General features: G+C 41.7%; 2 protein-coding genes across 4 annotated transcripts; one reads left to right on the forward strand and one right to left on the reverse strand.

The window, feature by feature from the left end:
- Positions 1 to 19,292: 19,292 nt before the first annotated feature.
- LOC310997884 (serine/threonine-protein kinase VRK1-like) lies at positions 19,293 to 49,961 on the forward strand (the record flags this gene model as incomplete). 2 transcript variants are annotated; one of them, XM_083987709.1, is made up of 14 exons in its annotated part: positions 19,293 to 19,469; positions 20,041 to 20,178; positions 20,600 to 20,655; positions 22,300 to 22,369; positions 23,069 to 23,156; positions 24,576 to 24,678; positions 24,852 to 24,944; positions 25,483 to 25,615; positions 37,405 to 37,525; positions 40,671 to 40,729; positions 43,854 to 44,032; positions 47,798 to 47,941; positions 49,131 to 49,313; positions 49,608 to 49,961. In XM_083987709.1, exons 2-14 carry the CDS (start codon positions 20,046 to 20,048, stop codon positions 49,959 to 49,961), a joined length of 1,716 nt encoding a protein of 571 aa, XP_083843835.1. In that variant the 5' UTR covers positions 19,293 to 19,469; positions 20,041 to 20,045. The 2 variants fall into 2 exon arrangements, with proteins under 2 accessions (XP_083843835.1, XP_083843834.1); XM_083987708.1 differs by having other exon boundaries at positions 19,332 to 19,469; positions 20,018 to 20,178.
- Positions 49,923 to 89,540, reverse strand: fancl (FA complementation group L). Of its 2 annotated transcripts, XM_083987711.1 has the most exons (14): positions 89,233 to 89,540; positions 88,702 to 88,760; positions 88,456 to 88,516; positions 87,850 to 87,906; positions 86,852 to 86,949; positions 77,729 to 77,825; positions 74,099 to 74,167; positions 58,707 to 58,857; positions 58,499 to 58,582; positions 56,214 to 56,259; positions 54,782 to 54,863; positions 53,868 to 53,984; positions 51,022 to 51,093; positions 49,923 to 50,060 (listed from the first exon to the last, which is right to left on the reverse strand). In XM_083987711.1, exons 1-14 carry the CDS (start codon positions 89,317 to 89,319, stop codon positions 50,028 to 50,030), a joined length of 1,113 nt encoding a protein of 370 aa, XP_083843837.1. In that variant the 5' UTR covers positions 89,320 to 89,540; the 3' UTR covers positions 49,923 to 50,027. The 2 variants fall into 2 exon arrangements, with proteins under 2 accessions (XP_083843837.1, XP_083843836.1); XM_083987710.1 differs by lacking the exon at positions 49,923 to 50,060 and having other exon boundaries at positions 50,688 to 51,093.
- Positions 89,541 to 144,179: the final 54,639 nt, after the last annotated feature.

The raw sequence follows: 144,179 nt of genomic DNA on the forward strand, positions 1-144,179 counted from the left end.
TCACACGTGCTAGAAGCATGGTATGAAGTCAAGAACCTGAACACAACAGTTACATTTTGTTGTTTTCATATTCTAAATGTAATGATGCAAGTCAACATTTGTTATTGTTGCCTTTATTTCTGTCTAACACAAACTTGTCAGTACTGGAACCCAAAATTATTAATTAATTAATATTAAGTAGGCTACATATAAAAGTTCATTCTCAAATCTCAAATATACTTTTTTTTTTTTTGCAATTTATGGTTTATTACATCTTAAGATGCTAGGTTTTGCTAATGATACACAGCTAACATTAGCATCCATGTCTTCCTTCCGTTGAGGCCTTGTCTCTGCTGCTGAAGTTAGCTGCTCAGCAGCTAGCCCTGGTCCACCTCGTCACAGCAGTCTCCAGCCCTGAGGACACAGTAGGCCTACTGCTCACAAGGTTTATTTCAACCTCCTCTATTTTAAAAACAAAAGTATATAGCCAAAACTGTTATAAGAGAGAATCAGTCAGACAGAGAAAACTTACAAAAAGCTCATTTAAATGTATTTTTCTTAGCCTCCGTTATCAGTTCTACTGTTAGTATGAGGATTTAGCCAGTTGGGCACAGAAAAAGCCTCTCTCAGACTGTTGTATAGTCACAGTCAGTCCCTGTAACCTAGTGTGTATTACTGTAAACAAGAGACTGTACAAGTCTTGTTACTGTCAATGAACACTGTATGGGATGTGTGTGGGGTTTAGGTTGATCTGTTGACTCAATTTGAGTAAGATATCATAGTTATGTCTTCATTAGTGATGTGTAATCCTGAATTTATAATTTCTGTGCTTTTGTTTGTGTGTCCCGAAGAACAGACAAACCAACAATCCAAAGAAGCTCCTGTTTGTATGTCATCTGTAGGCCACCGTAGGTTCAACTACGTTTGGAAAGAGAGGAGAGAGAGGAGGAGTTGGTGTTCAGCTCAGTACTACATTGGTAAACTATACAACAACCTTTTCAGATTTGTGCAGGCCAACTTAATTCCAGTTTAATTCAGACTTAAAGGGGAACTATGCAAGTTGGGTCACTTTTCCTCTGTTTTGCTAACCCTCCTCCTGGCCATGTGCATTTGTTTGCGAGACAGCAATCCATGGAGCGGTGGATAACCTTATTTATCATGTTACGATCTGAATATTTATGTAGTCGTATTCGCATAAATGAAAGATTACAGGTTATGAGGCATCTTTGTGTCGTGTTGCCGCAGAGACGAGAGCTGGGACACCGGGTCAGAGGCTCTGATCTTACAAGGTTGGATTTTGGCCAAGAGACGCTAGGTAGAAGGTAGAGAGCCTCCATTCTCCCTGTCAAGTTAGAAGTCATTTATTCAACCATCACAATTACTCAAAGCTGTTTAATTAAGGTACAAATGTAGCATAGTTAAGGCAAAAATCCTGCGTAGTTCCTCTTTAGGTCAGTCACATTACACTGTGATGGTCTCTGTTCACCTACAGTTTATACTGAGTACACACTAACTCGGGTAACCTGGAATAGTTTCAGGTAAATAACACCTGCACAGTTCTTTATTTTTATTTTATTTATATTTTAGCTGTGTCTCTGCTCTATCACCCGCTGCTTTCACTTGCTATAAAGAAAGCCGTCCCTGTTGAATATCCTAGACTCTGACAGATCTGACAGATTTACCCACACATCAAATAATTGTGCGCTCGTAGCTCTCATTTCAGATCAACTTGCCTGAACTCCTGTCATTACAAACAGCCTCGTGCCATATTGTGTTGTGAGGTGTTAGTATGAAACACTACAGCGTATGATCCACCAGGTGGTGTTCTCATCACTTATCCAGTAAACAGGACCAATTTCCAGGAGCTGCTGTAGTCATTGAGGGCATCACTGAGCAGGTGATGTGTATTTATGTGAGAAGACAATACGCATATTTCATACGCACTGCTTTCTGTTGTTTCTTTGTCTCAGCTGTCCTCTCCCTGTCTCTCCTCTAAACCTCTTTCCCCACTGGTTTTCTCATCTTTTTGTCAACCTCTGCTGGGTTTAATCTGACTAGCTGCTGAGGTGACTGATTGACCAGTGAATGAGCTGTTTATTGGATGCAAGGGAAACAAATTGCAGTTTGACGTGTCCCCTGAGTTGTCTAATGAGAGTCAGGATGAAGTATATCACTCTCTGCTTGTACTCTCCTCCTCTGTCAGCATGAGCTAAACCTAAAACAAGGTTTGGACCTCTGCAAGGGCAATCTCAATCACTCTGATGCCACAGATATGAGCCATATGAGTGTGTGTGTTGTGTATGTGTGTGAATACTGTCCTTCTTTCCGTATCTGATTTGCACTCACAACAATCATACACCATCATAATCGTATATATCTGATTTTTCTTCTTCAATAGAACATACATTTGACAGGGTTCTCCAATCATGTGAAAGTTGTTTGGTCTTGCCACAAACATACATAAAGTAGCATTAACAGTGTATTTAAATGACTGACCAACATACAAAGACATGAATATAAAACAAACACAACACTAGTGTCACTTTCATGTATTTTAAAGGAGTGATTCACTTTTTGTAAGTAGAACACAACAAATATTTAAAACTAAAAGAATCTTTCTTTAATATCTAAATTGTAAAACATAAAGTGAAGGATCTTCCACCTCATCTTTATCTAATGTTGCAGCATTTGGTACATAGACAGGTTCAACCATGGTTGACGGTGGAGTAGCTGGGGTTGTTTTTGTTTTATTTTCTCCTGTGATGAACAACAAGTGCAGTTTATCAAATCTGTTTTCAAAATAAAAGAAATTAAATCACTGACTAAAAGTTCTACTTCAAAATAAGAGCACTTTATAGACCTTCTTAAGAAAATACTGCTCTAAAGTTCTGACACTAGAAAAATATAGTACTTAAGTAGGCCACAGTAGACTACAGTAGGCTAAGAAGCACATCTACATTGTGACTGTCCACCTCTGCAGACTGGAGAGGCCAAACTATATTCAACTACAAACTATTAACCTTCTGATTCATGGATGATTCAGTTTCGAAGGTTTGAGTGTGCGGCCTATTGTCTGTTGCTGCAATTTACAGTTGCCCCCTGAACATCTCACATCAGGAAAAGCTAAAAGTAACAGACTTTCCCTGAACGTCTCACAAGCAGGCTATCAGTAAACTCAGCTACAGCACATATCATCCGAGGGCTCTCTTCAAGGGTTATTAGATGCACCATATAGTCCCTTTAGAGGAGATTTAAGGGCTTTTATAGTTGTCATTAGGGTCCTTTTTCTTCCGCCTTAGGGGCCAAGCACTTTCCTAGTTTGCCTCTCCTGATGATGCACCCCCGATTCTGTGGCTTCTCCAGAGTTATAGGGAGTGGATGGAGTTCTTTAAAAAGGCTCCTCCATGGTCTGCATTAATGCATTTTACATCACATCACATTACCTTTTATTATCATCATAGGTACATTCATATAAAGATGTCACCTGATTTAACACAGGTGTGGGCACCAAACCATCGCATGCACAGTTCACCCAAAGATATTTACAATATGACCACACAAAGTCTGACAATGACATACAGTATAAGTGAACAGATGCTATAGATTCATCTTCACCTTGATAAAGAAGTATAAAGGAAAGCTTTTGCAATTAACTCACTACTATTCAACAATATTAAAGGGACAACGAGGAGTTTCTATTTGTTTATAAAAAAGTCTCACGTTAATGTGGATGAATCTCCGCTACCCACACTTGTTAATGGGCCCATTTTTGATAAATATATTGTTTTGTCTCTATCATTATTTTGTTATTATTAGTGGTGGTGGAAATGCTGGGCGAGCCGACCAGTGTTTCTTTACTTTCGGTTTTGTGGCGAGTCATGAGAATAACGCCGCCGAATCACTGTTTATGGTCGGAACTACGACGGTATGTGATCGTCTTCCAACCTCTGACTTTAATTCTTGATGAATGAAAACATGAGTCTGTCTTGCGCCGGTCAAAGAATTTCACGGTGCGCGGAGGCTCATAAATGTAGTGTGAAAACGCTTCTCTTTTCCAAAACTCCTCATTGTCCCTTTAAAGTTACATAAATTAAGAATAATAAATACTTTATATCATTTGTACGAGCCAACTCTTGATATCAAAATGCCTTAATTTCTCACTCAGTCCATTTACACCAAGTTAGTTCTTCCTGTGTGTGTTGCGGTTTCTTGGGTCCCGTGGTCTGGCGGTGACCATGTTGAGCTATTTAACAGTAAAGATTTAGTATTCATGAGGCGTGCTGCAGGATCGCAGCACACTCATAAAAGCTCAGCCTGAGTCCATCACCAAACAAACGGGAGCTGCGTTTTTTTTTCTGATTTATTAAAGGAACCCTCCCCTCTTGTTCTCATTCTCCTCCTCTTAATCTTTCATTATTGTCTTTCCCTCTCTCTCTCCCTCTCTCCCGCCCCTCCTCTACCTTGGTGTTAATGTGTGAGGGCGGTACACACATCCGCCTCTCCTGCGTGTGGCGTTGCTGTCATTGTGTCCGTATGTGCATGAGTGCAAACATGACGAGTGTGTGCATCTGCGAGGATGTCACATGACGTCCTTAATAACAATCTGTCTGTGATCTCACATTTCACCCCTTAGCTTCTCCTGTTGATGAAGCATGATGCTTTCCTTTTGTTGCCTTTAATGGAGGCTTAACGTCTCTACTCACAGATCAATATGACTTTATGAATTATTTGCTCCGCTCTCTCTCTCTTTCTCCTTCACTCTTTCTGTATATTATTTGTTTTTAACAGGGGCTACACTCGCTCATTAGCATGCTGTCTTTATAAGCCAGGGCCACCGGTGTCTACTTCTGCTCACGTGTGTGTCCATGTGTGTGCATGCATGTACTGTATGCGTGCGTGTGAGAACATGGAGTGTGTACTTTAGGTGTTGTGTGTGTAAGTGGTGGTGTAATTAATCTGCTGGCCCTCAGCTCTGATTAAGCTCAGATTCTTCCACACAGCTGAACACTCTCCACCTCCCGTCCTTTTGGCTTCTGATCAACACTCTGCGAAACACACAGACTAATATGATGATTTATGTTTCTGTGTGACATGAAATGCAAAGACTGACAAAAAAAAAAAAAAAGACCGAAGCAGTTTTAAAAAATGTTTTACATTATTTTCTCAACCTCAAAGGTTCATGTCTGATTTTCTTTTTATTCCAAAAATCATTTCAACTGGAAAAAGTGTAAATAAATCATCATTTATTTCCCCAATCAGCTCACACACACATATGAATATACATAAATATAACAAGCTGAAACAGCAGCTGAAAGAAGAGGAAGAATTCCCACATGCATACTTAATAAAGAAACAACGGAAATAATATAATTCCCCTATTTCATGCATGTTGCCCTTTAGGTGATATGAGAAGTCAATAAGCGCTATTGTACAGATCTAATAAAAACTGCTTTACACACACACACACACACACACACACACACACACACACACACACACACACACACACACACACACACACACACACACACACACACACACACACACACACACACACACACACACACACACACACACACTTTCTCCTCTTCCCTTGAAGTAATCTGTAATAATTGTAGCCGTAATAATCTAGCAAACAGAGTAAAAGGTCACGTCTGGGAGGTTAATATGAGAGGAATGAGGAGGAGAAAAGAGAAGAAACAACAGGAGAGTGATTGAGAATGAGAGGAGAGGTAAACAAAGATGATGAGCATGAAAGGAATGGAAAAACAAGGAGCAGGGGAAAAAAGAAAATCCTGCGTGCCTCCGTGGCCACCGCCGCCTTTGCCGTCTTTCACCACTAGTCTCTGCTGTTGCATCAAGGATGAGTGATCCTCTTCATCATTGGGTTGGACGCTGCACAGTTTCCTCCCTCCGCTGCTTTTTTCTCTCTTTCTTGAAAGCCCAAGGTCTCCCAGGCGGTGTTGAATTCCTGTCTAACTACACATACGGCGCTGTTTCAGCCCGCACTGACAGCTGCATTGTTCCATTGCAGAAGAAGGAGCACGTTGTTCACAACAATTGAGCTCCAACTAACCACGTTTCCTATGGAGAGCCACGGTGACACACTACTTAAAGTGTGATGTGGAGCATTGTGCGTTATAGAGTATTACATAATGTTTACTGTGTGCTCATTATGTTGTCGTAGTGGCTGTGATGAGGATGAGGATGAAAGCACAGTGTACTCTACTGTTTTAGACTTGCTATGAATTTTCTAAGTGAAACATGTCACATACACAGTGATGGTTGTGGGAGTTCAGATCATGTTGAACACTGAACACTAGTGAACCTGGCTTTTGCACTATTAAACAACATCTTAAAGTCTTAAAATATACTAATAACTAACATGTTATTTAAATTTTGTTTTAAGAAAAATTAAAATGAGTTCATGTCGATGAAATAACGAAAATTCATGCATTCAGTGACTGCTGAATAAAAAGATGATGAATGGTTATATAGCCTGAATACATTTTATATGAATGTGCATGCACTTATATGCATTACTTATTTTTTATCAATTGCAAATATCCTTAGCAACAACTGAGCAATTTCCATGCACTTAAATGAAGGCCATGGAAAATCTCTGAAAGCTCTGGAAAAAAACAAAATCAGCAGTAAGACCAGTAAGAGTCAAATTTTTTTCTGCCAAGTTTATGAATTAACCTTCAAGCCCAACCTGTCGTCATGAGCTGTAAACCTGTTCATTACTTATTTTACATGGTCATTGTCAGCAGAGAACCTATTATGTTTGATTGCAAACTGACTGGTGACACCATGTCAGCTAAATGTCCAGCTGCTGCTGCACAAAACCATGTCCTGAATGTGCACAGCTGAATTCAAGAAGCCCCTCTTTGTGTAACATGAACAAAGATGAATCTGAGGAGTGTTAGATACCTCTCTTCCCATTGTGCCGACTTGTTTCCCCTCATAGCTGCAGATACTAAATAGGTCATATAGTAAATGATCAGCAGAGCTCAACTCTTAAGGTCTCTACATACAGGAGTTAATATTCACAGATGGATTTAAAAGAACCCACAGTGTTCAGTAGATGCTGCCAAAAGCAAATGTTATTTCTTATATATTCTAGTGGGATGTGGTGATCTTTCTTTGAGGTCCATTAAACCATTAAATTCACCTCCTTTTTATGTGAAGATATGGTCTGTCATGCAGGTGGCGTCCTCTTCCTGCTCTACCAGCAGCATTTGGATGTCACAGGCGCGTGATGCAATCCATTTCACCCCGGTTTGTTCCCTGGAAGCGACATCAGAGAAAGGAAGAGAAGTTTGGATCACCTGCTTGTGCATGTTTAATGGTTTAAAGGTTTGGCTGCAGTGGATGGGCTGCAACTCCTGACACCTGATTGGAGCCATCCGACTGTGGCATCATGTGCAGTCACTTCATTAGGTATCAGACCTGCCAAATACTCTCCTCTCTTATCAACAGGACACAAACATCATGCATTTCATAAAGATTTCTTTTTGATTACTTCTTTTTTTATTATTATTGTAACAAAAATGCAACAAATTTCCTGTTGTTTTTGGCTGATGAAAACCACGCATCTCCATATTTGGTGATTTCCTGTCTCTTTAATTACTGTAAAGTGGGAATCTTACAGATTTTCATTTGAATAAATATAATCAATTCAGTCATTAAATTATATAATAGAATGTCGATTCAGTGTTTGATCCACTGATATTCATATATGTTTATGCATATATTCATATATTTTCAGTATTATGAACTGTGGCAACATTCCCAGAAAAAATGTTAATTCAAACAGAACATTTCCTTCTGTTGTATCTTCATGTTAAAAAGCATTTAACTGGAAAAACATGAGTAAACCTTTATTATGAAGTAGTAACAGGAAACACTGTTTAAATGCAGCGATACACAAAAATAATTTCTGCACTTTCTGACAAAGGCTCTGTTTGAAATATTGCAGTGAGTAATGGGAGAAGACGGAGCAGCCGCAGTAAGAGCTGCAGGCGACGTGCTGCACACCCCCAACTTCTGCAACTTCACCAGCTCCTCTCACTCTGCAGCAGTGTGCAGCATCAAATCTGACCACGCAATCATGTAAAAAAGATGATTATTGGCAGTTACTACCAAGTTGGTTTCTCAATGGACATTACGAGCAACAGATTCTTAAACAAACTGATCACAGAACTGTAATGTTCTTCGATTATGAGCTGTTTTTAGTCCTCATTTCCACTGTAACATGTCCAGTGTTTTATGACCTCTGTTGACCGTTCATATATATGAGACATCACGTGTCTATAAAGACAGAAGATCACTGTCCCAAATACCCATAACACGCAAAAATACACAGATTTCTGTTTCCTGTCTTGACTCACTTTTAATTGTCTTGAGGCTTCAGAGTATAAACTTTCATAACAGACCGACACAACTTTATTTCAAAGTAAACTTTTGTGGCTTGGGAAGATGGAGAAGAAAAAGGGAAAGTCATGCAAGGCAAATATCATACAGCGCTGATTCACCGTGTGACCAAATACTGAGCCCAAGTTGAGACTAATGAAGTCTTTAATTTGGTTATAGTTTATTAATGTCAGAGACACTCCGCCATTAATCATATTATAACGCCCCTGAGTGTGCATGTGCTCGCACTGATGTGTGTATAGCCATGGGTGCGGGAATGTGTGTCTCTTTGCACGTGTGTTTGAGCATATGCCTGTGTGTGTGTATGTGTGTGTGTGTGTGTCAATGTGTGCATGTATGTGTGTGTTTGTTTGCGCGAGAGAGAGAGAGACAAGTGTGCGGATCTCCACAAGCAATAATATTGCATACATTTTACAGGACCGCCATTATCGCTGTGGGTTACCCCGCAGCCCCCCATTACAAAGCCCACAAACCATTTTCATTCCAAACTCATTAATATGCAAACATATTCAAATGAGATTGTAATTAAGCATCTACTGAGTGGGAACCCTTTTCATGATAATTTATGATAAACTCCTTGCCACCTTTGATTGAGATTGATTTTTGGCGCAGGCAAGCCGACCTGAATACAAAGCTACACCTGAGAGACCTGGAGGGAGAATAACACTTTTAAAACAGCAAACTTATTTCATGGCTGATTGTGCTACAATCATCTTGGAGGAGTAACAAAGATCTGTTTGAATAATGCATTCCCAGTTTGCTGACTATGTGCTCAGCCTAAAAGAAAAAAAAAAATCTTGAAAACTTGGGCGTATCTGTTCCTGGCATCAAGGTGACAAGAAGTAATGTGTGTCAGTGTGAGTGTGTGCGTTTTATAATGGAAGCTAAACCAAGCATAACTCAGTTTACATGGCTTAAACAAGATTTACCACCTTTCCTGTCTGAACCTGACACTTTATGAAAATATTTTCAGGTTTATGTTCATTTAGATGGTCTGTTGTCCTTTTTGATTTTGCTAATTTACCATGGCATCACTTTCCCCTTGCATACAAAATTGTGTCTACACAAGTAAATCTCAACCAGGCAGACAGGGCTTATGAGTAAAGGGTAAAAGGCGAATACAGGAGTTTTAATGTGTTTTAACTCCTCAGAGGGGTGATCCATCAATTTAATATCACATCAGCATAAAGGCACGGAAGGGAAAAGTCAGAGGAATACATTGTTGTTGTTGTTGTTTTAATCCTCCAGTTCCAAGGACCTTTATCCTACAGTACACCTCCCATGATGCATCCTTCTTTCAAACTCTGGTATTAGTAAATGATATTGGTGATTTGCTCGACATGGGCCACAAGAGAGCTGATAACTGGAATATGGAAAACATGGTGTACCTTTTACAACAACTTTATATTTCTGCTGTTTATTGTATTTTTATTAGTATTATTTTTTATTATTATTTCTTATAGTTTCAGTTTATTTTTAGATTTATTCTGGTCAGTGCTGTGTTATGGCAGCAATGAAGAGAGACTGGCTAAGTCCAAAGACCGGTGATCCAGTACTCAACTGCACTCACTTTTCCAGTTTTATTTGACATTTCAATCAAACATAAGTAAATTACAATGGCTAGTTAACAAACATTTGGTGAATAGAATATGAAATATTTATTTTATCCATCCACAGTTTCACAAGTTTGGTCTGGTATGACATGTGGTGTATAGAAGCTGATACTAACAATCCTTCTATATATATGTTTCTCCATAATTTAAAAATAAATACTTGCTGCTGATGACTTAATGACTTGTCTGAACTGGTATTGTTACATACACTCACATAGCAGAGCAGACATTGCTGAGTGGAGACTTCTGCAAGTCAGCTGACTCAGAAGAATTATTTCCTGTCCAAATGGAAACAGGACATATATACTGTGTAATAATTAAATTAATGATGGTCTAATACTAAAATGATGATTCAGTTTCAGGTCACCCTGTTACTGCCCAGCCTACAAGTAAAAACTGTGACAGGTCAAAATGTCTTGCAGTTAAAAGGCCGTGTTGGAAAGTGAAGTGAAATTCTTTTTTTTCACGCTGCAAAGTGTACACACCTGAAAGGGATAGTTCACCCAAAATTCAAATTTCACTCATTATCTACTCACCCTCATGTCAACTAAGAGCTGTGAGAATTTTCAGAGTCCTCCGTGCCTTCTCTGAGTTACGGGGGGGTCCGTGCAGCAGTATTTGTCCATATAATGGTTGTGAATGGATACCACTTTTCTTCGTCCAAAAAGACCCACCAAAAAACATCCAAATACCTCCATACTGCTCGTCTGTAATGTCCCTCTTGTATTGAAGCCCCGACATGAGAAATTTTTCCGCCGCACTGACACAGGAAAAGCAGTGAACTGAGACACTGGGAGCTTCCGCTACAAACAAGCTTAAAATATAGACTTATTTAATTTTTTTCAGAACAATTTCTCATGTTGGGGCTTCAATACAAGAGGGACATTACAGACGAGCAGTATGGAGGTATTTGGATGTTTTTTGGTGTGTCTTTTTGGACGAAGAAAAGTGGTATCCATTCACAACCATTATATGGACAAATACTGCTGTGCGGACCCCCCCGTAACTCAGAGAAGGAACGGAGGACTCTGAAACTTCTCACAGCTCTTAGTTGACATGAGGGTGAGCAGATAATGAGTGAAATTTAATTTTGGGTGAACTATCCCTTTAAAGTTTTGCCATTAAACCTAATTTATCCACTTGTCAGTGGGAGATCCAGATGTAGCTTGACACATTGGCCATTAGTCTTTATTGTGCAAGAAGCTATACAGTAATATGCCCTCTGAGCATCATCAGGGCTGACTGGAGCCTAAAGATCCTACTGCCAGGTTCAGTAGAAAGAAAGACGCAGTAGAGACAGGGGTCAGCATTGTTGTTGGTTTCTTGGTAAGCAAAGGAATGATATTTGATGCTGGATGCTACTATGGTAAATGAAATCTGATAATGCTAACACTGGCTATGTAGCAGTAAAGCTAAATGTATTTAGAATAAAGACCTGGGTTCAATTTTTTTCTAAACCTGAAGTGTCAGATCCCATCCTGTTGGCTAACCCTTTTACACAATAAGCAGGAGAAAATAGATGCTTTTCTCTGAATTGATAACACTTTTCACCAAATATCACCATCAGTAGAGCGCTGTGTATCATCTGACACGATAATCTACTTTCTACCCAACTTCAAGTCCTCTTCAGAAGTCCATGCAGCCCTCATCAGAATCCTTGCCCACCGTTTGGGAAACAGTGGTTTGGATGCAGATGGTAATTGCCTTGGTAATTAACACACTGTGAGTACCAGTGAGGGATGAAGAGAGGGAAGGCATTGTTGTTTGAGGAACAACATCAAAGGTAGTCTCTAGCAAATGATACTTGTGTAATTGCCCTGCAGTACCTGCGAGCCATATGACCGTACTCTCCGAGCTAGTTAAGAGACCCAGGTGAGAGAAGAGTGGGGCCGGATCTCTGCATACCCTGTAGTCTGCACACACACACATACACACACATACACACACCTGAATAAATTGGACAGAATCTTTGGGATCAACATCAGAGATTCTTTTGTGTTTTCAAAAGTATATTGTTTATTGGGGTCAGAATGATTTAGGGGCAGAACTTGGGATGAAACAAAAGAAAAGCAAAGTGCTGTTTGTTTGTGTAACTACAAACTCTAGTTAGCATAGAATGAATCAATAAATTCTTCTCTGCCAGCAGTGTTCCTTTGTTGTTTTTGCCTATTTTCCAAAGGTTTATGTTGGACGCTTAGTGTTGCTGTAAGGAGGTAAAATAGGTGAGTCTTGTTAGAGTGAATGGCTTGCAGGCCGGCAGCCTTTCTCATGTTTGTGAGGTAAAGCAGCAGCTTCAGGATTTCACAATAATGTGGCAATACTGTATATGCAAACTGCATATGGATGTGGTTTTGTATTCCAACTATAACTTTACAAGAAGAAGAGCTTCTTTGTTTATTGTGTTTAGTTGAAAAAAAAATGAAAAAATTGTATTCAACTGGGTACAAACATGCAGTTCCTTTACTGGCCACTAGAGTTTGTCTCCAACAGAGAGTCACTCCCCATAGACTCCTGCTGTATGTTAAAGCAGAAGTAAGCAATCCCTTGGCTGCACACACAGAGAGGACCGCCCCTTTATGCCGTTCTCTCTCCTCATTGGATAAAGGTTGTAGGATACAAGGAAAGTTTTCTCCTCGGCTTACAGCAGAGCAGAGTGACTGACAGACCCGTGTTTCAGACCAAACACTCTATATAAGTGATTGCTGTCGGAAGATACAACTATTAAAGACTTATATTAACACAAATATTCCACTTACTTCTGCTTTAACATGTGCAACTTTACAGCAGAAATAAACATGTATACAGCCTGGAACATTTTTGGTACAGTTTTGGTCTCTACAACTGATTTTCTCCTTCGTGACGACTGGATGGTGGTGACTACCAACTGGTTACAGTCTAAAATAAAGTTTCTCCTAAAACTGGAAAGTGTTTTCTCCAACAATATGCTTAAAAAAGAATAAACAGATTGAGGATGTGTTTGTAATTTGTTTGCTGTCAGGAAAATGAAAATATCATCATACTAATTTTGAATTTATTCAAATTTGCAAAACTGAATACTCAGAACCATACAAATTTAGCACTAAACAAATTATATATAGTAACAAGCACCAAATTAAATTAAGGTTTGTTTGGTATTCAGGCAAAACCCCATCTTTAATTCCATGAAACCTAAAAGTATTGACCTTTGGTTTCACATTTAAACAGATAAGGGGAAATCAAGTGAGTGTCTCAAGGGGTGCCTGCAGATAAATCAGAGTATGCTGGAATCTTCCTTGATGTGACGACTTTACTGAATAAACCACAGCAGTGACTGGAGTCCATGAACCACCAGATAAAGCAACATAGAGGAGTGGAGAGTGAATGGAGGAATGGTCAAGCTGTGATCTTTGACCATATCCAATCAATGTGGCTCAAGGTGAGTCAAAGAAGAGTCCAATGAAAACTACTTCTTTCTTTCTTTCTTTCTTTCTTTCTTTCTTTCTTTCTTTCTTTCTTTCTTTCTTTCTTTCTTTCTTTCTTTCTTTCTTTCTTTCTTTCTTTCTTTCTTTCGCTTGCAAACGCTGGTCTTGCCATGGCCAAGGTCATCTGAGGGAATGCATCAAGTTGTGAATGTGTCAAGTGCTGAGCTATCTTTGCAGAGCAGGCTGCTCCTTATGAAACAGACCACTGCTCCAACCCTCCACACACCTCATAAGACAATTGATTCAGTCCAACTTTCTCTTTTCACCTTTTGCTACATGTGTGCGGGCAAACATCGCTGCTGTGGACTGATGAGAAGCGTTTGACAGAAGAGCTTCCAGTGGTAATGTATCGATCATTGTCCAAAGAGGTAATTGATATTGCGTGAAGCTGTTGGAGGCTACTGACAGGGAGACCTTGAACAAATCAAATGATGCTATGAGGGGAAATCATCTCGAATGCTGATGTGTCCAGATACAGCAAGACGACAGACCAAATTAGTTTCAAATTTGATTTTTTTAAATCATTAATGCTTTCAGAAAAGTGTGGCATATAAAGTTCAAGGTATCTTGTGCAGTTTTCTTGTAAATGTAAAAACAAACAATAGTAAGACACTGTGCAAGCAGCTCTTTGAGGCTAAGATACAATGATGCTTTGTGTGAAATAATGTTGGCCTTCTTCTCTCTCTCTTCTCATAGATCATTACCACAAACTGTTGATCAATGGAACAGAAAGAAAACAAGAGAAATGGATGTGGCTAATCTTAATTGCTGACACATTTTCTTTTACCTGTTCATCTTCTTCTTGCATGTTCTGGGTTGCATACACTACAGTACCCACAGTCAGTCTACCTAAGCAGCAAGCTTTTTCAACTTGAAGATGACTAGGTGGCCCTCACCAAACTGAACTGTGATCTATTGATTAGTGTATTGATCACATGATCTACAGTGGTCAGATAGCCAGACCGGTCTGAGTTGTCCACATCTGATATGATGGATATGAGGCCTCATGATTTTATTGCAGAATTGATCGACACTGTTTGTTTATGACAGGCCTCTGAGCTGATTTGACTGCAGTGCAATATCTGAGTTTGCCTTCCCCCATGTTATTGCAACTACAACTTAACTACCAATGAGGAAAATAAAATGAAACAAAATATTCATTTAGAAAACATATTTAGTTAATATCCTGTATTGTTCAAACTTCAATATTTTTTTTAATTATTTTTGGCTGATAACAAAAATCTCATACCTGACAGCTTCAGTTCATTGGGAGAGGGAGGCTTATACAGTAACATCATATAGATCCAGATGTGTTGATCTACGTAGTTCACCAATACATTTTCATTAGAATCATTGGCATAACCAATAAAAGTATTTTAATAGTGGAAAAAGCAACGTTTCGGTTGATGTGATCTTCAATAGGCAGAGTTGTGAGTTGTGTTTAAAGCTAAAATCAAAATCTACTTAAAGCATATGACAGTGTCATTCATCAGCAGGTATCTCCCATAAACATAAAAAAATATACACACAACAGGCCTCCATCTCCTTGGGGTTTGCAGTTATTTTATCCTCAGTTGTCCTTTTTATTTCCATATTTTAAGAATATCTAATCAATAAAACAGTTTACTCAGCTGGTTGTGGCTGCAGTATGTCAAAATCGACTTGTCAAATCAAACATGTATTCGTTGGATTCAAGTGTAGCAATGCAATCTTTGGGTCTGGTGGGTTCTCAATCCTGAATACAACAAATACATGTTTTCTGATCCTCATTACATGTTTATCATGTCAGGTACATTGCATTTTACAGGAAATACATAAGTCTTTGTCAGCCAGTGATGATGACATAGCTTTAGTGTTGGCTGTTTCTGTCTGAACCTCCTCACAGGCTACGGTCCAGTCATATGTCCTGTTTTAAATCTCTTCTCCATTTGTACAACATACAGTACAGTTATATGATAATGACATTAAACCATTACCGTTGTAAAGAACCCTCTTTAATGCAATGTTTGCATAAAATAAAGCAAACTATAGTTAAACTGCTACATGTCTCCATTTTCCACTTGCTGGGCCATATCAAGAAATGTAACCTAAGTGATGTTTGGTTTGGGCTTTTACATTTCAGTTTAGCCTCAGGCCTGGAAGCCATTAAGGCCTAATCTGAATCCTGGTCAGTGCTTGCTCCCTGGAGCAGAAAGTATGGTTTTATTAGCATCAAATCATACACAGCATTGAGAATGCACACACATACACAATGGCATAGACCCAGCCCACATCCAATAATGGTGAAACAGCATCTCATTACTGGCCATTAGATTTGTATTACTTTCATTTGAACTGGCTTAATTTCATATTCATAAGCGAAACAAAGTCACAACATGAAATAGTGGCACAGCTGCATGATGGGAGCTGAGAGACAAGGCCAGAAACAAATGATTCATAAAATGAAACAGTTGAAATGTCATTTATGATACGGGGGCAGGATGTCCATAATTACTGACAAATTGTAACGCCCACTAATGTGCTGACAAGTATGACTACTGTAGGTAATTAAGCACATAAATACATCAGGTTTTTGAGTGACAAAATGTTTTATCGGAGCTAAAATGTAAATTTATGTGTGTATGAGCGAGTGGGGGTGGGGGAGGGTGGGTGGAAAAGAGGGCCAAGAGAGTAAAACCTCCTCCATCTCTTTGGCACAATGTCCATACTGAGTAGCTCTTACTGATGGACACAGCACATTAACTGGCTCATTATCAGCCTCCCACCATATGGACTCGGGCCGGGGTGGGTCAGAGCCGCAGCCGCCCCGATCCGCGCCCCTCTAATTAGGACAATCATACCATCTCCATCATGAGGGCCAGTTACAAAAAATGGTGTCGCGCCCTCAGCGAGATTGGTGTCACCAAGACCAGACTATGAGAGGCAGGGAGAGGAAACCGCAGTGTGATTCAGCAGGCATCGCCGAACTCACAGAGCAATTACCCCGGATGAGAGTTGGCAGAGTCAGAGGGGATGGGGGGGGGGGGGGGGGGGGGGGGGGGGGGGGGGGGCTGGAGGAGAGCGAGAAGAGAGCAAGAGGTAGAGGGCAAGTGAATAGAGAGAAGACAACAGAGAGGAAGTGGTAGAGAGATGGAAGGTGGCGAGGGTTAAAATCTGGGTCACAGAGAGGGGTTACAGTATCAATGAAGTTAACATCGGTGACTCTTGGATCGATTGGGTGCGAGGCTGCACAGCTGTATCCTCCTGGACAAGGACAAAGACTTGGTTCAGTGCATTTAACTTCTGCTGGACTTATTGTAGTTTAGTGTTTATTTGAGTGGAAAGCAAGCTAAAGGAGTAGTTTGCCATTTTTGCAGGGGGGATGCAGTTAGACTATAGACCTCGCTTAGTTCAAGTAATCATCAAAATGCAAAAAACACCAGAAGCAGGACTGAGTCAATTCATTTCAATGGGAGAAGTGAATGAGATCACAGAAGATGACAGATTCTTCTGCTCCATAGTCACTGAATTAAGTATCAGAGCCATTTCTGACAAGCCACAGACATCAAAATCACAATTTCCGACACAGACCAGGAGCAAAATTTACTTTATTTGAGACCTGGCTCTGTTTCAGAAAAAAACTCTTGCAAGATCTCACAACTGTCTCTGTTCATTGTAGTCGGGTGCAACTGCTGCAATTCACGACAACACTCTCCATATAAAATGAGGTAATACCAGTATTTTGCTGAATAAGACTGTTACTGTCATTATCATGCAGAGTTTTATTAGACTAATATTGGATCAGATACTAAGGTACTGTAGTGGATGAGCTGCAAAATCAAATTCTTCTCGACCACATCCACTTAGTGAGATGAGATGCATCTCCTTTGCAGCCATTTTTTTCTGTTTGGTTTAGCTTTTCTTTTTCCTCTCTGTGGCCTGTTGACATGACATGTGAGTGAGTGCATGTCTCTAATTGGGAGAAAGCCAAGATGAGCCAGTGATAGGTGGACAACATTGAACCTTGCAGCTGATTGGCTCCTGTCATATGTCCTCCAAATATTAGTATCTTAGTGAACTTATTTTTAAATTATTGACAACATCTTGTGGTTCCCCCCTGCTTGTAGTCTAAATGCTTAGCAAAAAATATAGTTTTTAGCATCAAAGTACACCTCCTATTTTTCTCACCTAATGAGCACTGTGGAATAGCAATATAGATTTTTTATGTCGTATTGCTAATCACTTGAAAAAACAAGGTGTATGGGATCATACAACAAAAGCGCCATAATTGTTTTAACAGTCCAAGAAAACATTTATGGGAACATGTCCTTATGACTCTCTAATGTTCATCCAGCAATGTTGTATTTTCTTCCTTTCACAGCATCATCTTGAGTCTTAAATGAGGCCTTAAGGGTGCCTGTAGATCGACAGGCAGGTGCACGCCGGCAGGAGAAAAAGAGAGGACACATTTCCCCTCTCTTTCATTGGAATAAGACGAGCTTGATTGGGAGAGATGAGTGGATGGAGAACGTGTGAGTTTGTGTCCACCACTGGTTGCAGCATTGCATTTGTTCCTCCAGCCTGGGTTCATTAGCCAGGCAGGCACAGTATTGACCATATTGTAGAGCAAAGCGGAGATCAAACTGGGTTACAAGAGGGATGCCTGAATTCCTGAAAACAAACTGTTATTGATTGTTTGAGTAAGTTGAAAAAAACACATACAAGAGGATACTTTGAAGTCTGAATCTCATGTTGGAGCCCAGCATCACCTCTGGCTCTGTTTTGCTGCATGTAGCTGCTAACAGTCGCTGCCTCGGGTAGCCTACTGTTGGGGGTATTTATGCATATGAGTGCATTTTAACCAAATGTAAAGAGGGTGCGCTAGGCTCTGTGTGAAACTGGTGTTAGATGACTGGTTGATTGATAGATTTTTACACAGGAGGATATCTTTTTTCAACACAACTGATCCATTTTCATAGCAAAGCACCAACATTTTACAATCAAGAGTTAAATGGCATAGGCTATTTGTTATAAAATTTGATACTGGACTAATGAATTTATTTCATGGGAATAATCTGCTCTGTATACCAGACAGACTCACAGCTATTCAGTGTTGGGGAGGTCTCTGCCATAATTAGGCCTTTAGATGAGGAATTTATTTTGTATCTCAGTGCATAATTACATAAATGCATATGTTTCACTGAATCTAAGTGTGTGGTAGTGTAGTTTTGTGGAGGGGTAAACTTATCATATTGCATGTTAAGTTCATTGGTTTTGCTGTGGAATTGTATTTTTTATGGTAAGATAGGTTCATGAGATATTTCTTTGAATAATTTAACTTGATATGTTCATAAAATATAAGGAGTGTAATATCTTTTTTAGTTTATGTAAAAGACAGATACAGATGTATTTAGCTATGATGCTATGAAGCTTATCATTGTCATTTCAATCACTAAAATAAATGAATAATAACAAAAAAGAAATAGGTCTGGACGTCTTTTTTTAACAACAGTAGGCTACTCACTGGCTTTTGCTGAGTTTATTTTCCTCTTATTCACAGACTAAGTAACCAGACTACATACTCTCGTGAATCCTCTCCTTTCATAAATCCATATGAGGATATCTATTTTAAATGGTTTGAAAATAAGGAATCTGTCGGGCTTTCAGTTCATCAGAAAACCGATTACATGTAGGAGCGTGTTGATTTGTCGTTATGTGTGCTTATCGCTGCATAGCCCGCCTCTCCCGCCTTCTAATTGGTCATTGGGCGTGAAGAAACTTTTCCTGGCATGCTATTGGCTATGCGGCGTAGCGGGAGGGACGACTTTCAGGAAGTGGTGCAGTGTTGTTTCTGTTTCACACCGGGCTGTCGAGGAACAAATGAAAGAGAAAGATTACAGACTACATTAAGACATTGACTTTATAATATTTATCTTGGAAGTTTAGCGACACGTTTTTGCCCCAGAAGCCGAGGTGACGACGTGTGTGTTTCGACTCGGAGGTTAGTGTATGTTTTTATAAAAAGCTGTATAGTTATGTGTACATGCTTATCACCAGTCAAATTAACGTTACTTTCCCAGACGTCCTCTGAGTGTCCGCTAAATTACACAGGATGTAAATTAGGCTATTTAACCCAACCAATTAACTTATTGTCCACGTCGGATAACGTTTCTGTGTTCAACAGTTCTCTGTTGTTTTAACGGTCAACCGTCCTTAACTGTTATTGTTGAAATGTCAAAGTTTCAAGGTTCAAGGTATTAAATGTCATAACGTTAGTTTTATTGCTGAAGAACCTGACTTGCACTTTCTTAGATTAACTACCAGCTTTTCAATTTGCCAAATGTGTAACGTTACGTTAAAGTTATCCACGTTTGTGTTTGTTCCACTTTTGTTTTCATAAATTGTAAAGTGTAGGATTTTACAGTTAGTACACTACTGTGTAATGGATTTACAATTTTATCTTAGAAAGCTTAGCTAATGTTATAACAATACTCCTCCTCTGTAATCAGTAATGTGATGTTAATGTTAATCTGTGTTCATATTTCCCAGCATATTTTCTTAAACTTGTTCAGTTTCCATGGCACCACCGAGAAAGAATGCCTTACCCAAGGAGCTCCCAGAAGGCTTTAAACTGAGAGACACAGCCTTGAAAAAGACATGGAGGCTGGGACGGAAGATTGGTGAAGGAGGCTTTGGACTGATCTATCTTGGTACTGTAATGAGCACACTGTGTCTAATGACACACCTACACGCACACAAACACACACACACACTGTAGGCATCCACACTGTCACCTTTTCATGTACATGCATGTTGATGAGTTTAACTCTGTTTGTGCTGGATAGATTGTGTCAGGGAGATTGCTCTCTTTTGCTCTTGTTTGTGAAAGCTGATTAGACACATCAGATTACGACAGGAATTCCAAGATGTGTCATGTGCCCTGAACCTTATGAAACCTGTCTAAACTGACAAAGACCTTTGTCAGCTACTATATACTACTATACACTGGACAGCATTCTCAAAGTTTCTGCTGTTTTGACCTGACCCAAGAGTTGAGATTTAACATATTATAATAACATGTTAATCCTCATTATATCTGATTTGTTTTCTCTGTCTCCTGTTGTTGTCAAGCTTCCGATGATGTGGACAGACCTGTGGCAGAAGACGCAGACTTTGTTATAAAACTGGTGAGTACAGTCTATCCATCCTTCATGGACACATTAATGCTTTCTGAAATTTCAGTACACTTCAAAATGCCCGTACTGAAAGGAGAAAGGACTCGCTGTCAAGGCCCTGGACAGATTAAACTGTAATGTTTCCTCTTTTTTTTTTTTTTGTTTCACCCTCATGTGATCCAGTTTAGGGCCACTGTGAAACAAATATGAGACTGCAAACAATGATACAATCTCATAATCCCCCCCACAAGTAAATAAATGTGTCTGCGTTGTATGATTTACTGCCATTTCAATGAAGGGATAGCCTTCAATATACAGTATATCCCACTCAGGCAGAGAGGGAACAGAACTCTGAGTTTTGACATTTGTTGTCGTAACAGAGGTCACAAAGACAACATATCCTGAACACATCGGCTCAAAGATGCTTGCTGCTGCAAAATGCACTGAATATTTTAACTGAATCCAAACATTTTAGATTTGTACAGGTCGTTGTTGTCGTCTATCCACACAGATTACGACAAGTTTGGAATTTCGTACTTGGAATTAAAGTTCAACTCAAAGGTTCATCCTCCTGAGGATGCTGCTCAGCTGCTGCTTCAATTGAAAATAGTTTCAATTGAAGCAGCAGCTGAGCAGCTCAGTCCAGCATTTTAAGACAACTGTAACTGACAAAATACACTGAACTTAGAGGCCCACACAGAGCTTTTAGCCACGTTTCCACTAAGCAAAAATGGTAAAGATTTAGGAGGCAGGAACTTTCCAGGAGCTGTCCTCTCACTGTGTCTCCACTGCAGAGTAGGACCGGTATAGGACCCACCGGACTCTAGGCGATGTCATCATTGTGTTTTGAGTATGTCCAATCAGCACCGAGTAAACCTCATGCCCCGTAGGAGTGTTTTTGTGGCCGCTGCGAGTACCTACCCCGAGGCGGGGACTACTTTAGTCCTCTGGGGACGGTTCCTGCAGTGGAGACACACACCAACGACTCTGTAAAGTTACCCCAGAGTTCCTGCAGTGGAAACGGGGCTTTTAAGGTGCTCTGTGTCTGTGTGTGTTTCATATGTGTCAAATGTGTTTTTAGCTGCTGGACACCTGAATTTCCCCCAAGGGAATGAATAAAGTATTTTTCCTATTCTATTCTATTTTATTTTATTCAAGTCTATTCTATTCTATCCACAAGTTTCCAAACGTCAAAAATGGAAGCCGGTTTTGCTCTTTCGGTGGAATTGTATATTTACATTTACATGGTTTCACTAGTTGTCACAGTTGTGATAAATGCATGGATCTATTAACGCAGGCTTTTAACAATGGATGTCCATTTGTTTGACATCCATTGTTAAAAGCTGGCGTGATGATCCATGCGTTTTACAGATTTTCAGTGAAAAAAAAGAAAAAAAATCCATGCGTTTACCGCAACTACTGAAACCATGGAAACGTAAACATTCAATTCTACTGATAGAGCAAAACGGGCTTACATTTTTGACGCCGGAAAAAGGTGGATTCTATTCTATTCTGTTCGAAACAAGGAAAATAGGCAGAGTGAGAATACATCTGGGCATTTTGATTGTACTTCTACTTTGTGATGTAGTCAGTTAGCCCGGTGCGGTTCTTACCAGAGCTAATAAAAGAGTTGCTACTGTGTGCTTGTATTTGCAGGAGTACCAGCAGAATGGTCCCCTGTTTTCGGAGCTCAAGTTCTACCAAAGGGCAGCCAAACCAGAGAACAGTGAGTAGCACCACCTGTCCAGCGTCCCGGCAGCTCACGGCAGCACGAGTGTGTTTGACTGATGAAGTGGCCACAGACACAGGCTTTACCGCGCGCCGCACAGTAATTAATAATAAGCCAAAGCAAACATGCACCTCAGTGGTAGTTAGCTCCCCTCTCCGTGCTTGTCTGGGCTCTCCAGTGCCGTCTTTTGGAGAGAGGAAGCCACTCACACGTAATGATGCCCGGGCCTCCGCTGAGCCCCTGACCACCTGCCAGTCTGGTTTAGTGCCAGTCAGGCCAGTCGCCATCAAGCCCTGAGCCAGACCCCACTGCTTTGTCTGGGGCCTTTGTGTGTATGTGTTTGCGGTTGTGTGTTTGTACCCTCATCACTGTAAGACTGACATTTGCATGATGCATTATTACACTTACAAGGACAAATCTGGAGTCTGAGCAGAGCTTTTGCCATCCATAGAGTTTAGGGGCTGTTGTTCAGACTCCTCTGTGAAGAGGAGAGCTGGACCGAAGCTTAGGTCAAGACTCATAAGAATGGTAAATTGTTGGAATTAGTTTCAATAAGTTTAGCAAGCTGCCAGCCATTCCCTCCACAGATTTGTTAGTACTGTAGCTATATGGTCCAACGCAGCAGAAGTGTAAAGAAGTGTGTGTGTGTAGATATATTTACTGTACGTATTTATTCCTCTTCCAATATAATTCCAGGGCAAAAATGGATGAAAAGCAGGAAACTGGACTTCCTGGGGATCCCAACCTACTGGGGAACAGGAATCGTTGAATGTAATGGTCTCAGGTACTTACAAAGGACTGTCATGATACAGTAGTTTTCACCGTTAGATAACTGTACTATTTAAAGGGGAATTGCCGTTTTTTTTACAATCTGGACCTTATTTCTAGCATAAAATACGATCATTTACTCACCCAGATAACTTTGGTGTATGGAGTGCAGCCTCTAAATAACACATTATCCGCCGCGAAACTCGTTCATTTCACCAATATTTTGTTATGATACGCTAGTGCTATTCCCCTCTGAGTCCGGGGTTACCTGTTATCAACCTCTGGGGTCTGTAGGTTGACCTACTAACCTCTACAAAATATTGGTGAAATGAACAAGTTTCGCGGCAGATAATGATATTTAGAGGCTGCATTCCGCTGCCCTGTAGACTCGCATTATATGCACGGCTCTCGGCTGGATCTAATTTCGTCAGAATGACACCAAAGTTATCTGGGTGAGTAAATGATCGTATTGTATGTTAGAAATAAGGTCCACATTGGAAAAAAAAAGGCAATTCCCCTTTCAATTCATATTATTCTCACTGGAGCATTTTATTTGTATTTTCCTTTATCACAGATAATAATAGATTTTACATTCAATGGGCAGACCTTCAAGCTACTTCACCTGCTGGGCTTTTACAACAAGGCCAGGTTGACTTTTGTCTGTTTTACACTTGACCCTGTGAGCGTCACTGTTTCTGGTTGTGGTGAATTCTGGTTACTGGTGTGAAATGTATGAGTCTTGCAGCTGAAAAAACATGGGCACAACTGGTTGTGTTCTCCTTCAGAGTGGAATAGTGGATTTATCTGCTCCAATCCTTCAAGGCAGCAGCCTTCCAGCCACAGCTGAGTCAAGGAGCAAAGTTCCAAGGCTAACGTGTCTTTGACTGTTTCTTTTGACCACAAGTCAGAATTTCAGCCAGAGGTCTTTCTTATCTATTGACTCATTCAGTTTCACGTGAACTGTGTCTTTGCCTCGAAAAGAAGACTTGAAATTCCAGTGTTAACTTTGAGCATTAACTACATTTTTAGACATGAAATGCGTTTCCTGTTTTCAATTTTTCATCATGTACATTTTTCCACTTTCTGTTGGGAGAGTTTTTTCCCACGTGTCTTACTTGCTGTGCCTAACATTTTTTGCTACTATGTTAAATCAGCCCCCTCCTCACTTTTATGCATTAACCAAGACTCGTAGAATACTATATTACAGTCACTGCCTTTCATTCAACATTCATATTTTTAATTTTTAATACCTGATGAAATTCCACACCCACATTTAATGCAAAGTTGTTGCAAACCTTTAATTTCTTTTTAAAGGTTTCATTTAACTTCTTATTCAGATTTTGTATTTGGGATTATGTGGTTTCTATAGCATTCTCAAACTAAAAAGCCTGAGGGTAAAAGGTTTTTACGTCTGACCTTTCTCTCCCCAACTCAGTTATCGTTTTATGGTCATGGACCGACTGGGCAGCGACCTTCAGAAAGTTTGGAAGAAAATTTATCCCACAAAGACCGCTGTGCTCCGGCTCGGCCAAGAACTGGTGAGATCACAATCAAGCAATTCTGGATCTTTTTAAGTCTATTGATTGTTGTATAAAGAAGCTGGATGGAGCTGGAGCTCCTTCAGCTTTGATAGAAACTTGAGAGTCAAAGCCGTTTGAACAAATACTGACCTGTGTCATTCTTCCATGCATGTCTTTGGCTCCCGCTCCAGGTGGATGTGCTGGAGTATATGCATGAAAACGAGTATGTCCACGGAGACATTAAAGCTGCCAACCTCATGCAGGGATACACAGACCCTGAAAAGGTTGGTCCTCCAGAGATATCCACTAACTACTATATAGTAGCGAGGTCTGTCCTCTTCTACAAGCTGCACACACTATGTAGAACAATAAATAACTATGTTTCTTTGTGTAAATTATATTAAAGGGATACTTCACCCAAAATCGATAATTCACCAATTTTCTACTCACTGTCATGCCAAGGAAGGGTTTGGAGAACTTTCAGAGTCATCAAAACTCTTTAAGAGTTCCAGGGGGGGTCCGGCTGGTGACGGTTTTCATATAATGGTGGCGGATAGAATTCACTTCTGAATCTTCCAAAACACACACTATGAAACATCCAGATCCTCCATACTGCTCGTCTGTACTGACCCATATGTCCTGAAGCCAAATGAATTTCCAACAACTTTTTCATGTCGCGACTTCAGGACACCTCGGTCAGTATGGTGAGTAGAAAAGAGGTGAATTATGGATTTTGGGTGAAGTATCCCTTTAATGATGCAAATTTTGAAGATTACAGTACACCTCTAAGAAGACATGATGAATCATTGATGTGTGTTCCAGGTCTACCTGGTGGACTATGGGCTGTCCTACAGATACTGTCCTGATGGAGTCCACAAAGAATACAAGGAAAACCCCAAGAAGGGCCACAATGGAACCATCGAGTACACCAGCGTGGATGCCCACAAAGGCCTCGGTAAGCCTTTCCTATGGAGTGAAATTACTGCCAAAACCCCACAAACCCGCAAAGCATGTTTTACTCACGCCCAACAATTCACAAACAAACTCAGTGTGTTTTGCAAATACAAAACATCATTCACAAACTAATGCATTTTGTTTCACAAATAAGAAATGCACCTATCGAATAAATACACCATGCTTCAGAAACAAAAAACATATTTCTTCAAGTAAAAGGAAAAAAATCCTTCAAGTATAAAAACACAATTCTACAACTACAACTACAATTCTACAACTACAAACACAATTTTACAACTACAACTACAATTCTGCAACTACAACTACAATTCTACAACTACAACTACAATTCTGCAACTACAACTACAATTCTACAACTATGGAACTGTCACGTGACTTTTGGCAGTAATATTCCACCCTCCGCGCTGATCCACACACTTGCACTCACAGCCAGACCTGTAATTCGCCCTCCACAACAACAGGTGGTGCTGCTGAGTCAATAGGCCTATGTCACGGCACAGCTCATAGCCCGAAGTGCTGTGTACCTGCTCAACCCAATATAATACATCCATGGCTCAACCCAAACAGATGACAGATCTCCCAAAAGTGGGGTCCAGACGATGTGGTGCCACTTGAAAACGAACAATAAATAGTTATAATAATTGTTATGAACTAATTTAGGTAGAGTGTGGCGTTTTGTTCATGCAGTTTGTAAACACCGGCAACTTTATGTTGTAACAGACATGAGAGCCGTTGTGGTGGGCTGGGCTCCTGCTAGCACTAGCACTAGCACTAGCCTCAGCCAGAGCGATAGATATAACATCTTGTAACAATTGTTATATCTATCGCTCTGGCCTCAGCCTCCTCGCACTAGTCCTCACAGTTGAATAAGGTGTGAAACTGACTGCTGATTAATCTGATTCTCCCCAGCTGCTCCAGGGAAAGCAGCTAAGCAGCTGGGTGTAGCACTGGGTTTTAGCCTCTTCCACCCACTTTGGAGCCGGGGTAGGCCTACTACTACACCGGCGTCCGGCAAGAGGAGGCTGCCTTAGTTTATTCCGTAACCAGGGTGACTATCGGAGGTGGGTGTACACTGCTCGGCGATTTTGGATCGTTAAAAATCCCTGGTAGTCACCCTGGTTATATCCACCACTTCCTGGAGAATGACGCTCCATTCCACCTTTAGCCTGCTGTATTGTTGATAGCATAGACTGGTTGATAGACATTGGCCGTGATGACTTTATTTATAATCATCACGTAATTTTAATGAGAACAATACGGACGAGGTTTTAGCTTTACTCTGATGTTAATTAAGTCTATAAAACGAATTGTTGACCAAACATTTTAGATTAGCTGGGCTAACCGTTAGCTGTTAGCCGTTAGCAATGTCAATAAACAATAACTCAATAAACGGCCCATGAAAAAAATATTATTTTCCAGCGGATATCCTAGTTCCAACATGACTGAGCTAACTGGAGTAGTTTCATGTCGTGTCCGACAACGGGAGGGTTTTGACAGCTGACGTCCTGATGTTAGTTTGCTGCTGCTGTCAACTTAGCTGTCAGCAGCAGCAAAGCTAACAACTATGACAACCATGACTAATTACAAAAACGTGCACACAGAAATAGTAATGTTTGTTCAATAATTAGTTTTATAAACTTAACAAACATCAGATTTAGTCACAACGGTTTTGGCAGCCCAGAGCCCCCACATTTGGTGCCTACACCAAGCTGGTAGCTAACGCTACCAGCTAGCCGCTAATGCTACCAGTTAGCCGCTCGCTACAATGCTACTAAAACCGTGGTGTGACGCAATGGATCAAGTGGTGGATATATAATAAACTAAGGCAGCCTCCCCTCGCTGGACGCCGGCGTTGTTGTGGTGTACCGGGCTCCAAAGTGGGTGGAAGAGGCTAAAACCCAGTGCTACACCCAGCTGCTTTCCCTGGAGCAGCTGGGGGAGAATTGTACTTCGGGCTATGAGCTGTGCCGTGACATAGGCCTATTGACTCAGCAGCACCACCTGTTGTTGTGGAGTGCGAATTACAGGTCTGGCTGTGAGTGCAAAGTGTGTGGATCAGCGCGGAGGGTGGAATATTACTGCCAAAAGTCACGTGACAGTTCCATAGTTGTAGAATTGTAGTTGTAGTTGTAGAATTGTGTTTGTAGTTGTAGAATTGTAGTTGTAGTTGTAAAATTGTGTTTGTAGTTGTAGAATTGTAGTTGTAGTTGTAGAATTGTGTTTTTATACTTGAAGGATTTTTTTCCTTTTACTTGAAGAAATATGTTTTTTGTTTCTGAAGCATGGTGTATTTATTTGATAGGTGCATTTCTTATTTGTGAAACAAAATGCATTAGTTTGTGAATGATGTTTTGTATTTGCAAAACACACTGAGTTTGTTTGTGAATTGTTGGGCGTGAGTAAAACATGCTTTGCGGGTTTGTGGAGTTTTGGCAGTAATTTCACCCCATACTTTCCTTTCATAACATTATGTGCTGTAGCTGTCACAATGTGCAGCAAGTCTCGTAGGTAAGTGCAGCTAGTGCAGCACGCTAAAAGCCACTGTCCTCTTCCATATACTGTATGTCCAGCGGAGAATGTGACCCAGCACGAGTTGTTACTGTGGTTACCTTTGCATTTAATTTGACAAGGAACAAGGCCTGCTGGGTTAAGTAATCTTTCCCATTTTGGTGAGTGATCGCGCTGTGCACCACACAAAACGATACTGGTAAAACAAGACTTCTAGTGAATGGAGTTGAACTGCAATGTTCTAATCCTCCCACTGCCATCTGACAATGCAACAGCGTCTGGCTGCCAACCAAACTGTTTGTTCGCTTGGACGTCTGTAGACAGCTCACCTGTGGCCACTAGTCAGCTGAGAGAGTTACTGCAGAGTTGGCCCCTCTCATGTGATACTTTCTAGGACAACGCTCTTCCTCAGACTTCAGTCTTTTGATCTCATCTCCTGAAACATTTCCTCTCATTTTGACAGAACATGTTGAAAAACACCAAATATTAAAGGCTGATTAACTAGACACAAAGTTGTACTCACTATCTTTATCAAGGCAGCAAACAGCCTATAATACAACACTCTAGTTTCAAAAAGAACATTTGTGGTAATAATATAGAAGAAAGGACATATAAATCTGACTTTTTCAGGAAGAAACTGTCTCATATTTTAGCTCCATAGCTAAGTATTCATAAACAGTCAATGACTCAGTCGATACAATAGAATAAATAGTGTGGTTGAGAAATCAGTATTGTGTCAATGCCACGTTCATCTGTTGTGTACAATGTAAGACAATATTGAAGTAATTCATAGTATTTCACAATACCTCACTCATATTGATTAATATAATAGAACAGATTACAAATGACACTTTAGGAGACACATTCTGTAATCTGCACTGGATTTTGATGCACACTGCCTATAAAAAGTATTCATCCCCCTAAGATGTTCCTCTTTTATCACTTTTATACATGAAATCATGGTCAATATGATTAGGCTTTTTTTTTCCTGGTGAAACTAGATTTTTTACAAAGTGATGTCAATTAATGAAAACTATATAATGACTGCATAAATATTCACCCCTATAAAGTGACTGACCTGTTTCAATTGAGAGCCAAAAGGTGCATCTATTAAATGCTAACTTGAAGGGGGTGAATATTTATGCAATCATTTATTTTACATTATATAGTTTTAAATTACATTACTTTGTAAAAATCCAGTTTCACTTTGACATTAAAGTCCCCCTCCCGCGACCCTTTTTGGTCATTTTAAAACCAGCTCATTAGCAATGCACCTCTGGGGGGTGGGCGGAGACTGCTCTGCTTTGCTCCCGCCCAGCCACCTCCTCGCACCCCACCCCCCAGCTCGCTGACAGCTGGACATTGTACAATTACAGATTCAGCACGTTTAGTGTAAAACTCCACACTGGGATTCGATCCCAGATTAGAGCATAGTCCTTGCTCACAGTGCAAGCTGCTCTACCAGGTGAGCTATACCTGTTATACTTTGACAGCTACACCGAGCTGTGAAGCCCTTCACCTCTGAGCCAGATGCAGAGCGGGGCGGGAGCTTGTAGCACTAGTGCCCTCCCCTGGAGCTGTGACACGTCAGCTCCAGTCTCCCTGAAACTGCCAGTTTGAGTCTGCCATTGGTTCACAGCAGTTTGAAGGCAGAAAAACTCAGAAATGCAATTTTGCACTTCCTTTTCTGCTGATATGTGCTCTAACACAAGAAAAATGCCACAGGAACATGTGAAAAGCTCAAAAAACATGATTTTCACGGGAGTGGGTCTTTAAAGCAGAACTATGCAACTCGGCCGGAAATAGCTCGCTCCTTCGTTGGTTTCTCTTTTTTCCCCTCTCCGGGGCTCCCCCACAGTTCTAGGAGGCACATGTCACTGTCGTAAAAAAAAAAAACTAGCCGCCACCACCTCCTCCACCCCCTCCCTACACGTGCTTGTGTTTACTGCTGAAGGTAGAGAGCGGTGTTTGCTAAGCCCTGCTAACACGGAGCTAATGCTAACACGGAGCTAACGCTAATACGGCCACACACAGACAAAGACACAAAGACACAGACATACACACACATGAATAAAGGTTCCAAAACGCGAAGGTATGTGTGTGTCATGATGTATTACATTATCTTATAAAAGATCCATGGTGTGTGTGTGTGTGTGTGTCCGTGTTAGCATTAGCTCCGTGTTAGCCACAAGCCGAACTTCTAAACATTTCATGTTTCCATGGTTTCCTCCGACTTTCCGAACTCAAACCAATCACGATTCATGACATGCATGACGTCATCTGCGTTCTTATCTCGTACTGCCGTAAGGCAGTTTCTCGCGATAGTTCTATCCATTGATGAGATTTGGGACACCGAGACGGAGGACTGATCTTGCAAGTGCGGTTTTCAGCCAGTGGGGGGGTGAGCGCATTGGCCTAGACCCCATTCACCTCATAACAGGTCACTCTACCATCACAGTGACTCTGAGCCACAATAATTACAGCCCAAATCCTGCATAGTTCTGCTTTAAAGAGTTTTTGTGGGGACATTTTCGTCAAAAAAGTTACATTTTATTGATCACGATTTAATTCATAAAAATAATAAAAGAAAAACATCCAAGGGGGTGAATGCTTTTTATAGGCGGTGTGTTTAGATGTAACAGCTTTTTCTGTTCCTGTTTGGTATTATTATCCTCTTTTTTGAAGAATGGTCTTTTAGCACCTTATGTACATGAAACAGAACCTACTAAGATAATAATAAATGAATCCATCAGTGGGAAAACAAGCCAAGTATTGTCTTGACATTAGAAAGGACATAAGATCACTGGTTACAGTGTTAGTATTCCTCCTCTCCCCATTGGCTATGAAACCATCCCTTTACAGTGTGACTGCACTAGAGTTAAGTGAATAAAGAGGGTAACTTCTTAGATATCAATCTTTTATCTACAAATGCCCTGTTTTCCCAGAAGTGTTGTCCTGGTGCTTGATGCGTCAGTGGCACAACTGACAAATTCACTACTAATGCGATAAAGATGCTGCCTTGCTTTAGGTTACTGATGTTACTAAGTGTAGGATGTTCATAATTGCTCGCATTTAGGTGTTTTCACAGAACTGATAGGAACCCTTCTCTAATCTTTGTCCTTTGGCTCTGCAGTCTTTTTTTTGTCAATACATGTAAAGCAGTCTCCCTGCCCTGCCACCCTCCACCCTCCTCAGCTGATATTGGGAACACATTAACTGGCAAATTGCCTACATGCTCCCCCGTCTTCACTGACCATCGATTCTCCATCTGCAGCCCCCGCTGAATTCCCCAGCACCGTCCTGTCTCTATTTAACAATTCCCTAATTAGCCGAAGTCATAACCTGCATCATGTATTCATCTCCCATTAATTAAGAGCTCTGGTGTTTGGTTAGAGTGAGGCCCGCGCCACAGGTAACCTCTAAGCTAACCCCGACCCCCCCCCCTCCGGTTCAGCACTGTATAACAGCGTGGCTCAGACTGCCTAATCGCCACGGCAGCGTTTCCTGTCAACGCAATCGATAAATAAAAGAGGAGAGGAAAGTGTCCCGTCAGCCATTATTACATGGAACTGGTGTTAGTGGTAATATGATTTTGAAAGGGGGGGAGCAGGAAACAGCGATATGTCTTTCAACATGAGTAGCATAATATAAAATAAATGCTTTAACTGTTATAGCTTTTTCCACCAAGTGCTCTCACTGGAGACACAAGTTTGCTGGAAGGCTGACAGAGATGATGATAATCATTGTTTTAAACACAAGTTAATGTCTTTATTATACTTGTTCTTCAAAGAAACCACATAAACCTCCAGCTATGGGGAGCAAACATGAAAATGTATCCAGTAAAAATTAAAAAAACTTCCAACACACACTAGATCAGGGGTTCCCAAACTTTTCCATAACAAGGTACCAAGTAGCATTAGCTTTTGACCGGAGACCGCTTTACCCACCGAGATTGAGGCTTGATGTCAGGCACAAACTGCCAGGTCAACACAGTTTATGATGTGTTGACAGTGAATGATATTTTGACTGGCAAGCAATTAGAAGAGCACGATGGCAAATAAGGTTTCAATATGTTATATTACTTAGATTTCATAATAATTCTCAAAATATAATCATTTGAGATTCATTATATTCATTCTGTCTTCTTGTAGGTTTTAGTAGTTATTTTTTTTCTTGTGTTCAGACAAAAAAATCAGAATGTTACCTGCTTGTGACTCCAGTTTCACATGTTGCTTCATCAGACCTGATTGGTGTGTGCTTAAATAGACAAGGTGAATAACATCATGGTCATGACAGCCCGACAATCAATCAATGACATACAAATTTACAAGCTCATCTATAAAAGGCAAGTACAAAAACCATAAATAGCACGAGAAAGATATAAAGAGTAATACAAATATAAGTGTCAACTCTCATGATAGGAGACAATATAGATGAAAAAATGAAAAAAAAAAATAATGTAGGTATAATAATTAGGGTTAACCCTATGAAAATGTATCCCTCCAGATGTTGTGTTAAAGCATTTTCTACTGCCGTGTAGAGATTATGACCGAGGACCAGAGCCCCTGTCTGCCCCGCTCTGACCTGATAACACCAATACCCGCAAAGATGTTGACAGGTTGCCATGGTGAGGTTTGGCAAACACGGCCCCGCGAGTGGCAGGCCTTTGAACGCGGAGCTAAACGGTGCAATTATCGCCAGTCGGTGGGCGTCCGTCGGACAGAAGACCATCTCCCAACGACAAGACTGCGAAGCAAAAAGGGTTAAGAGTGTGACACCGCAGCACGCTTTACGGAATCTGAATAACAATGGGAGATAATTAACAACATCATTTCTGCCTCACCTCCTTGTCTAAAGCATGTAGAGAATGTGTGTGTATTTATGTGGGTGTTTTGTATTTGTGCGCGGTGCGTGTGTATTTCGAGCATGTCCATGCTTCCTTTGAGAGCTGTTTAAGTGTATGTGTATGCACACGCATATCCCTTCATTGTCCTCTGCCTCTTCCTCATAAGAGGGCAGAATGCGTTAAATACAGAAGCGCAGACGCGCAAAATACTAATATGAGCTGTGCCTAGAGCATGCACGGAGGGCACAAACGCTTAATGTAGTTGTTGATCTTTTTAATTGTTAATCTATTATGGTGCTCAGGGAATCGCTATACTTTTTCCAGTGTCAGTATCATATGTATTTTTCATCTTTATTGTCCTTCAACAGGCCCTCAGTGGCAAAGAAGTACTGTGTAATTATTTAGAACAATAGGAAGCCAAAGAGTAACGCTGACTTAACGCAAAGGCAAACAAACCTAACTGGTATTATCAGAGTTGTTGAGATGAAGTGTAACAAACAATGACCTCTTTATATTTGCATTAGATTAAAGATATCAGTCAAGATCAGTTTTACTGTTGCAGTATCAGAGCTTTGCTGCCCCTGAACTGGGAGCTAAATGTAAAGATAAGTCGGTTTTATTTATGTACAAGACACATTATCTCTATTTAAAAATAATCACTGAGCACATTACACTATCATTAAGTCAGTTAATGAGAATTTTCAATTGAGGAAATGTACAAAAATATTTTAAATGCAAAACATTAAAACTATATTTCCATCATGCATTTCCATATTTTTGGTTTGCTAACTCATACACCCTGGATTTAATAGATTATGGTTACAATCCCAGATTTAATATACATATGTAATAGTACTGTCACAGAAGCCAGTTTTGTAAAGATACTTTTATCTTTTACTGATAGTAAGAATTTAATGCAGAAACTGTACTTGTTACGCAATACAAATACTTTTCCTGAGTATAGTGCTTTTAGTATTTCCCCTTATAAGTTATTATTCAGAATTCTTCTTCCACCACTGGAATAAGGTGATACATAGTATATGCTGTTCTGCTGTGCTGCCTCTGAAGCTCAGGGTTCACATCTTCTGACTGGTTAGGACTTTGCATTTCACCAGTCCAGAAACTTGCAAGTTGGGTCGACTGGCAACTCTACATGGCCCAACAGTACGAATGCTTGTTCACTTGATCAGCTGTGTGTTAAACTGACAACCTGTCCAGAGTGTATGCTTCTCCCTCCCCAATGTCAGCTGGATTTGGCTTCAGCCATTCTGGTAACGACTGGTTTAAACCTCTTGAAATGAAGGAAACAATCTGAAACCGAAATGACACACAACACAGCATGTTATATTGTGCAGTCAGATTTTAGCATTAGACCTTCAACACAAAAGGAAAACATACGGTAACACTTTATAATAAGTACACACTATTAAGCATTAGTTAAGCATTAAATACTGAATTCATGATTTATAACACATTAGTACGGTATGTAGTTTATAAACACAGTTAAAAGTGTTTTACTCATCATTGATAAGCAGTAACTGTATTTATAAACTACATAGTAATGAGTATTCATGTGTTATAAATAAAGTATTCAGTATTTATTAACTTAACTAATGTTTAATAGTGTGTACGTATTATAAAGTGTTTCCAAACATACTAAAATAATATACATGGTTTAAAGAGGAGGTAAAAGTTAGGAACCAGAAGATGAAGGATGTTTCTCTGTTCAGGAACAATCAAAAACATGTAACAGCAATAATGAGTAAACGCAAGTAGAAGATCTTAATTTACTTGGAGTGTTTGATGAAATGAATAGAAGGCCACCTACAATCCATCATTTTACATCCTCTGTATGGCCACACTTAATCTATTTTCGATTAAAGAAACAACACTGACATACACACAACAGAAAACAAATGGATGAGGCGGTCCACTAAAAGTCAGCGAGGTGGTGCATCACCACCCACAGTGATCACAGTCACACTCTATCACAGCAAATTGGCCCATTGCCATAATCCCTATAGTCTTAGTAGTAGGTTCGTTAGCTTTACTTGTCGGTGCAAGCTATTTTTAGAACGGTGGAGCAGAGTGGCGAGCTGCTCAGAGCTACGCTATGAAGGCTAATTGAATTTCTTGGTTTCCCTCATCAAACTCATCAAATACACCAAATACACAATCCAACAACTCCAAAACACTCTGGTGGACAAGTTGTGACCTGCACATTCACCACGCTATGAGATAATAACGGAACAGAGATGTTTTCGAGGCAAATGCAGAGACTGCTTGACGGAAAACTGCCCCAGATGGGAATGCACATCAGCTGTTTTGCATGAATTTAATTTTGAAAACAACTTGCTCGTAATGTTCCGTTATTATCTCATAGCGTGGTGAATGTGCAGGTCACAACACCAACAATTAAAAGTAATGAACCTACTCCTAAAACTATAGGGTTTATGGCAATGGGCCAATTTGCTAAAATGTTGAAGTATCCCTTTAAGTTTCCTTGCAGCCCGTAGAAACAGAACAGAACAATCGTGGCAAATAAAACTTAACAGGCTGAGGTAGAGACAGGTGATGGAGATGGGGTGGGGGGGCAGCGCCGCACTGGACAGCACAGCAGGGCGTCACCGCTGGCTCCTATTGGCTGACAGCTCTGTCACCGGCCCAGCAGGACAGCTGCATCACACTGCAGCACTATTTCATAACTGAGCTGTGACCTGGACAGCAAGACATTAAAAACACAAGTTTGTGTGTAAAACTTGAGAGATGTACAGGAGTATGCTGTGGCGCTGCTGAAGTGAGATGAACGATACGATATAATGTCAAAAAGACACCAGTAGTAAATAATGTTGAGTATTTATAAAGACGAAAACAATTGGGGTAAGAAAAAAAAAGTGTGAACAAAGCACACATGTAATCAGATTACCGCCTTCACACTCCATGTAATCTGGTCCTGTGTGCCAGTGACCACACTTCCTCTTTAGAGCAGACTGTTGGCTGTGGAGGATCAATGCCGGCCGTGGCTCAGGGAGGAGATTTCTCCCCTCTGATGGAGCCAGTCAATAGGTAATTTCTCCCGAGACGTGTGGCGGCCGTTACAGTATCGAGCTGCTAAAACTCCGCGGGCTCGACCCCTCTTGATGGACTTGGTTCACACGTATCGATAAATCTCACACATTAATGTAGACCCATGCAAACACACACACACACTCGCAGTAAGACGCAACATCCAACATCTTGACTTATTCTAAAGGAACTCAGAGTTATTCATACAATTTCCCGTCTTAAACAACTCACTCCCGTTATGTCAGAGCCTGTTGTTCTTCCTCTCCTCCTCGTCAACTCGGCTGTTGTCACTAATGGTGGGAAGCCAGCTTGAAACTGTGAGGACTGTATGGATCTATGTATGGAAGACGTATGTGGAGCATCCCTGTTTTAGAATTTACTTCCTCTTTCGTCCAGAAATATCAATGCTGGAAGCATCATCTCCTGTCTCCATGGCTACATCTGAATCAGCTTTATTGACCAAGCATGTCAACACACACACAAGCATTCTCACTCTTTTTTTTTTTTGTCAAGTCAAATCAATTTTATTTATACATAACATCCCTATGTAATAAATCAAAACAATACATAGCAGGAAGAGAAGACTGTGGCTCCAGAGATAGAACTGTTGTTCACTAATCCAGGAGGTTGGTGGTTTGATCCTCCGCTGTCCTTAGGCAAGACACTAAACCCCAAGCGTACGCATGTGAGAAGCACTGAAAGTGAAGACATGCTGTATAAATGTGTGTGAATGGGTGAATATGGCTTGAGGTGAGAACACTTTGAGTGCTGTGTAAGCGCAGAGCATTTAATCAGTTTAATACCTGTATGAAATCCCTTCAATGGCTACATACAATTCAAGTCTGGACAAATGTGTATGAACTGGGACATGAGGCGCTGGATGCTTACAATAGTGAGGCAGTGATCTTAGTTTTAAATGTGCAGTTGCATTACCCAACACCTGTAAATACATTCTGATGTGTAAAAAAAAAAAGTGGAGTTCACAGCTCATCTCTCGTCTCTGTGGCACCGCGACAACGTGCTCTGTAACCTCTTGTTTATGACAGATAAGTCTCCACAAATATACACATTGTAACATTAAATATGATATATAACGTCATCCACTGCACCATGGATCACTTTCTCGCCAGCTTGGTTAAAAACAAATGCACATGGCCAGGAGGAGGGTTAGCAAAACAGAGTAAAAGCGAGCGGACTTGCATAGTTCCTCTTTAAAAGCTTCCACAGACTGAACCCTGTAGTGGAATTATTAGGATGCTTAACAGATAAAAAAAAAGCCTACAGGATGTAAAGATGTTAATTACAGACCAATGTTTTTTGACCTCCTCATCTCTTCTGTCTCTCTGTAGCTCCATCTAGACGCAGCGACCTCCAGATTCTGGGCTTTTGTCTCCTTCATTGGTTGTGTCGGTCTCTGCCATGGGACCATGTTCTCAGGAACCCAGCTCAGGTCCAGGAGGCCAAGACCAGGTAGGTGCTCCCCTGTACTGGTTCTGACCTGAGATGAAACAGGTGGTGTGGCATTTTAGCAGCAGAGCAGCAACTTTGAAGTAACAGTGTCACTTAGGTAATTGTACTAGTGTTTTTAGAGTAGAATGTGTTCCTTTGGGCACTGACGAGAGCAGTATAATAATCACGGTTTTTAAATTCTCCCAGAAGTCGATAATTATGTGTCTGTGTAAAATATTCTTGCATATTTGTCTGTTACACAGCAAGAATATGGCTATATATGTAGACAACTCTTAGGTACTGAGTCAGACCTACTTTATCAATAAAAACCTTTGTTTACAAGACTTAAATTGATTGACAGCCTGATGGTGCATAGCAGATGCTACAAAATCAACCTGGGAAATCAAGACACAACACTCCCACCTCAACTAAGCAGCACGTTGCTGTGTTTAAGTCTCTCACTACCGGATATTATGCAGGCCAGGTTCCCACATTTGGTGACTGTGCTACTTTGAAAGAAGCTCCACATAGACTGTTTTCAGAACATCATCACACTCTTTAAGACTGATTTGGACTTGTAACTTACAGCTTGTTAACTCTATTCTCCGTTCTCTCTTGTAGCTATTGAACACATTTGAGATTTCCCTTGCTTTCAAATTTAAAATTCATATATATTTACATAAATGCATAGTCAGTCTTTAGAAATTCACGTTTCAGACACAGAAGTTTTTTTCAGTCTGACATCAAACTCAAATAGAAGTAGAAGGCAGGCAGAGTAATCAATAACAGTGCCAGTGGCAAGTGCAAGAGGAGCAACAGGTCTGTGGCGACAACGGGAAACAAATACACAACTGCAAGGCTGGTGTCCAGACATTATGTTGCATTTGACACGAATCCACATGTGTGCAAACAGCAGCGCCTCAGAACAATACAGATGAAAGCTGGAAACACGTCAGACTTACCTAAGCACCTTAATGACAGGCACCGGGGTCTGTACACAGGCTTCAGACAGAGTGAGTTTCACTTCTTCACTTTAGATAAACAACATGTCAACATGTCCACATCCTGAAATGTTTCTGTTGCCGCCTGTCAGCTGTCACCAGCCACACACTTCACTAACATAAGCTTGTTCAGGCTAACACAGTGACCACCCACAACATGAGCCGTGTGCTCATAACAGAAAGGGCTCAAGGATCGGCCCACGTAAAAGGCACCAGGGGTCTGCGGCGATGTCGGCAACACATCTCACATTCACATGACTCTTTACAATTATTTAGACACAGGCCCTTGTAAATAATATCCAGGAAAACCGTGTTACAGATATTTATACATTTAATCTTCTTCACCATCTTACTACAGCTCTCTGTATGTTTTAAGTATTTAATTTAATTTGTATTATTTGATCATTTTTTCTCATTTCTAATCACATTCAGTGCACTGCCAACCAAAACTGTACAGAACATGCCCTCCTGAAATGTATTTAATGAATAGAGTATAATGAATAGATATACAGTACTGTTATTCCAGAAAAGTTGAAAGGTCATCGTCTACACAGCACAATTGATTGAGAAGAAGAGGATGACGGTATATGGTACTAGGATGACTGTCAACTAGTGGTGTCAAAATACAATAGTGAAGCAATTTGTTGGTTTTGGCTAGTAAAAAAGCCACTGCTCACCCCGCCCCGCCCCCTTACTGGTACCCACAGGTAGGGGTGGGGTTATGCAAATTCGAAAACTAATTGTCATTGTATGACAACTGAGGGAACAGTTTGTAAAACCACATGGATTTCAACCTAGAAAGCCTGAGATGTTTTTGTCAATTCTCACAATGTGGGGGCGGGAAGGCAAGTCAAACACCCCAATGTATGTTAAAGAGCCTTCAAATATATGAATAAATATATAAAATGATATTTCCATCCATTCCATTGAATGAATGTTTTCATATCATGGGCCTTTGACCGTGTCAGTTTAATCCAGCACTCTAACCTTGTGGTGCACCATGCGCATTCTCTTCTGATGTCATTTCACAGTGAATTTTTATCTAAAGCAGTACTTCTTTTGTCCAAGATGAAATATCAGCAAGTTTCTTTTCAACTGATGAGTTTGACAGTTTGATTTGGGCTAAGGCAGTTTTTTTTTTCTTCTTTTGGGGGGGGGGGGGGGGGGGGGGGGGGGGTGTCACCATCTGCTTCAAGCAGCTGATAAATGTTTAGGAGGCGAAGCTGACTGCACCTGATTCACTGTCGTTGTTTTCAGCGACATGTTCCACGCCTCTTGTCTCGTTCTTTAATTGGATTTTTTTTTACCAATATACTGTAATCCAATGTTTATATTTTGAAGAACACACAGAAACGTGGATCATGATCATGCGCCAGTCAGTCTGAGCAGCCATCTTGCAGAAAGCATCGCATGACAACACTAAAACAGCCGGTGGTAGCCACTTGCAGGATCTTCATACGATTCTTTTATCCCCCTAGATATCTACTGTGACTTTGACAAAACACTAACGGATTTGAAAATGAAATCCACAGAATGGAGGACAGATCCCATATCTAACAGTCATTCAATCAAACTCTTGGTGAAGCATATAACTTTAAAGCAGAAGTAAGCGATCCGGTGGTTTTGTCTAACTTCCTGTCAGCAGATGGAGTTAGCAGTCCCCGCCCTCGTCCCTACGTCACCACATTCACGCGCATCCCTTGGTTGCACACACAGAGAGGACCGCCCCTTTATGCCGTTCTCTCTCCTCATTGGATAAAGGTTGTAGGATACAAGGATGGTTTTCTCCTCGGCTTACAGCAGAGCAGAGTGACTGACAGACCCGTGTTTCAGACCAAACACTCTATAGAAGTGATTGCTGTCGGAAGATAGAACTATATATTAACACAAATATTCCGCTTACTTCTGCTTTAATGTTAAACTGCTGGAAAGATTACAGTATATTTGGACTGGAGTGCATTGCAGTGCTTGTAAGCCGATGAAAAGTGTTTTGCTCTGTATGATGGTATGTATGAAAATCCCGTGGGAGAGTTTTCCTGCTCTTGGATTCAGCCTGTTCTCCTGCTGCGTCGCTCCAGTGCTGCTAACTACCCCTGAGCTCCATCTCTCATAATGTTGACGCCCTCACTTCCTCACTGTCGTCTCCTCCTCTCCTCCTCTTTCAGACTGATGGAGAATCTGCCAGAGTCGGTCCAGCAGCTGTCAGTGAGCGCAGCCAGCACAGGTAAGCCAGGGCCGCAGGGCACCGTCTAATTCAGACTAATTCAGGTGGTGGGCTGACAAGCACAGAGCATATGGGTAATGCTGTTCTACACCAACATGCCTGTATGCATAAACGGGATGGTTTTCCATTCATAAAAAAAAAAATTAAAAAAAATCATGTAAAGCATGAAAAATGATGGGATGTTTCCAGACACTGATGTCCTTGAGAGTAATGTTAAGTTTGTCTAATGTGCTCACAACAGCTGGCAACGGAAATTAAGACAAGAGACGAGGTTCGGTCGCTCCGAAGTTTAGAAAGCTCTTGGAAACAAACTAAGTCAAAGTTCCACTGTGGCCACGGCTGCTGCTGTTTGACTGGATGAAACGACTCGCTGTTATTGAGCTGGTTCACTGTTGGCTCTTTTAACACAGCAGGAAATATCTCTCCAACATCACATTTCACTTCTCAGAGAACAGCAGTACAGCGGTAATCTGCTCTTGGTGCAATTTACTGATTCCACCTTCCATGTGCCTGCAAAACAGAATCAGTCATGAATGTACATAGTAAAGTCAGAAATAGAGGACAGGTGCATTTTAATGAGTTAGAATATCACTGAAAAGTTCATTATTATCATATTAGTATATAGTATCATATTATTATTTCTAGGGTTGTCAAAGTTAATGCGTTTTAATTAACGCCACAACTTTTTTTAAATCACAGCAGGTTTTTTTTGTAAGCTTTTGACCAAACGGCCTTGCTCTCTCTGTGCCATCTTCACTCACTCATTTTTAAAACCACTGGTATTACATCACTGGATGTTGCTTATACTTTCCATTCATATTTACATAATACATTTCACTGTTATTTCGAGCAAGAAAAAAAAAACCCGCAATTAAAGCAGAAGTAAGCGGAATGTTTGTGTTAAAGCAGAAGTAAGTGGTCCGGTCGTTTTCGCTAATGCTGCGTTCCAGGCAGGCTTTTGAAATCGTAAATTACAGCTTCAAGTCACAACTTACGACTTTGTAGCGTTCCAGGCAACCCACTCGTGTTTTTCCGACCTGTTTTACCGGTGAAAGTCACTATAACGGCCACTCGTAACTTCCGACCGGTGAACTCGTACCAGATCGAACTGGTACCACTTCACGGTCAGAAAAATACGAGTTTCCTTGAACGCACCATAACAGTCCTCGTCCCTACGTCGCCACATTCACGGCGTCCCTTGGCTGCACACACAGCCCTGCATGCCGTTCTCTGTCCTCATTGGATAAAAACTGTAGGATACAAGAAATGTTTTCTCCTCGGCTCAGAGCAGAGCAGAGTGACTGACAGACCCGTGTTTCAGACCAAACACTCTATGTAAGTGATTGCTGTCGGAAGATATAACTATTTAAGACTTATATTAACACAAATATATCACTTACTTCTGCTTTAATATAAGACTTAAATAGTTATATATTCCGACAGCAATCACTTACATGGAGTGTTTGGACCGAAACATGGGTCTCTCAGTCCCTCTGCTTTGCTGTAAGCCGAGGAGAAAACTTTTCTTGTATCCTACAATTTTTATCCAATGAGGAGAGAGAACAGCATGAAGGGCTGTGTGTGCAGCCAAGGGATGCGTGTGAATGTGGTGACGTAGGGACGAGGACCAATAGATCCATGACGAGGGCGGGGGCTGCTAACGCCGTCGGCTGACAAGAAGTTATGGTGCGTTCAAGGCAGCCCGTAATTCGTGATTTTCTGACCTGTGAAGTCGTACCAGTTCGATCTGGTACGAGTTCACGGGTTGGAAGTTACGAGTGGCTGTTATAGTGACTTTCACAGGCAACAGGTCGGAGAAACGCGAGTTGCGGGTTGCCTGGAACGCTACAAAGTCGTAAGTTGTGACTTGAAGCTGTAACTTACGGTTTCAAAAGCCGGCCTGGAACGCAGCATTAGCCAAAACGACCGGATCGCTTACTTCTGCTTTAACTCTCAGCACTCAAAGCAGAAGTAAGCGATCCGGTGGTTTTGGCTAACTTCCTGTCAGCAGATGGAGTTAGCAGTCCCCGCCCTCGTCCCTACGTCACCACATTCACGCGCATCCCTTGGCTGCACACACAGAGAGGACCGCCCCTTTATGCCGTTCTCTCTCCTCATTGGATAAAGGTTGTAGGATACAAGGAAAGTTTTCTCCTCGGCTTACAGCAGAGCAGAGTGACTGACAGACCCGTGTTTCAGACCAAACACTCTATAGAAGTGATTGCTGTCGGAAGATACAACTATTTAAGACTTATATTAACACAAACATTCTGCTTACTTATGTTTTAAAAATGCTGAGATTAATGGCATTAAAAAAATTTGAATTGTTGACAGCAGTATTTATTTCAGTAGTTCAATTCAAATAGTGAGACTCACATATTATACAGTAGAGATTCATTACACACAGACTGAAATATTTCATGTCTTTATTTCTTTTAATTCTAATGATTTTGGCCTACAGTTAAAGGTCCAGTGTGTAATAATAAGGTTTATTGGCAAAATCTGCTATAAATCACTATAAAATAAAATGTGTTTGTTTTTGTAGCCTCATAATTATTCTTTTTATATACACACAGTATATACATAACACAAGGGTCTTGCTTTAGAGAGTGCCGCCATCTTGCACCGCCGTTTGTATAGCAGGCGTTAATACTACTGTCATTGTGAGATTAGATATCAGATGTAGTCATAATGTCTGTGAATTAAAAGTGGGGTACTGACCAGAGTAAATACATGAAAATGGCCCTAGCATGTCTGATGAGATCATACAATAATAAGTCAAGCTGTCTGACATCACAGAACCAAACCTTGTCACCTTGACTGTGACCTGAGGCTCCAGAACAACTTGGTACCATTTAAACATCCGTCCCATTGACACACTTGTGGTGTGTTAGAGGTCACACCTGTGTGCGGGCTTTTTCTTTGTGTGTGTGATGTATGACAGCAACTGACTCCCCTCTGTCTGACACAGATAAGAGCCAATTTATGCATCAGCCAAGTGTGTGTGTGAATGTGTGTGTGGGAGAGAAGGATACAAATTCAACTCATCCGGATTTATCCAAGATAGTTGAGTTGAAACATTTGAACGTAGTGTAAATGTCCCTCACTCTGTCCCTGTCCTCAGACGAAGTGGCTGCCTTCCTGCTTTATGTGAAAACTCTGGACTACAAAGACAAACCAGACTACCAGCACCTCAAACAGCTGCTGACCAGTCGGGACAGACGAGGACGTGACTCTTCTGTGCCTCGAGGATCTGCAGCAGAGTCGCCGCCCCGAGCAGCCCATCCTCACAACACAGACAAGGTGAGGGGAGTCACTACTGCAACTAAACTATTATTTAGGTGATTCCAACAAAGGCTTTATGCACCAGAGACACAACTTCCTGCTTACCAGAGAAGATCTACTTAAGCATTTTCACCACCAACCTGTTCAGTTTAGTGAAATTGGACCCCAGTGCATTTGCAGAGTTAGTACAGTCACTTCTGTATGTTGTTATATCAACCTAAGCTCCTAAGTAAAAGCAGCAAAATGATTGATAGAGCTCTAGTCTATGTTTCTTTGTGCTACATATTACTTTGTGAGATTTTCTTTATCAGTTCATTATTTCTTTACTCATAGTTTTTGTTGTCCATACACACCAGAATGTCCAGTCAATGGGATGTTCCCTATAAAACACCCCTAAAGCTGCGTTCACACCGGACCTTTTGTTTTTAGAACGAGCGACGAGTTTACATGTTAAGTCAATGCAAACGAGCGGTGGAGCGTTTTATCGCCAAGGCGAAACCAGGCTGAAACTTGTGCACACCGGCACGGACGGACAGGTGCGTAGGAGAAGACCAGGTGGTCGAGCAACATGAGAAAAAGCTCCCGCACACTGTCATCACTTGCAGAGGTTTTATTGAACAACGTTTCGGTCCTGAGACCTTCGTCAGGTACTGAAGGTGTGTGTGAGGGAGGAGGCGGTATAAATAACCTCGGCACCAATCAGCGTCCTCACGTGATAACACCCCAGAGAAAAAAAGCTACACACAGTGTCAACAAAATACACACATTATATCAAAACACACATCACATTACAGAATCTCATACATTAGGAAAAAATCGAATAATTAAGAATTTTTTAAGGTTTTTTAAGATTATTTAAGACCCTGAGGCCAAGGCGAAAAAACGCTGGGGCTCGGAGCGACAGCGACGGAGCGTCGGAGCGTTTTTTCGCTCGAGTCGCTCCCGTCGCTCGAGATGAGAAATCCCAACTCTCCGGCCGTCAGTCGCTCGACGCTCAGCGCTGATTGGCTGCCGTAATGCCGGTGTAAACAGAGACACATGGCAGTGGGCATGATGTCATCAAAGCGAAAATGCGAGTCTGTGGCTCTGTGACAAATTGACGAGCGACTGCAGCTGAGCGACGGAGCGTTTTTTTCGGAGCAATACGAGGGACAGCGACAAAAATAAAAGGTGTGTTCACACCGGAGCTTTTATTTTTGTCGCGTTTTTTCGCCTGGGCGATTAAACGCTCCACCGCTCGTTTGCATTGACTTAACATGTAAACTCGTCGCTCGTTCTAAAAACAAAAGGTCCGGTGTGAACGCAGCTTAAAGGTGTGTTCACACCGGACCTTTGCTGTCGCTCGTATCGCTCCGAAAAAAACGCTCCGTCGCTCAGGTGCAGACGCTCGTCAATTTGGCACAGAGCCACAGACTCGCATTTTCGCTTTGATGACATCATGCCCACTGCCATGTGTCTCTGTTTACACCGGCACCGACGGGATTACGGCAGCCAATCAGAGCTGAGCGACGAGCGATTGACGGCCGGAGAGTTGGGATTTCTCATCTCGAGCGACGGGAGCGACTCAACGCTCCGACGCTCCGTCGCTGTCGCTCCGAGCCCCAGCGTTTTTTCGCCTGGGCGATTAAACCGCTCATTTGCATTGACTTAACATGTAAACTCGTCGCTTGTTCTAAAAACAAAAGGTCCGGTGTGAACGCAGCTTAACACCAGTGTGCTCACCTGAAGTGTAACAAGGCAAGACATAGTGTTATTGTTGTCTCTGCTTCAACAAGTGGTGAAGCAGCAAGACACAGTGTGTCTACCTGTACATCAGGCAGACACAAGCATTCCTTTATAACCCTTCCATGCATGAATTATTAAAGGGATAGTTCACCCAAAATTGAAATTTCAGAGTCCTCCGTGGCTTCTCTGAGTTACAGGGGGTTTCGGCGTAGCAGTGCATGTCAATATAACGGTTGCAAATGGATACCAACTGTCTTCGTAACAAAAAGACACACCAAAAAACATCCAAATACCTCCATGCTGCTCGTATGTAATGTCTGTCTTGTATTGAAGCCCCGAAATGCGAAATTGTCCTGGAAAAAAAAAAAAAAGTCTATATTTCAAGCTTGTTTTGTAGCGGAAGCTTCTCGAAGCTCCTCTTCCCGGTTTGTCAAATTTGGAGGAACCGGGAAGAGGAGCTTTTAAAAAAAAATTCAGGACAATTTCGCATTTCGGAGCTTCAATACAAGACGGACATTACATATGAGCAGCATGGAGGTATTTGGATGTTTTTTGGTGTGTCTTTTTGTTACGAAGACAGTATCCATTTGCAACCGTTATATGGACATGCACTGCTACGCCGAGACCCCCTGTAACTCAGAGAAGCCACACTGGACTCTGAAACTTCTCCCAGCCCTTAGTCGACATGAGGGGGAGTAGATAATGAGTGAAATTTCAATTTTGGGTGAACTATCCCTTTAAATAACAAACTTTAAAAAATATAAAAGTTTTTTCTTATTTTAAAACGAGTAAACAAGTTTTTCAATACATGTCATTTTAAAGGAGTTGTGTATCTGTCCACTATAGTGGACAACATGCACTTACAACAGGAGTTATTTTAATGGGACTCAGTAGTACAATGAAAACATATGTTTTGATATGTTTGATGTGTATGAACACACATAACATTTAATAACAATAACTCTAATTCTAAATCTGAACCCGTGTGTGTGTGAGAGAGAGAAAGCAACCTGTCCTTGTTTAGGTCATGACACAGACTGTAGCAGACACCATGCATGAAAGGGTTAAACAAACAGCACTGATCAAACATGTTAAAACTTTATAAAGCAAGAACACTCAAACACAGATGAGGCATCAAACATCAACCTTTCTATACTGAAATCTGTCATTGTTGTCATGATACTTTTCACTTCGATCATGCACCATTCATTGATACCATAGGATGAAATGTCATTCATCGTTATAACTAATCAGTTTAATGTTTTTTTTAGCATTCAGTGAACACTGAATTCCTCCGCCTTGGTTACAAATGTCCCTGCTTCCTTCACTGAGTCTCTTAACCCGAATGAGGGAACGTGACAGCAGTGAAGGCGAAGGGTTAACCCCCCCCCCCCCAGCCCTCCCCCCTCCCCCCACCACTGACAATGCCACCCAGAGGTGCCGAGGTCTCCAGCTGGAGGAGAACTGCGACTCTCCTCAAATTCACCAGAATCACTTGTTGACCCCTCGGGCCCAGCGAGCGCCCTCTCAATGGCCCAATTTGAAGAAGTTGATGACACACACTTTACGCAGCACAGGATGTCTCCAATTATGCTCCTGATTTCCTCTCCTCTCCTTGTGTCATTTAATTTCCATGCTAAAGTGCTGGCCAGTTTGATCCCTAGTTAAACAGAAGTGGCCATTTACAGGCGGTTTAGCGAGGAGAGTAAATGTCAGCCGAGATAAAGGCCATTCAGCGGGCATGTTCACTGAATCATTCGCCACTAGTGTCGTATAAATATATTATTTTATATCTGATAACGGCTCTGAAGAGTCAAAGTTTTATTTAAGAGAATCCAAGACAGGTTTTTTTTTTTTTTTACAATCAAGACAATAAAAGTTAAAAAAGTTCCCTTTTTTTTTTAGAATATATTTTATGATGGGTTTTAAAAGACATGATGGTAAATCGGCAGCATATAGAACTGTACAGCTACACATGTGGAGGGAGTATAAAGCCTGGGCAGGGAAATGGATATAAAACATTTTTGATAATTAAATAATCCCACATCTATCTATTAGCAGAAAGCAGGACGAGCCAGAGGAGCCTCCAGAGCCAAACCCGCGGTCACAGAGGTGGATGAAGACCCTCAGGAGGGAGCAAAGTCTAAACCTGTTCCAGCCCAGTACATCAGAGCCCCGCCCCTCACTAAACCTCAGACACAGGTAAGGTCTGAAACCAAAGCAGCCGATGATAAACACCTGAGAGCATGGACACACTCCACACAGACTCTGGGTTAACATTTACTGCAGATCTGTCAACTGCACATTAAGCATTAGAGTAGAGGAAGGGCACACTGGGGCTGGAAACAAGTTCTCAGGTTTTCACAGCACCAATGTGGAGACTTGTTAGGAGTTATGGGGCACAGTTGCAACACAGAAATACAGTGATTATTTTATTAAAGAAAGCCTTTCAATACAGACACTCTCCCTTCCAGGCTTCAGGCTGCTAACACACATGTTCATCATTTAACTACCAGCAGAACTGAAATCAGCCCCAACTGTAAGTGTAACGGAGGTCTGTGGGTATAGTCAGAGTCATGAGGTACCAGTAAGGAGAAGTGACAACGTGTGGTGGTTAGTGGTACTGAGGTCAAACCCACTCACCCATAAAAGACGTGCTAACCCACTTGCTAAGTGCTCATTGAGCTCTTGATGAAACGGTTAGCATCGTCGCCCGGGTTCAAAATCCGCTGAGGGCAGGTCACAGAACAACGCCAGTCACATAAGCAGTTTAAATCCAGGTTAAAAACATTACTCTTTTCATGTGCTTATCAAGAACTTCATCTATTTTCTTTTCTTCTACTTTTTTATTCTTCTTTGTTCTTGCATTTAACTCTATGTTTAAAGCAGAAGTAAGCGGAATGTTTGTGTTAATATAAGTCTTAAATAGTTGTATCTTCCGACAGCAATCACTTCTATAGAGTGTTTGGTCTGAAACACGGGTCTGTCAGTCACTCTGCTCTGCTGTAAGCCGAGGAGAAAACTTTCCTTGTATCCTACAACCTTTATCCAATGAGGAGAGAGAACGGCATAAAGGGGCGGTCCTCTCTGTGTGTGCAGCCAAGGGATGCGCGTGAATGTGGTCACGTAGGGACGAGGGCGGGGACTGCTAACTCCATCTGCTGACAGGAAGTTAGACAAAACCACCGGATCGCTTACTTCTGCTTTAATGTTTACATTTCTTTTAGTTTTTAAAAAATGGTTTGTTTTTTAGCTATTCTTTTTAAATGGTTTGTCTTTATGTAAAGCACATTGAGTTGCCTTGGTATGAAATGCACTATATAAATAAAGATGCTTGGCCTTTAAATATATGATATAAAAGAAAAGTTCACTCTGTTCTGTTTTCTCACAGAAGGAAAAAACTCCGCCTACTGTCAGAAGATCCCAGAGGACAAAGCCTGTACAGACGTATCACGATGATGATGAAGAATATGAGGATGAAGATGAGGATGACAATGAAGATGAGACAAGACCCAAACCCATCCCTGCATGCTACCTGAGGGGCCCTCCGCTAGGCCCCAGACCTCCTAAACAGGTGTGAAGCAGAGGTGTAGGAGCAGCCAGGCTCTTTATACAGCAGTTTAATTTGCTGTGAAAAACTGTTTTAACACTAAGACTGTTCGATTTAAATCTGTAATTGATGAATGTTTTATCAATTGTTTTACTGTCTTTGTTAATATCTGTAACAGTAAGATTCCTGCTGTGACCCAAGTTCAAGAAAGCTGCAAAGAAACGCTCAACTGTTCAGCTGGAAATCAGTCCACAAGTTTATTTGAAGTTGTTCATGTGATCATCAAACAGCAAACACTTAAATTATTCTCTTTGATAGAAAACTCAATCCAAACAGACCTCCAGGAAAAGAAACGGAGTGATCCAGACCCCGAGGAGGCAGGAACGAGTCCACACACACAGGAGAGAACACACAGAAACACACTGGGACCGCAGTGAAAGATGGGACGAGAGGCCGCTACACAACCAGTGGCAGTGGGACGATGAACTCAGAGACAGCTCTGGGGACTGGTCTGCCGTCAAAGGTCCAGGAAAGGAAGCCGGTCCCACACAAGGGACAGGATGGCGGCTCTGGCTGGTCTGTGTAGGTCTCCTCCTGCTCCTGGGTGCCTGCGTCCTCGGGGTCTTGGAGTTGGACAAAGTGAATTTGAACCCTTTCACTCTAGAAAAGTAAGTTCTATGGAGCAGGTACACTGCAATGAAAGTGAAGACGGAGGCTACAGGAACACAAAACCTTTCCTCAGGACTTCTGGGCCATTTTCACTGTGATGGGCTGCAATGGAAGAAAACACCTGCTTTAATCTTTAATGCTTATTAAATGGCCTGAACAGCTTTGTGTAATATGTGTAGGTTCACTTTTTAAAAAAAGGGCATGCCCTCAGTTCTGCCTGGGCTTTGGCTGAGGATCTGCCAAACACTATTAAAGGGATAGTTCAACATTTTGGCAAATTGGCCCATTGCCATAATCCCTATAATTTCAGGAGTAGATTCGTTACCTTTAATTGTCGGTGCAAGCTGTTTTTAGAATGACGGAGCAGAGCTCATGGGATTTCTTGGTTTACCTCATCAAATACACAATCCAACAACTCCAAAACGCTCTGGTGGACAAGTTGTGACCTGCACATTCACCACACTATGAGATAATAATGGAACGTTACGAGACAGAGTTGTTTTAGAGGCAAATGCAGAGACTGCTTGCCACCGACGGGAACACGCATCAGCGGTTGTGCATGAATTTCCCTCTAAAACAACTGTCTCATATTGTTCTGTTATTATCTCATAGTGTGGTGAATGTGCAGGTCACAACTTGTCCACCAGAGCGTTTTGGAGTTGTTGGATTGTGTATTTGATGAGTTTGATGAGGGAAACCAAGAAATCCCATGAGCCTCCGTAGCATAGCTCTGAGCAGCTCACGGCTCTGCTCCGCCGTTCTAAAAATAGCTTGCACCGACAATTAAAGGCAACCAACCTACTCCTATGACTATAGGGATTATGGCAATGGGCCAATTTGCCAAAATGTTGAACTATCCCTTTAAATTCAACCCCACAAATAAAACCGACTGACTTTCAATCAGTGATGATGCTGCATTCACAAACCTCCAGTATTACTAAGAGCGAATGCGGCACACTGCTGTGAACAGTCTGGGCTGCCTTTCAGAGAAGAGGAGGTTGTATATGTTGCATGGAGCCGTGCTAATGAAGTGCTGAATGCCAGCGGTGCAGAGCAGACGTACCTTACTGCAGTAAGGACACTCTCCGAAAACAACGCTGAAGCTCTGCCTGCTGGAGGGAAGCGCTCGCAGCCACTGAAGGAAAAAGGAAGAAAAGGAACCACTTCATCACATGGTTACCTTGAATCTGATGTGTCAGTGTCAAGTGATGATAACGCTTGTTTCAATGTACACTTAATACTGCACACTTTAATGGTATATTCAAGATTACCGACACTTTGGAGCGTCTGAAGGGCTTTTACGCGCGACCTCAGAATGTTCTGCTGTCATGTTTTCACAGCTCTAAAAAGGAGCTCATTGAATATCTACGGCCGCGCATATATCTTTTCTTCATTTGACTCTGATTAAAATTGTTTCATTTTCTATGTGGTATTATAAGATTACAGTTTGATGTCACTCTGTGTCAAAATGGAGAAGGTGCATTTCAAAACATCACTCACACAAGTTGGAATCCTAGTGCCTATTTATCCATTCAGCTCTGTTAGAGTCTCTGGTGGCTCCTTCACTACAATCACTGAGCACCAGCACAACCTGTACCTTTTTATCATATCATATAAATGGATATTTGTTTGTGTTAAATCACAGTTTATGTTGGAGTTATATCAGGCGTCCTGACAACCGCTAGTTCCAGAAACAAACTGTCACAGTTGCTGCTGCGCTTCCTCTGCAACACACATGGTCAGATGGAACAGACGAGCTGCTTTGGAGGAAACTGAATTTTCGATTCAGCAGCAGGACAATAACGCTACACCCACAACACTGTTATTTTATATTGATTAAAACACAGAATGTGTTGCACAAAAGTACAATGGATAGACTCACTGAGCCCAGCCTTACAGTAGTGAATGATGCTGACTGACTGATGATATTTATCAGCCCTGAGCCACAGTCTACTGAGCTGCTCAGGGCCTGCAGGGAAGAGGAGGAGCACTTCCAATACACTGAACCTTGCTGCCTTTATCACAAATAAACTACTTTCATTACATGTATCATTATTACCAAGGTTGACCTCTTATAACAGTCTGTTATGTTGGAGTTGGAGTAAATTAAAGACTAGACCACAGTGGATTCCAGACTGTCTCTGGACTTGACCTAGTCTCCAAATGAATAAACATTTCAGGTTGCATCAAGTCTTTTTTGTGTCTTTTGTCTTTTTGGTGTTAAGATCTTGTAAGGATCTTGTTAGCTCTTGGACTCTAATAGTTTTAAACTATTGATCTACGTATATAATCTGGACTGTATGCATTAAGTCTTAACAAATGCATCAAGGCATCTGCAGTTAAGTAATGAATTATTATAAACAGAAAGTCAGAAGAGACTCCTGGTGCATGTCAAGTCATTTTTTTTCAATGTGACATCTGACCCTTTACTGTATATAAACTATTTTATTTATATCTGCACAAATGAAGAAATAAAGCATGTGTATCAGTACTAACACTACACTGACCTACACAACATTACAACATGGGTCACATCTTATGTATTGGATAGATTCCATGATCTACTCTCCAATAAACAGGTCATTATTTGCAAACTAGTTGTGGGAGTTACGGTATGCTGTGTTCACATGGAGTCTGGCAAACGGCAAACGCCGCTGGATGGAACGGCAAAAACAAACGGTCCAAGTCGGACAGGAAGATGGCAAGACGGCAGAGTTCAAATATTTTAACTCTGGACGGCATATCCGCCGTCAACTGTATTTTTTGCTGGTCTCCCCCAAGCTTTACCGTCGTTCACTCATCCATTAACAGGACATCCAGTTTGCCGTCTGCTGGACTCCATGTGAACACAGCATTAGTTTGATTAGTTACATTTAGAAGTGAAACATTATTCAAATTCTTGATATCTATGTGACAAAACACTTTTAGAATTTAAGTTACAGTACAACATCCAACCGGCCTTTTATGTGATGCATTCATCAGCGACTCCTTTTATGGTCATGTGGGTCTGGAGCCACAGGGCTCATATTCACAGCTACAGGCTAGGAGTTTACTCTACACAATCTGACCTACACACACCATGAGTTACTAACAAACACACTCAGTGCACACAACCTTGTGGCTGTGAAGTGAGTGTTTGTGCTGCAGCAGTTCAGAAGAAAATGTTTAGCTCATGACAGACAAATGAAGCTCATCTGAGGAACGCTGGTACCGACACATCTGTCTATTCTTGTCTTAAAGCCCCAGTATGTAACTTATTTGGCTTTTTATTAGCAAAAATCAAATATTGCTTTCATAAATACGTCCAATCACAGCCGCATACAAATGAAAGCTTTCTGGTACCTTAGAATGAGTTGTTACAAGTCGTTACAAATACATAAGCGGGCGACGCACCGAACCGAGGCGGCCATGTTGCATCACCATTTTTTACGTTGAGTGGCAGCGTGACCGTAGGTAACCATAGAAACTCAGCGGAGATGTGGGCTCGGCCTGTTACAACTGTCACCACTGTGTAGTGTGAGGAAGGACAGAGGCACTGGTGTTGCATTCAGGTGCAGTCAGGCAGACGGCCGTCGGCAAACCAACCGGATGTCATTTTACTCCACCAGAGAAAGACGGTAAAACAATACAACATCACCATGACAACATATTGTCGCACCTGTATTGTTTTGCCTCGTGCTGGCGGACCACTTGTTTACATAGAGGCTTGTTTATCCTGTTACATGCAGCGTCTGTTGTCTGTCTGACGTCTGCCCCATTTCACGTGAATGCAACATCAAGAATACGTTCAGATATGCAACTGCACCACTAGATGGTGGGAATTCCTACATATATTATTATACCTTTAAGTGTTCATTAATCAGCACAGTGTGTGTGTGAGTGTGTGTGTGTGTGTGCGTGTGTGCATACCTCGTACAAACAGGCCTGGTGGAAGGGTTGGCCACAGCGAGGGTCGTTACACACCTGATCAGGGATCGCAGCTTCAAGGCGATACGAGTAACAAATCCCGCACTCAACACTGAACGCCTACACACACACACACACACACAAAGTGAATGGAAATAATCAGCACTCAGCTTGTTCACACACGATACACAGTACAGATGCTGAGGATTTGGGCAGCACCTCTGTAACCACTTAGAGACAAACACACTAGTTAGATTTTTTTTCTGACATCACCTTTAACACTCTATCACTCACACACACACACACACAAACACACACACACACTTTCTCTCTGCTCTTGTTTGCATGTTGGTGTAATGAGAAGCTCCTGTTTTTCTGGAGCTATCCATTAAGACAGAGGATGGCAGCTTTAAAAAAAAAAAAAAAAAAAAAACCAACATCTGGTCAACTCAACTTTTTTGCACTCCTCTGAATGTTAATGAAGCTGAGGCATTAATCACCGCGGTGACAGCGGATAAACACAACGCCCTTTCAACCCATCGCAGAGAGGGGAGGGGAAAGGAACGTGCGCTTAAAAAAAAGGGAGAGATAAATGGTTTTGCATAATTAAAGCGATTTGATAGTGCAGAGAATTCTGCCATCTTTGTTATTCTAATGATCTTATCTGTTAACAACCCAATTAAAGGAGAATTCTGTGCCCACCTCTTGGAAAAACAAAACACAGAGAGAAAGAAAAAAATATGGAAATAGACAGAAAAATAGGCAGCGGTGTATGTCCGCCCCCTTATAACTTAAAGCTCAAACACACAAACAGGAGGACACAAGCAAAGGATGTAAGAAAGATGTAAACACACACACACACACACACACAAGTCCTTGAGGTAATCGTGATGGGAGGGGGAAACTGTGTGACATACAGATTTTTCGTGGGTGGCAGGTGACGGGAATTCGATCTCCAAAACATCCCGGAGGTTGTGCAAGACGCTGGAGTCGGGGTTCCTGCCAGTAGACCACAGACAGCTTCACACACTAATTAACCACATGCAAATAAGCCTGCAAAAACACTGGGGGATGATTAGGAGCCTTTTACCAATGCTATTAAAAAAAAACATACCAAAAAAAAAAAAAACCAGGAGAATTTCTGCTGCTTCAAACTGAAGCGTGGTGGAGGAAGATTCTTCTCAGACTTTAACAGGAAGATAAATAATCACTCTGTATCTTGTCACTGTGCAGATTTCTCCCTGTGACTGTGACTGTGTGTGTGTTTCCTGACGGAGACTAAGATGGTTCTTTACTCTCCAGGTTGTGACTGATAATGCTGCAGTATGTGCAGTAGGGCCTCAGGTCGGGCTGGAGCACACACTCAGCCCATCCCATTAAAAAAAACGACAATAAAGACACAAGTGTTGAGTGTATCTGAGCCACGGAGCTCAGTGAAATCACATCACATCACCATGAACCCACAAATACCTTTATGTATTTATTTCTATGACTCATCTTATCTAAACTTATCTCATATCATGTTAAAAAAATAATAATTGATCAATGTATAGCTTTTTCAGGCTGGATGTGTCCTTTAGTGAACTCTGCGTGCTGAGCTCCCAGTGCCTCTGTTGATGTTTGTGCGCATGCGCAAGATTTTCTGCGAGAGCCATCCACTTCCAAAGTCTCTGGTGGAACTACGATGTTCTTCTTTCCATCTCTGGCTTCTATAAATGGCGACTCAGGAGTTCTTCTGTTCGTTCTTCTTGGTAAACCATGGATGTAAACACGGAAGAACATCTGGCAGTAGCTCTCGCGCATGCGCACAAACATCTTTAGAGCCACTGGGAGCTGCTGCTACAACACGGATAAAAACAGATCACATTATTGTTTTCAGAACAACTTTTTCATGTGGCGGCTTCAGGACACTTGGGTCAGTACAGACGAGCAGTATGGAGGTATCTGGATGTTTCATAGTGTTTGTTTTGGACGATTCAAAAGTGAACTCTATCTACTATCTATCTGGCTTAGAGCTGGATGTACAGAGCTGCATGTGGGTTCATCAGTAATCCTCTGGCTGATGTGAACTGTACTGAAGGTCACATGAACTGCCAAGACCTTTTGAAGTGGACCACTGTGGACTAACACACTCATCAACTGAGCTGGACTTGGACTGTGTAGTCAGTGATGTAGCAGCTTGTTACACATTGATGGTTTAGGTTGTTTCATGAACACTATAGTGTAAAAATCACCTAAATAACCAAAGTGACAAACTCTGACGTACAAATACATAAGACGGTCAATCATTACACTGAATTTTCATTTCATCCAATCAAGTAACAGCTCAGTTGAGGCAGAGGAACTCACCACATGTGCATATTGGCGTTCAGCTTATTCCTCAGCGGCGTCACCACTGCAGGGAGAAGGAAAGAAAAGAGATGATTGTGTTTTGGATACACTGTTGTGTACTGTTGTGTACAAGCGCCTTAAGAAAATGAGACTGTCTTCCTCAGCACAGCATCGAACGCCGCCTGTTATGTGACAACAGCCAGTTCACCAGCGACGCCGGCGTCCCCGCTGTCGGATGTGAACCGTGGGGAACTTTGTCTCCGAGCGGCGCTCATCACTTTCACTATTTGTTATTCCTACATGCAAAAAGCAATATTTCAGAGTGACCCTCGTATTTGAGGGTTGCCGCCTGCCTCCCATCTTGGCTGAAGCGTGTGTGTGTATGTGTTTAATATCTTTTGAGTTGCATTGCTAGGCAACAGGCTAGGAGTTGCGTGACCTTGAGTTTACAGAAACAATGGCCAACAATTGACGGGGATTTAAATAGAAATGTGAAAGCTCGCCGCTCCGGCTCCGTGTTGGCGTGGTGAGAATGAAAAATGTGCCATTCTGGAAGAAAAGTCCTCTGACATGACAGCAGACAACAGTCAACACGAGCCGTCCGCTGGAAGTCCACACGTGTGTGGATCAGTGGGAAAGAGGCGCTAGTGCGTTCACGCCTGACGGCTTCTCACTCATCTGTTGTGAAGAACGGCTGCTTTATTGCCTGGACTGATCCTCGGCCTGGTGAAGACGACGGAACGCATTTGTTGTTTACATTCATGTAAATGAATAGATTACAATTATTTTCCTTTATTGTTGCAGCTATCCAAGAAAACCTGACAAACACCTAGTGGGTATTCAGGGGAGATTTACCTGGAAACTGTCATTTGATGAAGTCATTTTTTCATTGTTTTCTGGCATTTTTAACATTTTAGAATTTGTAATCTACTGCAACATTTCTCATCTATATCAAGTCTGCTTTTTGGTGAATTTTAACTGGTTAAGTTCAAACTGTCTGACTCAAAGAAACAACACGATTTACACAGTTAAAGGTCCAGTGTGGAATAATTGGCAAGCTTTATTGGCAAATCTGAATATACTACGCATGTATATAAGTGTATAATCGCTATAAAATAAAATTTGTTTGGTTTTCATAGCCTCATAATTCTTCTTTTATATAAACATATAGCAAGGGTCTTGCTTTAGAGAGTGTTGCCATCATGTGCCGTCATGTTTGTACGGTAGCCTGAAGGGAAAATCCAGCCAGTCAGAGAGTTTCGCATTCATATAAACCGACGAAGAATAAGGCAGAAGGAAAGAAGAAAGAGGAGGAAACAGCAGACATATCGTAACATGGTTTAGATCTACACCTCATCACTCCATGCTCCTGAAATTCTCAGTCGTGGTAAACACGCTTTTTTTTTCTCCTGTCGACAGGAGGGCATAGTGCGAGTGAGCGCTGTAATCTAGAATCCAAACGCTGGATGTCACGGTTTTTACATTTTACACACTGGACCTTTAAATGTGTCTTCACAGTGGATTTGCAGATAAATTTAGGGTTACTGCAAAAGATACAGGGGTTGCTCGGTGGTAGAGTGGTTAACAGAACTTCTTATGTTTGGCAACACCCAATGCAGTGATCGCTGGATTGATTCACGGCTGTGTTGATCTGTACTGCACGTTATCCCCCCAGTCTCTCTCCACCATCCTAGCAATTTAAGACAAAAATGCCCCCCCCAAAAAAAGAAAGAAAGATGAAGCTACCTCCTCTGCTTGCTTTTGGAAGTAATTTTAAAAATATAAAACAAATATTTTTATTTACAAGTGACACTGTCTAACTTTATTTACTTTGATTAAAAAAAGATTGAACAGTTGAGCATTCATTAAAGGGTTTAGGGTTAGAGAATAGATACGTTCAGTAACTAAAACTATATTTCAGTTTCTCAATTTTCTGTTAGACTAAATATAATTTCCAGGGAGGAAAACAGGCCACATTTTTAAATTCTCATGCTACACCTTTAAAAGGCTCAGTTACTGGCTCAGTCGGTGTGAAAATAGAGCAGTGAAGCTGCAGCCAGCCTGACAGCACCGCTGACCTCCGAGGGCTCTGAGATCCTGGAGAGTCCCTTCCCTTAAACCCCCTCCTCACTGACAGAGCTCATCTGCAGCTGATGAGTGTGTTGGAGTGAGGAGAGGATTTTCCATGCTTTCATACGGCGTGTCACTTTTGGGTGTGTAATAGAGCAGATATGCTTCTTATGTTCTCACGGCGCCTGACAACACACTTTGAAGCGTTGCCATGTCTGTGGGGTCCTACGCACCGTGCTCGGCTCCCAGCAGGCAGCACTCTGGCAGCATCTTAGGGTGTCTGGGATCCACCTCCACTTTGATGGACACGTTGTTCCCTGCACACACAGACAGGATGTCCCCGCCCCAAACCACCACATGAGATGCTGGATTATAGACATGAAGTGTCTGGATGACTGGAATTAGCTGTGCCGAGATGTGGCTGCGTGTGTGACACCGTACCGATGGTGATCCGCCTCATGGTGTCAGACCGACTGGGCTTCTCCGGCTCCAGGATCCAGGTCTTGCTGTCAATCTCGTCCAGGATGTCCCAGAACTCTGTCAGGGACTCCAAAACCAGCAGGAAGTGTTTGTGGAGCTGCTCCAGGGTGGTCTACCAAACCAGAGCAGAACGAGGCAGGAGGTCAGTGACAACACTAGAAGACTCCAACATGCTGCAGCAGCACAGAAACTTCTGCAATAAACATCCTCTACATTGTATTATACTGTGTTGTACCTCACAAACACCTTCATTGTTCAAAGCTATTTGCAGTTTAGTCTGATAAGATACAAGTAGAGCTAATTCTTGACAATCCTCAAACACAAAAACAGAATAAAATGATAATAATAATAATAAAAAATTTGGGATATTTCTTAACATCACTCTATTAAGAAAAGCAAATGGTAAAACACTTGACTTTTGGTCTTCTTAGGGTTATGTATTGCAAAAAGATTATCTTAAAGGGATAGTTCAACCTTCTGGAAAATTGGCCAATTGCCATAATCCCTATAGTCATAGCAGTAGGTTCGTTACCTTGAATTGTCATTGCAAGCTATTTTTAGAACGGCAGAGCAGAGCTGCGAGCTGCTCAGAGCTACGCTACGGAAGCTAAAGGAATTTCTTGGTTTCCCTCATCAAACTCATCAAATACACAATCCAACAACTCCAAAACGCTCTGGTGGACAAGTTGTGACCTGCACATTCACCACGCTATGAGATAATAACACAACGTTACCAGACAGAGTTGTTTTCGAGGTAAATGCAGAGACTGCTTGCCGGAAAACTGCCACCGACAGGAACGCACATCAGCGGTATTATCTCATAGCTCGGCTATCATAGCGTAACGAACCTACTCCTACTATAGGGATTATGGCAATGGGCCAATTTGCCAAAATGTTGAACTATCCCTTTAACTTTTTGGTAACTGTGGTGATTACTAGGACTTCATCCCTCATTCTTCCTACCTTCACTTCAGAATAACTGTTCATTTGTCTTTCACGTTTCTATTCGTCAATCCATATGTTTGCTCTTGAATGGCCCCTTACAGAAGTGAAACCATCAACAGGTTGAAGTGACTGACTGAGAAGCCACTACAGAGTCTAACAACGTGTTGTGTTTTGATGGCGGCACCGTGGGAGCCTGCAGCTACCGGAGCAGCTCCACCAACACATGACAGACTTTCACAACAAAGTGGCGACACAGCAACAATGGCTCAGCGAGAGGAGATGAAATGAGAAAAGTAGCATTGGTTGCTCGGCAACAGATAAGTTGATGACTGATGTTAGCTTGGGCATCTTAGATTTTCTAACCTGCCATAAAATAGGATTCCTCAATTATGTTTATGATTTGTTTCAGGAAAACGAAGACTGGGAAAAATCCAGGAATACACTGGTCTGGTTGTGACAGAGCAACACGACTTCAGATCCAGATCACAGATATTTCAGACTTTTACTTCAACCTCTGGTGCTTATCTCTCTTCTTTACTTTTCAAATGTAATCATGTTGATCATATGCTCAAACTATTCAGAGGCGTTGTGTTATGTTGTCACAGTTGTGTTGTCCATGACACCAGTCATGGATTATGTTCACACAGCAGGCCCAAGTGGCCTGAATCTGATTTCCTCCCCCTTATGTGACCCAGATCAGATTTTTTCACAACAGTGTGAACAGCAAAACACATAAAATCTGATCTTTTCAAATCAGATTTGGGTCAATTTCATAAACAGACCTGATTCTGACCTCAGTCTGAACAGCAATGTGACCTGCATCAGAATTCAATGCGACCTTGATGTCACTTGACATTTGTCACAATTGTGTGCAGGCAGGAGGGGCTGGGAGCCACTGCATAACAACTTACTAATAAAACTCTAAACATTTGCATCTCTGGACTCCATGTTTCACCGTGCTTCATGCTGTCAGAGGTCTTGTGCTTCTACTGCACATGTGGGTCAGATAAAGTGTTCACACTGCAGTCTGATACAGGTCACATTTTGTAAAGATATTCATCTTATTCATTCTATGGGTCTTAAAATTAATGTAATCACTCATCTATCAGGCGATGTAGCCCAAACTTTGTGCAGATTCTATTTTCGAGTAAATCCGAGGTGAAAGTGGGGTGGTTTTTTTCACATTGGATAATGCAGATGTAACAGAGGTGCACTCACTCACCCATAAAAGACGTGCAAACCAGCTGCTTGTGCTCATTGAGCTCTTGCCAAAACGGTTTGCATCGTCGCCTGCCGTGCAGGAGACCAGGGTTCGAATGGCGCTGTGGAAAAAACTGCAGCCATCGGCCACTATCGGAGCCAAGTTCCGCTGATTCCGATAGTTTGTAAAACGTCCTATCGGCGCCGATTAATCGGTCGACCTCTAGTTCGAACCCCACCTGGGGCAGTCCGTACCGAGAAACACAACGCAGAGGACCAGATGACATCGGCTACACAGGCACACCAGTTATGCATCACGTTGCTCACGATTCATCAGCCAATGATATCAGGATCCGTCATCAGTCAATCAAACGTCTGACAGTGCATTCACACCGGGCGCGAGTAAAATATTCACCTCGCTCCACTCGCTCGAGTTTGCCCGCTGGAACATTTGTTTTTACTCGCGGCATTCGCACGAATATTTGGCAAATTTTGCGTGTTCGCTTCATTCGCGTCGCGCCATTCACGCCACCGGCACAAATTTGCGTCCATTCGCGTCTGTACATTGACTTTGTATGTAATCTTATCACGCGAAAAATTTCCCTTGCGCCCGGTGTGAACACGCCGTGAGAAAAATGAGGAGACTCATCCACCACCACCGATCCCTGCGGTCCATCACTTAGCCTCGCTAGCTAAGTTAGCAAGCTATAACGTAGCAAGTCTTCTACCTAACAGTTAGCTACGTTAGCTAAACACACTCGCACACACAAACACACCGAGCTCGGTCTCGCCCCAAACATTGAATATCCCGCCCGCTCGATAACGCCCAATCAAATTTGTTTTCCTTACTCGGGTAAACTCGACTATGGCAACTCATGGAAGGAGGCACGACAAACGTCAGTCCGACCGCTCATTTCTCCGACTACCCATTAGTCCAAGTTATTCTACAGTGTTACGGTTGGGTTTAGGGTTAGGTTTACTAAAGTCGGAGAAATGGGAGGTCGGACTAATGGACGCAAAAATAAAGAAATGTATGGTCGGAGAAATAGTAGTAGACAGACGTCATGCGCCCACAACAAACAGGACGAACGGCCATTTCTGAACATCTTTAAATAATGTGAACAGCCACTTGGGAAAAAATGGATCTGGAGGAAAAAAAAAAAAAGATTCAGGTGGATTCAGGCCACAAAACCTGCTGTGAGAACATAGTTATGGACTGACATGCATGTGGTGGAGACATGTGAGGTGGTATTTTTTCAAAAACGCAGACTGGGTAAGTATTAACCGATTTAATAGACATGAACAAGATTTAATTGGTGAGATTATATGTTGCTTAACTTTTAATACATTTTTGGTTAACAGCTCTAATAGCTCCTCCTGTTATGTCCGTACATACCTCCTGTTATGTCCGTACATACTTGCCTTGCAGGTGACAGGTAGAAAAGTTCCCAAAAAGAAGAGAGAGAATAAAAATATTCTGTAGAGTGAACTTATTCCACAGAAATAGTTAAATATTCTGATCGTGATTCACCCGTTTAAGTCATTTAACCAAACATTTGTTGGTTCCAGCTTCTCTAATCTGAGGATTTGCTGCTTTTCTTTGTTTTACATGATAATAACTGAATATCATCTGGTTGTTGCTGTTGGTAGGGACGACACATAATTTGAATACATCAACTTGTGCCCTGAGAGATTGAGACAGGCAGATTTCACCATCTTGACATTTTGTGGACTGTTATTAATCAATTAATCTATTAAACAAGACAAAGGCCGTCAGATTGATCGATCACGAAAATAATTGTCAGTTGCAGCCGTGCAGTTGGGGATAAATAAAGCTAATTGCTGTATGAAATGCCTCCCACAGTAGCTTGGAAAGAGTAAATTATGATGATGTGTTTATTTTCAAGAGAGTGCATGAAGCAGAATTATGTTACTTTATTATTATAACCAAACATTACACGGATGCGACCGAATGCAGAAGGGCTTTTACTGGCTCGTTCGAGGCAACCGGAGTGAACTGGAGGTGCAGATGGCAATTGACCAGTTGGTTAAAACTGAAACAACTTAGAGGTGCACAAATGTTCAGATACACCCACACGGAGAAGAGAAAGGGAGGCTGATGGAGGTGTGGGAGAGCAATACAGATGGAATGAGAAGGAAAAAATTAGGGGAAAAAATGAACCAAAAATTATGGGTCATTGTGCCAGCACAGTGCACACAATTAAGCATCGTCCAGGTGCTGAGAGCCTCAGCAATTACAGCCCAATTAATGCCAGTGGCATGATTACGGTTACTGCTAAGGATAACTACGCTCGGCCCAGTTCAGAGAGAAAAAAAGAAAAAAAGAGGGAAGAAGAGCTAGTAATTGAATTCCTGCTGTAGCTGAGAGAAGAGGATGGGTGAGGGTGGAAGGCTGAAAGAAAGTATGAAAGACATCGAATCTGAGCAGAGATTTGCTCCTTGGCCGTCTCAATCAGTCCTCTTCATCTATTTATGATATCTCTGACTGACCTCAGTTCAGCTCTAAAAAGCAGCCGGGCTGAAAGAATCAGCTTCTCTTTACATGGATTCTAAAAAAGCCAAACTCTTTTTAACCTATTTTCAATAAATCCTTTCTCACTGGGCAGTATTAAGAATTATTCTGTCATTATTCTCAACATACCTTCACTGAATTGATCATAAAGTGACATTCTATTGCTAGTAGTTGTGTAAGTTGTGACTGTATCTGTATGTGAGCCTAAAGTCTCTATAAGCACGTTGACAAGGCTGTAGCATGTGAATACAAAACTATAAGTATAAATCTATAAGTGAGTCAGTGAATGCACCATGGAGCTGTGGACTGTCATATAAACTTTTACTGAAATCAATACTTTTCAATGGTCTCTAAGAATATACATCGACTGTTGGATAAAATAATTTCATAATGGACAAAGGTTTTTGAAAGATGATCTGTCACAATTACTTGTTTTCACAATTAATCGCGGTATTAAACGCCACAATTAATTAATCATAAAGATTCTTAAATACCGTCACTTTCCAAAAAAGATTATTTTGAAAACACAGAGGCAGATGTGCACAAAAGTTAAGGTAAATGTAAGAAATACTGGTCAATTTGGTCAACGTAACATGGTAGAAATTTAAATGTTAGCATCTCATTTGTGATAAAAAACAAACAATTAAAATAAACTTAAACATTTGATATGACAATTAATGATTTGAATATTTAAAACACTTCCCCTGGAGGATTAATAATTGGTTACATATGAATAGTAGATACTTAAAATATTTAGTGTAAAAATGTGTAATGTAATTATATTTTGACTGTATTTGATTTTACACATTCATATGTTGTGAAATTAATTAATGCATAATAATCGTGATAATTGTAATACCGTGATTATTTCTCTGACAGTAATCGTACAAAGAAAATCTATAATCGTGACATCCCTAGATGATCTGTGTTTGACTGGATCAGTGTGTTCCACTGACTGAGGTGCCTCGCTGACCACCTATGTTTTTTTTTCCCCTTTCAAAAAATACTTGTCAATGTTTGTGTGGTTTTGTTTTATTTAATTTAACCAGCTCCATTAAAGTGGAGAGAATTTGCTCATGTCTGTATAACCTGCCCTTAAAGGTGTACAGAAATGGCCGTTTGTCCTGTTTGTCGCGCCGAGTTGTTACGAGCTGCAACACGAGTTTACCCGAGTGAGGAAAACGAATTTGATTGGTCGTTATCGAGCGGGCGGGATATTCAAAGCTTGGGGCGAGACCGAGCTCCGTGTGTGTGTGTGTGTCTCAGACGTTTGAATGACGGATGACGGATCCAATATCAGTGGCTGGTGAATCGTGTACAGGCTGACGTATAATCCGTGCGCCTGCATTATCCAATGCGGAAAAAAAAATACACACTTTCGTCCCGGATTTACTCAAAAATAGAATTTTGCACAAAGTTTGGCCTACAACGTCTGATAGATGAGTTATCACATTAATTTTATGATCCAAAGTGGGCTCAAATTCAGTTTTCTTTTCTGTACACCTTTAATCTTTGAAACGTGTCTGTAATCCATGTCTATAATGGACATTCTCATTCATCCAGGTCATCGTTCTTTTCTGGGCAAATTGAGTCGTAGGCGACTGGACTTGTATTTGTCTGGGAAGACGTTTCACCTCTTATCCAAGGCCGTCTAGCTAGTGCGGACTAGTGAGACTTGTTGCGTACGAACTGATGAAGCCCCTTGGATAAGAGGCCAAACGTCTTCTCAGACAAATACAAGTCCAGTTGCCTACGACTCAATTTGCACAGAAAAAAAAAAAGTCTGTAATCCAGTATTTTAAACTCACTGCTAACTTCTTTTGGAGTTGTCGACTGTATTTCATGATCTTCTTCAGCAAAATGTACTTTCCCAGGTGTCATCACATGACATCAGCACAGAAGCAAACTCATAACCAAGGTCACCTGGTGACATGCAAGTTCCATTCACTGAGGAAGTCTGTGACACCCAGCTGAAAAAAAATACTTTCAGGGATCGCCCCCAAAAATCTGGACAAAATCAAACCCCTGTAAGGAACACTGTGTTTGAAGATGTGGACAAACAGGACAGTCCATCAGAGCATATAAAAAATGATGAATTCAATTTGAATATGTTGATTTCTAACTTTGGCCTCGACAACCTGATAAAATCAAACAAATCGTCCCACAAACTATTGTCATAAAATCTGCTAAATCATTTCAGTTGTCCAATGCATCAACTGAATAATTATCATGAATGTCGTGTCATGAATTAAATAAAGAAAATTTTAAACCCTGAGGAATCAGGACCTGCCAGAGTCAGAGGATGCATTCAATAAGAACATTTAACACAGTGGTTCCCAACCTTTTTAGCTCGTGAGCCCATTTTGACATCACAAATATCTGGCGACCCATCAAGTCATTAATAAAGATGCGCTAGCTCAAATATTTTTGTATGCTGCACTTTATTTGAGAAAGTGAAAGTATAGAATATAGTTGTTTAAGATTGTGTGTGGTGTCTATAATCATAATTTTAAAAGGAATGATAATTAAAGTGTATTTTTAGCAGTAATTTTTTTTAATCAATTACTAGACATTTCAGGCGACCCCATTTGAATTTCAGACGACCCCACGTGGGGTCCCGACCCCAAGGTTGAAAAACACTGATTTAACGTATATACAGTATTTCTACTATTTTTCTCAAAATGTAATTTATTTTTCTCACATCTTCCACTCTTCTTTTTAAATCTTGATGTTACAGTACATACTATATCTAAAACGAATAAAGTGAAACATTTTAAAAGGAAAAATCCCAACATGATGAGGAGACATGAGTCAACATCACTGAGCTGTGAAGGGTCACAACCTACAAGTGCTGCTGGTGTTTTACTCTGATGAGAAGACAAGAGGAGCAATATGGAGCTGAAATGTTACGATGCACTTAACAACAACAAAAAATGATCGATTGTATCTATAAAACTGTGATCATTACTTTCAGCCCTGAGACTGGCAGCTTCAGCCTCCGTCCTCACACACATTAACGTTTTCATCACACTGGAACTTTCTCATCGTCTTAATCCATGCAGTTTTTAGTTGTTAAAAATCCTCTTTGTGTAGTCTGCAAGCACAAAGGACACACAGTACACACTCACACACACACACAGGTTTATTTTTCTTCCCATTCTAGTTCCACACAAATGCACAGAGTGGCACGTCTTGGCCCTGCAACAGAGCAAGCAATAATTACTCATTCAAATGAACATGTCAGGACTGTCGACAGACAAGCCCTTCCCCCCGCCACACACACACACACCCTTCACACATCAAGACAAAAACACACTTGGCACAGGCGCAAGCACATACTCACACACACATACACACACACTTCATGTTGCAGTGTGGGAGAGATCCATCAACAGCACAGCAGGCAGACAGGCTCCATACGGCAGCGCTGTTCTAAGCTGGTCCTCACTGTACGCCTGCCATGTATCAGCTCCACAACACACACACACACACACATAATATATCTGAAACAGAAATGCAATGCTCAGATACAGAGCAGTAGTTTTTATGATTGACAAAGCGACTGTTTGTGACTGTTAAAAAAAACATCTGTGTGTGTGTGAAGGAAAGAGACACACAGACTCAGAAGCAGTGGAGGAGATGAGAAGCAGAGTTGGGGGAGAAGACGAAGAAGAAGAAGCAAAGACGGCAAACAACAATAACGAGGAGGCAAAGACGCACAAAGAGCCCACAGCTGCTTTTACAATAAAGACCTTTATTGCCAATTATAGAGGCCTGAATGTGAGAGGCTGAGAGGAAATGTCTTAATGCAGCAGGTGGAGATGTGTTTGGGCAAATTATGCAATAGGTAGCAGAGGATGACTCTGTGTGTGTGTGTGTGTGTGTGTGTGTGTGTGTGTGTGTGTGTGTGTGTGTGTGTGTGTGTGTGTGTGTGTGTGTGTGTGTGTGTGTGTGTGTGTGTGTGTGTGTGTGTGTGTTAGTGCTTAATCACAGTCTCAAAGTCTCAAATGGCGGCGGATCGTCACAACAATGAAGGGAGATGTCGGATCTACGGACAACAACCCGCAAATATCACACACGTCTGCCCGGTGCAGTCACGTGACGAGATGAGCCTGTTACACCGGGTCACGTGACTGCACCTGAAAAAAAAAAAAAAAAAACTACCTTGTGCGTCTCCAACGGCGACTGTTTAGAAATGCATAAGGATGTGATTCCTGTTTACTGACATGAAACAAACGGGATAATAGAGGACAAGTTGTGCAATTATCGAAAGAAAAAAAAATCACATTGAAAAGTATAATTGCTGCCACACGGTTGTCTGCTTCCGCCACTCACGCTACTGCAGCTTCATGTTACACTGCTGCTTAGCCAGTCGGATTAAATATGAATATATGGGTAAAAAAAAAAGAGTTAATCGCTGAGATCTTGACCTTTGACCTTTTAACACCAAACTATGATCAGTTCATCTCTAAATCCAGGTGAACGTTTGCGCCACATAGACGTGGACAAAATTGTTGGTTCCCTTCTGTTAAAGAAAGAAAAACCCACAAGTGTGTTTGTGGACAGATCAGACAACACTGGAGCTTTTTGGAAAGTCACATCAGCACATGGTACACTGATGTAAAACTGAAGCATACAAAGAAAAGGACAGTGTACCTAGTGTGAAACATGGCTCAGACTTGGTTCTGTTCTGCTTGGCTGCACCTTGAGGGTGTCTTGAATCTGTGCAGGTTTCAAACACTGAAAAATGATTATTGAGGCATTCTGGAGCCACATGTGCTGCCCAGTGTCAGAAAGCCCTGGTTACACACTACACAAATTCTGTCTGATTGTGGCCTGACAGAAGCAGACAAACGTTCACCACCGTTGAGGGTCGGGACCGACAAACGTGTCTCTACCACGTGTAGTGTGACATAATCAAAGATCAATGATGGTAGGGCGGTGTTTAACTCAGCTGGTAGTGTGTTGAGGCTACAGTCTTCACTGCAGGCTGCCCTGGTTTGAATCCTGCACCAAGTGGTCCTATCCTGCGTGTCATTCCTCCCCTCTCTCCCTCCCATTTCCTGTCTCTCCTGTCCATTAAAGGTAAAAAAGCCCCCCAAAAATAATATATAAAATCAAAGATCAATTACCGTGACCACAACACAGAAAGTCTGGTATTACATGTCAGAATTTTGAACAACAAAAAAAATCTTGTAGTGTAGCCCTGGCATACTGTGAGTCGCAGGTCAGGGGTCGTCCAACGGTAATGAGCCAAAACACACAGCTAAAAAACAGTGAACTGAAGTGGCCTCTATGATCCTGATCTAAATCCTGTTGAACATGTGTGGAAGGAGCTGGAACAGGCAGTCTGGAGAAGGACAACCGACGTCTTGCCAAGAATGTTTTCATTCATCAAGAATTAAAGTCAGAGGTTCGAAGACGATCACATACCGTCGTAGTTCCGACCATTAACGGAGATTCGGCGGCGTTATTCTCATGACTCGCCGGGCAGCGTCCGCGAAACCGAAAGTAAGGAAACACTGGTCGGCTCGCCCAGCATTTCCACCGTTAATTAAAATAACAAAATAACAATAGAGACAAAACGATATATTTATCAAAAATGGGCCCATTAACAAGTGTGGGTAGCGTAGATTCATCCACATTAATGTGAAACTTTTTTATAACCAAATACAAACTCCTCGTTGTCCCTTTAAGATTAAGTAAGCAAAGCTCCAGGGCAAATAATTTATTATCATCGACCGTTTTGAGGTTTTTGGGTCTTTCTTTAACACAGGGTAGTGGTACCATTTTGTCCACGTCTACTCTGTATAAAGACATTTTGAGATATCACATTCACAAGACTGGGACGCACATACAGTACTGAACTAATCTCAACCACTGCAGCTCTTCTAGCCTTTATGGTTCTGTGTCATGTGACGCTATTCAGCCAATCTGTTTTGTTTTTTGTTTTTATTATGGATCCCCATTAGTCCTCACCTTGGTAAGGACTATTCTTCCTGGGGTCCAGACACTCATATAAGACAATCAAAACATAATACAATAACTTACAGAATTAGATAAATGACAAACAACAGAATAAAACAAAATAATAAGAATAAAAATATTTTACAAATACAAACCAACTATGACTTTTCAAAACCTTAAAAAAAATTAAGTTCTTTACTAATAATGGCCTCTTTTATTTTCTTTTTGAATCTCCATTTATTTCCAATGTTGGTCATGTTTGGTGGGAGCCTATTCCAGTATGTCACTGCTCTGTACATTACAGTTCTCCTAAGTGCCTCAGTTCTTGGTAGAGGCGGGTGAAATGAGCACTCAATGCATGCCTTGTTGCATAGCCATGCCTTTCCTTAGTAGATTGTAGCTGCAACACCAAATTATTAGGTTTTCCCACATGATAAATATTAAACAAAAATGTGACCAAACTATAAGCAAATCTTTGTTCTACTGTCATCCAAGACAGCGTTTGATGCATCCCCTCTACCCTACTCCTCCCCGAGCAACGGAGAGCGAGTCGTGCTGCTCTATTCTGTGTGATTTGGAGTTTTTGTAAGTCTTGTTTTGAGGCGCTAGACCATATTATTGGGCAGTAGTCAAGACATGACAATACTAAAGATTGCAATACCAGTTTAACTGCTGAACCTGACAAAAGATGAGCAGCCCTCCTTATCATTGAAATGGTTTTGCTCATTTTAGATACAACTCCATTAATATGTGTCGACCAAGAAAATGTTTCATCAATTATCACACCCAATAATTTGGCCTCTCTAACCTGTTCAATACTATTACCCTGTATAAATAGATGGAGTTCCGGATTAGATCTTAACATATATCTTGACCCAAACATTATACTCTTAGTTTTAGTAACATTCAGTTTAAGTCTATTCTCACTGACCCAATTAGATACTAGTAGTACCTCCTCTTGCAGTAGTTTGTTCACAGACACAACATTTTCTCCTGGGACATACAATGTAGTGTCATCTGTCAATCTGTCAATGTCAATCTGTGTGACTTCAGTAAGTGAGAGACACACCAACACACATGACAGGAGAGAGACAAACAGACAACAGGGAAATAAATAAGTGAGATATAAGAAGGACAGGAAGAGAAAAAGTTGTGCTCACTAATAAATCAACTGTTGATGGTTCTGCTGAGGGAGGGGAACCCATGTTGCACAGGCAGAATGTCAGCAGAGCAGCAGAACACACAGCACACACTTACTCAGAGACGAGTGCAGACTATTTCACATGTTAAACTCATCCAGAGCCCAACAATCCGTGTACCTTTCGTTCTTTCGTTTTTCCGTTTCAAAACCAAATCAAAAAAACTAAAAAACAACGTTGTTTTTCTGTTATTCTGTTTTAAAACCAGAACGGAAAAACAGAATAACACAAAATCACACATGTGAAGCTGTTAGCCTAATCTGTTTTAAAACAAAAACAGAATAACGTGAAAATTAAGTTTTTGACTTTTTTATTGTTTTGTTATTATGATATTTGGAAACTTCGGGGGGATTCTGGGAGACTTGGGGAGGGGGGATCCTGTTGGGACATATGGACCATCCGGTTTGCACCTTATCACTCCCCCCCCGCCCACCAACAATGATCCGCCCGGTGTTATCCAGTCACCTGCTCCTCCGCAAGTCTCCCAGAATCCCCCCGAAGTTTCCAAATATCATAATAACAAAACAATAAAAAAGTCAAAAACTTAATTTTCACGTTATTCTGTTTTTGTTTTAAAACAGATTAACAGCTTCACATGTGTGATTTTGTGTTATTCTGTTTTTCCGTTCTGGTTTTAAAACAGAATAACAAAAAAACAACTTGTTTTTTATTTTTTTTTATTTGGTTTTGAAACGGAAAAACAAAAGAACGAAAGGTACACACAACCACTGTGGTTCCGAACGTGACCGAGGAAAACAGACATGGAGTGTAAAAAATGGGGCTTGAGCTGCAGCAGTAACATGTGCAGCGTGGGCGGGGCCCTTCATGATCCTGAGGGCCCTGTGGGTGCACAGGCTGATGATGAACATCTACTTCACTGTGCTTACTGTTCACTGTAAGGTCTAATGATGGGAGACCCTCACGCAGCTGGTCAGGAGCTCTCACAGGTGGAGAACGTGGAGCCTCGGCCTCCTCCAGTCCACACAGGGTGTGCTGTGCAGAGCAGAGAGTGTGAGGGAACCTGATGACCTTACACCTCAGTGCTCGGAGCTCCACCTCCTCCATCAGCAAACATTATGATTATGCTGCTGGAGCTGACAGGTGCAGCTGTATATCAGCAAGTGGTGTGTGTGAGCTAGAGACAGGAAACAGTGGATTTAAGGTTATGTGTTAAAATCATAGCAAAGCCATGTACATGCACTAGGGGTGCTGTATTATCACAATACTTGTGTCTCAATACGATATTACTGCAATGTTCAAAATATTACAATGTGCTGATATACTGCAGTTTATTAGATTTTTTCAACTGCAAATTATGTCTCCAAATGAAAACTCTTAAAGGGATAGTTCAACGTTTTGGCAAATTGGCCTATTGACATCCCTATAGTTTTAGGAGTAGGTTCGTTACCTTTAATTGTCGGTGCAAGCTGTTTTTAGAACAGCGGAGCAGAGCCGTGAGCTGCTCAGAGCTACACTACTAATTTCTTGGTTTCCTTCATCAAACTCGTCAAATACACAATCCAACAACTCCAACTCACAAGTTGTGACCTGCACATTCACCACACTATGGGATAATAACAGAATGTTACAAGACCAAGTTGTTTTCGAGGTAAATGCAGAGACTGCTTGATGAAAACTGCCCCCAATTGACACGTGCATCAGCGGTTTTGCGTGAATTTACCTAGAAAACAACTCTGTCTCGTAAAGTTATTATCTCATAGCGTGGTGAATGTGCAGGTCACAACTTGTCCACCAGAGCGTTGTGGAGTTGTTGGATTGTGTATTTGATGAGTTTGATGAGGGAAACCAAGAAATCCCATTAGTCTCCGTAGCGTAGCTCTGAGCAGCTCGCTGCTCTGCTCCGCTGTTCTAAAAATAGCTTAGAACGGTTTCCCGATAATGTTCTTTCTTAGCGCGCTAAGAAGACTCCAAAGGTATATCTTACCAAAGTTGTCAACCTTTCTACGCCTGGTTCCCAAAATGTGTCTCAGGAGTTTCCTCAAGAATGACTTTGCTACGAATGACACAAGGTGCACTGTCCATGTGAAGGTGCTGAAACAACAGCGATTGCTCAGGAATCCTTTTTGACTTCATGCGGAGGTGCATGATTGACAGCGTGTGGATTCTTTGCAAATAAAACATTAATCGGATGCAGAGTGAAAAATGAACTTTTTACTTCATCGGCCATTGGCTTGCCTTGTTTGACTAAAAGTTATTGCCTTATGTTTTTAGTATAAAAACCCAACTTAAGCAACATTTAAAAAGCCTTCTGCATGCAGAGGTCGCACTGAAGTGCAAGTAAACGTTAAACGCGCTAATCGCCAATTGATCGCCATGGCGATGTTGAGGTTCATCTGGTTGTACTGCAACTCTGGCTCGACTCTAGACCACAAAGTGGATGAAACAATGTGATCTCAGCTCGTGTGAGGAACATAATTAAAGCTCATGTGTCTGACTCTGAGGTTGCTACAATCAATGAGTCTAATCTCACTAAATTATCCATCAAAATGCAGCTGATATGTGGAGAGGGACTGTTGTTGCAGAGACAGTGAAGGTGCTGCCATCTGTCATCATGAAACTGAGTTCTAAGTGGTGTTATTGATATGGATAAACGATATGGAGATGAAATGATTATTCTGTTTCTAATCTAATTCTTTTAGTTTTAATTTGAGTTCTTTTTTCTATTCATTATGAAAAGAAGATCGGAAGCTTTCATCACAATTTATTTGCCCGATCGAGACTGGAATAAGGTTTAAGAACGACCTTTGAATTTTTAAGTGCTCCAAATAAATAAATGCCAAAACCTCAAACTCTCTCTGCTGATTGAGACTGAGTGATGCTCCAGTTGTTTTCTCGACAACGCTCAGTGTCAAGGCTTGTTTTCATATCAGTATTAGCGAGCTTCATTGTATCAACCGCTTTTCTGAAATCAAACCTATGCACTTGCTATGATGTGTGTGTGTGTTGTTGTTTTTTAGATTCCAATGTCAGTGATGTTTTCTTGTTTACACCGTAACTGTTGTATCACAGCACTTCACACTGGTACTTAACCCCGAGGTTTGAAAAACCTTCCACTTAAAACGACAACAACAAGCAGAGCTGGGTGAGTTATAGATGAGGAGCATCACTGAACTTCAGTGAAATTAATAAAAAAAAGAAAGTCACATCCCCATGAAAGAAGTGATATTTTTTTCCTATTGATGTGCAGTCTTTATAAGGATGTAATCAAAGTGGACCTTGCCCTGAAATGATGAGAAATGTTGAAAATGACAGACTTCATACAGAAACGAGCTGCACCAAACCACAGCTCTTCATTAATAAAACAGTATAACGGAGGTCAGCCTTCACCAGCTTACTGACCACTTTCAATGTGGTCCAACTTTAAATTAAATAAAACGTTTCACCTCAGAAATAGGCCATAAATCATAATTAATGTTGAATTAAATGTAAAATGTAGTTCAGATTTTTTAGCACATTGACAAGTTGTTACACAGAGTTTTTTTTCTTACTTGTGGTGTCCATGTTACGAGCAGAGGGACGGGCAGGTCGGCCAAGCACTCGGGAGCCTCTGCAGGGTGCTGTGGGTGCAGAACACCAGACAGTTAAATATCAACCTTCACTGTATAAATAGAAAAGCTAATTGATCCTGTTTTTATGTCTGAAACACAAAATGTATTCCAGTTTAGAGAGTTGAAAGTTTATTATCACATTGCAGTAAAAACTAATTGCTCTGACATTTAATTGTCGGTGCAAGCTATTTTTAGAACGGCGGAGCAGAGCAGCGAGCTGCTCAGAGCTACGCTACGGAGGCTGATGGGATTTCTTGGTTTCCCTCATCAAACTCATCAAATACACAATCCAACAACTCCACAACGCTCTGGTGGACAAGTTGTGAGCTGCACATTCACCACGCTATGAGATAATAACACAACGTTACCAGACAGAGTTGTTTTAGAGGTAAATGCAGAGACTGCTTGATGAAAAATTGCTCCTGACAGGACAGCATCAGCTGGTTTGCATGAATTTACCTCGAAAACGACTCTGTCTCGTAATGTTCCATTATTATCTCATAGCGTGGTGAATGTGCAGGTCACAACTTGTCCACGATCAGGCATCAGGCTTGACTTTCCCTAACTTTGTAAAATGTTTTTGCTCTGTGTTTGTTGTCTACTTGCATGATGCACATGCTGCTGACACATGATGTAGCACGCCTAATAAACGCAGAATTGAAGTGAATAGCTCGGTGTCATGGATCAGCCCCAATTTCTGATATCCAGTCCAGCTATTTAGTCGATATCTGGGCTGATACTTGATCTTACAGTACAGTAATATCAGATCAGTGCATCCCTAGTAATATTACATTAGTACAGTGACACAGTCCTATTAAACCGACCATTGTGTTCTCTTACTGTACATCAACCTTTGACCTCACTCATTTTGTCCAATCACTTCTCTTTGGGTTAACTTGGTTGATAAACTATCAATAAAACTCAATCACTCCACAGATCTTTCACATTTTCACAGATTTCTGGAGGCTTAAAGGAAACAACTGCTACTACTGTGACTGTGAAGGAAGTGCTTTTGTTCAAAAGAGACAGAGTCAGAGCAGAGACTAGACCAGTGAGATTTTCTCCGCTTTTGGAAATAATGCCGTGGAAATGAACTATTAAAGCCCTGGTAATTGTGTTTTTAGCCTTGTTAGAGCAGCATCATCTTTATTTATGAGAAATTTCTGCATCAGCTGTTGCTGATGCTCAGCTTTTAACAATGAAGCCAAAACTTCATCAGGTTTTCAATAAGGATCTTGTTGGGGACATATGAGCCAGACTTCCTGTCTCCTTTCACCTTCAACATCACACTCCTCTCTGTCCTCCCCCCGGCGCTCCTCTTCCTTCCTCCCTCCCCAGCCAGCCAAGCCTCCATGTGTCCGTGCCAGTGCTGCCTCCTCCCTGGCTGTGCCTGGTGAGGGATGACCTGGCTCGGAATCTGATGGAAGCAGCTGGAACGTGGGGAGGACTCCAAGCTATTTTTACCCGCTGCCAGCAGAGTGAGGAGGGCCAGGTGGGCAGGTGGGCACAGAGTGGGGTCCCACCACCCTTCCTTGTCCCCGGTGGATGTCATCTGGGCTTAGGTAAGCATCACCTCACCATGTCACCCACCATTCCCTCCAATAAGCAACAGCACTATGAGCTACTTCCTGATCATCCTGCCAGCGTCTAGATGCTCCAACTAAGATTTGAATCAAAGTGATTCAAAGAGGAACATAATGACGCAATGCGAAAATGAATGAATAAACAAATAATTGTTCCAATTGGTCCAATAAGCTGTTGCATATATCCTTACAGTCTATATCTCCCAGTCACATTAGGTGCCATATGACCTGGCTGCAAGACAATAATCATCATGAATACCAGATCTTACATGGGAATTGAAGGTAGCTTCCAGAAAATATCTGCATATTCACAACTTTATTGTGTTAAAACTTCATGACAGAAACATTAATGGCTAAATTTATTCAAGGAGACTCATTGAAAGTTTCACATACGGGGTCACCTACATGGAAGACTACACACTCCTGTGCAATAAGAGGTCACTACACCCTGTATTCTTACTATTAGTACCGTACTTGGCTGGTGACTCGTGGACTCTTGAGGCTGTTAAAGTTATCAGCAACATGAGGATCACTTTAAAGGGGAATTATGCAAGTCTGGTCACCTTTCCTCTGTGTTGCTAACCCTCCTCCCGGCCATGTGCATTTGTTTTTAACGAAGCCAGCGAGAAAGCGATCCATGGAGCTGTGGACTGGTCGGGCCCACACCAGGGTCAGGCTGAGTCTAAACCTCCACAGCAACGAGGAGAATAGATACACTGAATAGAAATGCAAGTTTTTCAGTGGTTTTTATGTAGAGCAGAGGACGAGGAGAATGAGGACAGGAGCAGAGAGCAGAGGAGCAGCAGACAGGACCACAAAGATCAAGGTCAATCAGAGCAATAAAAGTCTATTTTCCTAAATCTTGAAATATCTCTTGTGTAAGCTGTAAACACATTTCTCCTGCTTCTCTTCTGTACTTTGGTCTACAGAGCCTTTTTTTTGGTGCTGAACCCTATATATACAACTTCCCAGCAGGCTTCTTTTTTTTTTTTTTTGCACTTTTTGCATGCATGCAGAAAAAAAGTGCTTCACCTCTGCAGCTACAGCTCCTTCCTGGGGGAAACACTGCATGGTGTAAACATGATAAATCCATGGCCAATCCTCTCACAGCGCCGTCCTCTCCTCCGCTCCAAATCCTGAATGTTTCCACTAAATCCACTTTGCTTGACCCTTTGTGAAACTACAGCTCATATTACCCACGTGTGACCTGAGATCTACGATGGCCCTGACTCCAGACCAGCCAGCAGAGCCTGCTGTGAGTGTGGAGGATGAATTCTAAAAACAATACATTGGTCATTTAAACAGAAACACTTTTTAAAAATGTATTATTTATTATTTTTAGGACATTTCTAAAATCTGTTTTTCACAAAAATGTTCCTTTTAAATTGAAATTTTAAATTGCATGAGTTTTTGAGATTGGGAATTGCAGAATGAAATTCCCCAATTTTATTGACTGTATGATCTATCAAATAGAGACTAGTCTTGACATTTCAGTATTAAATCAAGTTTTGCTAAAACCTGTCACCTCTTCTCCAACAATCTGCAGATCAGTGTGTGACATACACACATTTCAAACAGTTATGTACCATTACCTCCAGTAATATAAAGGTGCTGTGTGCAGGGACAGCAGCTATGCTACAGAGTGGGTGCATTGGTGTTCTTTATGCATACAGGAAGCTTTTTCCATCACACACAGGTCTGTGTATAGACGTTTTATCGGTGCTACATCTTAGTCACAGCAAGTTATCGTGTCTTCGCACACCCTCTCCAGTTTGACCTAGATTTAGCTGTGCAGATGGAAATCACTCGTTCGCTATCAGCAAAATTGCGTTTGGTGGAGTCGACCTGTTTGGATTTGGATTGGCTGCGGGTCAACGTCAAAGCTGTGGAGTTTTGCATTGGATGATGAGTAATTGTGAAAATGATTCAGTCCTTTCAGTGTGTGTGTGTGTGTGTGTGTGTGTGTGTGTGTGTGTGTGTGTGTTACCTTAGACTTGAGTTTAACAGTGAGGACGTGCTGTCTTCCAGAGGAGTCCTGCGCCTTCAGTCTCAGCGTTCGGAACTCCGTGTCTATGGAGAGCAGCCTGAAGACGGACACACACACAATAAATCAACATCCATCTGTGTGCGAGGGGAACACACATAACACTGTACACTGACAACTCCCATCATCCATCATTAATCACAGCGACAGAGAGCAATATTGAAATATCAACTCAGCCTTCAGATTTATTACTCTGGGCACCATCGCGGTGACATCAGGCTTCGTCTCCGCATTCACACTCAAATCCTGCAACATTTTGTTTCTCTAAATGCTCATTTACATTCCTCTACATTCCTCTCCAGCCAGTGGTTTTTTAATGCTTTCATGGTGGAATATAACAAACCCAATCATGTCGAGGCTGGGAGTATTATTTTCATGCTGAGTCACCAGAAACACAGTGGATTTCATGCTTTCCAATAAAAACGGTACGGAAACACACTGACCGTGTGTGTACACTGTGTTAACTCGTCAATAATGTGTACACCGACACACATCACCTGACTGATGGAAAAGAACTGCAGTCACTTGTCATATCACCAGGTTTTAATACAGCTTCATTCATAGCAACACAGAAATCTACACTAACCTACAGACCCTCTTTAAAGAGTAACAGTGAGCAAGTCTTCTCTAATATATATAAATAATTTTAAACCTCGCTTTTTCAGCAGTTTCTCCTGCTGCCCACAGGAATCTTTCTTTTCTTTCTTTATTAGGATCCCCATTAGCACCCGGCCGCTACAGCATTGGCTATTCTTCCTGGCGTCCGACTTACATACAACATTCACATAAACATTCTCACTTCCACTTAACAAACATACATTTATACATAACAAAACAAAACTATGACAGCTCCCTTAATGATAAATAAAACACAGAGGAAAATCTAATGGCCATAATTTGACAGACATCACAGATTTACAAAATCCCTTAACTCATTGTCAGATCTCAGACTTCATTCCGTACCTCAGTACTACCTTCAATAATGTAATATTAATACACAACATAATCACATTAATAAACATTCACTGTCTGAAATGACCTATCCTTGTATTTTGACTAGGGATGCTCCGATCGATCAGCCGATGTGGACCCCTGAACAGGTTGATTGGTGATTGGTCAGAAAAGCGCCAATTGCATATAAATATATATATATATATATATATTTTTTTTACAATTATTATTATCTTTTTTTTTTACCCGAGACAGTTTTTTTGGGTTGACAGACGCTATCATTTCGCTCTGTGCATGTGGAGCCCCCACTCCGAACTGACAGACCAGCGAGTGGCTCAAGCCGGGATTGCTATATGGATCACAAATTGAAAATGTGTTACTAATCTTTTTTGTCTTTGCCGACAGGCTGCAAGATATGCAAGAAAAATCACATTGTGATTATTTATTAAAAAATATACAAAAATGATGATGATGGGACTTTTGGTGGGTTTGTTCCCTTAACAAGACTTGAACCACAGCACTAAAGGTGCAAAAGAAATGTGACACATTTTAATCGGCATGTGCACGGTTACCCGGGTACTCGAGTACCCGAGTAGGCAATCTGCTAATCAGTTACGAATTTTAAAAATGTCACGTTAGAACACAGTCTAGCGTCAGATCAAACTACATAGTCACACCATGGTTTGGGTTTTTCATAGTGTTAAACAGTTTCGGGTCAAACAACAAGGGTTTTTGCTGTGTAAAAGCATTTTAGGATCGAGCCTCGAACTTTCAAACCTTTTACAAGAATCTGTGGTGGTTCCCTCGGGGTAACAGACATTAGGTATCATCACGTCTGTTAGAACATACAAACATTCTAAAACCTTCCCAGTTATTTCCCCATGCCCCATAATGTGCATCTCAACCTCCAATATCTACTGTTATTAACCACCTGATATTTTGTCTGACGGACAGAGCGCAGTTATGAGTCATTCTATTTTTATTAAAGTAATCGGTTCCTCGAGTAAGACCAGGTTAGGTTACTCGGTTAGTAAATTACTGGACATGCACATGCCTACATTTCAAATCACATTGTTTGTAGGGATTTGTAAATTATACTTGGCCACATTGCCATTTTGATTATATATTGATTATATATTGTGCAGCCCTAATTTGAAAACGATCGTCCCTGCTGTTCCCCATTCACACACTGCCAGAGTAGAAAATCTGCTTCCTGTTTCCACCATGAAAGGCATGGCCTGTCTGCTGGAGTTGTGTGTGGTGATTTGTTGGTGTTGGCATAAATGAAAGTGTGTTAGTGTGGATGTAGCTTGGGTTCTGCTGCCTGGTTTAAGTCACATTAACTCAGCTTAGCTTTCATTGTAGCAGAAGCATTTTGTTTAAAATAAATGTTGACAGGACAGGACTGTACGACTCAAAGACAAACATCAGTCGACATCACTCTGTGACGGCTGAGGAGAGGAAACAGTAATAACACCTGGTTCAAGTTTCAAATGATGCGTCTCCCAGTGACCTCGAGGTAGTTCCACGTTCTCCACCTGTAAATCAGTCTCGCTCCGTCCTGAGCTAATTATAACCTATTGAGCTGAGGACAAAACACTGATCTGGCCTAAGCATGCATCAACACTGCTGTCAGATTTACTGCCGCTCTGGTCCGTCTCTACTCCGCCGAGACTTGAAGACAAAACACTGATGTGAGACAAAGGATTTGGACAGTCCTCCTGCAGATTTACAGTATATTACGATGGACTCTCTGTGCTGCGGCTGACACGGCTGTATATCTGCTGAGGATTTATGGAGTGTGGTGCTGGTGGTGGTGGTGGTGGTGGTGGTGGGAGTGATGTGAGCGCTGTGCTCAGGAATGACACGCACACACACTTAGGGAAGTGATGGAATGATGGGAGACGGTGTCCGTTTTGCCCGACTCATAAAAGCGTCTGCTTGTTGGAACGCTCGCAATCAGGACGCCGGCGAAGGGCGACGGTGTTGAAGTGTCATACGGGCGCCGTAACAACCGCACATACAAACACATGATATCATCATCATGCCAATTCGACTCAGTGTAGCTCTCCTGCAACCTGACCTGAGAGATAAATTCCTGCTGCCGCGCTTTACACTACTCCATCTCTAAAATGATCACACACACACACACACACACACACACTCATCCTTTCCACATTTTTAAAAGGACATGTCGATACTCATGTCAGCCCGTCCCATCAGGCCAACGACAGGTAAAAACAGTCCAGCAGTGCTTTAGAGGAGATTTAAAAACACAAACACACACGTTGTGTATCACCTTAAACAATAAACTTATGAGCCAAATGGTCCAGCTTCCATATTAAAGTTGTAAAGCTACAATCACCTTGTGGTCGTCTGCCTTCCTGTCTCAGAGTATTTTCATTTTACATCTCAGTTTATCCAGAGTCATATAAAATATCAACCGTGTGTGTGACCTTTGACCTTTTCCACAGTCATCTGATCAGTTTGTCCTTGAGTCCGAGTTAGGCTTGTGCCCACCGGCGATCTGATCGTGTATCGGCGATTGAGAGGACGATAGACGGTGGTTTTTTTCTTGCCGATGTTTGATTGGTCAGAGCATCGTCACTGAAAAAGTCGTGAGCGCGACGTCGGACACGAGAATCAAACCCGCTAATTTTAAAAACACACCAGCCACTGTTGTTGTTCTTTCACACGAGTTAAAGCAGAAGTAAGCAGAATGTTTGTGTTAATATAAGTCTTAAATAGTTGTATCTTCCGACAGCAATCACTTGTATAGAGTGTTTGGTCTGAAACACGGGTCTGTCAGTCACTCTGCTCTGCTGTAAGCTGAGGAGAAAACTTTCCTCGTATCCTACAACCTTTATCCAATGAGGAGAGAGAACGGCATAAAGGGGCAGTCCTCTCTGTGTGTGCAGCCAAGGGATGCGCGTGAATGTGGTGACGTGGGGACGAGGGCGGGGACTGCTAACTCCATCTGCTGACAGGAAGTTAGACAAAACCACCGGATCGCTTACTTCTGCTTTAACGCACTCTCTGTCAAAGTGTTACCGAGACACCCGCTAGAATGGGACAGACAACGACACCTCCAGCTCTGACTGTCCCCGGGGGGAGGCCCAACGATAAATTAAACTGAATGTGAAAAAGACTATTAAAGTGGATGAAATGAAAGTAGAGAGGACAAATCAGACGGGTCCTTCATTACCTACCAACTTTTTAAGGGTGAGGCCTGTACGAACAAGTGTTGACAGTGAAAAAGTCTTGAGTGCATCGCTAACACACGAGTCTCTCCTCCTCTGGGGGCTGATGCCAGGATACAGGGACTAGCTGCCGCCCCTACTTGGCCATGATGGAAACAGCATGACAGTCAGATGTCCTGCTGGGAAGACTGATGAGAGCATCCCATTTGCAACTCCACAGCCAAGTGAGCTGCTTCCAGACGGTGCACACCACGCACACTTTTGCTTCAATGTGTGTGTGTGTGTTTGTGTGTGTGTGTGCATGTCCCTCTTCTTTTTTCCATGTGTTGACAAAGTGATTCATGACCAAGTGGGATCAACAGATCTCACCTGGATTTAACTATAAGTCAGTGATTAAAAATAAGGAAGTCGTTAAGAGCTATTTGTTAATGTGAAGCTTCTTCTATTAGTTAAGACAGCTGGGACAAAGAGACAAGGACATCAGGAGACTTTTCAGACGTATACAGCAGTCACCTCAGTAAGTTAGTAGTTCCTTTGGAGAAAATACTGTATGACACATATTTATCCAATAGCCTGGTTTACAGTCCAACTACACTAATCAGGACGTTATCATTACTCACTGGATGGAACCACACAACTACATAACTCCAAGAATGATTTGTAGGGGTGTGACGAGATCTCGCGAGATTAAATTCGACGATATTTCTCGTCACGTTAAAAACGCGACAATCCAACAACTCCAAAATGTTCTTGTGGAAAAGTTGTGACCTGCACATTCACCACGCTATGATATAATAATGGAACGTTATGAGACAGAATTGTTTTTGAGGTAAAAGTCTCTGAATTTCCCTCTAAAACAACTCTGTCTGGTAACGTTGTGTTATTATCTCATAGCGTGGTGAATGTGCAGGTCACAACTTGTCCACCAGAGCGTTTTGGAGTTGTTGGATTGTGTATTTGATGAGTTTGATGAGGGAAACCAAGAAATCCCATGAGCCTCTGTAGCGTAGCTCTGAGCAGCTCACGGCTCTACTCCGCCGTTCTAAAAATAGCTTGCCCCGACAATTAAATGTAACAAACCTACTCCTAAAACTATAGGGATTATGGCAATGGGCCAATCTGCCAAAATGTTAAACTATCCCTTTAAACAAATATTAACATGTAATGTAGGAGTGTAGGAAACCATCTACTCCCTCAGCCCTGGGCCTGGTTTGGCCCAACAGAGCCCTGCTGTCAGAGAGCCTCTATAACTGGCCACAGAAGAGCAGCAACACAGTGTGACAGAGTGATAACACTGTGATAAGAGGAGGCCACGTTCTCTGCGTACACCAAGAGGCTGTGAACATGGAGTGCCAGCTGTGCCCGTAATGAGCCCCGGAGCTTCCCGGGCCACGTTTCGTTGGGGGCCACCGAGTGATGGCAGCTGACCTACTTGACCTCATTTTCCATTAATTAACACACGGTATGCCATCTCCAGCCAATTAAGATGACCATGCTCTCAAACGCAGAAATGGAGATGAAGAGAGAGAGAGAGAGGGAGAGACTGACTTTCCGGGCCCAATCAGCAGACGGCATTACGGCTGAAAAACCCCTGGTGGCTATTAGCACGGCCCCTACAAATTAAGACGCCGAGCGAAACTCGAGTGCTTTGGAGATTGAGGTTCAGTGTGTATAATGTCTCCTAACCGTAACATGACACTGGAAATGATGTTGGTCTCATTTCCAGCATAAAGCATACCTTCACCTCCCCTTCTCCTATTAAAACCTGAGACTCTTCAATTAGAGCCATTTGCATTTCGCTAATATCATAATTGTAGCCATGGTCATTAATAGGAGAGTGGAAAATGAGTGTAGTGTAGTCAAGGCTTAATCCAAGCTGGGGGAGAACAGATATCTTCCCACTAACTCCACCCCCCTCCTTCTCTCCTGATGAGAGAGACGACGGTATTAGCCGGGCCCGCCGCCACACATGGGCCGACAGTTATTAAATGTGACCTGGATTTAACTTTAACTCAATAAGTAAAAATAAGGAAGTCGCTAGAAGTCATTTGTTAATGTGGAGCTGTGGAGCTGCAGCCTCCCCAATCACTTTAGACAGAGAGGGAGGGAAAAGAACAAGACAAAGACTGCTCCACCGCCATTTAAAGCAGGCAGACTCGTCGGTGTGTTCATCTTACCTCTGCAGGAAAGGAAAAAAAAATTCAATCATATCAACAGGTTTGAGTTTCAGTGATAAGGTTGCCTTGTCGCCGTCGTCGACAGCAGCACAGGGTTGTTGGTTTCTCTCCTCAGCAGCACTAGAGGCATCTTCACCTCTGTGGGCAGATTGTGGACACTTATGGCAGGTTTTTCATCATGACATCTGTCCATCTTTGGTTTTAGAGGGATTTCTGGCACGTGATGGAAAGTTTCAATTGCACTTAATGTAAGTCCTTGTCTGTGGGGAGGGCGCTAAGACGCGTAATGAAAAAGGAGGCACAGGAGAGAAACACCACTATGATGGGGTGGAGGGAAAAAGTCCATACAGCATAGTATCAGGATATTTTGCATGGCAATATTGTATTGATGTATGGAAGACAACAGATTGAGAAGTTTATCTAATTAGAAAAAAACTATGTTAACAAAGTTTTCATTGGAGACATCATTTGCAGTTTAGTGTTTCCATTTTTTTTTTTTTGCTTTTTTGCTTTTCCACCAGCACTCGAGCGTGAAACACAGCAGCAGCACCCACTGATCTGTACTGAGACTGTTGTTATTCTTTCACCTGCGTTAAAGGGATAGTAGCATCTACTAATAGCCCCTAAGTACTTTAATTGCAGTAGAAGACTCTCTGCACTCCTCCCGTTAGCAACGCCAGCCCATAGCCCTGCCCAGAGATTTACAACATACAGTGTTGTGAACAGACCCAAAGAAACGGCCTATTTTCACGGCCTAAAAGAGGTTTTACGTGAAAAAAAACACAGTTCCATTGTTCACTATAATATAATTTTTCCCAGTCCTTCAAAGTGCAGGAAAAACACAGTTTTTATTTGGACCTAACCAACTCACGTATCCCTCCGCCCAGGGTTAGCGCCCGCCGATCAGCAGTTGGTTAGGTCCAAATAAAAACTGCGTTTTTCCTGCACTTTGAAGGACTGGGGAAAATGATATTATAGTGAACAATGGAACTGTGTTTTTTTTCACGTAAAACCTCTTTTAGGCCGCGGAAATAGGTTGTTTCTTTGGGTCTGTTCACAACACTGTATGTTGTAAATCTCTGGGCACGGGCGGCCCGCCACTCCTAAATGAATGTAGAGGAAAGAAAACAAATAAATTGCAATATACAGTATCAGCATATTGCAATAATTTTGTATCGAGAGACACAAATGGTGATAATATTGTATCAGGACCTCTGGTGATTCCCACCACTACGCTGTAAATGACCCAAACACAGCAGTGAATTACTTTCAAACTACTCTGTCACCATGTAACTGGGGAAGGGAACAGGGAACATAATTTGATTATCACTTAACTGCCATTATAAGCCAATTTAAACAACTATTTACATTTAGTGGTGATTCATTCAGCAGCACTGCAGCAATTTCCTGTTGCAACACTCATCGTAGTTACATCTCATCTTCAAGGACCACCTCAAAGATCAGATAAATTATCCATTCTGATCTGATTGTAGAAATAAATGTGGTGCAAATAAAAACACAAGCTTGCTCAATACTGCTTAGCAGGGCTGTGATAAGGGCAGGGGAATGGGACTGAAAATTGCATTTCAGCCAGTTAATTCCCAAAGTATAGAAGATGGAATCTGAGCGACACTAAATATCATTAAATCTCACTTTCTGTTAAATTTCACTTTGTCCAACTTCTCTCTCTTGTGCTATCTCTCATTATCTCTCACCTCTGAGCTGTGGGAGGGGGGGCAGGCAGCACAACAGAACAAGTCTGAACCGAAGGACGCACCATGTATGAACATACCTTGTGGACCATTTGGCCAACTTCAGACAGAGACAATTGCAAAAAATAAAACTAATGTTTAGCTACAAAACAACAGGTTTGGGTTGAGTGATCACGTTCTTATCAGCTGTCTCCTGTGTCAAACAGACAGCGCAAAAACTATGGAAACTGATGATGGCAATATTATATGTCATGTGTCATTTGCCTCAGCTATAAGGAACCATAGAACAGCAGTTCAGAGATTTATTCTTATAACAAAATAAGGTGGGGCTACATTGAATTATATTATTCTGAGCAAGAGGGAAAGAGGAGTGACCAAAGAAGTGAGCTGGTATCCTGGTTTGATTGCTTCCGCCATAGTGGCTATTTAATGTATTGTAATGTAATGTCTATTGTAAAAGTAAATCATCTAATAAGTCCAGAAGTTCTAATCACCACCATAAAAACCAGCAGGATAAGAAACTGATCGACATAATCTGTTCTGTCTATGTGTCTCAGCTCTGAACTCACCATGCAGCTCCTACATAAAATAAGCAGCTTCATCACAGTAAGACAAGTGGATGAATTGATCAAACATTACAAATAAGAATAAGTTACTGGATTCATTAGAAAGCAAAAACGTGTATTGGCGATCATTCAGATGATCATTAATCGCTGATGTCACTGTCTTTCAGTCATATCGCATGTGAAGAATCAGAGCTCAACTGTGCGCAAAAAAGTTATCTTAAAGGAAGGTTTTTTAATATTAGATAAAATATTAAAAATGGGAGGAAAAACATCTGATATCATTAGATTAAACTAAATAAGACTCAAATGAGAGAGAATCTTGTTAAAATCAGCAGCAGTCGACACATAGAGGTGGCAAACATGATGGTCATGAACGGTCCCAGCTTTTGAAAATTAGTAGGGAAATTAATAGGACTGGTTCAGAACCGGGCTCCAGAGCTGATATTAGAGGCCCACTTACTTGTCCCACCCAAGTGTCTCCATCTCCGAGATGAGCTGCGAGTAATACTGTGGAGGTGGAATGGAGCTGCACTCAGGACGGCTCTTCAGACCCACTTCCTGCAAACGACAGAGCCATCGCTTCTTATTTTAAACCCAGATTACTATTCACATCATTACACAACTTAACCACTCTGCACCATCACCCCACTGCTAAAACACACACCGAATCAGGCCCAATGAGCGCTGCGCCTTTGTTTGGCATTAAACATATTGCGCTGTATATCATATGTGCCTTGAAATAAAAGGGATAGTTCAACATTTTGGCAGATTAGGCCCATTGCCATAATCCCTATAGTCATAGCATTGTCTGTGCAAGCTATTTTTAGAACGGCGGAGCAGAACCACAAGCTGCTCAGAGCTACTCTACAGAGGCTCATGGAATTTCTTGGTTTCCCTCATCAAACTCGTCAAATACACAATCCAACAACTCCAAAACGCTCTGGTGGACAAGTTGTGACCTGCACATTCACCACGCTATGAGATACTAACACAACGTTAAGAGACAGAGTTGTTTTAGAGGTAAATTCATGCAAAACCGCTGATGTGCAGTCCCGTTGTGGACAGTTTTTCAGCAAGCAGACTCTGTATTTGCCTCGAAAACAACTCTGTCCCGTAACGTTCCGTTATTATCTCCTAGCGTAGTGAATGTGCAGGTCACAACTTGTCCACCAGAGTGTTTTGGAGTTGTTGGATTGTGTAATTGATGAGTTTGAGGAGGGCGTAGCATAGCTCTGAGCAGCTCGCAGCTCTGCTCCGCCGTTCTAAAAATTGCTTGCACCGACAATTAAAGGTAACGAACCTACTACTAAAACTATAGGGATTATTGCAATGGGCCAATTTGCCAAAATGTTGAACTATCCCTTTAAGGCTATTGATCGTGCCTGAAGGTTCCCATGTACTTCTCAAGCAGCAATGTCAAAGTGAACGTGTTAACCATTGTGTCATTATCCTCCTTACCATGACGGTCTTCAGCTCCAGCATGAAGCTGACAAGATCGGCCGACTGCTGCAGCCGCTGTGAGAAGTCGAAGAAAGGAGAAAAGACATCCTTGAATGTGAGGATAATGAAGTGACAGTGTCTACTTTTTTCCTCTAGCAAGCCATTCAAATCAAACACAGTGTTTGTGATTAATGGGGGCTGCCACCAGCTTTAATAATTAATGATAGCTTAAAGGCTGTGAAAATAATGAACTTTGCAGCCCGGGGTGAAATATCAATCTCATCCAAATAACCCTGAGGGGCCACATAACAAATAGGGACATTTTCCAGGCGATGTTAATTAAACAGTGAAAAATATTTTTCTCTGCTTCTGAGTGAGGCAAGCCTAATGGGTGACAGAGAGAGTACAGGAGCGACGCCAGCCATGATGCAGCGAACACAACGGAGCCAAAATGACGTGACAAAAATAAATAAATAAATAAAATAAAAACACACAGCACAGTCAACATGATCTCAATCAAAGCTGGCTGACACCACACAACACAACTAGAATATTGTGATGCAGCAGGCCGTAATCGCAACACTAGCTTTGGAGCTGTGTGTGTGTGTGCGGTGTGGAGTTTACCTGCTTAACTATGTTTTCATATCCACGCAACAGGTGTTTTAGCTGCCAACTGCAGTGGAGCCTACAATGCGGAGTTATGGACAGAATAAATCAGTAAAATGTATACCATATCATGTGGCTATGCAAGTGTTAAGAATCAGATATGCTCATTATTGTACTTTTTTTAAATGCTCATCATTTGTTACATCAACATGTGTGGGATTGATCTCCTGTCAAGAGAAGGTCAGATGATAATGTGTGGTCTACCTGGCCCGTTTGAGCTGGCCATCAGGTGGTAGTTCAATTCTCAGTCTGAAATCCTGTTCCTGCAAAAACAACATGACATGAAGTTAAATTATAGTTTTGATAGATTACCACTGTAATATGCAAACTGCAATATTTACAACAATATGAATTAGAAAGTAAGGAAAATAACTCCATTCAGAAACTGGATTATGTAAGTTAGGCTAAAGTCTCTTTTACGTGAACAGGGCTGAATTTTACTTTTTGACCATATCAACTGGATATCCTAATGTAGCCTCTGCATAATAAGAATAACAAAACAATATCCTTAGCCTTAGACACTTACTCAGTCAGTCTATTAAAATTAATTCTTAATAGGCCTAAAACCTTTGAAATGTGTACCACAACCACCACGATACGTAGCCTACAAATTTCAAAATAAAAGGTCGAATCTATAGGTGTAGTTAATAGACATTCTGAATTACAAGTTTCTACCATACACGTAAATCTGTTCCTGTGTTTTACATTGTATGTTAAACGCATTAACTCAGTTACCTGGACAGTGACAAATCCGTCATAGACCGTTTTCTCCTTGTTGAGAGGTAAAAGTAACGGGTTGTCTTTGACCAGTGAACTCTCCATAACTTCTCCTCGTTTAACTTGACAGTCAAATCGGACAGGACCGCTTCCTTAGCTCACGTTAGCAGCCCTGGCATGGCAGGAGTAGTAAATGTACGGTTTCTAAACGCTCAGTAACCTGTACCAAGTATCTGAGCTCAGATATGTCACCTAACGCTGTTAAAAACACTCTGCAGGGAGGCTACGTGACTCGTGTTTATCTCGGTTTAAAATAGTGCGCGAAGTCCCAGCTGCAAACTCTACGTCCCTCCAGGAAACACACAGCGCGACGTCACGCAGCTGCGTTCACTAACTGATGAAAACTATCGGAATTCTGAGACGTATGGTGGTGTAATGTTTAAAGGTCAGTTTAGTCTGCATTTGAAAGTGGCTACTAAAAGGAGGCTACTTTATCTGATACAATAGAACTTCTCAATAAGTTTGCGGTATTTGACAGCTGTTTTGACTGTAACACAAATAGCTGTAAAAAAAAAAAAAAAAAAAAAAAAATTCTGTTAAAGAGCACAGGTGTCTGCATAAAACCTTTCTACTTTTCCTACACTTGCACAATATTTTTCTCTATGGGTCTTGCATTGTCTCCTGCTTAGGTTCTGCTGTTTTTCTAGAAATGAGACTTTCTGTGATTGAAAGCTAGCAAGATGAATAACCACAGCACAAATTATTCTGCTAAAATAAGCCATAAAATGTGATAACAGGTAAAAGCAGGATGAGCTAACGTGTGGCCTTAAGCTATGAAACGGCGATAGAATTGAAATAATAATAGGAGAAAGAGCTTTTTTCTCATAACAAATGGATATAGATTTATGCAAATTACAAATAGTCCATTATGTTCAGGTCTTTAGGTGTCATCTTAAGTTTATACATGTCTCTCATTAAATTTTCTTCTCACTTTTGCCACACTTTCTCTTTCTTGTTTCTGAAATAATGTGATAATGTTGACAATAAAGACAGACTTGGGGACTAATTTCTTATAAACAATTGGTATTCTTAATTTAATACATTTACATAAAAGAGGGGTTAAAAAGATTTTGTTGAAGAAAGTTTGGAAGGAGTGTCTAACTGTCTCATCTTACTTTTCAAAAGTGGTGGAGCAGATGTCCAAATTTGCCACCAACCACCACTTTCATGGGAGCATTCAGGACAGTCTCATCCCGCACAGGGCCAAAGAGACAGACAGAGTGGCCAGGAGGTTTCAGGGTTTGAGTGTTAAATGAGAAACTTTGATTTGAAGGGCCAGTTTCATCACCTATGTCAATGAAGAAAGATCGGTAGTGCTTTCTGTATAGCTTTGTGATGTCATAATAAATAACCTCCCTCAGCCATGCTCTCAGGCCCCACCCACCTGGATCCATAAGGGTGTTTTTTTCTCTGAAAACAGATCAGATCAGATCAGACAACTATAGTCCCTGAGATGGCACTTCAATTTGGTGTTCTGTTTTGGTGTTGTAGCCTATTGTGTTTATATTTGTGATGTCTCTTTGTCACGAGGAACAAGTGTCTTGGACGCAAGAAAAATTTCAGGAGTAATTCTGACAATAAAAGTACTCAACTCAACAATCAACAGTTCAAGCGAACTTAAAAAACACCACATAATTATGTTCCACATAATTGTGTGAAGTGGCACAATTATAAATAACAGAAAAATAAAGATAAAATAATTAATAATAAATACGTGGGCATAAAGAGATGCATTGCACATACATGAATACAAAAGTTATAAAATATGACTGCCGCTATCTAGGTTTAAGGGCCTAATAGCAGATGGGACTTAGGATGTTCATTGACTGACAGTCAACCAATTAGAAGAAGCCTCTCCTATATGACCCTATCCAATTTGAGACTTATCTAAATTTGAATGACTCCGTGTGCGTGATAAAAACTTATATCACAACTGACCCTCTCTCTATGCAACATAAGTAGTGTCAGACAGTAAGCACAGACATGCATGTTGTGCATTTTAAATGGACGTCAGCAAGGCTTCATTTAGCCTACAGGATACAAAACATGTAGCTTGGTGTTATAGCAATCCTAATGTACCATATGCTACAAGCTGTTCTCCACTTTTTCTAATCTCATTCCTAAAATTAACATTATTCTTTCCATCCATTAGTGCTACAGCGTCCTGGCTAAAGTGATGCAACTGTCTCATACATGTACATCTGTGTACCTTCCAGTTGACACAGCCACAACTCTACGAGGGCGCCAAACTCCAAGAGCACTAGAAAGTCATATATATATGACTTTTGTTCACACACACACACACACACACACACACACACACACACACACACACACACACACACACACACACACACACACACACACACACACACACACACACACACACACACTCACACACACACACACACAAATATATACAGTATCATATTATGATATATGTGAACAAATGTGATGTCTGCGTGTGCACTTCCACAAGGTAGAACAACTGAGGTTTAAGCCCCTGGGAATGAAGCTTAAAAGTAACCTGTAGAAAATGATAAGATTGATGATCAGAATAATGTAATAATTTTAGTTGACATCATGAGTATTGTTACTGTAATTGGATAGATGGGAAAATGAACATCCTAGGTCCCAAGACAGTGGTTTGTCAATGAATATGTTTTTGTTCAGTTCAGGAAACTCAGATGCAAGTGACATTGAGTAATGCATTGTTGCTTTATGTCAAATTCAAAGAGTTTTATAGATAATAATACAAAGAAATAAAATAAATAATATTTGGACAAATATGTCAGACCACCTGATGAATAAGATCAATATTCACTTTTCTTTTACCTCAGTTTTGGTCCTTTAGCTGCTACAGTAAATTCACCATTTTTTATCTCTCAGACTTGAAACTAATTTTATCGCTCACAATTATTTCAAGCTGAAAGAAAATATTAACCCGAATTATATTCATGGTTGGGCTTCAGACAAGCCTTGTAGGCACAACAATATCACGCTGTAAGGAGGTTTAGAGACAGAAAACAATCAAATGGTCGCCTTGTGATTCAGGGCTATTGTCTGCTAACTTAAACCTATCACCCAGTCCCCTCCCTTACCCAGCGTGCATAAAATTGCCTCAACATATGGCAAATGGAACTCTGGAGATGTGGCAAATTCCTATTCTAATCCAATCAAAATATGATTACTACAAAAGCACACTTCAACAATGCACACTTGTCTTTCCGTTTCCTTTGAGCCCCATATTCATCCGTGGTTACCGTGAGAGAGAGAATAGGAATGTGTGATTATACTGTATGGAGCCGGTGAGGGGAGTGTGTCAAAGCATGCATGCCACACAGTGTGCCTAGAGAGATTGATGTTTTTTGTCATCCACCTGCTTCAAAGCTGTAAAAAAAAAAGCCGGCTGATGCAAATACAGAAACCTAGCCAGGCAGCCTCGCAAACAAAAGAGAGAGAAGCTCACTGCTCCTCTTTGCACATCTGTTTTGGAGGAATATCTGAGTTTGTGTTGTGACGCACACTGGGCTCAAATGAACACTGAATCTGACTCTTGTGTCTGGGAGTGGGTAAGTGTTGAATGCCCCTTTTTTTTTTGTTCTCTTAGAAAAATGGGAACAATTTAAGGATTTTTTGTTGCTGTTGTTGTTGTTTCTTTTGAATACAATGCATTAGCACAGTAGCAGTGGGAGAGGGGGGGAGAGAGAGAGAGAGAGAAGCAGCTGCGGCACTCTTCTCTTCCTCTCTCTCTCTCTCCTCTACGTGTCTTTCTCTTTGGCTCGCTCACTCGCTCTTGTCACAGAGAGTAAAATCTGCGGGCGTGCAGCGCGGCTTTGGCTTTAATGGCATTCCAGTTGCAAAAAAGGGCATCAAAATGTAGCATCAGAGGATAGCAGAGGGGCAGATGCATATAGGCGGTGAGCTCTCTGTCGTCTTCTGTCTCTGTCTGCTTCTCTCTCTCTCTCTCTCTGTGTCTCTCTGTGTCTCTCTGCCTGACCGTTCTCCCTGCCTCTGCCTCCAGCGCTGGGCTCCTCTCCGTCTGAGGGAGGAATGATCTATGGTGCTTTGTTTATCACTGGCCATGGTCACTTCTCTGGAATGCAATTGGCTGGAACTACACCGTGTGGGTCCTGCACCCTGCGTCTCTCTCTCTCTCTCTCTCTCTCTCTCTCTCTCTCTCTCTCTCTCTCTCTCTCTCTCTCTCTCTCTCTTTCCCTTTCTCTCTCTCTCTCTCTTTGAAGCAAGACATGAGCGGGGGTACCTCGTCTGACGTGCCTTTTTATCTCTCTCTCGTTCTTTTCTTCCTCCTCTTCTTTTTTTTTTGTATGTGGCGTTTTGCATGTATCTGAATGATAATGGGACATATTGTTGCCTGGAATGAGGATTGATTGAATGGCTTGACAGTAAAATATGCTGGAAACATTCAGTAGTTTGTGCATGCCCAGTTGTAAATTATCTGGTGTTTTGTCCCTTTTGAACACCATTTTGAACTTGTTTTTTTTTTCTTTTCTCTTTTTTTTTTCCTTTTTATGTTGTTTAATCTAAATAATACATTGCATGATTTCTGACCACAGTGGGAGGGTTTGCAGCTTTTCATCAAATTCCTCTCAGACATTGATGTTTTAAAATGTGTTGAGAAAAAAAAGAACGAAGGAAATAAATGAATTTGATTTTCTTTCTTTCTTTCTTTCTTTCTTTCTTTCTTTCTTTCTTTCTTTCTTTCTTTCTTTCTTTCTTTCTCTGCACATTATAATTTGTAAAGAATTAATTGAGTGACAGTAAAAATTACATTCCCTTTTTTCTCCCCAGACTTTACTGCTATATTACCCACATGGGAAGTTTTTTTTTTTGTGTGTATTTCATGTCCTTTATGAAGTAATGTAATGTATTGTGTATGTAATATGTGTGTAATGTAATGTTCATACTACATTTGCTCAAATTTACTATAAAACATTCAGCATGCGTAAACACCTGGCAGCACATGATGATGCTTCTACCTTTAGATATCATATACATTATATCACAGATTGAGTAAAGCTGCCACCAACTATCACTTTTGTTTTCAAGTGTATGTGTGTGTGTGTGTGTGTGTCTCCAGATAAGTGGGAGCGTGGTGTGTGAAGTCTTAGCTGTGGATTACAGACCTCACTGATAGGCTTGTATCCAGACTGTCTGACATGAGTTGATGGGATTTTAGGAGCCGGGTGTCAATCCTGCAACCCCGCCGAGGAGACACTAGGTGGAACAGGGGGTCACTGCTTGTGTGTATGTGTGTGTTGGTGTGCTCAGTTTAGCATGGGGTTGTAGCAGTGTGCTGGAAATTACTGCTATAAAAGGCAACTTTTTGTGCAAAATGAAAACAGAATAATACGAGTGTATGCGACATGATTTAGTCTGAATCTGAATTTCGGCGAGAGGCAAAGCAAAAAAGAAAAGAAAAAGGTAAAGGAAATCCTGGGAGGCCTGCAGGTAGATACAGTGTGTTTGCATCCGTCACTTTATTGTATCAATAGACACCACAGGAATCCCCCTCTCCTCACTACACTACACTATATCTCCACATACTGCACTCATCCCTCTCGCCTGAATCAACTGATAACCTTATCTATTGATACCATCCAGATAATTTCATAATCTAAGCCGGGGCCTCGTATCCACAAGGCAGAAACCAAACACAAGGATGTGGATGAAATACATGTCCACTTGAGCTGATTAGTGTGTGAAGTGTGCTTGTTAGGCATACTGTGAAGTGTGCTTGTTATATCTCCAACCCTAACGCTTGATTACCGCTGGCGTTTTACTGCCGACGGCTGCACGCGGGGTGTGTGTGGAGAGACAGTGCTGGGATCTGATGCGTCCGATGACTAATGGAAACTGGGAAATATTAGCGGCTCGTGTTTTGAAAACAGGAAGTTTTAATGGGAAAAACTGGATGAAATTAAATAACACGGCAGAAATCCAAAATCATCTTGATGAACTAAAGAACAGTAAATCAGCACGTGTTCCAGTCGTGATAAATATTATTGGAAAATCCACTATTACTGAACTTTATTCTCATATTTCTCCCTTTCTCTTTTTCCTCGCCAGCTTTAGTACTTGAAAAAGCTTAAGTAGTGCCAATTGAATATGTTATACCATATGCTGTATTATTGGACATGCTCCTCCATAATGCATGCATTCCAACGAGAATCCCTCAGTAATTGTGTGACTGAATCTAATATGGGTTTGAAATACAATGTGAACTTTGAGTTTGGGGGGGTTGTTGGGGGCTGCTAGCCCTGCTGTGATTCTCCATCTGGCCTGGGCAGTATTGGAATGGGCCATCTTCCTTTACCATGCCCAGAATAAGCTTCACTTTAAAGGATCAATTCTTTTATTATTGAAGTCGGTCTCAGTAGTGCAGGCTAATACATTCTGCATTGATCTCTCCCTCTCCCCCCTCCACCTTTTTTCCTCCCCCCTTCCCCAAAATCTTTATTGCCATTCCTTCCAGCGAGGCTCGCATTTAAAAAAGATATGTTCGGCAGAATAAAGATTTTACAAAGTGACTGGAGGACAAATAAGCCTATAAACTCAGGTATTCACATTTTAGTGGAAAGGAAAGACAGGGGAGAATAAGGAGTCGGAGTTGCCAGCAGGCATTTTGAATATCATTACCAGCTTTGCGGGGAGAAATTGAAATCATAAGCACAAGGAAAGTACCTGGTAATTAAAACTGTATCGCTGTGCCAAGGCTTTGATACCTGCTCAAGAAAGTATGTGCAAGTGTGTTTCTGCCTGGATGTAGATACTGTGGCTGCGCAATTTCGCCGAGGTTTGACAGAGGATGTGAGAGTGTGTTTTGCACTTTTTTTTTTCCTCTCCCCTGTCAGGAGGATGTCTGTTGATGACAAGCCGTACTGTACAGTGTGTGTGTGTTTGTGTGTAAGTAGCTATGTATTGCTGTGGGTGGGTGGTGGCTCCTTTTGCTTATTACTATGCACGTTCCTCTGACTAGACCTGGTTAGTCTCCAGTTGATGTTTGCCATGAGTGCTGAGGCTGAGTAGCAGTCGCAGTAATGTGTGCATTTGCCGTGTGTTTTTTTTCTTTTTTATTATCGTAATTTTGTGCAATATTCATAAAGGACAGAACCGTGTTTTTACTGTGTTTTTTGGGTTTGCGGCCTGTGAAGCAGCTTGACGTGGCTGTATCAAAAAAAAAAAAAAAAGCCTGAAGCATGAGTGCCAGACCCTTATTGAACAAATTTGCACCAGTGAAGCCAGCAGTTGAGGACATTAATGATCTGGACCCACTGGGGTCTGGTGCTCGGAGCCCACAGGCTAACCGCTCGATCCCCAATCAATAGCTTTTTATTAAAATTGTTTGCAAGGCAACACAAATCCATATTGTTTTGCCTCGTACAGGGGCGCCCATGTGAAATATGTCGGACATATTTATATATTTTTTCCAGATGAATGCAGAAAATGATTGGTTGATATGCATGAGAAAAAAACAGAGGGGCAGTGGTTTGGCATTATTGGAATATCCATTTCAATATTGATTTTCATAAGAGATGCATTTGTGATTATCTAATATTCCTTTCCCTCAACAGGGCTGAATTACATATCATATTATCCTTGGTATTAAGGCAAAATTAATAACACAAGTAATTATAATACTTATGTCTAATGATATGCTGCGAGAGCTCTATTGATTCAGTCGAGATGCATCTAGGGGAAATGGCTTGGAGCTTTGCCTGACGACAGGCGCTGCCAGTATGCTCGGCTCAGTGTGTGGAGTGGCAATATGAGATCAACAGTAGAAAATAAGTCTCAATCCGCGAGACACATTCAGTGTCATTTCATACTTATAATCCAATCTGTGGTCAGCGATCTAGTTTCCCGTACACCGTAACAATGATGCCAGTTAGTCCAGGTGTTGATTGGATCTTTAGATTTATTCAGAAGTAAAATGCTCACACACACAAAGACAGACACACACAAAAGTAAGACATCACAATGAATTCTGGAGAATCTCCTCGTTTTACGTCTTTGACTTTTAACAGATTAATATAATCTGAATGAAATCACCTGCCTGGTTTCTGAAAATGCTATGTTATGGAGACAGTTATTTATGTATATGTGGCCGTTAACTGTACGTGCATAGATGAAGCCGCTGACAGACTTCCACACACAGTACAGGTCTGTCCGTGGGCTGCTTTAGATTTCCACATATGCGTAGAAGTCCAAACCAACATGTCATTAAACTGAGACAATGATGCTGTCTCACGCGGCTGCTTCATGCAGCTTAACAAGAAAACTTAACCACTGACCGAGATAAATAAGCTCCTTAGTGAATGTTTTTATGGCTTTTTAAACATTATTCTACAAATGAGAGAGAAAAAAAGCTTTTTTTTTCCTTTTACCTGAAACAATGTGTGACTTATTACTGGTGGTGAATTGAAGGCACTTTTTAAGGATCTGTAAAGAAAAAAAAAAAATGCTTCTAATGATTATTACTATTCTTTTTTTAAATTTGATTTTAAATCAGTTTTTTGGATGTGCATACAAACTTGCTCATGCACCTTCACTAGAAGTATTTTATGCACTTCAGCATGTGGCAGTTGCCTTTCCCTGCCAGTGTTATATTGTGCAGTGTTCTTAAGCTGCTTCTCTATTGTAGTTTAATTGTGAGAGATATTCTTCCCTCAGTTTGACTTTTACCCTCAACAATGGAAGAGACAGAAAAGCAACCAAGTGCAAAGAGCGGTGACCATCAGGAGAAAACAAACTGTATTTAAATGAATTTACATTTTTAATCGGCATGACTAAAGCGTTGGAGCTTTGACCCCCTCCTCGGCCTTTATTAGGTAAAACCTTTGAATTTGAACTCGTCATGAGGAGTGTCCTGTAAAAACAGCACAATTTCAATATTAACTAACACCCCATGGTGCTTGTTCCATTCATCTGCCTCTTTTATTCACCGTCACTCATTTACCACTTCACTTCCCTCCACGGCGACGACGCGTCTCATCAGGAGTCAGAGTGAGAGCTGCTGCCTTCAGAGGTGAGAGGACAGAGAGCTGCAGTAGCAAACCTCCACCAAAAGAGGGCAACATGATGTCAGAATTGTCCCCCCCCCACCACCACCAACACCACCACCAACACCAACACCGCCACCAACCATCACTACCACCATTACCACTACTTTCTCTCAGAGCCCAGTGCAACCCAGTGAACATGGGCGGGTAGTGGGATGGGGTGTGTGAATGTGTGTGTGTGTTTGGGGGGGTTTGTAGGTGCTGGTTTAAACGTGTAAGTAACAATAATTTGCATTTGTGCCTGGAACAGCCCCCCCCCCCACCCCCCCTCTACAACTCTGTCAGTCTGCAGTTCAAAGCATCTCTTCCGTTCTCCTGGCAACAAAGCCCCGCCGCCGTCTTGTCACACAGACGCCAGATAGTGAAGCTGGAGTGGATGAAGTTCTTCACAGTCAAGGTGTCATTATGGAAGACCTTGCCTTGGTGCAGCAGCCTGTCTCAACAAAAAAAAAAAAAAAAGAAAGAAAAAAAAAAAAAAAGGGGGAGGAGGGGGAGGAGGAGGAGGAGAGGGGGTGATGGTGGTGGTGGTGGGGTAGAGATGGGAAATTAAATATGCCACTCTCCCTTCTCTCAGTCTTCGTCAGAAGTGGTGCTTCCAGACCCCTGAACGCTGGTGTTTTTGGGCCTCAGCCAAGGACATTCACATGCAGAACAGCCTCATGGTGCTGAGCTCATTTTGATTTTTCTTTTCTTTTTTTTTTTTTTTTTCATTTTGGATTTGTCAGATTTCTCTCACTCAGTGACCGTTCTCCCCTCCGTTCTCCTCACCCTTTGATGAGGTTGGAGCGAGCGGCGGCCGACTCTCATCCAGAACAGAGGGTGAGGCGAGGCGGGGTGGGGTGTGGTGTGGTGGGGGGGGCAGGGGCACGCGGCGCGGTAATAGATAACACGCCGACCGACACCTTTCGCCCCCGTCCCCTTGTTTTTTGGGGGCGGTTAAAAATCCCACAGCCCATTTGTTCTATGATGTGACAGCATTGATGATAGGATGACAGATGTCTTACCAGCCCACCCCTCTGTGCCAACAACCCCCGCCCCCCAACCCCCCCAACTGAAACAGTTTGACAGTTTCGGATTGGGAGTCGACCACAGAGCACAGCTGCACTGGTCAAGTATGGTGGAGTCCCCTCAGCCCCCCACCACCCACCACCCACCAGAAACTTCCCTCCACTTCCTCACTCCCCCCCTTTACCCTCCCCTCTGGAGCATAGAGAGAGTGATACGCCTCTTTGGCACAGCGCTGCCTCTTTGTTCCCTGCCAGGCCGGCTGGGGGCTGCAGGCTGCAGGCTGCAGGCTGCAGGCGGGGGTCAGACCTATTCATGGTCTGGCCAGTAGAGGACGACGTGGCCCGCATGGCAACAGGGGCACAGGGGCCTGGAGGAGAGGGAGGAGAGCTGCACCGCTGGTGACATTTATTCTTCTTATTAAAACCAGCTGCTTATACCTAATAGTAATATTTGTTGCCAGTTACTAATAGGCACAAGGCCTAATTACATGTACTCTAATTGGTTTCACATGGAACAACACTGTAGTGGTACAGTAGCAACTGTAAAGCACTGCAACACTGCCTGCAGAACAATTCAATTACTCTGGACATGCTGCTCACTTACACTTTTAGCAGGAAATGAATTGTTGCACGTAGGCCAGTGAATGTTTCAAAATGAAATAAGTTTATATAGTTTGATCGCCCCGGCTTAGTGAGATTTCACTTTAAAGGCTGAACACTTTCTGGTTGTTTCTGCTTCTCAAAATGTGAAATTAGAGAATCAAACTTGTGGCTGGATCAGTGTAAGTCAGGAAGCTGACACCTGCTCCAGCAGAGCTGCTCAGGGAGGTTCAGACTGGTTTCACTGTGTGGCTGTGGTCCAGAGTGAAATTTCCCTGTGTAAATGAAGTTTAAACAGTGACCTTTACTTTTTCATATAAACTGGAAATCTCTGGGCTTCAGATAAACGTGTGTCTTCTTCAGCTCGTCTAATGTTCTATAAATGTATTGATAAAGAAAACACCTGTCAGGCTAATCAATAATAAATTAATCGTTAGCCGTTGTACAGTAATCAGTTTCATTCCATCCATCCATCACCGTCTTTTTGCATTAATTTCATTTATTGCCTATAGGAAAAAAAGGAAACTGACTTGCAACACCAAACCATGCAGGTGTCATCCTGACACTGACCTCCGACACACACACACACACACACACACACACACACACACACACACACACACACACACACACACACACACACACACACACACACACACACACACACACACACACACACACACACACACACGGCTGGAAAGGTGTTGTGTCTGGAGCGTTCTAATCCGAATCTGAATCTTCTCCTGTAATATTCCTAATCCCACTCAGACTACTCAGGCAACAGCAGGTGCGTTTAGGCTCATGGTATGTAAGACAAACTCCTTCCTTATCGTACAAGCACTCCAAACAAACAAACTCATTAGAAATACATATCCTGCTCCCTTTTTTATTTATTTCTTTTGCTCTTTGTGATATTTTATCTAGGCTAATGTGGTATGGATATTCAGACTTGTGCTGAAGTCGTCATTTCGCTTTACCAACATACACTGTGTTTGCATATTTATTATTTTTTGCCTTTTTTTCCTTCTTGCCAGGTTTTTGTAGAACATTTAGCTAATTGATTATCACATGCCTTGGCCTCATCAGCAAACCGTTATTTTGTAAATGAATATTCAAGAGAGATTTCTCCTCTCTTTGCCTTTGTAGTACATTATTTGTGGACAAAATATGCAAACATAGAGAAAGGCAGCTTGCTTTTCTGCCTCACTGCCTAATTACATTTTGCGCTTGCACCTATACAGAGACACAGCGTGTATTTATAGCGGAGGAGAATGAATTCACACGCTCCCCCGGCTGCAATCGTATGCCAGGCATCTGCTTATGAAGTGGCTCTTTCTCTGGGATGGTTCTGCAACTGCTCCCCCCCCCCACAACCACCACCACCACCACCACCACCACTGCCACCATCACCATCACCATCACCACCTCCTCCTTCCACAAGAGGAAGAGAGCGATCGAGCTTGGGAAAAAAAACACAGAGAAAGAAGAGAGAGAAAGGAGCTTAATTGCACCTGCCTTTCACCCCCTCCGGCCCCTCCCATCCTACCACAAACCCCTTAAAAAAACACACCAGCGGGCTCATCTTCAGTGTGATCAATTTGACTTGTTTACGTTTATGCCCCGTCGTTCTTCTCGCCGTTGCCATCTTTGTGAGGAGCCTTGTCAGGGCAGAGGAAATGGATGGCAGCGATGGGTGAGGAAGAGAGACAAATAAAAGACGAGGAAGGAGGGAAAGATGGACTGACGTGTGGGGAAGGTTGGGGAGTGGAGGGGGGGTCAGAGAGTGAGGGATGACAGGGAAAGAGAAAGCAAAGGGAGAGGATGGAGGAGCGAGGAAGGGAAGGGGAGGAGGCGGGGGGTATCTGCGACATCCCTTGTCATCATATATGTAGATGCTTTTTGAAGTTTTGCGGTGTATTCCTGTGCCTGGTATAATGCAGCGTGCATCTGCGCACTAGATTGACTTAAAAAAAACACAAAAAAAACAAGCCAAGCACCTAGCTGCACCCAGTTAGGCTGCGGCGGCTAATCGTGCTTGGCAGAACATACTCTGCTTTAATTTTAGCCATAATGATGATGAGAGGGGCGAAATGATACTTTAAAGAGCAGAGGAGAGTGGAGGCAAAAAAAAAAAAAAGAAAAAGAAAAAAGAGGGGAATGAAAAGAGTGAAAAAAAAGGACAGAGAAAAGGAGAGGAGAGAGGGAGAGGGAGCGAGTGAGAGAAGCTGTGAAGGTGATTAGTTGTACTGGCGGATCTTGGCGGTGGAGGAGGTTGGAACACTAATCCTTGCTTTGGTTGGAGACATTTTCGCGCAGTAGGTCCCTTCTTTCCGCCCCCTCTCAATTTTAAGCCCCGTGTCAAGCTCAAGCCCTTCTTTTCCAGCGCTCACTTGCTCTCATTTCCTCTGCCTTCTGGCAAGCCATGCTATTTATAAGAAAAATCATTTTTCTTTTTCTCTCCCGCTCTCCCTCTCTTTCTCCTTTAATTCTTTCCTGGCGTGTTTGATTTTCTGCCCTGCTTAGAGAAGGTGCCCAGATGAGTGGCAGCCAGCCAGGGCTCGTCTCTTCTCTTCTCCTCTCTTCCTCCCGCTCCTTCTCCTCTCTTTTCTCCTCTTCCTCATCCTCCCTCACATGTGACTTTTAAAGGGCTGCCATAAGCACAAAAAAAAAAAAAAAACATATTCAAATTTACATTGAAAAACAGCGGCGGGCTGTTGCTGTTGTATATTGATGACTAGCTCACGTTCAAAGCCTTCCTACTGTTTTGCATAACCAGTGTAGCGATGTAAATTGGCCCTGTGCCCAGACAATAAGCCATAGATTTTATAGTATGACATCATTTATCTAGTGCATTATTTGATTGTTTTGGCTGGTTTCTAATTTGATGGATCTCACTGTTGTCTCTTAAAATAATCAGCATCACTTCTTCTGCTTATTCGCCGCAGCTCAAAGAAGGAAGAGGAGGAAAATATATGTATTTAGCACACCGCGGCTGCTGGGAGCTTTACTACTTCTACAACTGCTTCCAGTTTGCCTGTATTGAACAATGTTAATCAGGACAAAATAGCACATATTGTAGCTTTGGCCTGCTTCGCCGCATATAAAGAAAACTGCCCTTTACAAGGCATATACATCCATCTGGATGCTCCACGGCCTGTTAATGCTCGGGGCCAGATATCATCCAAACTGCCATTGATTTGTTTGTCGCTTTGGCACCCTTCCATGGTTTGGGAAGTGAATCATAGCTTTTTCTTCTTTTTTCCCCCCCTCTCTTGTTGTTCTTCTTGGCATCAGCTGTTTAATCCATACCTTCCTCATTTTTCCATAAATAACAGACGCGGGACTGAGCTCGGACCGGCTCGTAGCCTTGTTGTTTTTTGTGTGCTCAGAGTGGTGCCAGCAGAGGCTGAGGTGCTTCACACCGCACACGTGGCACCAGCTCATCAGCTGTTGAATGATGCGGTTTAGAAACGCTCAGGTTACACAGGATGTCTCATTGTATTCCTAACCTTTCTGCCCCTCTTCATTTCTTACTCCTTTTTCTCCAGCTCTCCCCTGCAAACACTGGGCAAAATTAATTTTCCTGACCTTTGCATGGCCCGAACAGCACGGGGTCAAATTCCAACATTCATTACGCCGCCGTTTTATTTTACTATAAAATATGTGCAACTGGATAACGAGAGCTTGGGGAATCCAAGTATAGATTTTTATTTCATGATTCTAGGAAATAAAAAAAAGAAGAAATAATTTAATGGGAGTAAACAGCCACCTGAGTGGTTGAAATATTTTTTTTTTTAAACGACTGGAGTGGTTGAGTTTGTGGGGGATGAGAGATGCAACAGAGTTCATCTGACATGTTACCTTTTTAAAAAATGTATATCTTCTTGTGCATGGCGGTTTTTATGTATGCCTCAATCACTGCAGACTTTCACTGGTGAAATGTTAATGTTAGTCTTTATGCAATATATCAACGTCAAACTTAAACTCCCTCTTAGTTTTCGGGGATGTGGGTTCATTTTCTAGGGGGTTGGTTTATATGGTAATACAAACCAAGGCCAATGTGCCAGGTGTGTGCCATGAACATAAACACGGTGTGAAAACAGTTACTGTGCCATTTACGAAGCCTGAGCTGTGAGGGTTTACCTCCAAATAACCTTCCCCAGTCTGTGGCAGCGGCACGTAACAGCTGCCACGTAACAGTGTCAGGACACTGAGCTCTGTGTTTAAAGTGCTGTAGGTGAGGAGAATCCAGTTTTGCGATGTTTAGAGTAATAGATAAAAGGAGGCAGCCTGGACCTTTGGATGACCCTGTACATTTATTTCATGTGTTCTTTAAGCAGAATAATCTAATTGCAGTGGAGCCAGATACAGTGTAACCTAACAAATAGGCTTAAAGGCAGATGTGGAATCATTTCTTTTCTTTTTCCTTTACAGTTACAGTTCCTTTTGATTTCATTTTAGTATTTGCCTACGAGTTTAAGTCTAGTGACTATACCTAAATTGTTATGGCTAATCTTGTTTTTCAATAAGTAGCAAAAAGAGAGACTCTTTTCTGATTGGCTGATTGCAACAAAGCAGTGGTTGCTTTGATGTGACATCACAAAGTTACAGAAGTTCTGACAGTTTTTTTAAGGCTCAGTTCCTGAATAAAATGTGTATTCTTCTGTGGACTGAGGCTTTGATACTTTCACAGTGTTAATATAGAACCTATAGCTGCTTTATAATTATAGACATGACAATCTCATTTCATATGATACAGGACCTTTAATCAGCAATAACTTTCCTGCCAAACATAAATGTCATAAATCAAACTCCATCAAAGACCAGTGATTATCTGCCAGCTTGTTGGGTGTTTACTAAGGCCATGAATTTAGAAGACGCTATAATTGTCACAATTTCTCCAGTTTGTGTGGAACTACTTTCACAGCTCACTTCTATCAGTTAAGCCACTGCTATACGAATCAATACATTGTAAGGACCTGGGAACATTGTGACATCAGTAGCAGGAAGTCCAGAGGTCCAAAAAGTATGAGCAGTTCATCTAAATGACCTGAACAATTTCATTTGGAAGAAGACACAGAAGTCAGAGCATCATGTTGCTGTGGTAATGATTCTTAATTCCAATGTAAAAGTGATCCTCTGACTGAGCGCCACTGAAGTATTTTCATTAAAGGTGCTGTTTGTATGTTTTCTGTGAGTGTGGTCTCTTGCAGGGAGTGTGAGGTGGTGATTGTGACTCGGTAAAGGCTTCAGCCATTGTTGTCATTGTCATAGCCATTGTTGTCTACAAGATGTTATAATACGCCTTCTTCTGGGCTGCAAGACTGTGTTTTACGGGGACAAGGGGTACCGGTTAGCATGCTAACTTTAAGACTAATGTTTGATGCTGAAATTGAAATGCTTTTCCTTGCTGCTACTCGCTATATAGCATTAGCAAAACTAAGTGAAATAGCTTGATCAACAACTAAAATGGCTGCTCTAAACAAAGAACAACTGCTGTCGACTGTTGACATTCTCTGTCACTCTTTGCAACATCACATATTTCATTGTTTCAGTCATTTGGGCTGCAACAGTTCATTCTCTCAGCAGTTATAGGAGACAATTAAATTGATTTCAACATCATGGCTTCCAGCTTTAGCACTAACTAAAGTCATCTTGGCCTTTGGATGACATTTGCATTCAAAGTCTGCTGCAGTTGAGTCCAATGTGTTGTTTACAGTGTGAAAATACGAAAATATAAAGCAACTGTAATTACTGACCTCTAGATCATAGAAATACAACTCTAGTTCAGAGATTCACGTGAGCTCTTATATGTAGCTAATTAAGTTCTCATAATGGATTAGGTCACATGTACACACTGGCATGCACACAGATGCACCACGCACACACACATTACCACAGCCTGAAAGACTGAACACCTGAACGTCTCTTCAAATTAGTCAAAATGTCAGTCTTGCCAGTCCGTAATGGACTCTAAAGGTGTTGGGTACTGTGTGATTGATATCCCCCACTTCACCTCCCTGGGCCAGAAACTGCGAACCGTCCCCTTTTCTCAAGTAACAGTACACATCAAAAAAAGAAAAGGAAGCAAATCTCTCTTAAGCCCTCCACCTTTGCGTGCCTGGTAATGGCGTGAAGTGAATAATGTGCTAAGCCTCCCTGGAAAGAAGTCATCCGATCCAGAAATGTTCCTTTTTCTCTCTTTTTTTTGTTCTTGGGAGTGACCACTGGGCTCTTCCAGTCACTGTCTGGTATGGTGTCCTTGCCAGCTGCCAAACTCCATCATCAAAGTGCCGGACGATAAATGGAGTGAAACTTTTAGAGGTGTATGTCAAAGAAGGTGAAGGGAGAGATGGAGGTATGAAGAGAAAGAGGTGGGTGTGTGTGGTGGTGGATGTGGAAGGAGGAAGGTGCAGAGAGAAAGAGGGAGCATTTAGTTCTGATAGATACTGATAGAGATTGTAATGAATGTGGTGGGGGCATGGCACCCTAAAGCGTTGCAGTGGTAATGCAGGGTGACAGTGTATTTGTACTAATAACCCTTAAAAGTGGTGATAAAATACTCCACTCCCCTACTGGAGCCCCTGATGGATGTGCTGGGAGTAATTAAACTCCATTAGTCTGCGAGTCCACTTACCATGCGTCTATCTGTGTGTGTGTGTGTGTGTGTGAGAGAGAGTGTGTTTGAATGTCTTAAAACACCACTCCCCTCAGGGATCAGGCTATTCCAGGTAGAAGAGCAAGTGTACCGCCATTGTATTGTCAGTGGGTGTGTATATGAGTGTGTGAGAGAGTGTGAGTTCTGTGTCTGTGTGTAGCAAAACATATGTTGCTTTAAAAAAAAAAAAAAATGCCTGCAGAGTGACACGTATTGTAGATCACCTGGAGCCGTGATGCTAAGTAGACACCGGCTCCTCACTCCGCTGAATTCCCAAAGGTTGGGGAGTGCACAGTATAGGTGCAGTGTCAGTGTGTCAGTGCATTGTCATCATCCGACACGTTGGCCGTGTTTTGCTGTTGACAGGGAAGCGCGCTGCTCGCTGCCGTGTCCCTTTCCTTCTTCTTCCTCATTTTAGATATATTTACCAGGAGGTGTTTTGACTCAACATTGAGCCAGGGGAGCAGCCTGCGGCAAGACCACCGTACGAGGCACTCTGGGAATAGCTCCGGTCCTGCATCTACCCTCAACTATTCCTTGGCAGTAAACCACACACACAGACACACACACACACACATAAAACCACAAATGCATGTGTGCAGATGTGCTCAGGGACACACAAAGGCAGGAAATGCATGCACTTCTTCCACACATATGTTGCAGTAAAAGAAGTGGTTCTACTTAAAACTCTATCTGTGACCAGAGATGGACAGAGTACTCCACCCCAGTACTTGAGTAAGAGTACAAATACTACTGGTCAAAATTTACTCCGTTACAAGTAAAAGTAGCTCAGTTGACACTTTCGCACATTCTGTGACACAAACTGTAATCTGTCTTGTCTGTAACAACATCTATTGCACGTCTGTCCGTCCTGGATGAGGGATCCCTCCTCTGTTGCTCACCCTGAGCTTTCTCCGATTTTTCCCTGTTAAAAGGGTTTTCTATGGAGTTTTTCCTCAGTGGATGTGAGGGTCTAAGGACAGAGGATGTTGTTGTGATGGGATGTAAAGCCCTTTGAGACAAACTGTTTGTAAAAAACGGGCTATAAAATTGCCTTGCCTTGCCATGTTACTCGAGTTAGAGTCCAAAAGTACATGCTGTAAATTTACTTTAAGTAAAAGTAAGAGTAAGAGTAACAGTACATTTCTTATTTTTCACATCAATGAATTACTATATTTTTTTTCTAAATGAATGTAAGGAGCTTTTAACTCTTGTTTCTGAGAATGAACTCCTTGAAACCAGCTGTCACTGATGTGCTGCTTTTAGGGGTTAGGGTTTCCTTCTTTGACAAACACAGCTTGTGTCCAATAGGATTTTAGAAGAAAAAAAAAGAGCAGACCTGAAAGTAACGAGTACTTTTCAGCCTTCCTAGAAATGAACTCGAGTAAAAGTAAAAACATTTGTCTTGGAAATGTATTCAAGTAAGAGTAATAAGTACCAAAGAAAAATCTAATACTCAAGTAAAGTACAAATCCTCTGGAAATGCATACACTTCCACACATATGTTGCAGTAAAAGAAGTGGTTCTACCTAAACTCTATCTGTGACCTCTTGTGTAACTCCTCCACTGCATCTGATCCAGGAGGCCTCCCTCCCATCATGGCCGCCAGGTCCGATCTGCAGCGCACCGTCTCTGGCTTTTGACGAGCGCTCAGCCAACACGTCCAGGTGCAGCGACGTAAGCGTCTGATTAAAGACTGAAGTGAAGTCAGTGTTGCGTGGCGAAGCTCTCGGCTGGCGTGGAGCAAAAGACGTACCAGTAAAGACGGCAAATTGAAAAAAAAAAGTAACAAACAAATATGAGACATTCTGGCTCCAGTCCAAAAACTAGATGTATGTGAGCTTCTTCTTTTCTTCTCCTTCTTCTCCTTGTCCCCCCCTCCCTCCCTTTCTCTCTACTTCTCTCTCTAATCACACTCTGACTTTACTTGACCTTTCTGTGGCTAATTAGTCAGCTTGTGGAAAAGGATTGTGGGTAGTATATCACCAGCGAAGATGATGATGGTGATGGTGATGCTCTGGTCTTCCTACGACTTGCAAATGTGCCAGTGATTAATTTTCTTTTTTAGAAAAAAAAAAAAACTCTTCCTCCTAAAATACACAAACTGTAAAAGTGCGGGGGCTGTGGTGACCTCGGCACCGGCCGCTGGCTCAGGGACGTGCTGGAATATCCTTATTATGACTAAATATTTGATTTTCTCAGCATTTAAGAAAAATGTGTTAAGTCAATTTTTTTTTATTATTTCTAAATCAGTTTCTGCTTCAGTCTCCTTACAGATGTGTTTTACTCTGATCACACTCTATTAAATAATTCCAGTAATTTTGCATCACTTGAGTAGCTGTGAACAGACGCTTTATTAAAACTGAATGTATGATGGTGCTGTTCAGACTTAGAAATAATAAACCAATGCCAGTTATTTCTCTTGGGGGAAATCACAGCTGATTGTGTTAGTTATAATAAGTGGGTGGAATGGCACTGGAAAATTTATTTTTATTACTTTATTTATGTCAAATGTGTTTTTGTGTTTGTGCGCCGCACACTCAGCCGAAAACGCTTCCGTTTGTGTGTTTGTGTGTGTGTGTCTGCTGGATGTGACTCAAGTCCTGAGCTGATGGCAGTTGTTGAGGTGTTGATGTGTGCCTTCAGGTGCACTGTGTTCTCCATTTCATGCATAAAAGAGTTAGCTTGCACACACACACACAAACACAGACACACACATATGGTGTACACACATACACACACATGGACAAGCTAAATGCATGCAAAACATCCACCCACATAGACAGACACACTGGGGGGAGGAGAGGTAAAAGCAAGTGTGTGTTTGTATGTGTATGTGTGTGTGTGCGTGTGTGTCTGACGGTCAAAGTGAATCCTGCGTGATTGACTGTGTGTCTGATGTTTCACTGTCTGCTGCTTCATTATTACAACTTCCACATGGTGTTTTGGAGACGAATCACTGATCTTCTTTTAGCTGAGAGAAGAAATGTAAGAACAACTTCAATCAGGCTCCAGTGGATCAGAATCCATCCAGAAGCAGCCGTGTTCTTATTAATATGTGTTAGCAGCTGCACATAAAGAAAGAATATAGACACACAATTTTAATCATGTCTTCTTACATTCACTATGTTTACATCGATCAAGTTTTTAATTTTCAGTTTTCAATTTTTCAAGTTAAGGAGTATAATTCACTTTCATTATAATTAAATTCAATAAATAACTGAACTCAAGTTAGATGTGAAGTATACAAGTCATTATATTATAGGCTATTACTTTTTTTTCAAAACTTCTTAAATGTATGTAATTTTTATGCAATTTTATAAGTATGTAATTAAACATCAACATAAATGATTAAATGATCATTCTCCCTTTGATTTTCTTGAGACTCGGTCTCTTTCCATCTGATCCAATGACAATGTTCATTTTATATTTCAGTTTAGCATCGTTCTATTTTATTCCATGTTTCATAAGAGCTGCAGAGTCATCGTCATTTTCTTTTCCCTCTTTGCAACATTTTTGATCGATTTTTTTTTTATTTGAATTGATGCATGTTATTTATTCTGTGGTGATGAATGCAGTGTTGTGTGATGCAACTCCTGTGAGTGACGCCTCATCACAGACTGAATATGAATATGAGAAACTGGATTTTCTGAAATTGATTTGTTCAGATACTTTTTTTTACAGTATCCACATTTCATGTGAAAAGACGTCAGAAATATTACTTATAATTTAAAAAAATCATAATTTTTTTTTTGGTAATAGAAGTATATTTTGATTATTTATCATTCTGTGACCTCTCGGTGACCCTTACACTGAACCACTGACTAACATGTGTGTGTGTGTGTGTGTGTGTGTGTGTTACGCTGCAGCTTCAGATCTTCTTGCTGTTGTTGTTATAATTTACTGCACTCCTCCATCACGGCCACGCTGCACCTCTCATTCCACCAGCAGCACACTCTCTTCCATTAAATCACACTTTGTCTTTTACCGCCGCAGACGCCTCGAACAAACAAAATGCATTTTCAGTCTCTCATCCCACCACTCAAAAGAACTACCTGCTATCAAAGGTATATCCATCAAACGTGCATCAATTAAGTGTTGATGTGAGGAGAAAGGACAATCTATAGTTTGGAGGATTTATTCAATTTGCATCCGTAATTGCGCGCAATTTACAAACTCATTATTTTACAATTTAGTGCATTTAACAGCAGCTGGAGGGCAGATAATGGTGGGGCTATAGGGGGCTAACATGGGCCCCAGATGGACCCCAAACATGATGCAGAGCACTACAATGATGTTCATCTGTCTGACTTTTTAAGAAGTGGAGAAAAAGCTCAAATGATAATGACAAGTTGATACCGGGAAGAAAGCAGCAGCTTCTGGTACTGTAATGTAGATGATGGTGTTTTTACAACCTGCACAGGGGCCAATGTGCACGATATCAGCTCTGAATAATTCATAGTGCACGTGCAATCATGCGGTATTGATTATTTTTAATTGAGTTTTGATCGAAATATTCATTTTAATGTTTCATGATGAGCTGGGGCTGAGTGTCCAGTGGATAGAATATAATCGATGCCGTCGGTGACGATAGTTTAAGGAGGAAATTTAACTTCCTGGCTCCATTTCTGTGAAACCACTTCAGTGGAGGTGACATAGCTGCACAGCTTTAACAGCCTTTGTGCTTTTATTACATTTGATGTGACCACAAGAGCCAATGAGAAGAGCTTTTTTGCAGCAAAGGTGGTTGACTTTCTTTTTTTTTTTTTTTTAATAGGCCTTTCCTTTTGGATTGAGGCTTGATCTGGCCTTAGTACTGTAAGGCCTTCCTATACTCTAACAAAGTCCAAGACACTGGACCTAAAACTGGCCGGCTTGCGCCTCAGCGTGTCCCAGCTTCTCCTTCCTCTCCTTCCTCTCCTCATAACTGATTGTTTACTGAGTGCTTTCCACCTTTTTTTTTCTCCCTGAGCCTGTAAGTATAAAATTTTAATTAGGAACACTGACAGGTCTGGCGCATGATCCACAGCCTTGCATCCATCACAGGGAAAAAAAGAAGGGAGAGAGGAAGAAAGAAAGAAAGAAAGAAAGAAAGAGAGAGAGAGAGACACTTTGTTTCTCATCTCTCTCTACTTTCACATCTCTCCCCCCCTCCCCTCCTCCTCCTCTCCCCTCCTCCATCTCCCCTCTCCTGATGCGAGTGCCGGACTTGAGCAGCAGGTGCCATATTACTGTGTACAGAAAAGCAATTAGGCAGCATATTGGATGAATGAGGAGTGCATTAATATTAGCAAGTGCATTTGTCAGTGGCGTTTGATGCGAGTCCTTTTCTTTTCTTTCTGCAACATTAAGACTGTGGCACTCATAAATTCACTGCTTAAACCACCATCTGCTGTGCTGTCAGCCCACACCAAGGAGAGAGGAGAGGGAGAGGGGAGCCATTTATTCCCTTCTGTCTCTCTCACTGGGGGAAAGAGAGTGAAAGACAGATAGATAAGAAGAAAATGCATTCATTCCCTTCCCTTCCTTTTTTTTTTTTTTTTTTCTCTCTCTTCCTGTTCCACGGGGGAAAAGACTGTGTATTAGGATTTATGAAGATGCTCTCCGCACGCCGAGCGACAGTCCGCTTAAATCTGGCTCTCATTGTCTGGAGTTATACCTTCTGCTCACCGGCACACGCGTGGAGACGCCGCAGCACACTCCTTAAAAAAAAACGCAATAAACACCGGTTCAAATAACTTCCACTAAACAGGTGGTTTTGCCGTCATAATTAGACTGTTGTGTTCCTCTGTCCTTTATTTTCTATCTACTTCTTCTGCCCCTATTCACAGCTTCTCAGCATCCCATAAAAACAATAAAAAAAAACCAACAATGAACGTCTCCTAGTATTGTCCGTCTATCCCCAAACCTGATACATCCCATAATCCTCTGTCTTTCATCGTTGTCAGAAAACTATTAAAAACACATCAGTGAGCAGCACTGTTGCGCCGAGTGTCATGTTCCTTCATTACCACACACACACACACACACACACACACACACACACACACACACACACACACACACACACACACACACACACACACACACACACACACACACACACACACACACACACACACACACACACACACACACACACACACACACACACACACACACACACACAGACACACACTCTGTAGTTTATTTTGGGTCAACCCTTAAAAAATAGTCGCTATCACTTACTATTGAATGACGTTCCTTATAGAAATGACATCTCTCATGTTTAGAAGAATTACTGGGCCCTTTGAAAAAAAAAAGATAAATAAATAAATCAATAAATAGATGAATAAATAAATCAGATATTTGTTATCACATCTCTAATAGAATGAATGAGCTGAGGGTTGAATGCCAGGGTGGGAATGTCAGAAAGATGGACAAACATTGGATTTGCTGACAATGAGGGAAACAGAATAGATGAATAGAACGGGGACCAGCAGCATCCTTTATAGAATTTAACCTTATTTCATCCCTATTGTGGATATTATTCACATTTACATGTTGTTTTGTGCTCCAACTAAACCTTTTACATTTGTAATATTGTCTATCAGCTGAGGTGGTGGTGGGTGATGCTGGGGTGGATAGATTACCATGCGGCGGTGCATCATTGCATAAACCTATTATCAGATGCATTGTGTGTAAGTATTTTTAGAGGCGAGGAAAAGGGAAGGCTGCTCCTGGCTGGCTGCGCCGGTGCCGGCAAACATCATTGTGCTGCCATGTTGTTGCCTTCTCTGGGGGCAATCGTCTAAGTGTCATGGTACCTTCGGGTACCCACCCTCCACCCCCCATGAAAAAAAAGAGAGTGGAAAAAAAAGGAACACACACACACACACACACACCAATTAGAAAAAAAAAAGAAAGAAAAAACAGAAAAGTGTCACTGGAAGATTACTGTCATACCGCTGTCACCATGATGGTGCCCCGCGGGCAGTACGGGGGCGGGATTGGCGGGGGTCGGATGGTTGGATTGGATGGGGGGGCAGTTGAGCACCACTCCCCTTTCCTTCTCTCTCTCTAAGTCTCCTAGCCCCTCCTCCCCAACCCCTTGCTTTCCTTGGTGATTAGCTCGCCCCGCGGTGAGCGCTAAGCGGCCTAATCTGCAACCGTGAGGTGGTGGGTGTAGAGAGGCAGAACAAGAGGCAGCGAGTAACAATACACAATCGAGGGTGAGAACAAACACACACATACAGAACCACACGCACACAGACACCGATCATTCTAATTATTAAAGAAAAAAGGAAAAAGAAGAAGTAAAGTGGTGTTTTTCTTGTTATTTCCAGCATCTCCTGGTCTTAATCAGTCATCAGATGCTGTGAAATGGGGTCAGATAGTATATCAGAGGTCAGGCATGAACTTTTGATTTACTATAATTTCTCTCAGTGATCATAAAACTGCCTGACAACTCATTTATCTCTGAGATCTGGGAACAGTGACATAAACAAAAAAAATTTAAGATGTAAATATAAACAATCAGGATGTCAGTTGTAATGTAGCCTAATGTAACATGTTAACTCATCTTAAAGGGGAACTATGCAAGTCCGCTCGCTTTTCCGCTGTTCTGGTTATGCTGCTCTCAGCCATGTGCATCTGTTTACAACGAAGCCGGCGTAAAATCAATAAATTGAAACGTTACATAACATAAACGATGTTACAGCGCGTGTATTTGTGTAGTCTTAACCGTCATAAACAAAAGATTACGGGTTACGGAGCGCGTTTGTGTTGCGGTGTGCAGAGACGAGAGCTGGGACACCGGGGCGGTGGCCAGGTACTACACTGATGTTACAAGGTTGGTTTTCAGCCGTGAGACGCCAGGTGAAGACAGAGAGCCTCCGTTGTCACTCGTAATAAGTCACAAGTCATGTAGTCAACGATCGCAATTAGTCCGGAACTTTTTAATTAAAGGGACAATGAGGAGTTTTGGAAAAGCAAAGTGTTTTCACACTACATTTATGAGCCTCCGCACCGTGAAATTCTTTGACTGGCGCAAGACAGACTCATGTTTTCATTCATCAAGAATTAAAGTCAGAGGTTGGAAGACGATCACATACCATCGTAGTTCCCACCATAAACGGCGATTCGGCGGCGTTATTCTCATGACTCGCCACAAAATCGAAAGTAAAGAAACGCTGGTCGGCTCGCCCAGCATTTCCACCACCACTAATAATAACAATATAACGATAGAGACAAAACGATGTATTTATCGAAAATGGAGCCATTAACAAGTGGTAACGTAGATTCATCCACATTAAAATGAGACTTTTTTATAACCAAATAGAAACTCCTCGTTGTCCCTTTAAGGCAAAAATGTAGCATTGCCACGGGAGAAATCCTGCTTAGTTCCTCTTTAAAGCCGACAGGACCTTTAGAGTGGTTTTTGGACTACTACAGTAAAAATAAACTCTGTGACCAATAAACAGTTTAATTATCACACTTTCACGTTTTGTTGACCAAGTAAGCTAAAATGCTAAACAAGAGCTAGCTTTTAGGTCTTGTCTGTATTGCTAATATTTAGGCCACCAAGTTTTCCTTTCCTTTTTTTTTTAACCTTACCTATGAGTATGAAAACATGAAACACAGTTCAGTCTGTCTCCCCCGTCTGGCAGTGGGATTAATTACACAAACACTTAGTTCCATTATTTAAATAAGGACAGCCACACCAAAGGTAACCCATGTTTGTTGATGAACTACTCCGTCTCCACTCTTGACCTCTGGAAAGCCAATCATTGCTGGTGGATGTTAAACACATCGCCGGGGCCAGTTGCAGGAATGTCGGCACAGAGTCCGGACTTAAAAAAAGAAAAGAAAAAAAGATCTTTAATGTGGTCGCTCCTTGAGCTAAACCACTCAGGACCTAACATGGCTCCATGCCATGTTCGCTCCCCTTTGAATGGACTCATCTGGATGCCATCACGGTGCATATGGGCACCATCTCCTGTCGACATGGCGACGGGCGGCCTGTGGTTTGGTGCTGGTGAAGCAGTGGCTCTTGAACTGTTGTGAATTCATCATTTTTGCAAGTGTAGATTGTTCATCAAGGTTGGAGCGTCCCTATGGGCTGTGTACCGCCGACACTCTCTTATGTACACAGATTGTGAGGTCGGTCTTAAACAGCCACACATGCAGACACACACACACACACGTACCCCCGCATGCACACATGCTCTTTTATTAAACGTAAATCAGCTGTGCTAGAGTCCTACATCTGCCTTAAATCATAACTGATCAGTCTCCCCAATCAACCATTTTGGCCTCGTTCAAAACGCTCCATTTCCTGACCCAGGCCCTCGTCTCTCTCCTCCTTATTAATCAAAGCCCCTCTCTGTTTCTTTTTTAACTGTCCTTCTCCAAACACTGCTACTGCCAGGTTTGTCAGCCGGCTTAGATTTAGCTGCCCTGTCAGTAACGCTGCTGTCCTAATCTCTATCACAGCCTCAACTCTGGCCTCCAGGAATGATGAGACACAGAATTAGAGATGGAGAGGTGGTTTGGTGCCAGGGCTACTTTTTTTTTTTTTTTTTTATGTTTTTTTATTTCAATAAGTAAATATATAACATGGCAAAGGCCCAGTGCAGACCTCCCCGCTTGCTGTTTATGACTACAGAGATGAAGCCTCCCCTTGCTCCTGTGACAGACAAAGGGTTTTGAGGGGGGTGAAGACAGATTTGGCTGGATGCTCTGTCGAGTGTTCTGAAATAGTAAGGCTCTCTTTCTCCCCCTCTTTTGTTTTCTTTGTCTTTTTATCTTTCATGCACTTTTTTTTCTTCTTTACTTCCTCGTAATAGCCAGTGGCTTGTCATAAAGTAGGTTAATTTATGAAAGCTCTACTGTACTGGCCTGTGATTTTAAGGATCACGTGTTTGTTTCTGGCTACTCAAAAAAGTGTGTGATGATGTGTTTGTGGTTTCTTCTACAGCTTCAGTAGTGAGCAGAGTGCTGCCCTACTTTCTGTCCTCATCTTCATTTCTGAAGGTACAAAGATGCTGAAAACAATTAGACTGTACATCTTTTTTTGATGTAGCTAACTGTCCCTACTATTTACACACTGCTGCTGTGTTCTTGTTTCAACTTTTAGATTTGATTTGATTTGATTTGATTTTTATTTGTCTTAAACAAGCACAAGCATAAAAACAAACAGTACATGTTAAAAAAAATTGTACGCTGTGATAAAGTGCAAGTTCGAGAAGGGGCTGAAGGAAGCAAGCTTATCAAGTTCAGCCCCCCCCCCCCCCCCCCCCGCCCATTACATTGTCATGTAGATCCATAAGAACATACATAATCCATAAAACATTTTAGAAGATTAAAACATATAGCCTAACTTTACTATGAAATATAGAGCCCTGATTATAAACATAGTAACTAACTAAAAAAGTTCTATTTTTCTTAAAAAGTTCTTATTTTTTAATAGCTGACCAAGAGTCTTTGTTTGTTTGTTTTTAAATTGTAATACAGACTTTTGTGTCCTCATCTAGTTTATTCCACAATTTTACACCACAGACAGAGATGCTCATACTTTTCGAGTCGAATGGATGTTTGAAATTACATTTCCCTCTTAAATGGTATGTTCCCTCTTTTAACTTTTAATCTTCTGAACATTTGGTTACATCCAGAGTTTGGTTGGTGCAATGACTTTTCCTGCATGGTTGTGTAGCAGAATGAGCATTTTTTTTAACAGTGTTATTAGTTTCTGTTTCGTCTGAGTCAGCCAGTCATTTAAGCTGCGATCTAGCCTATAAAGTGAAAGAAAGCCAAGGGGTCTCCATTTCCGGAAATGTGTGCACGCCCCCTTTCCATATAGAAATATAAATATAATAGGCCCTACCTGACTCCAGATAGAAGACTAGATGACTCACCCAACACTGCTGCCTGATGACACGGCGTCGGCCTCCAGCTTGCACCGGTCCACTGGCTCCCTCAGAGCATGATGCCTATGGTGCATGTTCCACTGAAATAACCACAACTCAGTTTTGACCAATTTTCAAACAGTAATGCATGTCAGAAATGCAGTTAGCTACTGCTTCCTTATTAAAATCATGAATCATTTTAATCATGTAGCCCCATTTCTATGAAAGCAACTTTAACATCATGCAAATAGCAAGTAATAGCTATATGGTCAAAATTTCACCAAGTTAAGAGTAGCTAGTGTTTATTGCAGATGGCTGGATCACCCACCTACTGCATCCTGAGCAACTGGTCTAACTTTCTACATCTGATGGGACTGATGCAAGATGGGCTTGTTACGCCAGTGTACTTGGCGTAAATTCCACTGGATGCGGAACGGCTGCAGATCCGCTCCGGTACGGCGGCGGAGCCGTTACGTATTAATTATAATCACCGTGGCAGCGTCCACCGACTCCGGATCCGCTGCGTCGTGGGTCCGGAACGGCACCGGCATCCGGCAGCCCTCGCAAAAGATATAGAGCTTCTATTTTTGCCGGACGCCGGAGCACGGCGCATCAAGCAGCACAGAGCAGGTCGTGTATGACAGGAAATCGCGGGCAAAATACAAAATAAAACACCCGGTTAATTTTCAAAATAAAATACACCATGTTTACAGCGGAGCATATTTCCTGCTTTACAACTTGAAAACGTTGTAATGGGCAGCGAGCGGCCTGAAGTCAGCAGCTCGGAGGTTTTCAGACATCATTTCACCCCGTTTACACCATGGACAAGGAGATAGTGATTGTAAAATCAAGTCAGGTCAGCACCAAGTTGTTTCTCTACTCCTCCTCTGGATTAAATTAATTGTTTTTGATTTTGTGGTTCACTTTATGGAAACTACAACCTGCTTTATCGCGAGATCACGTGTTCCCGCTGTGCGGCGGAGCCGCATCAACATCACGGACGGAACCGGTGTGAGTTGACGGAGTCGGAGTACGCAGCCGTTCCGTAGCGGACCCGTTTCGGAATCGTTCCGCATCCAGTGGAATCCCGGCGTTTATGCATCTGCATCTGCATGCAGTCCGCTGATGGCTCCTCCCCCTTGTACCTGACTCAGTCCACACTACAGGTAGCCCACGTGAGGTCTGGTCTTTCTTCATGACTCATTGGTAAAACAAAGCAACAAAAAAAAAGCTCATATAGCCAGTGTTTGCACTTGTAGACACTACATCTCTCTCCTGTTCGGGGGTGCGCTCCCCTGGCAGAAATGTTCATTTACTTTTTTTTTTTTTTTTTACGCTCAACCCGCTCGTTAGCGGCCAGTAGAGGCCAGAGCAGAGGCTGGTAGTATCACGTGACTCTCGTCAGCTCCCTGTCTCTCCTCCTGGTGCCAGAACGACGCCGTCAGACCGGTATGTAGTTAGAATAGTTAGAAGCCTGTGTTGTGGTTCTACCGTAGCCCTGCTTCATTCATCTTGGAGTTGTGTTTGTTTGTGGAGACAGATCCTCCACTGCTGGTAAAGCTACTGGCAGCCTGCAGTGACCTGCTGCTTGGTAGTTACTAACACTAAATACTGGGTCATAAATAAATAGTAAATATCTTGTCTGATACCTTGGTCAAAGTTATCTGAGAGCTCGTCTGCCATTCTCTTGCAGGCTGCTGCTTTGTTTCCCCTTTTCACTCTATAACTGTAGAAAACTGAAATTATTCACTGATATTCCTTATGCGTGTTTAACTTTATGTCTTTTGGAGATCATTTCATCTTCCACTATTTTGACCAGGGTGCCCAAACTTTTGCATGCCAATGTATATTGCTTTTGGATTTACTCAATGATTTGACTTGACTTTGCTCTGCACTAATTCATGTGGCTTTGATTTGCATGGCGTGCTGCTGCTGGATTTTGGACTCACTGTGATACTGGTAGTGCCCTGTATCTTGCCAGTCTCCATCCTTGTGCAAGGGCAGTTTGTAGAAATGTGTACTGTATTGTAGTGTTTTCTTATGTTTGTGAAGGATGGCAGTGAGTGAGGAAGTATCTCATTTGAATAATGTTTGGCAATTTGGCTTCTGTACTGTAAAATAGTTTTATTTTATTTCATTTGAGTTAAATGATCCCAGATTTGAACATTATTTGATATCATTGTCATGTGGAATTATTTTGTTCTAAAGTTTCTTTTTCTTTTTTGGGCTTGTAATTAATTCACTGATCAACTGTAATAGTGTTTGTTTACTTTCTCATATTCTTTATTGGTTATTTTTGCAAATTGTTAACATCTGTCTGCTATCTCCAGATGCTGAGGACCTCCACTGGTGGTGACCTGGCTCCTCTGGTGATGGTGTCTCCTTGTGTGCTCTGCTGTGCCGACCCATGTGTGAATTGCGGTATCCCTCCGGTGATCCCTCCACCTTCACTCACCATAACCTGGTAGGACCCAGCTTTAAAGTGTTTATGTGGGGACCCATGGACCCATGTCCCCTTTTTAAAATGCATTTTGATAGTAATGTTGACTTCTAATGGTAAATTGAAAATGTATTATTTTTTATAATACTAATATCTGTTAAATAAATGTCTGTGCTATTGAATATAACCACATCCCCTGCCTTGAGTACAAACAGACCTGTTTATGCCATACATATATCTATCTTTTTTAATGTCCTTTTCCCTGGGTTCATTTCTGGGGTGGCGTTGTTGGATTTGTTTAATTTGGGTCTTTGTACATGCATGACTACAAAACTCACACACAAGAGTTTATATCTCACCAACTTAGTATTGACTGGTTTGATGCTGAGTTTCTTTAAACGTTTCTACCTGGTCGTGCCAATAGCTGCTCTGGCTCCAACAAAAGCCACTGTGCTAAGTCAACAGTCTAATCAAAGGCCAGGAAACTTAACTTGACCTTTAAATTAAGAGATTTGACGGCACCAAATACTAGATTTTGACTCTGAAAACAACATTTTTGTACTAAATGGAATATCTCGTGTTTTAAAAAGGTACAGGGACATCAGAGAAGCCTTCAGTTAGTAAAGGGCTTACCAAGAGTGATCGTGGATCATCTTCTGGTCTTGACCTGTTAATGGGCCCTGACATATCTGAAAATATTATAGTGAATAAGTAGACTCAATAGTATGGAATGCTTTAACTCGTTTCTTATTCCACCCACATGAGTCAACTCTGAAAGCAAGCTGGATAGAAAGGGCACAAGATCACAAGTGGGCAGTGGCATTAATACAGACTCTGGTTTGGGTCAAGCTAATGATGTGTCTGAACACAGGAATAAGATGTCCTATCAGAATTTAGAAGGCCAGGGTCAGCTACACTGACCCTGACCTTTAACCTTTCCAAGAATCCAGATAAATCCTCCACTGGGATTAGAAAAAAGCAACACAATGAATCATGACAATTAACGTCATAGGTTTTACGGCTCTAAATAATTCATAAAACATATGGATGTTGTAACCAAACAATAAACCTGACCTCAGCATGCAAAGCTTGTATGTCATGTACATCACTGTTTATTTACTGGCCCATAGAGGAAGCTAGGTAACTGGCTGTTAGAAGTTTGACATCTGCTTAACATAGTTGGATTGTGTTTTATTCTCATGCAAACTTCTTTTTGAGAGATACAGCGGAATCTGCTGGAGGGAATATGGGTTATATTATAATAATAGGCCGTAGTACGGTAAGCAGGGACTGCTGGACTGTATGTGGGTTATTATAGCCACTTTAAATGGGGACTGGTGCACATTATGTGGGCTATCTCCAGTCAAATGAATTCATGATTTAGCCTACTACACACGTTTGTGTCTCATGCACCTCAGAGACTCTGGCTTTGTTGATATACCACCATACTTATACATATACTACACAGCCAGGCCGTTGCTCAAACTGTGTCTCGCATATCTCTTATCTTCCACGGATATGGCATATATTGCCTTTACTTACACACACGCACGCACAGAAAACACACACACACAGAAGCCTGTAAGACCTCAGATATATAATTTTCTTCAAATGTACCTTTTTGGACCAGTTTGTCAGTATCCTCAATGCCCTTTTTCAATCTGAGCTGCCGACTCATCCCGTCGTGTCCCATCTTTCACAAATCACACAGCGGCAGGGCCGTGATCAGAGAGGGACAATTTGTCAGTTGTATGCATGAGTAAGCAACAAGATTCACCATCCATTACAGTGACCAGACAGAAGAAGGTGGAAAGTGAGGGGCTGGAGCAGATTGTATGTGTGTGTGTGTGTGTGTGTGTGTGTGTGTGTGTGTGGATGTGTACATACCCCACTCCTGTCCTTGTGAGTATTAGTTTGAGGGTGTTTCTGCGAAGTGAGCATCTAGTTCGGTTGTTGAGCTGTGAACTGTTGGTTTTTCTTTTCTTTTCTTTTCTTTTCTTTTTTAAAGGGACTACGAGGAGATTCGGAAAGCGAAGTGTTTACACACTACATTTCCCATGAGCCTCTGCGCGCACAGTGAAATTCTGGGACTGGCACAGAACAGACGAAAGCGAAAGCATGAATGTTTTCATTCATCAAGAATGAAAGTCGGAGGTTTGAAGACGATCAGATACCGTCGTAGTTCCGACCATAAACAATGCCAACTAGCGATCCGGCGGCGTTATTCCCATGACCCGCCGGGCAGCGTCAGGGAAACTGGAACCAGGAAATGCTGTTGACCACTAAATAATAATATCAAAATAACTATAAAGCCAAATGATACATTTATCTAAAATGGAGCCATTAACAAGTGTGGGGAACGTAGATTCATCCACATTAATATGAGACTCTTTTAGAACCAAAAGCAAACTCCTCGGGGTCTCTTTACATCACCATAGTTTTGGGGAGTGGGCTCAACCGGTCAACTGTGAAAACATTGCTATCAGAATCACCCTTTGTTGTGCGTTATTGACTAAGAGGACAAGACCAGAAGGTGATTAGAATTATGATGCAATGCAATGAAATAGATTTTCATGCTGCGCTGCAGGATGGCTGGTCACAGCTGCTACTTCCTAATAGAGACTTTGAGCTGAGACCTTCCTCCACTGGTCATGTGAACAGCAGGTTGTTATGACCCGTAGTTCTGTTCTGTTGTTATGCATGAAGCATGATGTAGTGTATGTAGTGATCATGACAGAAGCAAAGGGAAAGTAAAATCTGTATTGTATTTACCGGTACATTAAGTGAAAGTCTAGGCTGGTTTCATGATCCATGAGTTACCAACAGTGTATCATTGTAATCATGACAAAAATCCTCTAATATTAAAGATTTACTTATTCTAACTCAAACCACAACATTTTTTCAAGTGGATTTTGTGCCTAAACTAAACCAATCAATGACTGTTCATAATTATTACCATGACAACCAAGGTCCAGCATCCTGCCTCTGTAGGGGCCCTATTTTAGACTCTCCTATGGGTCGTATCAGGGTTGAACAAAGGGTTGAAGGACTCTTTGGTTCAAGTATAACCACTTTAATACTTGTATTGTAGGGAGGTTTATTCTGTTTTAGTATTTATATGGAATATACCTTTTTATATTTTGATAATCATCTCAAAACTGCGTCTTTATCTAATTCAACATCAATCTGATAACTGCTTAAGTGATTTTATCAACAGGAGCAAACCTTGGAGTGATAGAGGGCAACAACAAGAAGGCTCATATATATGGATGGAGGATAATTGAACCTCTTTACAATACAGGCCTAACCCACGCTCACACACACGCTCACACACTGATGGAACAGCCACCAGCCCTCTGATCAGGGGACAGAGGACTGAACCACAGCTGCTAATAAACCATTTGAGTTGATCTACATGTATAAACCAAATCCTCTCCTTCACTTCATTAAATCACTGCCGTATCTGAAGGCAGTAGGACACATGTAGCTAAATCTGCAGCCTCTGATTCACCCCAGAGCCTGGTGCCATCACACAGGACCGTCCACTGTGTTAACCTTCATTAAACCACCTTCAAATGACACCAAAGGGCCAGAGACACAGAGCTGAGGACCTGCTGAGATGACAAGTATCCAGTATAAAGGTAGAAAGTACCGTAGGAGACAATGCCAGGGGGACATCCTCTCTGCCTTCTTCATACGCACAGACTGACACTATCATCAGAATAATATGTGAAAAATGCTTTTGTACAACTTTTATTCATGTTCTTTGGAATTAATGTTATATCCAGAAGAAGGGACTTTCTGAAAAAAGTATAATTTTCTCTCATTCTGTCAAAATTGGTGTTTTGTGTGTCACAATATGAACACCTAAGAGACAGTGGAATTAAAACTACAATAGTGTTGGACTGATGGAACTGTACGTGTGTGTGTACTCTGCCTGTAAACTAAAAGCAAGGCAATTTTTTTTATTTGTGTGAAGCACCACAAGGGTTTAATCTGAGATGAGTTATAACATTGTGAGCTCATTATAATTCAAAACAGGATCTGTTTTCTGTTTTTATGAACTAAAGGTCATACAGTGACCTCCAGCAGGTTCTGGACCTTTGTAAACAACGACACTGATACTCTGTCCCTGACTCAGTCTGGAGTGTTTTATGTAAAGGATAATGCCTGACGATGTGTCCAATTATCAGGAATTAATGGAGCCATGGTGAACCGTCTGATGCAAAGTTAATTTAAGTATGTATGTATGTGCGTATATATATATAGTATATATAGTTCTACAAAAGTCAATCACTCAGAATTGAGTATTCACCCAGACCATGCATATTATACTCTATGTACTGTTTATCTGTGTTTCATATTACAAATTGGATACATATGGGGGACAAAAATATAGTAAAGTATGATCACTGTGAAATTGTGAGGACAAATATTTACAATACAGCCACAATATTGTAAAAGTAAGGTAATCATATTTGAGTTAATACAAAGAAAAGAAATATATATTTTTAGAATAAAATGTTATTTATTGGAATTAGAATATGAAGATACATGTACATGTACCTCCATGTCTCCACCTGGTTGGTGTTACCACCAGCTCATAGTCAGACTGACTGTAGTGAGAGCATGTTAAAGGGACAACGAGGAGTTTCTCCATCGGCAGAGCGAAAAATTCTGTGACAATAAAAAAGTCTCATATTAATGTGGATGAATCTACGTTACCACTTGTTAATGGGCCAATTTTTGATAAATACATCGTTTTGTCTCTATGGTTATTTTGTTATTATTAGTGGTGGCGGAAACGCTGGTCGAGCCGACCAGCGTTTCTTTACTTTCGGTTTTGCGGACGCTGCCCGGCGAGCCATGAGAATAACGCCGCCGAATCGCCGTTTATGGTCGGAACTACGACGGTATGTGAACGTCTTTGAACCTCTGACCTTAATTATTGATGAATGAAAACATGAGTCTGTCTTGCGCCGGTCAAATAATTTCACGGTGCGGAGGCTCATAAATGTAGTGTGAAAACGCTTCGCTTTTCCAAAACTCCTTGTTGTCCCTTTAACTCAGCAGCAGCAGCTTCAGCTCTCACTCTGACCTGAGTCCAGACAGAGTCAGCTCAACACAAACACACTGCTGAGCTGTGTGTGAAACAGGAGAAACACAGTTAAGGTGCAAAATGATGCTTCAGGTCTCAATTACGTGTGTGTGTGTGTGTGTGTGTGTGTGTGTGTGTGTGTGGAGTACGTTGAACACAGTACGTTGTGGGTCTTGTGTAGACAGATGTATTGATTTGAATAGGAGCTCATCTGTTCCCAGAGTGAACCCACTGTACATACTGTAGCTGTATTGGGGAGCTGGTGTGATGGATATAAACACACACACACAAACCTACAGACATTCTCACACTGTTCTCAAGCTGCTGTATCCATTATCCATACACAAAGCAAAAAATTTGCCTACACACACAAACACACAGACACACATACAAACACACACACCTCTGGTGTGAATGGCCTTTGGCCACAGGCAGAGTTTTCACAGTAAACTAACCTTGATCAATAACCTGCTTTGGACCTCAGCTAAACCCACTGTTCTCCTACTGCTGGATTTCAATATCACGGCCGTTTGAACACTGTAGCCATGGGCCAACTGTGTGTGTGTGTGTGTGTGCGTGCATGTGTGTGCTGCATGAATTTATGAGAGCTGCTGATCATGTGTGAATGTGTTTGTGGCTTATGTGTGTTTAAAGAAATCTTTGTGCATGAATAATAGTGTGTGTGTATGTGAAACACAGAGAGAGAGTGTGTGTATGTGTGTGTGTTGGTATGTGTGTTAGCGTAAAGCCTGGGGGTGTGCTGTGAATGGTGCTAACTGGCCCTCTGAACTCTTCCCTGTGAAGAGAAAGAGAAAGCCACCGGGCATGTGCAGAGGACAGCATGCCATTTACCTGGGCTACGGATGTTTTTTAAAACTGGCAAGAGGGACTTCCAGACACACATGCACACACACACACACACACACACACACACACACACACACACACACACACACACACACACACACACACACACACAAACACATACAGAAGATACTCCTGCCTTTTGCCTCAAACGCAAAAGCACACCTTTGCTCCTTCGCCTCAAACACAAACACACTTCAAAAGTTTTTTTTTTCATTTTTATTTTTGGAAGCGATACAGCAGTACTAGCCCTGCGTTTAAAGAGCCTAACCGCTCTCTTCATGTGCCCTTTTCTCACTTCCTGCCTCTGCAAAAAGGCACCGCCGCGCCAAGAAAACTTGCTAGTTTACATCCAGCGCAACAACTAGCGAGACAACCTTTTGCCTCTCCAAGGTGTTTGTTTCACAGTGCTCTTTATATATGGTGAAGTGGGGCGACTGCTCCAGCTTGAGCCGGGCCTCTTTAGAAGAGTCTGATGGTATTTCAGCATGGCTGAACGCTGAGAGAAAGCAGCTGCTGCTGAACTCTGGCTGTGGCAGATAGTGTGTAACAGTATGTACAGATGTGGCTGGAGGTATACTTCATTGAAAAGAGAAATGCTGTGCTGTTCCTTCAAAGTGTTGAAATTGAAAGCTCCTTTGTCATGCGCACCTGCCAAAGAATACAACAAAGCCAGGAGGATTCTTGTTTATTCTACAAAGATCTCCTTATACTGTAGATGGCCAGGAGAAAATTATTTTGTGTGCTTTTAAAAGTGCTGATTAAGTGAACTTGATATTGTGGTAAAAAAAAAATTAAAAAAAAGATTCTTCTGAGTTAAAGAAAACACAATGACCAGGGGTTCAGACGTCTCAGGCAGAAGGATTTATTGGCTTGGTGCCATAGAGGAAATGATGAGCGGTCCACAGTCAGTATGTGAGTCAGAGCGGTGTCACAGTGAGCCGATGGGTAGAATGTATCATCCTGCAACATTTTACTACACCTCACTAGTGGTCACCAAAATCTGAAATCACATTTTCTTACCTTATTATTATTCTAATATGTTTCCACTATAGCTCAACACTAATAATAATTAGTTTAAAGGGATAGTTCAACATGTTGGCAAATTGGCCCCTTGCCATAATCCCTATAGTAGGAGTAGGTTTGTTACCTTTAACTGTCGGTGCAAGCTATTTTTAGAACGGTGGCGCAGAGCCGTGAGCTGCTCAGAGCTACGCTACAGAGGCTTTTCGGATTTCTTGGTCCCTCATCAAACTCATCAAATACAGAATCCAACAACTCCAAAACGCTCTAGTGGACAAGTTGTGACCTGCACATTCACCACGCTATGAGATATTAACAGGACGTTTTTACCAGACAGAGTTGTTTTAGAGGTAAATGCAGAGACTGCTTGATGAAAAACTGCCCCTGACAGGAACACGCATCAGCGATTTTGCATGTATTTCCCTCTAAAACAACTCTATCTGGTAACATTATGTTATTATCTCATAGCGTGGTGAATGTGCAGCTCACAACTTGTCCACCAGAGCGTTTTGGGGTTGTTGGATTGTGTATTTGATGAGTTTGATGAGCGCAACTGCTAATTAGAAAATGTTTTTAAAGTCCATGGGACTGAAGCAGGCCTCCTTTGACATGAAGGGAAATCAGGCCCACAGAGAGCAGGGATACAGTTTAAAGGGACAACGAGGAGTTTTGGAAAAGCGAAGCGTTTTCACACTACATTTATGAGCCTCCGCGCGCACCGTACATTTCTTTGACCCGGCGCAAGACGGACTCATGTTTTCATTCATCAAAAATTAAAGTCAGAGGTTCAAAGAGGTTCACATACCATCGTAGTTCCGACCATAAACGGCGATTCTGCGGCGTTATTCTCATAACTCGCCATGAAGGAAACGCTGGTCGGCTCGACCAGCATTTCCGCCACCACTAATAATAACAAAATAACGATAGAGACAGATCGATATATTTAGCGAAAATGGAGCCATTAACAAGTGTGAGTAGCGGAGATTCATCCACATTAACGTGAGACTTTTTTATAACCGAATAGAAACTCCTCGTTGTCCCTTTAAATTCAAGCTGACGTCCAAGATAAAGGTGCAACCGTGCAAAATATATACTGGGGTGCGTCAAACAATTGTACAATACACAATTAATTGAACTATAATGGCTAAGTGCAATCTAAATCACATGAGGTGCAGTTTTTAATGAAGGTAACATATCACAGCTTCTGTATGTGAGGGAGCCGATACAAGATGCAACAACAGTCACACGTTTTAGTAAAAGCAAAGCGAAAAAACATTTTTATTTCTAGTGTTGTAGTCAAGAAGACCACCTAATCCAAGACTGAGTCAAGACCAAGACCAGAGCATCCCATGACCAAGACATTGAGGGGGTCTAGACCGAGTCAAGACCAAGACCAAGGGGGGACGAGACCAAGTCCAAGACTGAGACCATTTTGAAGACCAATACTATTCAGTACCAGTGCTCATAATCAACTTGTGGCTTGATATGATATGACATTATTCCTCGGCTAAAAAGAAAATAGAATTTTATGTCAATATGTAAACCATATTTAATTAAAACAAAGTTTGTCTCCCACTTTTGACACTGGTGCAACCATACTTTTGTAGAACAATTTTAATTATTGTAAAGTTATTGAATTACATTACATAAACCAAAGTGAGTGAGTGACAGAGAGAGACATTTACGTAAAGAAAAAAAAAATACGTCACTGCAGCTGTGGTCTTGAGAAAAAAGTCCAGCTCAAACAAGAACGAGACAAGACCAAGAAGTCGAGTACCACAACAATTCCAACTCAAATTGTGACAATATCCACCAAAGGAACTGCAATAGGTATTTTTAGCGTATTGTTTACACATAAGAAAATCATTCAGAAGTGGCCTGATCTTCATGACTCTATGGAGTGAGCTGAAGTCATACTATGTTAAAAGTTCTGATGTTTTTGTCCATGCAATCTTAAATTGTCACATAATTTAGAATAATAGCTGACAATCTACACAAGCAATGTCTGTTCTGTTGGATATGAAACGGAGTCATTTGAGTTCCAACATTTCCCACCAGAGATCATTGCTTGATCAGATTCTCGTTACCTTATGTGTTGTTTAAAAAGAAACTCAAATCGCCTCATCTGAATCTGTGTATGTGTGTCAATTTGTCCTGTTGTACCTGACTCTGTGTGTGTGTGTGTGTGTGTGAGAGAGAGAAAAGGTGTTGGTGTGTGTGTGATATTTGGTGGTTGAATACAGCTGACCCAGATGTGTTAAGTGGGTCATGGGAACACCACCACACACACACTGGGGGTTATGGGTAGGCAGAAGCGTTGTGGTGTGTGTGTGTGTGTGTGTGTGTGTGTAGACGGGCTCAGGACACTGGGGCAGTGCCCTGATTATTCTAGATTAGTTTTGGGAATTCGTGCTTCCTCCTCCTGCCACACTGTTTGATCGTTAATATTATATACGGAAACTTTGGGGTCTTGGATTTAAAGTTCATTGTGTTTGAATGATCTTGGACTTGTTCTGTAAGAGGTTGATTGCAGTTTGTTGATGGGTTCAAAAAATAATTGTATGTGTTTTGTTATTATATTTCAGAGGCTCTTGAACTGGGGTCAGGAGACTGAAGTTCACTGACCTGAACCGTCATGTAGATAAAACCAGTTTTACACTGTAACTCTGTTATGGAGCATTAACCTATAGTTGACATTAGAAGACGGTGGACATCCATCAGACCTGTCTGTGGTTTTCTCTTTAGCTGTCCAGTGTTTCTCCTTTTATTAGTGTCTGTTGAGCGTACTATACAATATACAATTATACTAAATGTATAGTAGCTGTCCAGTGTTGAAAATCTCAGATCATCAATTTTCACAATCCTGTCCTGTCCTCTGTATGTTCTCCTTCCTACCTTATTTTGAAAATCATTCTTGTTTCTTCTTCTTCCTTCCTTGTTTCTATCTTTGTGTCTCTCTGTGTCATGTTGGGTAATTAACCTCCTGTCTTCATAGTCTGTGTGTTTCTGCCTGTGTTTGTCAGTTGGTTTCGTCTTCTCCGTTGTTCACCAGTGTGTTTCCCCTCTGTGTTGCAGTTAAAGTGAGTTCTTGGTTGTTGTTGTTGTTTTTTTCCCCCCCTGTGTTTGTTTTTGACATTTTCTGATTTGTGTTTTTGCACTTTTGGTTGAAAACCCTTTGTGTGCTGTTTTGTGATGTCCAGGATTTGGACCCATTTTTCTGTTTGGACTGTTGGAAACCCTTTTGCCCCCACACCCCCCAACACTTCTTTTTTTCCCCCAATAAATGACTCTGTACCTGCTCAGCTGTGGTCAGTCATGTCAGCTAGCAGGTCCTGTGTTTCTCCCTCTGAACTGACACATACTGAACCAGCTATGTGATGCTAACAACCATCAGATATCACATTCACCTTTTACCTGAGGCTCCAGACCTGTACCTGTAGTGTTGTGTGTGTTTCTCTGCTCCTATGTGATTATTGCATGAAGAAACAGATGCAGGTTTTCCTTCATACATGTCATGTTGGATATTGAGAGTCTGTGAGAGACAGTTGTCTGTAGTTGAGTCAATCCTGCTCTCTATTTCACATTTTACTTTGCAAATTTTCAAAAGCTGTTTAATTTGTCCTGCTGATGAAATTGTAGTTCACTTCATTCCAGTAAATCTCCATGGTGACGGTATTAAGACGTCTTCCTCTGCTTTGTTTGATCTGGTGACGACCTGATTAGTGACTGGTCCTCCTCCTGTCTGTTTCAGCTGCGTCCCCAGTGTGAGTGGAAGTGGGGCAGGGAGCCTGGGTGGGACGGGGGGGACGGCTGAGAGGAGAGACAGCCAGGGTGCTACAGGCTGGGGGACAGCCAGCTGCTCTCATCCAGGTAGGAGTCCATGCCAACTCTGTCTCCACCTCTCTCTGTCTGTCTCTCTGTCTGTCTGTCTCTCTGAACCAGTGGCCGTCATGCTCGCTGACATTCAAACTCTGTTACCTGCATCAGCCTCTTGTTTCCATTACATCACCTGACCTGAAGTCCCAATGTTGTCAGTCAGTGTCATCTATTGTTAGCTCTCTTATACTGAACTTTAATTTTAATAGATTTATTTTTATGGACACAGGCCGGCCACACTTTATACTTGTGTTGAAAACGTACCTACTTTGATTTTGAATTGTTCTATATTGTTACCTTGTGTGGATTTTTCAAAATGTTTCCACCTTGCAGCATTGTGCAACAGTGTTTTGTGAAAGGCATTTTGAAAGTTAAGTTTCCTAAAACAGTCTGCACTATGATGACCATTAGGCTATTTGTTTATCTATTGATACACATATGGCAGTAAAATCTTTAAATTTGGAATAATTCCAAGGCAAAGGTTTTCTGATTGAGTGAGAAGAATTGGTTTGACACAATTTCTTTGTTTGTAAAAAGAAAAAAAAAGTTTTACATTATCCAGAATTCATGGCAAAGTCTTATGAGAATGAAAGTTGAAAAGAGAAACCTGTTTTTTTTTTAAAGGTCCCATATAGTTTAAAGGTAAATGCCCATGTTTTTTGATTATAAAGCGGGTCTAAGTTCTTTGTTAACACTGACTGTGAAAGTACTATTTGCTCAGTCCATAAATACACACAGCGTGTATTCACAAACTGAGCTCTAAAACCAGCTGTCAGAACTTCTGTAACTTTGTGATGTCACAACAAATCAGTCACGGCTCTCCTGCCTGTACTGTAGCTCCACCCGCCTGGATCTACCACCCACGCCTGAAATATTTGGTGTCTTTGCTTTATTTGTATTCAATCACACAGAACTGTCTGTAAGCCAATGAGACGGGAGGCTAAAAGTGTCCTCTGCTCTGATTGGCTCACAGACCTGTTGGTACTAGAGCTGAAGAGAGGAGATGCAAAGAACAAGTGTAGAATAAGGACCTTTACTGTATTTAAGAGGTTCACCTACTGTATAAACTTGTTTTTTCAATTCATAAATTGCTGTAATTTTCTCAAATGTGAAGTTGACTGTGAAGCGCTTTGAGCAGCTTTTGCTTGTTTTCATGAATGCACTCAGTCTATAGTACTCTCACTTAATGCTGCGCTGTGTCCAGACAGCCAAAGGACACTGGCTCTGGGACAGATTGAGAACATCGGGTGTTTTAATTCAGCCAATGTTAGCCTGTTAAACACGGCTGCTCAGGCCAAAGTGGCCCTCGGCTACACGCTCTAATGTTTATATGCCTAAGCATGAGCCAAACACATACCCTCAGCAGACAGGTCAAAAGCTATAAACTCAGAGTGGGCATGTGCCAGAGAAAAGCCCTCACACACTTCCACACAGTGGCTTCAAGCCTGTGGCCAGATGGCCGGTAGCAGCGGTCAGGAGCAGCCAAGTGGTGTCCAGTGAGGGATAGACCGGCCAAACAACGCCTCCAGGCAGCCTGCACCGGCTCAACATGCTGCGTGTGTGTATGCGTTTGTGTGTGTGTGTGTGTGTGTGTGGACAGAGTGAGAATCAGAAGCTGAACCTGTTGTTGGCTAAGTGGTGGAAGGAGGTGTAGATTGAATTAAAGCCCCTTTCCTAAATATTCAGCTTTATCTTCAGAAACGTCACAGCATCAGACATTTTGATGAATTTTGATGGAGCTTTATTATTTATGGTTTCTGTGTTTGTATTGACGTGTTTGATAGAGTTCTCTGGATTCATCTTTGGCTGGAGAACAGCTTCTCCAATTGTCTGTGTATGTTGTTTTTCCACTTATTTATTTTTTAGTATTCATATAAAGTTACATTTATGACCAACAAAATTAGATTAAAGCAGAAGTAAGCGGAATAGTTGTGTTAATATAAGTCTTAAATAGTTGTATCTCCCGACAGCAATCACTTATATAGAGTGTTTGGTCTGAAACACGGATCTGTCAGTCACTCTGCTCTGCTGTAAGCCGAGGAGAAAACTTTCCTTGTATCCTACAACCTTTATCCAATGAGGAGAGAGAACGGCATAAAGGGGCGGCCCTCTCTGTGTGTGCAGCCAAGGGATGCGCGTGAATGTGGTGACGTAGGGACGAGGGCGGGTACTGCTAACTCCATCGGCTGACAGGAAGTTAGACAAAACCACCGGATCGCTTACTTGCTTTAATGTTAATTCTAATAAAGATTTTCATTATTCAGTTTTTTTCTTTAAATAATCTTTATCTTTAATTTATACTTTTTATTGCATTTTTATGTACCGATTTCTTCCACTTTCTTTTGTTATATTTCCTTTTTTAAAATTCTGTTCACCCTCTGTTTGAGTCCTTTATTCCTCCAGCAATCAATTGTCACTAAAATGATCAATAATCAGATGACCTATCAATTTGTGATAATGAGTGTCAGGTAGAAATAATAGGCTGCTGATCAGAGAGAGGTTTAGAGTCCAAAGACCCGTTTCCACTGCAGGAACTTCGGGGTAATTTAATGAGGACGGGGCCGTTTGTGCATGTGTCTATAGCAGGAACTGCCCCAGAAGGATGATCTCCTGGATCTTTTACGTGGGGGCATTAGTATTGCACATGATTAAGTGGCTTCAAGAGTCCGATGGGTCCTACTCTGCCGTGGCGACAGCGGTCTAGAGGGCCGAGGGAGAGAGACTAAATATTATAGTGGAAATGGGACTGGAGTCACAGCACAGTGACAGTTTATCTCACCAACCTGGACACCAGGACTCAGAAGCAGCAGTTTAAACATGACTCCCGAGAGAAAACTGTTTTGTGTTTGTTTAATGTCGGCATCATCTTTATTTATGAGTCAGTTGATTGATTTTATTTTTATTCTTTGGTTGTGTTCTTATTAATTTTCACAACTATTTTAGTCCATTCTTGCTCTAGGCATTTTTTGGTAGATTTCGTATGCACTGATCACTAATGATTGTCTGACACCAGGCGTCTTTATACACTTGTGTTCTGTCTCTAATTACTACACAGACTGTTGTTTTCACAAACAGTATTCAAGCCTTTGTACCTGTTCAAAAGCACTAAATTCTCATTGATTGTACTTTCTCAGGGCCTGAGCGTGTGGCCACTGCCATAAATGATGATTTTAAAAAATGAATATATATCCATTCCCTGTGGTCTGATATTGATGTGCACACTCAGATGTTAGTGAAACGGAGCCCCTCCCTCCCGGGTGGTCAGTACCTTCCTTTGGCATGGTCCTGCCTGGCACAACTCCAGAGTCCTTGAGGTAAGATGGCACAGAGCAGCTGTGCAGTGGCCAGAGTCTCCACTATGCTTTGCACACAGTGTAAGTGCCACTAGGCTAGACACACACACAAACACACACACACACATGCAAACACAAACACACGGGCTCAGGATAGCCAAAGCTGAATCTACCGCCAAGTCCACTTACAGGCCATGGGAGGATAAACTCGTGCTTTGGCCAAATACACACACACGCGCAGCCAAAACCAACCTCGACCACTCTGTGGCCAAAGGCATTCGCTGCACAGTCCCTCTCAGCTGGGAATCCCAGTGTTTGGTTCTCCATCTCTCTGGGAAAATCCATCTGAGATGAAAGAGTGGGAGGGAGGGAGGGAAGGAGGGAGGGAGGGAGGAGTGGTGCTGCTGCGGTGAGAATAGCTGGTCAATCAAACATTACATAGTGTTAAACACTTCATTTTCAATCCCAGCCGATTCCATTCCCCGCCAGTGTAATTGCCGCTGTACTACCTGCCACCAGTGGTCCTTTATGAAATGACTTCTGAATTGAAGCACGACTTGAGGAAGGGTCCCATTAAATAAGAGCTGGCTAATTACTTTGTCCTCCCTTTTGTCCTGCGCTATCCAGGCTCTCGCCGCCATTCATATATCTTACTGTAATGAGTAAAGCCAGAGCCTGGCACCTGTGCTCGGTAATTAAACATATAAATTCTCCCCACACAGAAATATGTGTACTCACCAGGATTGATTTATAAGGCTCTCTAAATTGCACAGTTGAGCTTATTTTCATTGGCTGTTTTTTTTTTTTTTCTGGGAGAGACTGGGAAGTGGAGAGTCGTTCATCAGCTCAGCGGTGGAGAGAGCTCGATCTTTTAAAACACTTGTCTTCTCCGAGTAAAGTTTCCTTCTTTCCATTGTTACTGTTTGTGTTGCCGGTGAAGGTAGTGACGTGGGAATCCCAGGCCGGTCTTTTTAGATCCTGGAATGAGCTGTTACACCTTCAGAGCCAGGAACCCCTGTGAGAAATGTACTCATAAAAGCCCACTATGATCAAGCAGGGATCCAAATGAAACAGGTTCTATGACTCATTTATGGCTCCTTCTGCTTAGAACTTACTCATACTGTACTTAAGGAAGGCAACAGAAGGATCACTTTCGGGTTGCTTCAGTTTGCAGCTCAAACTTTTCAGTGTGAATACACACGGCCTGTCTCATGGCAACGCACAGGTTTCATACCAAACTGTGTATGAATTATTAACTTCCCTTTTTTTTATCAGGATAAAGATACAACTTTGAATTTAGGAGAATCATTTTGATATTTAACTGATATTTTTTGCTCATAGATTTGTATTCATATTCTGATACTTTAAAGTAGGACATATTATGGAAATATCACTTTCTGAAGGCTCCTTGGGTGTTTGTCTTGCCTTTCGGCCCCCAAAATGTGAGGATTGACTAAAAAAAAAAACTGGAATTTTCAGGCTCCCTAGGTTGAAATCCATGTGGTTTTACAGCTGTTCCCTCAGTTGTCTTCCAGTGATGTAACCAGGTTTAGAATTTGCATAACCCCACCCCTACCTGGTACCAGTAGAAGGGGCGGGACAAGCAGTGGTTCATTTGCATTTAAAGGGACAGACACTGAAAGCAGCCGTTGTGAACAGGGCTGTTTAGAGAGGATGAAAAGAGCTGAGATGTTTGATTCTTGGGGGATTTTGACCAAAACATGTCACAGACATGTCTTTAAGACACCTGGGGACTGTTTTAATCTGTGGAAAGGGGGCAGAATATGTCACCTTTAAATTGGTCTTTTCCATCCCTTACAGCTTTACAACATATTTCCTGTCAGTAAGCAGGTGAAGGGCGGCATGGTGGTGCAGTGATCAGCACCATCACCTCACAGCACAGCAGGGTCATGGGTTCCATCTATCCAACATGCACACTGGGTCGATTGCCCATAGCTGTGAGGTGAGATGTGTGTGTGAGGTCTCAGTATATTAGACCGGTGATAGACTCACAGGCCTAACCTCATCCAGTGACAGCAGGGATTGGCTTTAGCCCAACTCAACCTTACATGGATATGCAGTAAGGCATGTTTTAAGGTCAAAATGTTAAAATTCTGCCCTTTCAAAATTTATATATGTACAAAAAAGTACCAATACCAGCCTTCAAAGATAGCATGTACAACACTGAACCTCAGTCTACTGCAGATACAACTGCTCACAAGTTCTCAGTTCATCAGTCACCTGTGATCTTGTGAATTATGATGAGAGAATGTGTTATTTATTTAAACCTAACACAGGCTATTATTGTGAGAGAGTAGGAAGAGAAAGACAGAAGTCATTTGTTATTGATTATTATTTCTATGTGTGAGAGTTGATCTGCTGTAAGGCTGGCCTGACCCAGCAGGAGCTGAGGCACAACATCCAGGTTTCTGTTCTCTGATCCTCTAATGGAACTGGGCCGACAAAACCCTGACGACAGCCAGGCTGCAAGAGTTGATGATCCAGCATTAACACCAGCAAGAAATCAGAAACAGACTGTAACAAGTGGAGTCTGCTGTAGGAGCCAGGTCACCTGGTTGTGGTGCTGCTCCTATTAGTGAACACACACCAGCCGTTGTCCAGCTTGTAGGACTAGGATCCTACAGATCATCTTAGGGCTGGTGATATACAGTGTACATAGTAAGTATGACCGTTGTTATAGCTGCAGAGGGAGTTGGTCGGCCCATTCAGGACAGTTGCCCTCCATGAGGTCATCATCACTGCTCTTAGCTGCTGTAGAGTAGCCTAGCCGTCCTTCATTGTATCTGATGGGACAAAACAATTTATATAGAAGGCTGTGTCCCAAGTCTTCACCCATTGATAAAGGCCATCCTCCACTGGCATCCTAATCCCCCTTAAAGACCACTGTACCTATAGAGTATGCAACCATGTTTTTGCATAGTGAACACTTGTGAAATGAAGAGAAAAATGTGCAACCAGGGGCACTATTCACTATTCACTCTCTTATTTCCAACACATCGACCTGGAAGCCCAGTGGACCGGCACACCCACTCACGTCCGCTGCTCAGGTTTGATTCTATAAGCGACTATGACTATGGGCATTAGATAGCAGCGCTGCACTTTGGCCACGGTGGTGTGGAGTGGATTCACAACGATGATGGCTAATACCTGCCTGCTCCCATCAGCCTGATTCCACTGAAATGCCCATAGACTGGCTCATACTCACTAGGTAAATGTCAAGAATGATACACACATATCTGACTGTTTCACCATGGTCATTAAAGGTCCCATATTATGCTGTTTTTCAACCATTTCACATGGTTCTAAGTTGTCCTACCATATTGTATTCGTATTGTCCCCAAATCAATCTGCAGCTCTACATCTCAGTAATCTAAAAGTGTCTCTCCAGAGCTCTCCTGAGAACGAGCCATTTCTGTGTCTGCACCTTGAAATGCAAATAAGATGTGTAAACCACGTCCACTCCACACCTGTCACGGGAGAGGGTGTGGTTTTCACTACAGGTACATGTGCTAATGTTGACATTGGGACGGGGGTCGGGCATTGATTTCCGAAAAAAAAAAAAAAAAGTTTCTGAGACTCTTATCTTGTCTGAAAAAAACTGTCGCTGTTACGGAAATGCCTCACCGGGCGGAGCTCACGTTTTTCCTGACTGGCCCAGGGGGAGTACAAGGAAGTACCGGGAGGTGGAGTCACTTGAGTTCAGCGCATCCTGACGTCAAGTCTGCCAGCACTTCCAATTCGCCCGTTTGGAGACACGATCTCAAAAAAGTGTAGAAATCAATTAAGGGAGTGAACTGACTTTTTTCACCTCCAGGCGTCATAGAAAGGCCACGGGGACACATAGGACCACTACAAAACCTGTAGAAAGTGGATTTTGTATGGAGGTTATTTTCTATCATAAATCAAGAGCATATTATGTTGATTTGAGAGCATTACTTTTTGATTTGACGTTCAGAAAACTCTGCTCTCATATTCAAATTTACTCTGCTCGCGCTCAAACTATGTGCTCGATGTTTAAACCTGTGCTCTCGGATTCAAAGTTGCCCTGCTCGTGCTCAAACTTTGCTTTCGCATTCAAGTTTGCCCTGCTCGTGCTCAAACTGTGTGCTCGCACTTGGTCACAGCTGCCTGCGCAGAGTGTTTCCTCTTGCGCGGAGGAAAGTCCTGCTCTCGGATCTCTGCTCTGCTCACGGAGTTTCTGTCAACTGTCAACCAATAGAAGACCGGCTACTGTTGACCAATCAGATCATCCCTACTTCTATGCTTCTTTGTGGGTGCGTTCACTGTAATTCAAGGAGCGTCACATACGGGCGGGCACTCTTTCTACCGGGTTTATCTATTTCCGCCCCACAGGCTGTTAAATGTGGCGGCTCCCTTTATGTTTTGACAACTTTTGGAATAAAATATCAGTTAATTAATACACGAGCGCCCGTGCTTTTCATTACAATAGGTAGCTATATAAACATAAACTAGCAGTAGTAGCGGATGGGTGCCTTATGTATGTTTTTTTTTTTTATCCACGTTCATCGGTATATATGTTTTATAGTCTAAATGCCAAGAGTCACTTGTAAGTGCTGTGATGGTACAGTGGTTAAGGCAGATGACAGTAGCTCTTTTTGTTGATCATGGGACCGCTGGTTCGAATCCCGGCCCTGCCGGCACCCTCATGTTATGCTATTTGATTTTTATGATTTTTTTTTTTTCATTGAAACGCTTAACAAGAGATGGTGGGTTACCATGCGTGATTAAAAACATGATGAAATGAAAATTAAAAAAAATCTAATAGATAGAAGAATTAAAAATGAACATTCTATTTACTATATTTACAACTTCAAAGAGTACAAGTTATGTTGCTGTTGCTTGAATTTACCTCCTAGGGATGAAAAAAGGTATTATCTACTCTCTACTCTACTGTAGAATGTATAAAAAAAAGGAACCTGTGCTTTTTATTCAGATTCTAATGGAATTAAGATAACACATTTTGATAATACTGCTTAATTCATGTCATTGAGACTAATAGCTAATAGCTAACAATTTCGCTATCCAATACTTACCTGACCCTGTCAATTATTCTAAACCACATTTATCTGTTACATAGAAAAATAAACAATACATCTGTTTTTACCTGTCTCCACATGAGCTGGCATGAACTTCTAAAGTTTCACGTGGAAACTCCTGTCCACACACTGGACAGGTAGCCTAAATACAAAAGCAGAAACACATAAAGACCACTTAAAGGTGTACAGAAATGGCCGTTTGTCCTGTTAGTCGCGCCGAGTTGTCACGAGCTGCAACACGAGTTTACCCGAGTGAGGAAAACGAATTTGATTGGTCGTTATCGAGCGGGCGGGATATTCAAAGCTTGGGGCGAGCCCGAGCTCCGTGTGTGTGTGCGTGTCTCAGACGTTGAATGACGGATTACGGATCCAATATCAGTGGCTGGTGAATCGTGTACAGGCTGACGTATAATCCGTGCGCCTGCATTATCCAATGCGAAAAAAAAAATACACACTTTCATCCCGGATTTACTCAAAAATAGAATTTTGCACAAAGTTTGGCCTACAACGTCTGAAAGATGAGTTATCACATTAATTTTATCACCCAAAGTGGGCTCAAATTCAATTTTCTTTTCTGTACACCTTTAAATTCTTTAAATATATTCTATTTGTTGCATGGCAATTGTATCTTTATAGAACTGGACATAAATCTACCTATTGTAATGAAAAGCACGGGCGCTCGTGTATTAATTAACTGATATTTTATTCCAAAAGTTGTCAAAACATAAAGGGAGCCGCCACATTTAACAGCCTGTGGGGCGGAAATAGATAAACCCGGTAGAAAGAGTGCCCGCCCGTATGTGACGCTCCTTGAATTACAGTGAACGCACCCACAAAGAAGCATAGAAGTAGGGATGATCTGATTGGTCAACAGTAGCCGGTCTTCTATTGGTTGACAGTTGACAGAAACTCCGTGAGCAGAGCAGAGATCCGAGAGCAGGACTTTCCTCCGCGCAAGAGGAAACACTCTGCGCAGGCAGCTGTGACCAAGTGCGAGCACACAGTTTGAGCACGAGCAGGGCAAACTTGAATGCGAAAGCAAAGTTTGAGCACGAGCAGGGCAACTTTGAATCCGAGAGCACAGGTTTAAACATCGAGCACATAGTTTGAGCGCGAGCAGAGTAAATTTGAATATGAGAGCAGAGTTTTCTGAACGTCAAATCAAAAAGTAATGCTCTCAAATCAACATAATATGCTCTTGATTTATGATAGAAAATAACCTCCATAATTTTGCATAATATGGGCCCTTTAAAGCTGAAGTAAGCAGAATGTTTGTGTTAATATAAGTCTTAAATAGTTGTATCTTCCGACTGCAATCACTTCTATAGAGTGTTTGGTCTGAAACACGGGTCTGTCAGTCACTCTGCTCTGCTGTAAGCCGAGGAGAAAACTTTCCTTGTATCCTACAACCTTTATCCAATGAGGAGAGAGAACGGCATAAAGGGGCGGTCCTCTCTGTGTGTGCAGATGCGCGTGAATGTGGTGACGTGGGGACGAGGGCGGGGACTGCTAACTCCATCTGCTGACAAGAAGTTAGCCAAAACCACCGGATCGCTTACTTCTGCTTTAAGAAGTCAGAGAGGCCATGCATGCATTGTGTTTATATAAGCACATAGTGTGGATCAGAGTGTAGCCACCCACAACAGGTGATGTGTTTTCATGTCATCCGCCTCATGAAGGTCAGTCCCTGTATAGGGGTGCCGGAAATAATCGTTTCAAAGACTCATGGAGATTCTTAGTTGGACGATTCTAGGCGCGTTTCCACTGCAGGAACTTCGGGGTGATTTTACGGGGCCGGGACCGTTGGTGCGTGTCTCCACCTCCCCCACAGGGCTGTTTACAGGAACTTTCACAGAGTCCCTGCCTGGGGGGAGGTACTCGGATCGGAACTGAAAAAGTCTCGGTGGGGCTTGAGATTTACTCTGTGCTGATTGGTCAGACTCAAAGCAGGATGTGACGCTAAGAGAAAGCCCTGAAATAAGATGCATTTTTACAACCCAACGGAAAAATGGACGGAAAAAAGAGAATAAGCCAGTGAAAGACGAGAGTAGCAGTAGGCCTGGTAAAAAAAAAAGTGTGATAAATACGTGATCACTGGATTACGTGACGATCAAGACGGCTATTAAAAACCCCATCTTTTTTTTTTTTTTTTTAGAAAGTGTCAGTATACTGCCAGAAAACAACAATAGCAGTAAAGCAGTAAAAAAAAAATGCTGCACAACGACCTCGCGATGATGGAAACTGTGGCACATCGCCATCAGACCCCGGTGGGTCCTGTCTGCAGTGGAGACACGGCCACCGAGAGGCTGAGTGAGAGGACGGTTCCTGTAAAGGTTCCTACTCCCTCCTTTTACCAGGAACTCCTGCAATGGAAACACGGCTTCTCGCTGCAGTTATGTTACATAATCGATTTTTAAATTCAAATAATTAATTCAAGTTTGATGTTGTTAACTTACAGAGACAGTTATTCATTTTATTTCAAAGCCCAAGCGCAGGGTTTTTCCTGCATAGAGAATTTGGTGGCAGCCACCACCGCCACCAGCTCACCAGTTAGTATTTTTCCGGGCTTTTTCTGCATTATTTTGAAAGGACCGCTGGAGAAAGATGATGAAATAACAACACTTGGTTATCAGTGTATGAAATGGCCACTGCAACTAGGGAGGGTAAAGTGTCAGTGGCCGGACTCACACCCCTCATGTTTGTGTTTTCTGTCTCCTGTGCAGTGTTGTGTGTGCAGAGTGTGTGAAGCAGGGTATAAAATATGAGCTTCAATTTCTTTTATGGCTGATGGGATTCCATATTAGCTGAGTGGAGAGTGTTTTCCAGCTGGGAGTCTCAGTGTGAATGTACTATGCTAAAACCTAATGACTGTCATAATCAACTGGATATACTTTACATTTAGAATGAGATCTGCTGTTATAAGCCCATCTACCTTTTAACCCTTTATTCAGCCCAACCATTTTTATTTTTTTCCCCTTTAAACCCATTACTCATTTCCGAAGATGACATTTCTTTATTTGGTCGGCATTATTTTCTCCTGTTCAGTCTCAATTTTTTGATTTCGGCCAAGGCCTGAAGCTTTCGTCGCATTCTTGACACTTTTGTTAATAAATCATTGGGAAGTTAATGAAAACGGCATTCAGGCATATCCAAAATGATTGTGTTCTTTGTCATGCTAATAAAGTGAAAGATGTTCGTCCAATGGGTGAATGCCTGCACATTACCAGCAACTTCTGATTATGTGTGTGCTTGTTGCACCTCCCTCTCCCCGCTGCACTCTCTCCTTGTTGTCTCTCACCCTCTCCTTCTCACCCACACGTGTTTTAGCATATTTATCTCCCTGGTTATCATCATGAATCCAATAGGTTCCCAAAGCAGACATTTGTGTCACTTTAAATTGCCCGGAGAAAAATACACGGAGGTGGTCGCTTTGACTTGTTGTTGACCTCCACTTTCTCCCTCCCTCCCCCTCGCTCCCCCTCCCTCCCTCGCTCCCAAGGCTCAATTTCCACCTTTTGTGTGGAGCCTTTACATACAGGAGGACAAAGCTTCGTTTACCTCAGAATAAATGGAATCGAAAGTTGGCAGGAGAGTGGCGTGTATGCAGAAAGTGTCACTTTACAGTATGTCATGACATGATTTAAATAAATAAATCAAGTTTTACCCCTAATTTTACAAACAATAGTCATTTTAGAAATGATTTTGCGTCTACGAACAGATTAATTCTAAAAACTGTGTGAACATTAGTTTTAATTAAAAAGCAACTAGTGTTGTTGTTCGTCTGACACCGTGTTGGGATCAAGTATTCAAAAATGTTTGAATTAAAATTAAATTAAGTGCAACAACAACCTGATTTGTTGCAAGTATAACACATAACCTGCATCTGTGTATTTTACATGAAACAGAAGCACTTTAGGCACAATTGAAACTATTTTACAGTAACATTGAACAATGTGAATATCATACTGTCCTTTGGTCAACTGTCAAAATGAGTGACTTGAATGTTCCATGTCTCATGTAAATGTTGCATTTTAAAACCCACATGGCCAGATAATGTTGTCAAAGAGTTGCTAATTCATTCATTTACTTGACTTTTCAAAATGAAAATAGGCAAAAGCTTCATTATGTAGGACTGCATGTAGGACTTTTGAAAATGTTTGTTTTGTCACGGCTGTAAGTGAAAGCAGAGATAACTTCATACATGATGATGATTGTGACTGATATTGTATCAGTTTACCTATACCTATAATGTTGTAAATATGATGTATATAAAAACTTTAAACATTGGAAATATAAATAATTTATAAGTTTAATGATTTCAAACCAAACAAAAGGAAACAACTGCATTCTGTTCTTTTTCTAAGAATGTGAACATGCATATGCAGATTAGTTAGTTTTACATATTGTCATTCTACATAAACACTTCAAATGTAATTTTCTTCACAATTTAGAGATGCTCACAGCTAAAGTCCAGAGAAATTAACATAATTAATATTTCTATTTATCTTTATACTCCTTGTGGGTGTTTGCACTTCAATTTTTTTTTGAAATATCACAAATAATTTAGATTACATTTTCCTCCTGTGTATTCTAGAGTTTAACATTTGCAGAGATTCCCTTACCAACTAATGCAGCTACATGTAAACCCTGTCTCTTTTCTGTCTCCACAGACAGCAGCTCCAGGTACATTGCTCTGATTTTTATCCTCTTTTTACATTTTTTTTTTTTAAAGCCTGAATGTGTAAAAGGGAATGGAATATTTGATGGGGCTGGGCGCCCATAATCAAGCTCAAATCTCCATCATTATCCTGTATCAGCCGATCCCTTTAAAAAAAAAAAAAAAGAGAGAGAGAGAGAGCATGAGGAGTTTCAACTGTTTTACATGAATTTTGGGGCTTTGCAGTGCTACTGGGACCCAAATACATTTTTCAGATTCGGCCTCTCCTACAAATGCACTACATGCAGTGTCCCTGCTTCACACTCACACACACAAACACAC

Source organism: Trachurus trachurus (genome assembly GCF_905171665.1).
Source record: "Trachurus trachurus genome assembly, chromosome: 15".
In the NCBI taxonomy this organism is placed as follows: domain Eukaryota; kingdom Metazoa; phylum Chordata; class Actinopteri; order Carangiformes; family Carangidae; genus Trachurus; species Trachurus trachurus.

Bases quoted from the DNA above. Each gene is read 5' to 3' on its own strand.
- fancl (XM_083987710.1), bottom strand. From the start codon at position 89,319: ATGGAGAGTTCACTGGTCAAAGACAACCCGTTACTTTTACCTCTCAAC. The intron at 88,761-89,232 runs GTAACTGAGTTA...TTGTTTTTGCAG, and splicing joins ACGGATTTGTCACTGTCCAG to GAACAGGATTTCAGACTGAG. The intron at 88,517-88,701 runs GTAGACCACACA...TCCGCATTGTAG, and splicing joins GGCCAGCTCAAACGGGCCAG to GCTCCACTGCAGTTGGCAGC.